Here is a 137,794-nt window from a genome sequence, read left to right as displayed (position 1 = left end):
TGAACCATGGTGGTGGTGGTGGTGGATCTCTGCCTTGTATGCAGCATCTTCTCTGCGCCCGAAGTTATAGGGGAAGAGAGAGAGAGAGAGAGTGGCGTGTGCGTGCGTGCGTGAAAGGGGTAGTTAAAGAGGGTAAAGTGAAAAGGCTGTAGCAATGTCTGCTGATAGAATGTCAAAAGCTTCAAGTGTCATATGGGAATCCTCAGAGAAAGAGAAAGATATATGAGAGCAGAGACACACACTGAAAGATGCAGATTAAAGAAAAATCGAGAAAGTTTAGGGTTAGCAGATTTTGTAGATTTTAGTTATTAATTAGTCATCAATAATATTTTTAAGAGAAAGTATGAGAAGCTAATGGAATACTTGTACAATGTGTACAATGGAGGTTTATAGAGTATTAGAGATATAACCATTAGTGTTACCTTTTTCCATTAACTGAAGCTTTAAGATGAGTGATATCATGATATGGTATTAGAGCGTTAGATTCAAAAGGTCAAAAGTTCGATCCTTGGTGAATCCCAAAATCAATTTAATCTTTTGGGAAGATGTTTATTATCTTTAGTATTCGGATGGTTATTCTAAATAGTATGAGATCATTTTGTAACTCAATAACCCATTGTACACATTGTACAAATAGTTCATTGTCGATCCTATTTTTAATGGTGTAAAATTATATCTAATAATATAAAATTATTCAATTTTTTTTATAGTTAAGTACTGACCAAAATTTAACAAAATACTGACCCAAGCACTGCTCAAAAGAAATCAGAAAGATGAGAGAGAGAGACAGTGAGAGGGTAAAAAAGTCACCAACAATGCAGTCACTGCCGCGCGTGCGGCTGATCGTTTCAGATTTCTGACTTATCTCACCGCATTCAGCCACTCTCTCTCTCTTTTTTTTTGTTTGACGTGTGTAGGGTCGGATAATTTCGATCCGACCCGAATAGAGGCGCAGAAACAGCAGTCCCATTGAAACCTTCTTCCTCTTCTAAAAGCCTTTTATGCTTTCCTTTTTTTCGGATAAACCCCATTGGCCTTTTACTTTTAATGTTTGAAATATGGGTATGGATAAGGAAAGGCCCATAACTCTACACGCAAGGTCTGTGCCTTTACCATTGGACCAAAACACATTTGTGAAAGACCAAAGAAAAAATTGAATAATATTAGTTGATAAGGAAAAACATAATTATCTTTTATTGTTATAAATTGAATAATACAATTTTTTTTCGTTTTATATTTCTTTTTTCTTATGTTATTTCTCTTTTTTAGTTTGCTAAACATGTGTATTAGGTGATAAATTTTTAAAACACTAAAATATATCATGTCCTTTGCATTTTCTTTAGTTTTTCTAGTTTTGATCTAATTGTATTTATTAATTATATCACTTTTTTTTAACAATTCATACTTTTTTAATATTATTTAGTTATAATATTAAAAATATATGATATTATCATGATTCATAAAAAATAAAATTAAAAAATTGAATGTTAATTTCAACTATTAAAATATCATATTCAATCTGCATTTCATCTAAGAATTTCATATTTGTACTTTAGTCTTTAAATATAATCTAAAAAAAATGGCTATTTAAAGAACAAAAATTAGGATGATTCTATAAAGTCAAATAAACAAATTTGAATTGAGTATTTTCATAACTTTACTTAATGTCTAATTTATGTATAAATTTTTTATTTTATATTTATTAAATTTAAAATTAATTTATATTTTCTATAAAATATATATCCATTTTGCTCCAGCGCAACAGACGCGTCTAATAATAATAAATAAGGAAAAGTCTAGGGAGCGAACAGTTTTATTGAAATCTGGCCAGCACTTAACCAGCAAAAGCAAAGTCAGTAATCTCACATCCTTAGATGAAATCTCACACCATTAAAATTATCAATGATGGCTACAAATCACAAAATTTGCTGCCTCCTAACACTCCTCTAATAATAATAATAATAATAATAATAATATACATACTAGACTTTTTAAAAGCGTTTAAATAAGCAATTGTTATCCCTTGATCCACCAATAATATTATTAATTAACGAAACTATATATTTATTTTCCCAGCCACATCCAACAGAACAGCCTGAAGTGTGAGTAGGGAGATATGTAAATAGCCAAAAACAGGGCTTGAGAGGCGCGAGTATAGTACCTCTACTGACATCTTCATCACCTATAACTGTAATCATACTTAGAAGAATAGGCAAAACAATTTAATAAGAAAAAGCATCATGCATGATCAGCATTCAGCAGTAGTTCTCACAAGTATTGTTCATGTATTCTAGCACGATTCTCCTCCCACCATAATCTAGCATGCATCTCCCCAAATTTTTCTCGGCTGCACAACACAAGATGAAACACCTAAGAAGTAAATTCTATGGACAAATGCTTAATAAGGCATGTTCCTTAACATTAGTATTACTGTACCTGAACCTAACTCGTCTGAGCTCCTTTTTGCCACCTGGCAATGCTCTGATGGTAATATAAACACCAGGTTCATCTTGCTCAACCCATTCGGTATCCAAATCGGTTGCATTGCTGATTGATAGATCGCCGGATTGATCAGCCTCTCTGGATGAGCTACTTCTGATTGAAGCATCCATTGACGATATCTCAGTCTTGGCAGCACTAATGGTTGAGACTTTTGGAGTTGAGTTAACACCATTTAATTCATGCAGCTTCCGGGATTGCATCGATTGATGATCGAAGGAATCCGAGGAAGAGTATCCCACTCCCATACCTGTTGGACGGTGCAAATTGCGAGTTAGTCTTTCCCTACTTAGTGGTGGTGTTACTGGGCTCTCCTCTGCTGGTTCAAGCTTTGAGTTCTGTTATCAACAAAGCAAAACAATCATTGGTTAATCAATATGGCATTGAATAATGCAAGGGGAGAACTGAAGTAGCAGCAATCAGTGAGAGTACTAATTTTTTTTGTTATTAAATATTTCCATTAAATTTGTCTCATCTCTCATGTGAAAGATCAGAGAAACTATTAAATAAGAGAAATGTTTGGTAACAAAAAAAAAATTAGCCAAAAACAGCCATAAGCCCATAACTTGCCTTATTTAGTATTTATTAATTGTTGCGACAATTAATGAATACTAAATAAGGCAAGTTCTGGCTGTATTTTTTGTCTCCCTAGCATTACCCAATAAATTACCTCATCTTCGGACCTTGGCGGCGTTGGAAGAGGGAATGCTTGACGGTTAAGCCTTTGAACATTGTAAAGTTCCATCACCCTGTCATAGTTCTCCGCCCACCATCTTTGAGCTTGCAATTTGTTAAACATCTCGCGACTATGCATACATACAAAACAAACCAAAATGCAATGCAATTCAATATACTTTTTACTGTAGTCCTCCTGCTAACATTTTAACTATATGTACATCATAACATCATATCAAGTTCGGAGAGGAGAGGAGCAATGCAATCATGTATTATGAAACAGTAAACCGAAACACTTTCTCTTATCCTTTCTTTTTTTCAATGTTGGGTAGGCAGGTGGAATAATAACTCTCTCATGCTGTAATATAATGAAGTTATTTTTGCCATGTTGTGTATAAATGATTCCCTTGAATATCAACTAACTACTGATTTGTTGTTATTATTACGTTATTTTGTTGACCAAATTACCTTTCTAGAAGAATTTGTTGAATATTTAGTGGTTTATGACACACAGTAATCAATTACGCCAAGTTACTCAACTTACTTTTTGACAAAGAATTCTCATGAATAAATAAAATATAAAAATGTCTAGGCAATCGGTGCCCTGAATAAAGCTGTGCTACAGCCAAATTTGACCTTAATTTGGCGTTTCCTGGGCAATCAAAAAGCTGGTGGGTCACAACATAATTAGTGGCAACTATATTATTTCATATATACCCAACAAAACTTGAGCTAATATTAGTAGCACAGTAGCATTAAAAAACAATCTGATTTATTGAGTTTGTATTTTTCATAGACCACCCAATAGTAAAATATTGGTAGCTAACTAGCCATTACATCAAAATTCGTCAAGTGGGACCAACAACCTATATGGGTTTCAGTTTATATTTCATGTGCACCTTGTAGTTTCATATTTTTGTCTTGCGTAGTCTTTCACTCTTGAGCATAAGTGGTACCAGACGAAATTTAAAAATAAAGGAAGCAGAAGAAATTAAATGGCTCCGACAAATCGACAAAGACTCGGAAAAAGGGGGTCCAAACACAATCAAGAATCAATTGACCCACCAGCGGGGCACCACCACCTTACAGGGGCCACACAAAAGTTTCTCCTTTTTTGATTGCTTTTGACAAGGGCGTGAAAAATTTCCTGAAAAATGTAGGACCCTTTACCTACACTCTTTCGCGTATATTTACGGAAGAGATTGAATTTGCATGCTTCCTTCATTATCATTGCATGGGGATATTTGGACTTTGAAATATTTAAATGGCCACAGTTACAACCGAGCATATTATAGGATCTTCGCTACTACAATAAAAGTCCTTTTTTTATATATCAATTAGACACAACCTTAGACTAGTACTGCATCAATATAACTTAATTTGAACAATTAGTTATATAACATTATAACTTGTGAGGTTTGTTTAACTTGATATGCACCAATATCTATTCAAAAACTATTTTGGTGAAAACTCAGGTACAGTCGACTTTACGTAAAGTTGATAGGTGACAACTGTTAAATGAAAATTTAGTCAAATCAGTCAAATTATTTAACGACTTAGTTATCAACTTCACGTGAAGTCAAACTATTTTTTATTAGCACTTGTGTTATATGTATTCATCCATCCTAGTACACATCTTAGAAAAAAGTGAGCCTCTTGATATACAAAAGAAAAAAAATTCTCAACAAAAACTACTGTTAAAACTGTATCCAAAGCTTGTTTAGGCATTTTTAACATGTTATGTATATCTTTTAACCACTGCATATATCCACTTTAACATGCGACCATTCATATAATCGTAACTTTTTTTTGACAATATATTAAGATTTTCCTTTCCTGAAATAATTTTTAATGACATTCTCATAATATACAAATTTACATCAACAGAAGAAACAATCAAAACAATAATAACTTGAATATTTCAATCAGCAAGCAACCTCTTGTGAAACCAGAAGATGGAGTGCAAGTGTAACTAAGAAGGCGAAAGTGTGAGAATTGGGAAATTGACCTCCCCCAAAAGCAAAAGACACTGATTATTATTATTATTATTATCAATTATCATTAACATCATGATAACGGGCTAATTATAAGGTGGATCCAAACAATAAACAAATACCAGAAAGGAAAAAGTAAAACGGCAACGAAAGCAACGATACGACAGAGAGAGAGAGAGTACTAATCACCTGAAACGAATGCGCTTGAGATCGTTGCCGCCACGTGGAAGCGACACGAAGGTGATCAAAACGCCGGGCTCCACGTTCGCCACCCACTCCTTTGGTTCATTCTCTTCGACGAACAGAACCACCGGCTCCAACCGCCGTCCGCTGGCGGAGTTCGGCGTGCCTTCCCCACTCGACGACGATATCCCCTTCAGCCTCGCCTCCATCTCCTTCCCCCAACCTCTCGTCGAGCTCCCTGTCCTCCGGTACGACCACCTGAACCTCTCCGAGTCCGTCTCCGGCGACGACTCCCCGTTTCTCCTCACCAGTCTCCCCGCCGGCCCCGCCGTGCACGGCGCGCAATGCTTGTACGCCCCCGACGCCTTCAGCGCCATGTCCTTTATCTGAATAACAAACATGACGATGCAAATTACACACTCACTGAACTGAAACAGAGTCTTGTTCAATTTTTGAGTTACCTGGGAAGTGAGAGATTTCATGGACTGGTTTTTGTTGTTGGGATCGGAATCATCGGTCTTATTCAGAGACTCGTTGTTGCTGCCCGTGCCTGATTTCTTGGGACGTGCTATGCATGTAAGCATTTTCGAGTTCTTCTCCACGATTGAATCAGCTCACAAAAACTAAACACGCAGAAGAACGAGAATTCAGAAAACCGATATTCTGCTACTGCAACTACCCGCCATGAGCTCCAACTTTAACGCCGAACGAAACCAGAGATTCTACTAAGAAAAAACCGGAATGGAGGGAATGAAATTTTATTTCTGGAGAAAATAAAAATCGAAAAGATGGAAGAGGGAGGCGTGGGCCGGAGTTAGTGGTGGATGCTGGTGGTAGACAGTGGCGACGGTGTGTTAATTTTAAAAATATAATGTGTTTTGATTTTCTGGTTGTTGTGTTTTGATTTGGAGATGCTTGGTAGTGGCTATAATGGTAATGGGGGGCTAGAGGGGAGACTTTCATTGCTGTTCCTGTTGCTGTTGCTGTGGATTTCACTCTTTTTCTTAATTCTTAACCTGCAACCGGAAGTCAACTGGCTCTGCCAACTTCTGCCGTTGCTGTTTTTTCAACTTCGTTGACACTTCACACGCCGTATAATATAGTCCCAAACGGTTTTGCACGTTGCACACTTTTTTGTCCGGTTTTCCTTTCATCTTTGGTCCTAAGCTGTATTATGAGAAAAAATGTTTGGGCTTCGCTTCAGTCCTATTCGGTTTTGGGTTCTTTTTGGGCTTTAAGCCCAGTTTCAATAATAAAAACAAGCAGAACTTAAATAACAAAAAAGAAAAAGCTCTATACTTTCTGTCTTTCTGAGCTGTGCCAATAATCTTTTAAATGAGAGGCCTAGATTTTAGATAGCACAACTCGAATTATTTATTTATGCCTTGTTACGCATTGTGCTAAGTAGTTGGGGTGGTGGTCGATACCATTACCAGCTCGAAACTACTAGACCCTTTGGGGCTGCTCTTCCAGGAAAAAGAAAAGAGAAAGAAAAGTCCCCAAAGTTGAAAGTACACACAAGAAAACAGGCAAACCTTTCCAAACACAAAAACACTTTGAAAACTGCGTCCCCCGTACTCGATTGCGTTTGCACCGTTGATTTTCCGCCATTGGTTCGCGCGCATTCCTCACAAACAGCACAGCAGCGTCAATTATTCTAAACAAGCGACGCACAGCAACACCCATTTCGTGATCACGCCACGTGTCCAGATCTTAAAACCTCATTTCTAAAATCCGGGACCCGCACCGTATCCACAAGTGCGCTGGAACATAGTAAACGAATACGATCCTGCAGCACCACCTCCACCTCCACCACAATCAATCCAGTGCTTCCACCTGGTGCCGGCGGCGCATGCTTTTATACGCCTCCGGCGTTCAGGTCCTCGTCGGAGGCTCCAGAATCCTCGCCCTCATTGAATCCACCAGCTCAAAGCGTCTCAGCCTCAATTAAATGAACGTGCAGATTTTGAATAACATTTAAGGCTTCTTTTAATAGTTTTTCCTTGTATTTTCCAATTTGTGCACTTCTCGATACTTGTCTTCTGCGGAGGAAAACGATGTCGTTTCTGCGCCGCAGAAAGGCATCCCTGAATCCGGGTCCGCCTGATTCGGATCACGAGGAGGACGAGAAGGAAAAGAAGAAGCTGAAGCGGCAGCAGAAGAAGAAGAGGAGGAAGGAGAAAGAGAAAGAGAAGGAGAAGGAGAAGGAGAAGGAGGAGGAAGAGAAAGTAGAAAAGGCGAATTCGAAAGGTTGCCGCGTAGCTCCGAAGGCGAAAAAGTGGTCGTGCGTGGATAGCTGCTGCTGGTTCATCGGAGTGATATGCTCCCTCTGGTGGTTCCTTCTATTTCTGTACAATGCAATGCCGGCGTCTTTCCCTCAGTACGTGGCGGAGGCCATAACGGGACCGTACCCGGACCCTCCCGGCGTGAAGCTGAGGAAGGAAGGCTTGACGGCGAACCACCCGGTGGTTTTCGTGCCAGGAATAGTAACCGGTGGGTTGGAGCTCTGGGAGGGCCGTCAGTGTGCCGATGGATTGTTCAGGCAGAGGTTGTGGGGTGGCACCTTTGGGGAACTGTATAAAAGGTAATTTATCATTATTGTTCCTATTACTTTTGGTGGGTTCAGATTTGGATACGTTTTGGTTGAGTTGCATCATTGCATGAATGGAATTTTGATAACAATACGTAAGTTTGTTCGTTAAGTAATACTAAGTAACTTCCACCAAACCATGTTTTTGGTTCTTGAAAAGAAACCTTTCATAGAGAATTTAATATTTCCGTAGGTTAATTTACTGGTTCTTATTGACAATCATGACTGTATGAATGATAACTTGCAATCTACAGCGAGCTATTTCTCATGTTGGAAACTTGGAATGATATTACTAGGCATGTTCTTTATATTTCTGAAAGAATATATTCTTCATTTTATAGAGTTAATGGATTTATATGGCCTTTGTATAATTCAGTTCCTTACAAGGCAAAGTTTTCTTTCTTTCCCTACTAGCATTGAACTCTAATGACTCCAGTGGAGTTTATCAATAGTGGTACTTTATAATTCTTTCCTTTACCTTCTACAGACCATTATGCTGGGTTGAGCATATGTCTCTGGATAATGAAACAGGACTGGATCGCCCGGGCATTAGAGTTAGGCCTGTGTCTGGACTTGTGGCAGCTGACTATTTTGCGCCTGGTTATTTTGTCTGGGCAGTTCTTATTGCTAATTTGGCCCGTGTCGGGTACGAGGAGAAAAACATGTACATGGCTGCATATGATTGGAGAATTTCGTTTCAAAATACAGAGGTAATTCTTTGCTAACGTGGTATTTCTTGAATCTACTTTCAATTTTTTGTTGAAATAATTGTTTACAAAGCTTAAGGTTTTCGGTGCTCCCCATCTTTCTTACTGTTATTGTCGGCTTCATTTGGTCAGGTCAGAGATCGAACTTTGAGCAGGATAAAAAATAATATAGAACTCATGGTGGCTACAAATGGTGGTAAAAAGGTTGTCGTAATTCCCCATTCAATGGGTGTTCTATACTTTCTGCATTTTATGAAGTGGGTTGAGGCACCACCACCAATGGGTGGAGGGGGTGGATCAGATTGGTGTGCCAAGCATATTAAAGCAGTGATGAACATTGGGGGACCTTTTCTTGGTGTTCCCAAATCTGTCGCTGGGCTCTTCTCCATTGAAGCCCGGGATATTGCTGTGGCAAGGTTTTTGTTTTCCCTACTATAATGTAAATTTTCGGTCCTGTATGTGTGTGTGTGTGTCTTCTTTGGCAAAATTTATTCTCTCAACCAGTAGGTTTTGGGATGGTTGTGCGGTTCCTACTTCCTTTTTTGAAAGAACACTAAGTTTCTATTCTGTTCTCTCTTAGAAGATTTCAAGTTTCCATCAATATTCTTTACAATACGCTTCCCTTAGTTACCCCCCCCCCCCCTTCCTTCCCTTTTAAATTATGACATGATTGATCATTTTTCTGGATTTCCTTGGTATAGACAGGATTTCTTTTCTCACTGTTCTTGTTAAAGCAAACATTTCTATGTTTTTTCTTTTATGACTTTGCTTGGATGAAATTGTGAATCTTTCATACATTGCACGCGTAAAATATTTATTAGGGTGTCCTTATTGAACATCTATTCTTTTGCAGGGCCTTTGCACCAGGTGTTTTGGACAAGGATGTTTTTGGTCTTCAAACTTTAGAGCATCTAATGCGTATGACCCGAACATGGGATTCAACCATGTCAATGATACCAAAAGGAGGAGATACTATATGGGGTGGCCTGGATTGGTCACCTGAAGGATACTATAACTGCAGTGCAAAGAAACACAAGACCAATGATAGTATCAAACCATGTCAAAATGACAAAAAGAGTCAGTCAATGAAACATGTGAATTATGGAAGACTCATATCCTTCGGGAAAGATGCAGCTGAGTTACATTCCTCTAAGCTTGACATGTTGGATTTCAGGGTAATGATCCTAATTACACATTGTGTAAATTGTTTAGAAAATATTCCTCGTTTCTTCCTTCTTTTTCCCTTCTCCAAACCTTCCAAGTTCCAACATCAAATATCCTGATTTGTCATTTTGAGTATCAGTAATTGAAATTTATAGTTCTAGGTATTTAGCTAAGGGTGTCAAGTTTGTCTTGCAAAATTAAATCATATAGAACTATCCAACTTTTTAAATTGCTCTGTATTCCTACAAGAAGCAGATATTTCATTTTCCCTCCTGTTGAAGTCTTACTTCTTTTCTTTTTCCTTTTTTTTTTTTGACGGGAAGTTGAAGTGTTACTTCATTCACTCCTATATGAATGGTATTAACGGATGGAAATATTTCTGCATCTGTCTATTGAATGTTGATATTCTTGAAGTTGTCGATACTTTCAAACCTCATGCAGTTGGCATCACCTTACTTGATTTACATTCTTTTGAGTTTCATACTTTTTATTACTTGTGCAATTGACAGGGTTCTCTTAAGGGGAGGAGGAGCCATATGAACACGTCTACTTGTGATATTTGGACAGAGTATCATGAAATGGGTGTTGAGGGAATCAGAGCTGTTTCAGATTATAAAGCTTACACTGCTGATGCAGTTTTGGATCTCCTTCGTTTTGTTGCACCCAAGATGATGAAGCGCGGAGATGCGCATTTTTCTCATGGAATTGCTGACAATTTGGATGACCCAAAATACAAGCATTACAAATATTGGTCTAATCCCTTAGAAACAAGGTGAGATTCTCTACTTAATTGCTTTAGTGAACATTTTGTAGAAGTTGCACACAAGAAGACTGCCAATCTAGAATCTGACTATTGTTGGCACTTAGCTACTACGTAAATTAATCATTTTATTACCTTGGTTGGTGGCATTGATGGATTCTTGCTTTTGCTATCTTCTATAATGTCGTATCCTGCTGTCTTTTAAAATCCGTTGTTTATTCATACTACTTCTCTTTGTGGTTTGTGTTATATTTTTGTCCTGCTGCTGCAGATTACCACATGCTCCAGATATGGAGATTTACTCTATGTATGGGGTCGGGATCCCAACGGAAAGAGCCTATGTTTATAAGTCAACTTCCCAATCGGAATGCTACATTCCGTTTCAGATTGACACATCAGCAAATGGTGGAGATGAGGACCCTTGTTTAAAGGATGGAGTTTATAGTGCCAATGGGGATGAAACCGTTCCCGTTTTAAGCGCTGGTTTCATGTGTGCAAAAGGTTGGCGGGGAAAAACCCGCTTTAATCCTTCAGGCATCCAAACGTTCATAAGGGAGTATGAACACGCTCCTCCAGCTAATCTTCTAGAAGGAAGGGGAACCCAGAGTGGTGCTCATGTTGATATATTGGGGAACTTCGCACTTATTGAAGATATTATACGAGTAGCAGCAGGAGCCTCTGGTGAGGACTTAGGTGGAGATAGAGTTCACTCAGAGATTTTCAAATGGTCTGAAAATATTAATTTAAAGCTCTAGTTTCACATGGTAACTTCCTCACTATAACCTACATAATTCTGCTATTGCATTCTTGAATTTGGTGTTCCATTTCATGTGATTCAAAACTTGGTATCTTTCAAGACTTGATGCTTATTGTTACTTATAGGCTCATTGATTTTTTTACCAGTTTATAGATAAGAAAATCGTTGGCTCTGGAATGACATATAAGTGGAGTCAATATTTTAGCTTTAACAAATGTTGGCATATTGACTGATTGGTTCTCACTGATTTTGTACAGTCCAAGATCGAATCCTTTTTGCTTCAATCACATGGCTTTGAGGTAGAGCTGATGGTTACTGAGCTATGTGGCTGATAGACCAGTGGTGATGACAGCCGCAGCTTGATTTTTGACTCGGGTAGTGTCTATAGCGTTTCATCATTTTGGGAAAATGCCGAATCTATTTATAACCCTTTCACCCCCAAAGAAAAATGGGGGAGAAAATTTGTATACCGAGGCTACAATTTTGTCGATTCCATTAATTCATCTTATCATTGTCAATTGCCAGTGAGTGCTTGAGTAGTGAGCTCCCTTGTGCGCATCGAAAAGATTATGAGCTTATACAAAAGTAAATAAATAAATAGAAAGATAAAGGTTAAGATTCTGTACCCTAGACCCTAGTCCAACAAATAGGTTCATATAATATACCGGAAACTCAAAGTTTATGTTTATCCACATCTACTTGATATAATCCCAAACTAAAGAAATATCAAATTTGGTCCAATTCACATAATCAGATAATGTCTAGCTTTCTTTGTTTCCTTTTTGTTTTGGTGGGGAAGGATAATGTTATGCTTTCTTTGTTTTCTACACAACAATGTCGCTCGTTATCCGTTAATGGCTAATCAGGAATCGTAATCCCCGTATTGGATTAAGGCCAGTTTGGATAACCAACTTAATTAAGTTCTTTTTTTATAAAATAACTTAAATAATAAATGATTTTGTTAAAAGTAATTTATAAATAAGTTATTTTGTGTTTGGATTTTTAATTTTAAAAGTGTTTATTTTATAAAAATATAATGAAAAGTAGAAGTATTATGAGAGAAATCATTTTTTTTAACTTCTCTATAAGCTTCAAAATAGCTTCTTAAAAAATTGTAATTTGGTTTTGAAAATTGCACCAAACATTAATACTACCACTTTTTATAAGTCAAAAGTTAAAAAAAGCTACTTCTAGAATTTTCCAAACGGACCCTAAATATAGTTGGAGAAGTTTAACTTTCTTTTAGCTCAACGTTTTTAATACATCACTATCCTTTAATAAAATAAAAAATGTTATATGACTAAATCAATTATCATGTAGTTATGTATAAATATATGTTATTTATTTTATTTTTAATGACTATTTTAGTAATTAATTTTTTTGTGTATGAATAGTATAATTGTTAAAAAAAAAACTAAGAAATAAAAGAGTATATAAGACTTTTTTTTTCTTCTCAAATTGACTAAACCCCAATTATAATGCTTTGCGTGGAAATTAATTCATTATAATATTAAAATTCTCTGTTATATTTTCATTTTTTCTCATCTATTATTTATGATCTCAAGTTGCTTCAATCAAAATAAATCATAACCTAATTTAGTGATTAATTAAAAATCCGACCAATTAAATGAGAGTGAATTTAAGACTTACACCGACTAAAACCAAACCAAAAAGGAAAAAATTAATGTAACTTCAATTCAATGAACAAATTCTTAATGATTCATTGGTTTAGGCATTTTCATTCTATTTTTAAAAAAATGAAAACAATTTTTAAAATATGATTAGTTATACATTTTTCAAAATGGGTTCATTAAAAATATTTTTGAAAATATATACAAAGTTTAAAAGTCATTTTCAATACCCTTAGTTTAAAATGGTTGAAAATGTTTTTCTATAGAAAACATGGAGTTTTCGTTTGTCACCAAAAAAAAAAAAAGGAAACAGTATTTTGCTATTTTCGTTCCTTACATTAGAATAGAAGGTGTGTTTCGAACCTTGCTCGTACATTTTTTATTCAACGCCTGCGCATACTTCATCTATTTCCACCGTTCTTTTAATGCAAATACAGACAATTATTATAGTTGACTAGAAAAGCTTTTGGAATAAGAAATTAAGAACTACCTTCTTTTTATTTTATTTTTCACTTTTTTTATTTATTATCTATTCACTTTTAAAAAAATTCTATGTTAATTTTCTCTTATTTCTTATCTCTTTAATTCTTTTAAAATTCAATGTTATTTAATTAATTAGTTTAAATAATATCATTGTATATAAATATAAAATCTATTTAATAAAGATATTGTCATTTTGAAATATTATTGAAAAAAATTTTGAATTTAAACTTTTCAACCAAAGTAGCTAATTTAATAAAATTTATTATTTTTTATTAATATTTTTAGTTATTAATTTAATTTTTCAACCAATATTTTTAAATATTATTAGTTAATTTAATAATAAAAAATAATAAATTCGGTTAATCTTTTAATATTTTTTATGTATTATTGGGTAAGCTAGCTAAGTTGACCTATCTATTTATTAAAGCATCTCTTATCACATGATAATTTAAGTGGAAGGATATTAGTCCGGTTGTTTAATTTAATTTCCTGCTACCGACATTCCAGTACTCAATCTTTTCTTTTCCTTTTTCTAAGAAACATAACACGGTAGGAAGTAGGAACTTTGGTATAGATTCTCTCCTCTAATTCTTAAATAGTGAAGCCTTATCCGCAAAACCAAATCCAAATCCAATTGATTTATCATTTATATTTAATATTCGATGTATAAAGCGTCGGGAAAAAGTAACATTACCAAATTAAACAATTTATCTTCCTGTACGTACACAGTTTAATTTTAATACTTTAATGGCTTATCTAAGCGATAAGAATTTTGCCCACAAAGTTGTTGTGTTGTTGTTTGGTTTCGAGGTATAGTTCGTTTTTTACGCTGTTATAATACATCTTTTTTTAATAGAGTGAGAATAATTCGGACATCAAAAAATATAGTTGTTACGGTGGGTAACCGGAGATTAATGGGCCGGATGACGTTGGTTGGCCCAAACGTATGAAGGAGGTGGCTTTCGAGTGGACCTGGTACTCGGTGTTCCTCCATCCGACTTGTACGTGAGAGAGAATGGGGGGTGGTACCTGCAATGACACTCCAATGCTTAAGTTAGCAAGAGTGTGAGCAAGCTGAGAAAGTATTGGGACTTAGTGATACCTGAGGGATGTCAGGGTATTTATAGTGGTGAACCAATAACCACCGCTGAAGTAGTGCCACCTTTTTAGGTGGATAGCCGTTCCCATATCTTAGGGAGGTTAAGATATGGCTCTATGAAGCGGTTAGAGAGTTTCTAGGGGCGGTTACTCATTCGAATGAGTGTTATCTGCCAGCTAACCCTCGTATCCGACTTCTTTGGAGTAGGTCGTGTTCAGTACCGACTTCTGGGGATGAAGGCCGGTACTGGGGGAGGGCCAACCCCTTTGGGTTGGGCTTCTTTGCTTGGATCCTGGGTCCTATTTATTGGGCCAGGGTATGAACAGTGCCCCTACTCGAGCTCAATTTATTTTTAAGAGTTGGGTTCGAGTATTCAACTCGGGGTCGTAGCCGATTTGTGAGAGGACCGACGTGATGGTGTGAGAACCGACGTGATTTTTCGTGACCTTTTGGTTCTGACAGTTACGTCTAATCAAGCGTCGTGTCCGTTAGGGGTGTGCGTAGGGATTTAATAGCCTTGGTAACGGTGCATCCTCATTAATGATTGCCCCGATTTTACCGTTATGCCCCTAACGTTCTTATAAATATTTTCCCTCTCTTTCGTTGTTTCGTTTCTGCGATCTTTCAAATTTTCCTTGCCTTCGTTCGTGCTGCGTTTTTGCGTCCTCAAAGGCTTTTTGCTTCCAACCCTTATTTCCGGATAAAGGTTAGTTCTTTAATATGCTTTTGTAGATAAATTTGCTTTGTAGACTTTAGTTTCGCATCCTCCTCCCTTTAGAGACCGTGTTGGTGACATTTCTTTTCCCCTTGTAGGTTTGTTACCCCCCTTTTTTATAAAAAGAAATGGCTTCTGTAGATGCTCTCTCTCACTGGGTTGATGTCACGGTCTTAGGGGAGGAGCCCTCAGTCGATTCTGAGTTCATTACCAACCTTCGCACTCATCACAGAATTTGTACTTCTGAGGATGACGAACCAAAATATGAATTGGTAGTCCCGGGTCCTGAAGACCGGGTTTGTTTTGGAAGAGTCGATGAGGCGGCCCCTCATTTTTTCTTTATGTATGAGTGCATGGTCACCCGTTTGGGTGTTTTTCTTCCTTTTTCGAATTTTGAGATATCTGTTTTGCGTCACTGTCGAGTCGCTCCCACCCAGCTTCACCCCAACTCTTGGGGTTTTTTGAAAATTTATCAATTTGTCAGCCAGGCTTTAGAGTTCCCGACTTCTTTAAAGATTTTCTTCCATCTTTTCCATATGACGAAACCCTTCAGTGGGCTAAACAATAAACAACAGTGGGTGTCGTTCCGAGCCATACAAGGTCGGAGACTTTTTACCCTTTTTGACGAGTCCTTTCATGACTTCAAGAACTACTTTTTCAAAGTGCAAGCTGTAGAAGGTCACCACCCCTTTTTCCTGGATGATCATTCTTCTCCCCGATTTTCTTTATATTGGCTGGAGGCCTCCCCTTGCGAGAAATATGGTCTGGATGATTTAACTGAGGTAGAAGCAGCCATTGTGGGGTTCCTCCGAGAAGCGTGGGGGAGGGCCCCATACTTGGATACTAAAAAATTTCTCCAGGGGTCGCCGTCCTTTGTCCAGTCACAATTAGGTAGCTTTTTGCGTTTCTTGCTTGTTTCCGTCTTGCAATTTCTTTTACCGACTTTGTCTGATTTTGGCTACCAATTTGTTTTTTGTAGAGATGGCAAAGAAAAACGCTCAAGAGTCTTACCAGAGGGTTCAGGAAGCCAAGGCAAAGTCTCGAGCCAGGTCTGGAGGTGTTAGGATGGTTGTCTCTCCTCCTCCTCCTCCTCGGAACGTTGGGACTCCTTCTCAGCCTATTGTAATTTCTTCCTCTGCTTCCTCTCTGCCACCCCCTTCCGTCCGACCTACTCCCGAACCAGAGCCAAAGAAGCGCAAGACCTTAGAGTCTGGCGCTTCTGGTGAGGCGGACGCTCTTGCGTTCGTCCGAAAGAACATCTATCCTCATGCTCGTATGAGTATGGATGATGTTTCTGTTCGGCACTACCTCACTACTGTGGTTGAGGAGAGTCTCAAGACGGCGGGGGTTTGTGGCAAACTCTTGGATATATTTGAGAAGACTCCCATCAGCTCTTTAGGGACGACCTCGAGGGTCGAGGAGCTGGAGGGTAGGCTTCGTATATATCAGGAGCATGAGAAGGAGTTGGAGGGGAAAGTCGCCAAACTGGAGGGGGAGAGGAACAGCCTCCGATAGAAGGGGCAGAAGCTGCAAGCTCAATGCAACATGGAGGTGGAGTTGAGGAAGGCAGCGCAAGCCAGCTACAATAGTTTATTTGCTGATCTTGTGTCTGTAAAGAACGACTTACTGAACGCTCGGAAGGCCTACACCGAGTTGGAGGACTCTATTGCGGATGGTGCTGATGAGGCCTGGAGGATTTTCAAGGAACAGGTCGGAGTTATTGCTCCTGACTTGGACCTTTCTCCTTTGGACCCTGACAAGATTGTTATTGATGGTGCCATCGTGGATCCTCCTGTCCCCATAGTGGAGTCTGAGTCTGATTTAAAGACTCGGGGGCAGAGGATCATAGAGTCCCCTCCTCATTCTAAGGACGCTCCGAGTTCTTCTACCGTTCCTCCGACTTCATCTTCAACTCCTGCTTCTGGCGTTCCCCCTGACTCTGCTGGTGGTGATCTTCTAAAAAAGTGACTTTTGGCTATTGGGGTCCGGCCTGTGGGCCCCCTTTTTTAAACTCTTTATATTTATTTGTTGGTGTTTTGAACAATTTTTTGGCCTTTTAAGGCCGTAAACAAAATAGTAATGCCCCTTTTTAATAGGGGTTTAATTTATCGTTAGATAAATACCCTTTTTGGATAAGGGTTTTGAGTTACCTTATGCGCGCATGCTTTTCGTGGTTCATTTGACTCTTTTTTCTGGAAAAATCTTTTCTTTGTGATTTGCCTGCTTTTCTGAATTTCCTTGATTCCCAAGGCAGCCTATTTCTTAGTTTTTCCTTATCTCTTTTGGTATTCCTAGTACTCAATTTTGTTTTACTGAGTTTTTCGTGACTTAGGCTACTTTTGCGATTCATTTTAATTGTACTCGGTTTCGCATTCCGCCCTGTGAGTCGGACCGATCCCGAGTTTATCATGATCGACTTCTATAGCCTCTTTACACCGACTTGTACCTCGTCGTTTTATCCTGACGACCATCTAGGTCGGTTCATGGGATTTTTACGTTTTGTCGAGCTTAAATCGGCGCGTTTCGTAGAAAGAAAATTTAAAAGGGGAATTTTGAAAGAGATATTTAAAATGAAAGAGTTCTTTATTAATTGAGGAGGTACCTTATCGCTACTAAGGGCTTTTGCTAATTTATTTCCCTTAGCCCCTACTGTGATGCCTCGTTAAAAACCCTTCTTCAGAAAAAACCCTTTGATTCTGGGAAAAAATCATGAAGCTGGGAAAAGAGTACATCAGGGAGTAGGGTTTGCTTTTAACTGTAGTACCTTTTCATATTACAAGCATGCCATGACCTTGGTAACTCGGTGCCGCCTAAGTCGGTCACCTTATAATAGCCTTTTCCTAAGACCTCCTTGATTTTGTATGGTCCTTTCCAATTGGCGGCGAGCTTTCCCTCCCCAGATTTGTTGACCCCAATGTCGTTTCTGATTAAGACTAAGTCATCTGGGGTGAAACTCCTTCGGATGACTTTTTTGTTGTACCTTGTAGTCATCCTTTGTTTTAATGCTGCTTCTCTTATCTGAGCTTCTTCTCGGACTTCGGGGAGCAAGTCAAGTTCTTCTTTATGTCCCTGTATATTCCTGATCTCATCGTGAAAAATCACTCTTGGGCTTTGCTCATTGACCTCTATTGGGATCATGGCTTCTACGCCATAGACTAGTCGGAAGGGTGTTTCTCCAGTGGCGGATTGGGGAGTTGTTCTGTAAGCCCATAGTACTTGTTGGAGCTCTTCAGCCCAAGCCCCTTTCGCGTCTTGTAACCTTTTCTTCAGCCCTGCCATAATGACTTTGTTGGCTGCTTCGGCTTGCCCATTGGCTTGTGTGTGTTCCACCGAGGTGAACTGGTGTTTAATTTTCATACTGGCTACCAGGCTTCTAAAGGTGGAGTCGGTGAACTGGGTTCCGTTATCTGTGGTAATGGAATAAGGTATCCCATACCTTGTAATTATATTTTTGTAGAGGAACCTCCGACTCCTCTGTGCAGTGATGGTGGCCAGTGGTTCTGCTTCTATCCACTTTGTGAAGTAATCTATTCCCACTATTAGGTATTTAACTTGTCCTGGCGCTTGGGGAAAATGACCTAACAAATCCATTCCCCATTTTGCAAAGGGTCATGGAGAAGTGATACTAATGAGCTCTTCTGGGGGAGCCACGTGGAAATTTGCATGCATTTGGCATGGCTGGAACTTTTTCACAAATTCTGTGGCATCTTTCTGTAAGGTTGGCCAGTAAAATCCAGCTCGGATTACTTTCCTGGCCAATGACCTGGCTCCGAGATGGTTCCCGCAGATTCCGCTATGTACCTCCTCCAACACCTCGGTGGTTTTTAAGGTCGGTACACACTTTAACAATGGTGTTGATATCCCCTTCTGTAGAGAATATTTTTCACCAAAGTATAATGTTGTGCTTCCCTTCGGATTTTCTGGGCTTCTTTTTCCTCCTTAGGGAGGATGTCGAATTTTAGGTATTCGACTAAGGGGTTCATCCATCCGAGGTTTAATCCGACCACTTCAAAGACTTCTAGTGTGTCTTCTGTTTTTACCACTGAGGGTTCCTGGAGGGTCTCTTGAATCAAGCTTCTGTTATTTCCTCCTGGCTTGGTACTTGCTAACTTGGATAGGGCGTCTGCTCTGCTGTTTAGATCCCGAGTTATGTGCTTCACCTCGGTTTCTGCAAAGCGCCCCAAGAGCTCCGAGGCTTTCTCCAAGTACCTTTTCATAGTTGGGTCTTTTGCCTGGTACTCCCCACTTATTTGAGAGGTCACCACCTGGGAGTCGCTGTATACCATCACTTTCGTAGCACCGACTTCTTCAGCCAGCTTCAATCCTGCGATCAAGGCTTCGTATTCTGCCTGATTATTTGAAGCTGGGAATTCGAACTTGAGGGAAACTTCTATCTGGGTTCCCCTTTCATCTACCAATATTATGCCTGCGCCGCTTCCTGTTTTATTGGAGGATCCATCCACGTAGAGTTCCCAGGTAGTCGGTTTGTTCTCTTGATCCCCTGCATATTCAGCAACGAAGTCGGCGAGGCACTGGGCTTTAATCGCCGTCCGAGTTTCATACTTTAAGTCGAACTCGGAGAGCTCTATTGCCCATTGTACCATTCTTCCTGCAATATCCGTTTTTTGGAGGATCTGCTTCATGGGTTGGTTCGTGCGGACCCTTATTGTGTGAGCCTGAAAGTAAGGCCGTAGCCTTCGAGAGGCTATTACTAAGGAGTAGGCAAACTTTTCTAATTTGTGGTACCTTAGCTCAGGGCCCTGTAGAACTTTACTGATGAAGTAGATTGGGTGTTGCCTGACCTCCTCTTCTCTTATCAAGGCTGCTGAGACAGCCCTGTCTGCCACGGAGAGGTATAGGATGAGGTCTTTTCCGGCTATAGGTCGGGTCAAGATAGGAGGCTGGCTCAAAAACCTTTTGAACTCCTGGAACGCCTCCTCGCATTCGGGGGTCCACTCAAATTGGTGCCCCTTTTTTAGTAGGGAGAATAGTGGAAGAGATCTTAATGCTGATCCTGCCAGAAATCTGGAGAGAGCTGCTAGTCGGCCATTCAGCTGTTGGACTTCCCTCAAACAAGTCGGGCTTTTCATCTCTAGGATAGCTCTACACTTGTCGGGATTGGCTTCGATCCCTCTTTGTGTTAGCATGAATCCTAGAAATTTTCCTGCCTCCACCGCGAAGGCGCACTTTGCAGGATTTAATCTCATCCCGTGCAACCTTATGGTATCAAAGACTTGTGAGAGGTCGGATAGGAGGTCGACTTCCTCCATGGTTTTTACCAACATATCGTCGACATATGCTTCCATTAAGCTCCCTAAGTGGGGGGCAAACACCTTATTCATCAGCCTCTGATATGTGGCCCCTGCATTTTTCAATCCAAATGGCATGACCACGTAGCAATAGTTGGCTCTGGGTGTGATGAATGATGTTTTTTCCTGGTCTGGTTCATACATCGGGATTTGGTTATACCCTGAGTAGGCGTCCATGAATGACAGGTATTGATACCCCGAGCTAGAGTCCACTAGGGCGTCAATGCTTGGTAGTGGATAAGGGTCCTTGGGACATGCCTTATTTAAGTCGGTGTAGTCGACGCACATTCTCCATTTACCATTTTGTTTTTTGACTAGCACTACATTGGCTAGCCATGTTGGGTATTTGACTTCTCTGATGAAGCCGGCTTCTAGGAGCGCCTGCACTTGCTCTTCTACTACTAGGGCTCGCTCTGGGCCGAGCTTGCGTCTTCTTTGTTGCACAGGTCGGGACCCTGAGTAGACCGAGAGCTTGTGAGACATGAGCTCGGGATCTATCCCAGGCATGTCGGAGGCCTTCCAGGCGAAGAGATCGGAGTTATCTCTAAGGAGCTTAGTCAACCCTTGTCTTAGGGTTTCCCCTAGGTTGGCTCCTATGTGAGTGTTTTTTCCTTCCTCTTCGCCGACCTGAATTTCCTCAGTTTTTCCCCCGGGCTGTGGTCGTAGCTCTTCTTTAACCCTTGCTCCCCCGAGTTCTATTGTGTGGACTTTTTTGCCTTTTCCTCTCAGGTTTAGGCTTTCGTTGTAGCATTTCCTTGCCAGCTTCTGATCTCCCCTCACCGTTGCTATCCCCGATGAGGTCGGAAACTTCATGCAGAGGTGGGGCGTCGATACCACCGCTCCGAGTCGATTAAGGGTAGCTCTGCCGATTAAAGCATTATAGGCCGACCCCACGTCGATGACTATGAAGTCTATACTCAGAGTCTTTGATTTTTCCCCCTTTCCAAAGGTGGTGTGGAGGGGTAAAAATCCTAGTGGCTTTATTGGCGTATCACCTAATCCGTACAAGGTGTCGGGGTAGGCTCTTAACTCTTTCTCATCTAAACCTAGTTTGTCGAAAGCGGGCTTAAAGAGGATGTCCGCCGAGCTTCCTTGGTCTACTAGTGTTCTGTGTAGATGGGCATTTGCCAGGATCATGGTGATTACCACTGGGTCGTCGTGCCCAGGGATTATTCCTCGCCCATCTTCCTTTGTGAATGAAATGGTTGGGAGGTCGGAGGACCCCTCTTCAACCTGGTAAACTCTCTTGAGATGTCTTTTACGAGAGAATTTTGTGAGCCCCCTCCCGCAAATCCTCCTGAGATCATATGGATATGTCTCTCCGGAGTTTGTGGTGGTGGGTCTCTTCTATCCGTATCTTCTCGCTTTCTTTTCCCATGGCCGTCTGACCTTTCTATGAGATATCTGTCAAGCCGACCTTCTCTGGCCAGCTTTTCTATCACATTTTTAAGGTCGTAACAGTCGTTTGTAGAGTGCCCATATATCTTATGGTATTCACAGTAATCCCCGCGGCTCCCCCCTTTTTTATTTTTAATGGGTCTGGGGGGAGGGAGCCTTTCAGTATTACAAATTTCTCTGTATACGTCCACTACGGGAACTTTCAATGGAGTATAAGAGTGATATTTCCTTGGCCTATCGAGGCTGAGTTCTTCCTTCTTCTTCGCTTCCCTCTCCCTCTCTTTCGTTGAGGGAGGGTGCCCGATTCGCAAACTCGGGTCTCTTAGCCTAGCGTTTTCTTCCATATTGATGTACTTTTCAGCTCTTTCCTGTACATCATTTAAAGAGGCGGGGTGTCTTTTTGATATGGACTGTGAGAAGGGACCTTCTCTAAGACCATTGACTAACCCCATGATGACCGCTTCGGTGGGCAGGTCTTGAATCTCCAAACATGCTTTGTTGAATCTTTCCATATAGGCCCGCAAGGGCTCCCCGACCTCCTGTTTTATTCCCAGGAGGCTTGGTGCATGTTTTACTTTGTCCTTCTGGATGGAGAACCTCATCAAGAATTTTCTTGAGAAGTCTTCAAAACTGGTAATTGACCTCGGAGGGAGACTGTCGAACCACTTCATCGCTGCTTTGGACAAGGTTGTCGGGAAAGCTTTGCATCGCGTAGCGTCTGAAGCGTCGATCAGATACATCCGACTTTTAAAGTTGCTCAGATGATGCTTTGGATCGGTGGTTCCATCGTAGAGGTCCATATCGGGGCTTCTAAAGTTTCTCGGAACTTTTGCCCTCATTATGTCCTCGCTAAACGGATCTTTCTCTCCTAAGGGAGAATCTTCTCTATCGCCTTGGGAATTCCGACCCTTGAGGGAGGATTCTAACTTTAAGAGTTTTCTTTCTAACTCTTTTCGTCGCTCCATCTCCTCTTTTAGGTTCTTTTCAGCTTCCCTTTGTCGTTCCCGCTCCTGCTCTAGCTGCTCGAGGCGGCTATGAATTAGCCCCATAAGCTCACTAGCGAGAGGGGGTCCTTCTTTTTCTGACTCGCGCCCCTCCGAGGAGTTTGCCTTCGGATTTTTGATTCCGGAAGTACCTTCCTTATTTTGATCATTAGTTTCCTGGTGGAGGTTCTGATCTGCTTCATTGTTTCCGGTGTTCAAATTCTCTTGATCAGAATCTGTCTCCACATGACCTTCTTCAGGGGATCTTTCCGCCATCACTGGTCAATCTCTCGGGTCCCCGGCAACGGCGCCAATGTTACGGTGGGTAACCGGAGATTAATGGGCCGGATGACGTTGGTTGGCCCAAACGTATGAAGGAGGTGGCTTTCGAGTGGACCTGGTACTCGGTGTTCCTCCGTCCGACTTGTACGTGAGAGAGAATGGGGGGTGGTACCTGCAATGACACTCCAATGCCTAAGTTAGCAAGAGTGTGAGCAAGCTGAGAAAGTATTGGGACTTAGTGATACCTGAGGGATGTCAGGGTATTTATAGTGGTGAACCAATAACCACCGCTGAAGTAGTGCCACCTTTTTAGGTGGATAGCCGTTCCCATATCTTAGGGAGGTTAAGATATGGCTCTATGAAGCGGTTAGAGAGTTTCTAGGGGGCGGTTACTCATTCGAATGAGTGTTATCTGCCAGCTAACCCTCGTATCCGACTTCTTTGGAGTAGGTCGTGTTCAGTACCGACTTCTGGGGATGAAGGCCGGTACTGGGGGAGGGCCAACCCCTTTGGGTTGGGCTTTTTTGCTTGGATCCTGGGTCCTATTTATTGGGCCAGGGTATGAACAATAGTAAATAGGTAGTTGCAAAAGATATTTCGACGCTCAAGTCAATAAGTATTTAAGAGGTACAAAAATTTTATGATTATAGAATGTTAAACATGAAATAGAACTTATCATGTGGTCTCCCTTTTGAGATATAGAAATTGGTGCTTTTATAGGTATAGGATTGATGAATAGAATTGATGTTATGACCATTGGTCATTAAGATAGAATAATGGTTATTAACACCATCCGTTACAAACTTAGAATGAAGGCAAATAAAGCCGAGTTATGACTCATAATGCACAATAAAGACCGAGCTATAAAGTGAGGGATCATAGTGACAAACCCCAATTTGACGGTTTGTTTTGTATTGATTTTTGGGGATTTTATCACCTTTTACCCATATTTATTCAATGAATTAGCATGGTTTTACATATTCTCCTTTAATTGTGCTTAAGAGTGAAAACATGCTTTTTAGGACTCAAAATAGCTAAATTTAATTCACCTTGATTCTATTAGATGCCTTGATATATTGTTAAGTGATTTAAGGTTTAGGAGGCAAAGATTGGATCAAGGGAATGAAGAAAGAAAGCATGAAAAGTTGGAGAACTCATGAAGAAATGGAAGAACCGGAAAGCTGTCAAGCCGACCTCTTCGCACTTAATCGACCATAACTTGAGCTACAGAGGTCCAAATGATGCGGTTCCAGTTGGGTTAGAAAGCTAACATCCGGGGCTTCGAAACGATATAAGATTTGCTATGGTTGAACCGCGCATGGTGACGCGTACGCGCATAGTACGCGCACGCGCCGTTGCTGCCACCTGGTTCACTTAAAACAAAACGTGGCCAGCGAATTCTAAAGCCTTGTGGGCCCAATCCAACTCATTTCTGATGCTATTTAAGCCAAGGATTGAAGGGGAATCAACATAACTTTTCATACTTTACTTACTTTTGACCATTAGTTTAGTTTTTAGCTTAGTTTAGTAGTGAGAGTTAGTTTCTAGAGAGAGAAGCTCTCACTTCTCTCTAGAATTAGGATTAGGTTTAGTTCAATAACCTTAGATCTAGATTTTAATTCATGCTTTCATCTCCTTCTACCTTTCAATTCCTTGTTGCTACATTCATTCTTCTTCTATTCTTTTGTTGTAATTTCCTTTATGTTGTTCTTATGTTTTGTTGTAGATCTACTTTTGCTCCTTCTATTTTCTTTCAATTCAATTAGAGGTAATTCATAATAATTGTGTTCCTTTTGATTGTTGTTGTTAATTCATTGCCATGATTGTTGTTAGATTCTATTTTTGTTATCAATTTACTTTGCTTTTCTTTTATGCCTTCCAAGTGTTTGATGAAATGCTTGGTTGGATTTTAGTATAGATTTTGTTCCTCTTGACTATGGTAGAGTAATTAGTGACGCTTGAGTTATCTAATGTCTTTGTTGATTGATAATTAGAAGTTGCTAATTGATTTAGATACCACTAAAGCTAGTCTTTCCCTTGGGAGTTGACTAGGACTTGTGGAATCAAGTTGATTCATCCACTTGACTTTCCTCCATTATTAGAGGTTAACTAAGTGGTAGCAATAGACAATTGTGGTCACAATCGAGGAGGATAACTAGGATAGGACTTCTAATTCTCACAACCTTGCCAAGTGCTTTTTAGTTGTTAGTTTATTTTCATTGTCATTTACATTTCATGTCTCTTATCCCAAAACCCCAAAATACAATCCATAACCAATAACAAGACACTTCATTGTAATTCCTAGGGAGAACGACCCGAGGTTTAAATACTTCGGTTTATAGAATTTAGGGGTTTGTTACTTGTGACAAACAAATTTTTGTATGAAAGGATTATTGTTGGTTTAGAAGCTATACTTTACAACGAGATTTCATTTGTGAAATTCTAAACCGTCAAAAATCCGTTCATCACATAGCCCTAGAAAATAAAATGAGTTATAACTCGGTTAAAAGATAAGTGAATAATGATATGGTGAGCTTCCAAGTTTAGTCAGGTTATTATGTAGGTACTTATTCAAAAAATAATTGGGTGGTAAGAGTCATTTAATCAAGATAGTTGTGTGGGGGATATTTTTTCACTTGAGAACAATTTTGCATGACATGCGTATAGCATTTGATTGTATGTGAACTGAAAAGTTCAGAAATATGTATCTATTGACAAAATCGATTGTATGATTCGAGGATATAATGATTAATTGTCTTGGGATTTTTTCGACCCACAATAACTTATTGATGAATTTCTCGCTCAAAGTAATTAGTTATTGAATATTTATAATTTATATTGAAGGTCATATGATATGAATAAGATAAATTGAGAAAATAAATATTTATAAAATCGTAAGATATATTAAATAATATATATTGTAAAATTATAAGAATTCAAAGTAGAAAAATATACCTTAAAATTGATAATTGTAAAAAAGAAGACGACATATGAATGTCATACACATCAAATGTGAATTACTTAATTTTATTTGTTAATATTTCTGCGTTAACTTGTTAATAAAGCAATAAATAACTAATTATTTAATAATATAATAAATCTTGTTTAGCTGAGGTATATTCTTTGTGCAAAAATAGTAAATTTGTATGTTTGTAATTATTTTTTGCTTAACTTTCTGCATTAAACAAATAGTAACATAAAATTTAATAGCATAAAGTGAATAGTATAATAGTTATATACAATTGATATATAATTGATTTTTGATGGAATCCAATTTTAAGATTTGAAGTCATCATTACTGTCATTTAATTATATAAATAAAATCATCAAGTAATAAGAATATAATACATGATGAAATAAAAATTCAATTGACATAGTTATTATATGTCATTATTGTAAATGAATGGTTTTGTATCCTAATATAGGATTCCTCTCTCTCATTTTTTTTTAATAAAAACACAAGAATCAATGATCTTTAGTAATAGAAATAGGATACAATGAGTATTGTCTTGCAAAAATATAAATAAGAATAGAGAGAGAAAGAAAAAAGATATACTAATTATAAGAAGGGTTAATTACTTTTTTCGTTCCTAACGTCTTGGGAGAAAATTAAAATCATTCTCGATCTTTTTTTCTTATTAAAATCATCCTCAACGTTATTGAATGTTTTAAAATCGTCCTTTTTCAAATTTTTGGACTAAATTACCCTTTATCATCATCTCTCCCCTTTACTCTCCTCTGTTTACCTTCTCGGCTCCTCCCTCCTCCCTCTTCTCTGTTCCACTCTTTCCATCCAAATCTTCAACAACAACTATTTTTTTTTAAATTTAAAAAAAATCAGGCAAAACTAACACAAAATAACGCAGCATCAACAACAATATATTCAGATTCCACCCAAATCTTCAACAGCAACAACTTTTTTTTTATTTGAAAAAAATCAAGCAAAGCTAACATATAATCAACAACAACAATATATTTAGATTCAAAAATCCATCAACAACAATAACACCAATTCGAGTTCAAGACAGAAAATTCAAGAGAGAATAGCGCAGAAAAGAGAGAAGAGAGAAGAGAAAAACTCAGAGAAGAGGGGTGGTGTTGCTGTTGTCCGTCGCCGTCGTGGTTGAGAGAAAGAGGAAGAATGATGGTGCGGGAATCTACTGCTGCTGGCGCTGTCGCAGCTGTGGCTGAGGATAGGAACAACAATGATGGAGAATAATGTGATGGCGGCGGCCAAAACTGAAATAACGCCGTTGAGGTCGATGCCGACATGATTGTCGTTGAGGGTTAAAGAGAGGCCGAGATCACCGAGAAAGTGGTCGTCGTGGGAGATGAGAAAGGTGAGACCAACGTCAATGAAGGAAGGGTTGAGGTTGGTGATGGAGAGGGAGAAGAAGGTCGAGAAGAAGGCAGAGACGGAGATGGTACAGTGGCGGAAAGAGAGAGAAGAAGAATTGGGGTTGTGGTTGGAAGGGAAAATTCCGAAGAGAGGGGTACGAGAAAGGGTAAGAAGAAGGGGATGTGAGGGAAGAAAGGGAAGAGATATGGAGAAAGGGTGGGAAATGGAGGGGGTTATTTTTGTTTTTTTAATATTATTTTTATTAATTTTAAGGGTAATTTGGTGAAGAAAATAAAATTTAAGTAGAAAATGACAATTTTATAATGTTTTGTAACGTTGAGGATGATTTTAATAAGGAAAAAAGATCGGGACGATTTTGATTTTCACCCAAAACGTTACGGACAAAAAAAATACTTAACCCTTATAAGAATTATTCAAAGTATAGAACATATATTGAGGTTTGAATATAACTAATAAATTAGTAAATATTAGTTACACAAAATATAAATGCAAACGTATGTGTGAATAAAATATATAATTTTACTTGTGTAAGTAGAGAACTTTGAAAAAGTTAGCAAAATTGATAGGCGAGTTTGTACTCGAATTGATTGAAAACCAAAATTTATTTCCCTTATATTGATTGAAAATCAAATTTGTTTTTGGGTTAGTTAAAAATCGAGTTTGTTCTCGAATTGGTTGAAAGCCAAGTTTATTCTTAGGTCAATTGAAAGTCGAATTTGTTTTCGGATTGGTTAAAAGCCGAGTTTATTCCCAGATTGGTTGAAAGCCGAGTTTGTTCTCGGATTGATTTATTGATCGATTATGACATGGAAAATATTATTATATGTAAAAGTGAAGCAATTTAATGTATAAAGTACATATTTTATAAAAAATTACGATAGATTAAAATTTGATAAAAAGTATTAAATAAAATCTTAAACAAGATTGTTGAAATTGATTCAAAAATTTGAATATAATTCAAGTATTATGACCTTGAGGGGAGTAGGAATTATTTTACTCGTCCCAACGGTAGGCGCCAATTATTCTTGTATGGATGAACTTTTGAGGTATAGCTCATCTCTTGCGCTGTTGTAATACGCCTTTCTTTAATGGAACGAATAACTCGGACGTCAAAGAATACAGTGGGTGGGTACCTACAAAAGACACTACGATGCTTAAATTAGTAAGTGTATTTTATGATTATAGAATGTTAAACATGAAATAGAAATTATCATGTGGTCTCCCTTTTGAGATATAAAAATTGGTGTCTTTATACGCATAGGCTATGCTTGTTTGAAGAGAAAATGGAAGGAAAGAAAAGGGAGGAAAGAAAAGAAGAAGGAAAATGATTATTTTCCATTGTTTGGTTGTGAAGAGAAATTGCAGAGGAAAGAAAAGGGAGGAAAAACTTATTTTTCTCTCATCACTTCCAATATTATCCCTTCATTTTTTTTCAATATATTTTATAATACAAGGGTAAAATTGTCTTTTTATAATATTTCTTTCTTTTTTATTTTCATTTCATCCAAACACATCTAAGAAAAATAAAAATCCACTCAATTTCTTTCTTTTTTTTCTATTTCTTTTCTTTCTATTTCTTTTCTTCCAACCAAACATAGTCATAGAGTTATTGATGAATAGAGTTAATGTTATGACCGTTGGTTATTAAGTCAGAATAATTATTATTAAGATCGTCTGTTACAAACTTAGAATAAAGACAAATAAAATTGAGTTATAACTCATAATACACAATAAGAATCGAGTTATAAGGTGACGAATCAATTATTATTATTATTAGCTCAGCAGTAACAGTGGTAGTAATAGAATTTAACAAGGAGGAGGAAAATTTGAAAGATTTACGTAATATCCTAGATACTTTTAAAATATAATATTTCTAGTTTATTGATCAATACACTTGAAACACATTCCTTTAACTAAATGATGATAAACAACTTTCTAATTGTCCGAAGATAGACCTGATCAAACTATTATAACATTTAATAAACCTTTTCTAGGATAAGCTCAACGTACCATATACATTAATAAATAAACATGAGACATGTGTGTTTCCAAGCTTGAACTCTCAACCGTTTATTGCCTTGTGGCATTCACAGTGATTAGTGGCCCCAAAGAAATTGAAAGGACCTATTTTATAAAACAAGTAGTTAAGAAATACAAGGGGCAAATTGGACATTTAGAATGTGTTTAGCAAAGTTTAATGATTAGAATTTTGTAAGTAATTTATTTACAAAAATACTATTTGTACATTAAAATTAGCTACTAATGTATTTGTGTATAAATATAAATATAGCTTAATTCATTTTCAATGTGTATTTTATACTAATGACTGATTTTGGTGACTGATTTTAGTGTACATGTAACATTACTCATTTATTTATTTAATTGTACCTTTTAAAATATAATTTATATGTAATAACTTGAACTAACATTCAAAAGATTATCCAAAATTTATAATGAATACGTATGACAAAATCGGTTATAAAACGAATATTAATTATAATTAAACATATTTATATCTCAATAACAAAAAATAAATAACTATAAACAATAATTCTATAAAATACATGAATGAAAAACAATTTATTTTGGATTATATCACAGACATATATTGATTTGATCTCAAAATATTTTCTATACATATATGTTTTAGAATTAAAACTGAAAAATTATTTGGTAGTAACAACTTTGAACAAGATGTATTTCGAATAGGTTTAAAGATACAAAAACATAATAGAGTATTAAATAATAATTAAATTCTTTAGATAATCTAATGTCAATAAATTACAGTTGAGAATTTAAGATATTATTTTTTAAGAGTTTAATTTTAATGCACTGATGTAAAATGTTTTACATAGATTACACAGTCAATATAAAAAAGTAGTTATTTTTGTTAGCAAAACTTATGTGATTTGATATATGTATAAAATGATTTTATACTAAAAATGTATTAAAACTAAATTATTTTTTAATATTAAATATTTTTATTTTCTGTTCATTATAAAACCCTAATTATATTTAGGTAGAGAATATTTTATATGAAGTTGATAAAAAAAAATTATTAAATAAATTAATATATTTAAATAAATTATCATGTAACGGCTGTGGATTATCAAATATTTAAGGTTGCATTTGTTTTTGAGAACAGGACATGACAAGACATTGAGAATAGGATAGGACAAGACATTGATAGACAGAGACACAAAATTTTGTGTTTTTCTATTTTGTTGGATAATAAAATAAAACAAATTATGAAAATCTAATTTATTCTTATTTTTTTATTTAAAAAATTTGAGATGAAAAATATAATAATAAAAAAATATAATTATAAAAAATTAACAAAAATAATAAAAAAATAAAAAATAAGTTATATCCCTTGTTAGTGTTTTTGTGTCATTTCTGTTAGGATGGACATAAAATACACTAATTCAATGTTTTTAAACACACTGTTTCTATCCATATCTCCTCTATCAAACATAATTTTGTGTCTCTGTTCTGTTTCTATAAACAAACGCAACCTAACAATTTTCACCTTATATTTAACAAGCTCTTAATTATACAACTGTGCCAAATGTCAAGCGTTCAGCTTATATGGAAGGTAGCAGGACATTTTCGAAATTAAGGTAACTAATAGGGTTAAATTGCAAGAAACTTGCTAATTAGGATAAGTTTTTTGTTTTCTTTTCTTCCTCTCCCAACAGCTAGTGGACATACGCACGACGCGCATCAGTTGTGCGTGGGCAAGATAACGGAGGAGACTGATGAATGTTGCGGACTTGCGAGTAGCGCGTGGAATACACTCGAACCACTGCAGGTGGGGATCGTACGAACAGTGAAGGGCGGCTGGGTGAGGGGTGAAGAAAAGAAATGAAGGCCCGAGGCCCAAAAGGTTGAGGGAGGGTGCGGTGGGCCACCTCAGAAAATGACTCTGTCTACTCTCATATAAAAATTGACCCTCAAAAATAAACTAGAAATTCTAGACTTACCAAAATTTATTAAGTTTTTTTTTGTGACTAAATTTTTTTTTATTAAGTTTATGACTCTTATTCCTCCCAGAAAAAAAAAGGGTTTTAATATTGGTAGTAATGAGGTTTCAAGTTTGAGATCTTCAAGACAATGTAATGTACTATATGCTATAAAAGAATATTAGAATCTATATCAACGTGGTAGGCTATTTTCAAAAGAATTTATAAATTTTTGTTTAAAAAAATTTTAAGCGAATAACTGATATCGAATTCTATATTAGAGTATACATTTTCTAATAATCCACACCCCAAAAAAATCGAGTTCAAATTGTCTATTTAAAGAATCAAAATAGCTATGGAATTTACTAATGTCATGTAGTTATATATATATATATATATATATATATATATCCGAAATCCGAATTGTTGAAAATTAAAATAATAAAACAAGTAAATAGAAAAAGGAGAAAAGGTGATGGAGTAATAAAAAATCTTTGCATTCACTTATCGGGTGAACAGCGCGGTTGATCCATTGGGACAAGTCAACTTTAAAAGAGAAAGGTAATAATAAAAGAATTTAATAATATATCGATAGATTAAAAAAATAATTATTTTTTAAATTTATTATACAAATAATAATTAAAAAATAATATAATTATATGAGTTTAATTTTTATACATTGAAAATATAAATATTTTATACAATTATACAATCATAATATTTTTTTAAATGATCATTCACGTAATTAATATAAAAAATAATTATTTTGCTAATAATATAATATTATGTAATTAGAGAGATATAAAACATTTTTACACTAATTCTAATTGTATTATGTAAAATTACACTATCTTCACAAAAATTAAACTCATCATAAAGGCGAAAACTCATGTGCACTTTATATGAAGTTGATAGTTGAAAGTCGTTAGATAAAAATTTAGTTAAATCAGTTAAATTATCTAACGGCTCTCAATTATCAACTTCACGTAAAGTTGACTGCACCTGAATTTTCAGGTTAAAATTGTGTATTATTTTGTTGGAGAGATAAATAATAAACAAATAAAGTAAAAGAAAAGAAAAAGAAGAAGTAAAGGAGAGTGGGTTGTAGGTGGTGGGTTGAGTGTGAGAGTATTTATGTGAGTGGGCACAGCGCAGCGCAGCGCAGTGCAGTGAGTTAGATTAGATATAAACACAAACACAAACACCCATCTATCGGTTAGGGAATAGAGAGAGAGAGAGAGAGAGAGAGATTTAAGAGTGTTTCAAGATTCAAGTTTCAAGGGAGGAGACATGTCCAACTGGATCCCAGCAGCTCCATTATGCTCTTACTACAACTTCTAGATTAGTTTAGATTGCTACTATCAGATCCAACATACAGGTATCTCTATCTTTTCTTTTCTATCTTTCTTTCTATTTGCATGTGCTCTTTCAGGTCAACTCAACCTCATTAGGGGGCCGGGCCTTCCTCTGTTTATCCTCAGCCTTGATCTACTTTCATTTTATTTTTTTATTTCTTGTTTTTATAGACTCTATTTTGGGAGTGTCTGTGTCTGGCATGCATGTGTTTTTTTTTTCTTTTTTCTTTTTTTTTATCAGTTATTTATTTCAAGTCAACTTTTTATATATTGTTGTACATACATGGCCACTTCGGCTATGCGCATCTCCTTTCTTGTTATTTCGTACATTCTCTGCATATGCTAATTGGTAAGCTGTATTTGTATTTCATATACAATTCTCCTAATGTTGATTGATGTGGTTATTGATTCTGTTTGTCATGGTTGCATAGTTAGAATTTTGATATTTTCATTCAAGATTGTATAATTATCTTAACATGCAATTAATCCGTGGTAGAGATGGAAATCCAACATATGTAGATACTTAAAATAAATTATGAAAATGAAATCTTTTGTACATCGGTAAGTTCATTAGATAGGACAGAAAAGAGAATTTCTTTGAGGTCCCTTCACTCTTTTATGTGCTTAGAGCATTGAATGGATTGATTTAAATCCTATTACGTGTTACACATTACATATACACTTCATTTTCTAAGTTCATAATCTTTTTTTCAGGTCAAGTAATGCATATGTGGAGGGTTAAATGAAGCCATTCCTCTTACTGAATCATCCCGATCCTGTGTTCAATTTCGAACAAGTCAATAGTACTCACTCAATGGTGTGTGAAGCTCTTGGTTTATAGATTTGCTGCTTTCAGTTGTAGCTTCTAAATAACTATTTTTGCTCTGATTTCAGGCACATGCTCCTTTTCCTTACAGCGAACCATTTTTCGGTGGTTCATTAGTTGCTTATGGACCGCAGGCTGTTGTAAGTTCTGTCAAGAACATCTTGTTTATTCATGCTATCTATTTTTATATGCCTGCTATTGTTGAGTTTGAAATATTTACTGCAGTTGGATTTCTTACTGTAATAATTTACCGGAAATGTTTGGTAACCAAAGAAAATCAGCCAAAAACAGCCATAACTTGCCTTATTTAGCATTCATTAATTGTTGCGACAATTAATGAATGCTAAATAAGGCAAGTTCTGACTGTTTTTTTTTGTCTACCTAGCATTACCCTTTACTATGATCTCACTTTGTTTTTTTAAAATATTTATAAGGGTCAACCCCAGATGTTGCCCCAAGTGCTGGGATTAGGATCCCCCAGAATCGCACTACCACTTGATCTTGCTGAAGATGGCCCCATTTATGTCAATGCTAAACAATACCATGGTATACTGAGAAGGAGACAGTCACGAGCAAAGCTCGAGGCTCAGAACAAGCTCATAAAAAATCGTAAGGTATGCTCCATAATTAAGGATGTTATGGATAGGATCATGGATGTTTACAGTATACTGAGAAGAATATGAATGCATAGAATTATATTGAAGAAGTAATAATAATAGTATTAGGTATGGAATTGTGAAAAGTTATTTGGGGCAAACATTATATGCAAGAAAATTGCAGCCATCATTATTTTTATATATATATATTTTTGCAAGGGAATTGTAGCAAATGTCCTAAACATGGAAATTAAAGGCTTATGACAAATAAATGAGTGACACTGGTATATAAATAGAATGATAAAGAATTACATTTTGCATTATTCTGCAAAGATTTTGTTCTAGGGGAATACTAAATTATATTAGCAGAGCTGGTGCTTGCTTTCTGAACTCTGCTTTGGAGTAAAAGGAAATGGTCTTACTCCCCTGAGTTCCCTTTTTTCTTTCTTCTAATTCATTGCAGCCCTATCTTCATGAGTCGCGACATCGCCATGCTTTGAAAAGGGTTAGGGGATCCGGGGGACGCTTTCTCAGCGCTAAACAGCTGCAACTGTCTAATTCAGAACTCATTAACAGTGCCCGTTCAGGCTTGAACCCTGTCAATGTATATCATAAGAAAGATGCATCAGAGGTGGAAAGTCATCTCTCTAGAACCGGAGAAAACGCATCTTCCATCACAACGTGTTCTGACCTAACAAGTTTCTCCAGCAATGACATCAATTTCAGGCATCCTGAGCACAATTTCTTGGGAAGTTCCCCAAACATGGGTGGAGCATCACAATGCAGTGGGGGACACACCTTTGGTTGTTGAACCCAGCAATGTGCTCCACATGCCCGGCGAGCGAGGCGGAACCAAAGCGACAGAGTTAGGTTCTCCCATCCGGGCTGGCAAATCATCCTTGGCTTAGTCACTTTTATGTGTTTCATCATTTCATCTGATACATAACATGCTTTTTCAAACACTATGCATTTCCCACACAGACCTTAACATTTGCCTACTGCTTTTGCTATGTATTTTAAACTCTGCTATTGCTGCGTGCTTCCATTGGTCTGTTGAACTGGTTTGATAAAGTTTGTGGTTGAAGAAAACTTTAACTTTAATTCTAAATGTATGGACTGTCCTTGCTTTGTTTTTTCCCCTTGGCCCCCTAGAAAAAGAAAATCGCCAAAAACTACTTGAGCAGACACAAATTGAAGTAGTATTTTAACATTTGAAATCAAACAAAATTATCATTAGTTGTTGTTACTCGTTTTCTCTGAGTTCAGTGGGAGTTTCAACATGTTAGGCACATGTACTAGGTACATATCGTGAGAGAGATGCAAGTAGGTAACACTGAAATGCGTTTCCCGTGGCACCTTCATGCTGCCTTAACTAACATACCCCCACCCTTTTCACCATCTCCTAAATTTTCGTCTCATTTTCTTTGTGTGTCCCCGTGAAGTGCCTCATTGGCATTGGTACGCTAATATCAACTAACGATTTATAACATCAACTTAACTGCTTAGTTCATGACTTCAAGGGTAGTAAAAAAAAAAAACAAAAAATAAAAAGTTATTACTAAACATTTCATCTAGGCTGTGTTTGTTTACAGAGACAAGACAGGAACACAGATACACAAAATTGTGTTTGGTAGAGGAGATATGGACAGAGACCATGTGTCCAGAGACACTGAATTAGTGTATTTTGTGTCTATTTTGACAGGAAGAACACGGAGACACTAATAAGAGACACAAATTATTTTTTATTTTTTCTTTCATTATTTTTGTTTATTATATTTTCTATTTCAAATTTTTTGAATAAAAAAAAAATAAAAATAAATTAAATTTTTATAATTTGTTTTAGTTTATTACCAAACATAATATAAAAACACAAACTCAGTATCTTCTCCTGTCCTATTCTTAGTATCTTGTCATGTTCTGTTCTCAGAAACAAACTCAGCCTAGTGATGCGAGGAACAAGATGTCTTTGCGTTCATGCGAAGCACAAGACTTGAACCAAGTGTCAACATTTACTTATTTTTATTGGACTTTAGAAGACAGACCCCATTTATGTCTTGTATACATAAATAAATAAAATAATATAAGCAAATATATTATAATTGATTTAATGATGGATGTTTAGCGTTTTTAAGGGGGAAATAGTAGTTGCACATGGAAGCATTCCCCACAAAAGACATGGGATAAATATGACGAAGCAAAAAAGGGGCACAACTTATGGAAATGTAATTTGGTGAGAGGTGGTCCAAAAAATAAAAAAATCCGATCAGTTGAGTTGAGTTGAATTTTGGCCATTCCAACAAGAGGGTCGGTGTTCCCGAGAAAAAGCACCCTCCCAATTCAATTCAAAACAAACACACACACACTTGAATTCGCAAATCAGAGAAGGATTTAGAGTGATGGTGTCGTACATGAACGTGTTGTTGTACGGAGTGGGAGGTTTAGTGGTGGCCGGAATGGCGCTGCTGGTGGCGTTTCAGGAGAAGCTCGTCTACGTGCCGGTGCTGCCTGGTCTCTCCAAGGCTTACGCCATCACTCCCTCGCGACTCAGGCTCACCTACGAGGACATCTGGCTCACCTCCTCCGACGGCGTTCGCCTCCACGCCTGGTTCATCAAGCTCTTCCCTAACTGCCGAGGTAGCTCACACCACATTCCCACTCTCTTAGGGTTTTTCTTTCTCTTTCTCTCCTTTTCTTCTTCGATTTGCGTACTGTAGTCATGGATTTTCCTGCACTCTGCTGAGATTTTGCTGATTTTGTTGAATTTTCGTTTTTAGTTGTGATTTGAGTTTCTTTTTGTTCTCGTTGGCCAAATTGAAGGTATATTTGGATCTTTGTTTCTGAGAGTTAGCTTAGCTGTGGGAATTAAATGGCGATTGATATTTGCTTGAGCCTGAACTGAATAATGTGAGATGGGAGAAGTATAGATCGAGAGAGTAAATTATTCGTGAGTAGAATCGTCTTTAGAGTTTAATACGATATTGCTCTAGTCGCCTTCTTCATCTAGAACTTATGATTTGTGAGAGTACAACATCTTCACTTGGATTGCTGTTGAAGTCTTAGTGCATTATGATTTGTATGTGCACTTTTGATATGTTTTCTTTGCAACTTAGATGTTGTTCTAATGCAGTTCCTTTTTCTTGTGTTTCATTTCAGGGCCTACCATTTTATTTTTTCAAGAAAATGCTGGAAGTATCCTGGTGTTAGATATTAGGATTAAGTTGTGGTTATTTTGTATATTCGTTTCTTCACCCAGTTCAGTATGCTTTTAAATGCCTTAACTACTGTCTTAGATATTGCTCATCGTCTTGAAATGGTTCGCATAATGTTACAGCAGTTACAATGCAATGTTTTCATGCTTTCCTACCGAGGGTATGAGTTTGCACTTGACAATTTAATGGTGATGTTTGAATGTAGCTATTTCAGCTGCTTTATCTTGATAAGCATGGACAGCCATCTTGTAACTGGATTGGCACTGATTTGTTATATATATAATTCAATTACACAGCTATGGAGCAAGTGATGGCTATCCTTCTCAGCATGGAATTACTAAGGATGCTCAGGTATGCATTTTGGTTAGTGCCTCTATTTTGGTTAAATACTTTTCTCAAAACTTTTCTTATTTTATAACCATCTTGTTCCCAGGCTGCACTGGATCATCTTTGTCAAAGGTCTGACATTGATACATCTAGAATAGTTGTATTTGGAAGATCACTTGGGGGTGCAGTTGGAGCTGTACTAACAAAGAATAACCCTGACAAGGTACCTCCGTTTAATTCTAAGCAGCAGCCTGTTTGTGTACCGCTAATGTTCATTCTCATTTGGCCTTCTTTCTACGTTCTAGGTTGCTGCACTGATACTGGAAAATACTTTCACATCTATTTTGGATATGGCTGGAGTTTTATTACCTTTTCTGAAATGGTTTATTGGCGGCAGTAGTTCAAAAGGCAAGATACTCAATTTTCTTGTACGTTCTCCATGGAGCACTATTGATGTTGTTGGTCAGGTGAGGGACACTGGAAATGCAAGGTTTGGGTTATCAATCCCTCGATGAAGTGGTGTGTTTGTTCATTTTCTTTTACTATGTTATTTGCAGATCAAGCAGCCCATTCTTTTTCTCTCCGGATTGCAAGATGAGATGGTCCCCCCATCACATATGCAGATGCTTTATGCAAAGGCAGCTACTCGTAATAATCGATGTCTTTTTGTGGAATTTCCTACCGGAATGCATATGGATACTTGGCTTGCTGGTGGTGATCAATATTGGAGAACAATTCAGCAGTTTCTAGAACAGCATGCCCCAGTGAAAAAGGAAGTTGAATCGTCCCAAAATGAAAATGGTAATAACAGTTTCTTTTCATGCTGTTTTTCACCATTGGGATGAGTTATGAAAGTGGAACTGCATTTGCTGAATAATTATTTGTCGGAGCTTTATCCAATTTTTCATTTTGAGCTGTGGAAGTTTTCTTTCTTTGTTGTCTTTTCCTACTTTTATATTGCCCTGCACTTCATCCTCTGTTTTCCTTACACTCCGTTATTGTTTTCACCCTTCTTTAACTCTTTTTCTTTAGCATTAATTTTATTCCAAGATTCTTTGTTACCCTTGCTAACTTAATTATGGTTTTAATACTGCTGCCAGATATTGGGCCGAGGTGATTGGCTGGCATTAGATTATTTCAATGATACTAATTGGCTAACTAAGGATTCAAACAGTTTATGCCCTTTGAAGTTGCAGCCCTTAAGAGCTCTCTGTGAGAAGATGATTCTAGATATGCTGAACCGTGTCGGACTATTTCATTGGATATTTTGGGTTGCTTGTGCTTTCCTGAAGCTAGAAGATGCCCAGACAGTTTGTGATTCACTTTTGCTACACTGTTTGGCATCTACAATCTGGATGCTGGATCGAATTTGACAAATGACATGTAGAATAAGAATTATTTACCAGAGATAATTTATACGTCTAGTTAATTGTTGTAATATACTCATATATATTGTTCGTATGAATAGGTTCGTGGTTTTCAATTTTCATACTAACGCAAACTGAGAAAGTGTTACTGATACCTGCGAGTTGATACTGGATTCTTTGATGTTTTTATTAATTCTTTATACAGAACATTGAGTTTTGTTTGATGATTGATTTTTGTGCATGAGCTGTAGATAGTTGATATCCGAGTCAGGTTTAACTCAGGTAACAAGTAACAACGGCTTGATACGATTTTAAACTTTGCGGAAAACAGTGAAGAGACTAGTTTTATTGCGTACCCTAGGATTTCTTAAATTAGTTCGATGTTCAAGATGATGCTGATATATACTAGTAAGTGTTGAGGTATAGGCAGGGAGATTGATATTCATATATTTATTTATTTATTTGTAATAAAATAGATGATAGTATACTTGTTATTAATATGCCAGGTTGGTGCACCATTTGGAAACTTTATGTAGACATAACATTTAATATTTGATGGCTTGTAGGTTCTGATCATGTTAGGCATGAGATGGACGAGAACGCAAGGGTGGAAGTTGAACATGCGTGTTATATTTATAGTTCCTGTAACGATGTTCCACCCATTCGTGGAACTGCCCTACAAAATTCTGGATGTATACACAAGCAAGTAAGCTTTTAGAGTGCGTAAATACAGTTGATGCGTGTGCATTACAAACCAAACCCCCCATAGTGGAACAATTGAAAAACATATCTTAATCTCTCATGTAGCATTTATCTGAGGGGGAAGTCCTGTTTGATTTGTGCTCTGCCAAAACCAAACAATCTCCAGACGCCTAACGCAATTTTAAGAGCCGTATAACATTGCTCGAGAGTCTGAGACGACCTCAAGAATGAAGCTGAATTTACACACTACAGTCAACGGTCAACGTGGTCTTCTAGTTTCATTCCGTATAAAGATATTGGGATTCCTGATAGGTGAGTTTAATGCTGTCAGATCCACCCGTTTGTCTCCAGTACCATACATACGGTATGATATACTCCACAATATGTCATTAGGTTGCACCTTAGGGGTGAGTGGAGCATTACATGTGGAAACAGGCTTTGACTTGAGGAATGGATTCTTTTCGCACTTTCCCATTCCGTTAGCAAGCAACCAGCGGGAACCAGATTTTTGGTGTCTTGATGTGCCCCAAGACCTCCAATCCTTCTTCTTGTAGGCAGGCTCAGTTTTCAAGCCTGCAACATGCACTTCTGTGATTCTGAACTGAGGAATTCCCTCCCCTTCTGAAGGTTTCTCTGTCTCAACCTTGCCTATTGTTTTACAATCATCATCCTCTTCCTCATCGGTGTTACCTACCTCAGATAGATTCCTGGGCTTTGGTGGGAAGAACTCCCTCTTGACTTGTATAAGAGCAAGCATTGGTGTTCCAACAGACTCAAAAGATCTCAGAGGATCACGAAGTTGCACCATTAATGCTACTGTGAAATTGTTTCCCAGCAAACCATGTTTCCTTTCAGGTTCTTTTCCTCGTTTCCTCTTGATATTTGAAATCCGATGAATTAAATCAAGGGAGTTAACATGATGGGCAGCTAGAATTTTGGATGTATGCTCATTGATATTATCTATATCATCAATCTCGCCAGAATCTAACCTCATCCATTCATCAAGACTCAATGATAAGCTCATTATCCCATCAACAACACTGCTATCTTTTGTTTCTATCAACCCCAAAGCAACAGCTTCATCGGACTCGTTACTGTTATTTCCCTTAGCATGCAGAGCTGAAATATCCCCAAAGGATTGCGCGGTGATGTTTGATGGTGCATCCGTCTCCTCCATCCCAGATTGTATTCTCAAACCCTCCATTGCAAGTGCTTCTATTTTATCCATAGCCAATGGAGCTAGAGCTTCAAATGCAACAAACTCTGAGCCTGTCTGGTTGCCAACTGAACCAGATGATGTTCCCTTCAATCCTCTTAGCACACAAGTTGTATCTTCTTGTGTTACCAAGTTATGTTGCAAATGGCATTGTCTACATAAAGTAAAGACAATTCACTCAGTAAAACATTTCGACGGAATTAACGATAAACTATATATGCAACTCCAAGACTAGTGATCAGTAAAAATGACAAACCTCTCTTTTCCCTTTATTGTCATAGCTTCCCATGCTATTTGTTGTATTGTCTTCCCTGTAATATCTTCCAGAGGCATTAACTTCTTTGCCAGCATCGAAAGCTTTTCAATTCCCATCAAAGCCAAACATTGTACAATCTCCATCATCCCAGAACCCATTTCCGCAGGTACCACAACAGGGTGAGAAATCTGCATGACTAGTCTCCCACTACTTCTACTATTCTTGAAAAGTGAAGGACTCATAGATCGTAGAAACCCTCCGTTGCTTGTCTGAAGACAATGGCCTAAACCCTCTGCCAAAGGAGGTAAGCGTAAAGGCTCTTCAGGTAGTGCATGAATCGGACTTTCATAGCTAGCATAGTTTTTTGGTGGAGAATGTTGAAAAGCCTTCTCATTCAAACCCAACTCACACGTTAAGGCTTCTGTTTCCATCTCTTCTAACGCCTGTGCCTTTTCTTCGCTCATATGCTGGAGCTGAACTAGATGCCCTGCATGCAGATCTTCTGAAAAGGATGATGACTTGATACAATTAGCGAAGTTCAAGGGCTCTGATCCAATAGAAGTTTCGTGAGCATCATCTATTTCATTATTACTTCCCTTATCAACATCAAACGATGAGAAGCCCTCAGACCTACTGTCCATCTCAAATTGTGTTACAAGGCGCTCTCTTGGAGATTCGAGCCCACTTTTAGGACTCAACTTCATTGGACTATCGTCTATGCCAAGCATGCTTAAAAATGAACCCGTGACATCATCCAAGCTATATGTGTTTCTTTTCTTGTATTCAGTTTTGGCTTCCATGATCATAGGAGAATCTTTGACACTGATCAATGCTGACCCTATTTCTTGCAAGAGTAGTTCTTTGTGAGAAAACTCATGTACTATAGCCTTTTCCTCAGCACCATCGTTGACCTCATCCTCGGAATCATGTTTAACAGCAGTTTCAAGGATGCTGGTACTGTCAAATTTATGATCATGGACAAGAGCCTTTGCAGTGCATACCTCTAATTTTACATGTTCATCTGATGAGCATTCAATGCCCTTATCAACAGCAGAAAATCCATCTCCTTCCCATTCTTCAGGATTTTCTTCTTGTCCAGACACTTGTGCAACTACCTCCAAATCTTTAACACTGTCCAAAGCTGAATCTGCTTCTTGCAAGGGAAGTTTTTGGGTGCACAAGTCATCTTGGTGATAAAATTCACATACTAGAGCCTTTTCCTGCGTATCATGTTTAACAGTATCTTGAGAAGATACTTGTTCAGCAACACTATCAAGGGTATTGGTACTGTTAAATGTATGCTTTTTAACAACAGCCTTCATGGACGATTGCTCTAGATTAACACGTTCATATGATGAAAAAAATTCAATGGCCTTATCAACAACAGAATATCCATTAGATTCACACCCTTCATGCTTTTCATTTCTGGAATTAGTTGATGGAAAATCCTCTGGTTTAACCGTCTCTACATTAACTTGAAACACAAGATATTCTGGTTTGCTACATGCATGAGGAGATGTTTTTTCTTCGATATCTTGATGATTTTTGGGATTCTCGTTTTCAATATCGGATGAATCTGGTTTGTTAATGTTTTCTTCATAATCTTTAGGTCTGTACGGAGAACATATCTCTTCTATATCAGGACTCTGATGGAAGATGTCTCCTGAGCTAGCTGATTTTGGCAATGGTATTACCTCATGAAGATCCATTACCTCTTCTGCATTTTGGGATGAATAATCCGGGGAAAAGATTGGCAAACTTCCGGTACGCAACAGGTCTGTTTTAGTCAGACCGTGTGCTTTATCCAGTTGCATCGCAGAAGGCGAATCGTTCTGCCCCAACCCCAATTCATTAGGAGAATCCTGATTGTCTATGGTACCACGGGAACCAACCACTACATAACCAAAACTGACATTCATCACTGCACCTTTAGCTGCTCCTGATAATCTAAAACTTGTGCTCCACTTCCCCGAGCTCTTCTCCTCCGAAAGCTCTTCGAGTGTGAGAGGAAGGAACCTTGTGAGATCGACCCGGTGCTTCCCCAAATCAAGTTCTGCAGCACCAACCATGGAAGCATAGAGTGAAGAATGCTTTGGTTCATATTTTGCAGAATTTTGAGGTCGACTCTTACTTCCAGAGATTGTGCAAGTGTATGTCAACATTTGTTCAAACTCAGCAGCACCTAGAATCACCTTGGCAGGGTGTGTCACCATAACATCACGCTTCCTCTTCCAATACACACAAATGCTAGCATCGTTGAAACTAGAAGGCAATCCTTCAATCAAATGGACTTGGAGGGAAAACCGGCATTCGAACTTGCGGTTTCGGGAGAGGGAAAGGGCCTTCAATGAATCCCATATGGACTTCTTCTCCTTGCGCAGATTATCATTTTTACCAGCCTCAGGACTTGATTTAGGATCAGGTAACGGCGGTGCTTTCCTGATGGATTTGGATCGAGTTCTCGGGGTGGAGGATGAATCCTTTGATGAGCTTCCGTCCAGGCTCAGGGCCCTGCTTATAGATTCAACACCTCTCAAAAACCTTTTTTGCTCTTCAGAACCTTGATTACTCTTTTCTCCATTTTGCTCTTCAGAACCTTGTTTGCTCTTGTTTTCTTCCATCTTCAACCTATGCTGACATTATGTTTTGCTCAGAAAATCTTTCAAATAAATAAATAAAACAAAAAGGTGATTATACCAATAAGATTAAGCAGAACAAAACCCAGAACCCAGAAAATGCCATGCAAAATGTACAAAACGCAATATAGTATACCAGGTTCCTACAATATTCTATAGAATAAATCAATGAACCCAAAAATTAAAAAATAAAAAATAAAAGAAAACGAAGAAAACGATGGATAGGTTAGATTTAGATTGATTACCGGGTGGCATTGGAAGGAATACCAACATTGGAAGGCAAGGGAGAAGAAAACAATATGTTGCGCAATCCAAGCCTTCGCCACCCCCGTTCTGAAATTCAAAAATGAAGCTCGGTTTTCCTAAAGGAATTAAAAAAAAAAAGAAGAGAATTTGAGCGATAAAATGTATAGAGAAAAAGAGAGGAGGAGAAAAGAAGGGAATAATAAAGGGGGGGAAAATGAAAGTATAACGAGAATTAGAAGAGAGAAAGAGCATGTTGTTGTTAAAGTTTGTTAGTTTCCTTGATTCGTTTCTTAATCCTATCGTTTGTGTCTTAAATTGGCGGTAGCGGGCATATCTTTTAACGGAATATATATACTACTCAAACCATCTTTTTATTTATTAACATTAATTTGTCTTTAATAAAATTGTTTGGTGCCAATTTAAAGTCTCGATAAATCATAAATAGCAAATACAATAGTTAATAGAAAACAGTTTATCAAAGAAATAGTTTATACTTTATAACATCCATGATGTTAATACTTTCCCAAAAAAAAAAGGAAAAAGAGAAATAATAATAATAATAATAATAATAATAATAATGATAATAATAATAATAATAATAATGTGTTTTTGAACTATACACTTCTTTTCTAGAATTTTAACGTCCCTTGACATTGTCCAGCTATGAAAATGCATAAATGAATCATTGAAGTACACAAGTTAAATAATCTCATTATGTGCGAGGTAAACCTCAAATGATTGCTGAAGTTACATTCGAGTCTTATAGTAGTTTCTCAATTTAATAGTTCTCTATTTTCGTCCTTGAAATTGCACTCCAGAAGAGTCATCCTTCCGACAAACTCCTTCCATCTGCCGCCACCGAAAAGCTGATCTGGACTAGAGGGTGACACGCTGGGGAAGAAACAACTAGCTGACGTGGATGAATAAACTTTGTTGATTTAATTTGATCCCTAAATTTAAGTTAAAAACCCCAACTTCCAAATTTGAAAATCGACAAAAATGTTAAACAAATAAATTAAATTAGTACCTGAGGAAGAAGTGAACCCATCAAACTGGAAAAAAGAGCAGTGACAACTGACAACTCCAGTTGTTATTACATAGCTGCCAAGGAAAAAATGAAATTTAAACTAAAATGGAAACAAACATTATATATTTAAACAATGAAACAGTGTGCCACTTGCAAACCTTGTACAGACATTTATTGTTGTCACTATTGATTGTGCCATTGAACTCTGAAACATCAACATTACATGACATAGGTAAGTGAAAAACTAGAGAGGAAAAGAGGGAGATTACATGCTTGTATTTTAAAACACATACCTCCTTGATTCCAAGAATGATTACTTAACTCCGGAAAAGAATATGTTTGGTACAAAGAAGATAAATGCTATATGCACAGGTACTAGAGGAAATGCAAATTAAATCCAAAGTTAGCCATTGTATATGTGGTGTCAATTAGGCATTATTTCTTATGAACAACCAAAAATATAACCGAAATAATTCAGAAGAGAAAAGAACATTAAACCAAATTAGCTTCTAAAAAGTAAGAAAGCTCCTAAGAAACTTGGTGTCATTCTTAGCGGCCACAACAAAAACGAAAATCAAGTCTTTTCTCACTAGCTGAATTCGGAAAAAAAAAAAGAAGTATAATTTACCATGCAAAAATTCAGTAAATTACTTGAGCACAAACTTTTCAAGCATTTGTCCTATTTGTGAAATCTACTCTAAATTGTTTAGTTTTGGTAGAATACTCCTTAACTTTCACTTAACTTCAGCAAAGACAATAATTGAAAGTAGCAAAAAAAAACAAGTTGTCTAAACTAAACAAATTCATATAGTAATTATCTGCACAATCCTACTCCAAATTCGCAAACCCCAGAAACAAGGCAAGACACTCCACCCTAGCAATATCCACCAAGAATACCAAAACAACAAACTCATATATAGAAACAGAAGAAAGAAGGGGAACAAAATTAATAAAAATATCACCAAATTTGTTTCAAACACGCGTCAAAACCAACAACGTACTTAGTTAGGGAAAAATAAAAGTAAATGATCATATTCAAGTACGGTATACACACATAAGAGATACAAAGTAAACAACATCATTACAAATTACAGTATCAACTAACATACCGTATACTCCTTCTTTGGATGTGTTTTTTACATTATGAATATGAATTATGACTTTCTTGAATTAATCTGTATCACATTTTTTGACTTTTTGTTATATTTTGTCCTCTGTTTCTAATCATTCTCTTCATAATGTTTGCAAAAGATCGTGGATCGTGGGTTGTTCGAGCTCCCAACTGCGTTGCTCGCGCTAATCATAAGTCATAACAGTCTGGCTTTGAAGATGGAGAAGCCAAGACAAGAAAAGAGACGAGAAAAGAAGAGAGTGAGCATTGCAAAATATCTTTAAATTTGGGAATTAGGGTTTTTAACTTCAATTTAAGGACCAACTTGAATCAACAAAATTTACTCATCCATGTCAGTTAGCCGTTTCTTCGCCAGCGTGTCACCCTCAAATCCAAATCAATTTTCCGGTGGCGCCAGATGGAATTTGCCGGAAGGACGAATTTGAGTCCCGGGCTGCGACTTTAGGGACGAAAATGGGTAACTATTAAGTTCAGGAACTACTGTGACACTCGAGTAGTTGATTTGGTATACGAAATAAAAAAAATTATCCAGTAATAATAATATAATTTCTTGAGTTATATTATGTGTACATTAAAATTAGTTATTAAAGTCAGTCATTAGTATAAAATACATATTAGAATTTAAATATACACTGAAAATAAATTAAACCACACATGTATTTATACATAAATACATTAGTAACTGATATTAATAGATGATTTTTGGTATAAATAGCATTTTTATAATCTTTTAGCATAGTAAGCGCGCACGTATATATATTCATTTATAAAAGGGAAAGGGTACATAGTTCATAATCGAGTAGCGAGAAAGTTCGAATTTGAAGCAGCAGCACATTCTTTTCGTAACTGATTCCTCTCTTCTACGCTCTTCTTCTCTTGCACTTCAATACGATCGATACAAGCTCGCTCCACGATCTCTCTTCTCTCTGTCTCGCGAGTTGAAGCTAAAGAGTTTTTTTGTGTACAGTAATTAATAATGTTGGATCACGAAGACCATGCAGAGTTTACGAACGGTGAATCACCTCCTAACAAGTTGAAACGGAGGTTCAGGGATAGATCTAAGGTAAATGCTCTTCAACTCAAACCCTAATCGATTATTTGATTCAATTTCACAACATGCTTGTGCCGATTTCTCACGATTTTCGGTTTTGCGTCAAATGAAGGAGATGCTGTCCAAACAAGCCGTTAAGATCGCAAAACAAGCTGAAGAACACGAAAGGTTCATTAATAAGGTTCTTCTCTCTTTACCTTTTCATTTTCTCGTTTCAATTCCAGTGAAATGGTTTCTCGCTTTAGTTATTGATCCATTCATGGTGTTATGCTTTCGACTATCTCAATAACGAAGAAGTTTTTGTTGTTAATCATTCTGGTACCAATTTCTAGGTGATATGACAATACTGTGAGCTAGATATTTTATTAGATCAGCTAGTATTGTAATTAGTTGCTTACATGTCATAGTTAGTTACATAGTTAGTTAGATTGTTGTAGCTGGCACAATCAGTTACTAAGTTATTAATCTGAACTTGTATATGAATCAATTTCAATGATTCCACCATTCTCTGCTTTGTTTCTGTGACAGGTGACGCATCTTGTTGGTGTACTTGGATTTGGTGGATTTTGCTTCCTCTTAGGGGCGAGTAAGTTGATAAATCTCATTGTTCCAATGTTTTTGTGTGTTTATATTCTTTAAATTACTTTGAACTAATTCATAGTTTCTGTTTTCTTCTCCTATTTTGTATTTCATACCAGGACCCCAAGATATTCCATATGTATATTGCTTTTTCTATGTCATCTTTGTTCCTCTTAGATGGATATACTATAGGTTCAAGAAATGGCATTACTATCTATTGGTAAGTTTATGCATCTCAATTTCTCTTTCTGATGTGAAATTTAGTAGTATATAACGAATTAAATTGTTATTTGCTTGTGGAATTAATTTCCATGATGATTTTATTGGTACTACTTTTGTCATCTTGCAGCATCCACAGACTTTGTGATAAGAGGTGAAAAACTCCAAACTACATCAAATAGTGCATTTTAAGGTTTAGGTAGTAAACATATATCTAACTCAATCTCTGACTCTAGGCATGGGGAGACTATTGATTATGAACTTGTCAGAGTTATTTTTACAGTTACCAGATTGGTTAGTGAATCAGTTCAATTTATGGAAAGTAACTAATGCTGTTAGAGAGTTAGAGAATTAGTTATATACACGTTCCGAGATAGCTGAAATGAAGCATCACTTACATTCTAAATAGTTTATTATTGTTATCATCTTTGTCTGTCATATATGTAAAACAGCAGTTAGTATAATGAAAGGCAAATTCAGTTGCCAAATATTAGTATAGTTGTGATGTGTGTGTGAAGACCATTTAGAAGGATGAATTTTTGAAACTCTGCTTTGTGAGAGCTTCTATATCAGCAAACTCTATAAATAAAGAAGAGAGTTGTGTCAATACAAACTGTGTTTTCTTCCCTTTGCTGATTAAAATAAATAGAATATATAGAATATTATTTCAGTATTTCCATTAATCAATGTCACAAGGATCTGGTTTTTAAGATTTCGCGAGTTGCCTTATAAGCCATGAAGGTAATTAGGTAAAGCAATTACATGTTTATTGTGTTCCAGGATTTCTGCTACTATGCCAATACAATTTTCTTGGTTGACCTCCTTTTTTATCCGAGGAACGAAAAGCTTTTCATGGTTTGCTTTTCTTTTGCTGAGGTAAAAACATTATCCCTGCTAATTTGACTTCCTGGCAAAAAAATAAAAAATAAAAAATATTGACTCCATGACTTACTCGAGTGCTGCTGTAGGGGCCACTGGCATGGGCTTTGATTGTTTGGCGCTGCAGCTTGGTTTTCAGTTCCCCTGACAAAATTGTCAGTGTTCTTATCCATCTTTTACCTGGTAATTAGACCCTGATGTTCATATTCCTTTTGTTTATTTATTTATTTTTTCTAGCAATAGTTCTTCTAACACTAGTTCTTTTCAGGGTTAGTTTTCTTTACCATACGGTGGTGGAATCCTGCATACTTTGAAGCCATGCATCCAGAGGGAACTGGTCGAAGAATTACATGGCCTTATGTTGAAGATAAATCCTCTCTCTGGACATGGCTGTTTCTGGTGCCATTAGTAGCTTACACACTCTGGCAGGTTCTATACTTCCTCATAGTCAATGTCCTACGTCGGCAAAGGCTATTAAGAGATCCTGAAGTCATGACTTCCTATAGGTATTTTATGCACACTACACACGCCTCTTTTTTCAATTCAACTATTTTTGAATCCATGTGATCCGTAAGAAAATACAAGAATATAAATGAGAATATTCTTTGATGTTAAAAAATAAAGTAATTTAAAATTGTTTAATAAAATATTTTTTGATAGAATTATTTAATCTAATTTTAAAATATATTGTAAATATTGTATTATATACAAATATTCTTATATATTTTGCATAAACTTACATACTTATAAAGTTAATAGTATAACTTGTTTGACCTTTATTTTCTTTCTAAGTACTGATTTAGAAATTATTCACAAATATATGAATTTAATTTTTGTACTAACATTTTTAGTATAGGTAGAAACTATATATACGCATAGAGACTTAAATAAGACAAATAAAAAAATAAATGAAATTTATTTTCTTTTTTCAGTTCTATTCAATTATAGTTTACACAAAATTTTCAATTTTTACATAGTGTTTTCAGTTTTCACACCCATTAGTATAATTGATTTTCAAATTTTATTATCGTTACTAAAATCTTCTAAATAAATATGATGTTTTTTTTATGTCAAAAAGTTAAATTTAGTGTTAACATGATAATTTTATATAGAATTTAAAATACTTATGTGCCATTAGCTTATTTTAATACTATTTTAATCTCTTCTTTTATATAATTTTTATTTTTATAATTTTATAAAATAAAGTTTACTCAACAAATTAAATAGGGTATGCAATAATAGAATTTTTCGACTTTTAATATGAACTAACTTCTTCTATAATATAATTTCTTACATAATTAGAGAATTTAATGTGAGTATTTATGAAATTGATAATAGGTTGATTACATAAACCTCAAGTATTATTAGCTTAATTTAATATTTGTTTGATCTGTTTTTTTTTGTATGCTTTTCATAATTTTACAAAAAGTTTGTTCAACAAATAAGACATGCAATATTAAAATTCAGATATTTAATGTAAATTAACATCTTCTATACTATAATGTCTTTATATAATTGAAAAATTTAAGGGTTAACTACTAACTCGGTACTCGAAAAATTTAGTCGCTGACAAAAAGCTCCTTGAAAGATGTTATCGACAAAACAACCCTTGAAAGATTTGAAAATACGACAAAAAGAACCAATAAATATTATAATTTTTGTAAGTAACAACAAAACTTTCATATTTAGCAAATGGTTTATCCATTAGCTCTAAATTTTTGTGGCAACATTTAAATAAATATTTAGAAAGTGCACAAAAAAAATTTGGCACAAAATTTGATCTCTAGATTTTTTTTTATTTCTCAAAGAAATTTGGTCATTCGCAATAAAAATTTTTTTAAAAAAATTCATTTGACAAAAAATTACCAAATTTTAATGATGAAAATATCTTATTTTCCTAATAATGATTGCAAAAATTTGATTTCTAAAGTTTTTTGAAATATATATTTAATATCTAGTTCTTTTTATCGTGTTTTTAAATCTTTCAGGGACTTATTTGTTATTAGCGTCTTTTAGGATTCGTTTTGTCGGTAATATGAACTTTCGGATACCATTTTGACAGTTTACTCAAGAATTTAATGTGAAACATGATAGAATTGATAATAGGTTGGTTATATGGATATTATTTACTATGATATTTTAAATGTGATTATGTAGAGAGAGGTTATCTTCTATGTTGTTACAAACTAAGTTTAGTGCTAACATGATATATTCATAGAAAATTTAAAAAGTTAAATGTCATGATCATATTAAACACTATTTTAGTATCTCATTTTCTATATTTTGATAGATAATAGATTTCTTTTCTCCAAGTTTGAAGAAAAATAGGATCACTCTCATTCAACATAAAAAAGTGTGTTCTAGATTGGTAGGTTAGGTCTGCCAGTGACCCTTATTTTAAACATTTTCACTATTTCATAGGGAGTTGTCTAAGAAGGCTCAGAAAGCGAACAATATATGGTGGCGGTTAAGTGGGTTGCTAGGCGATCAAAATCGCTTGTTGATGTACATTTTGCTTCAAGGCATATTTACTGTGGCAACAATGGCATTGGCTGTGCCAATATTCTTATCATACGAGTTGCATGTAGTTTTCCAAATACTAAAGGTTTCTGCATCAGTGTGGAATGGAGGATCCTTTCTGTTAGAAGTAATGCCTAGGCAGGCAATTCTCAAGGAGAAAAAGAAAACAGAGGTGCCACCTGTTCCAGATCAATAATCATGTATGGTACTTGAAAATGGTAGCAAGTTCCACGATTCTGTTGTGAATGGGACATCGGAATCCTGAAAGTAATTATCCTCTGGTTTGTTGTAGCAGTATCTGTTTTGAATGTAAATTGCTCTTTTTCTAATTCAATGTGCATTTCTTAAAAAAAATGGATACTTTGTAGGACACCTTTCTGACTTCTGGTACAACAGTCTTATAAATGCCTGAGGATAGTGTCGTTTAATTAGTATTATTGCGTCTATAGGCATTTTCAGCATAATTACACAAACTTGGGCTTAAAGGAATTCAACCATATAAATATATAATTTTAAAGTTTTAAAAGGCAGTACACATCAACTATTATTTTTTTGTATTTTTTTGTTTTGAAGTGAATATTATAAAATTACCTTACTAGTTTACTTCGGGCTACATCAAGTATTATCGATAAAATCAGGAAGTATATGGTGATTGAAAAAGAAAAAATGATCTCCTTTCACTTTGGAGTTTGGACAGAACTAGAACAGTGAAGCATGAGACAAAAATGTCCACACCGTCCCATACTCCCGTAACAATCGCCCTAGAGAAATGGGCAAATGCCCCAAAGCAAATGATAAACGGGAATAATACATGGAATCAACATTTTATTGAAAAGACTAGTTATCTTATGATAATGCACATGATGCTAGTCCTCCAAATAGCTTTCAACAAGATATTTTAAAGATACAGTTAAAAGAAATTCAAAAAAAAAAAAAAAAAAACTGGCATCTGTACAATTGCACCGAGTCACATTTTATTGTAACTCGGCCTTTCAAACAACCTATCTGAAAATTAAATTTAATGAAAAAATATTGCATCAATTAAATACAAATATAACAACCACATGGAACAAATATGCCCTAAAAAAAATAAAATAAAAAACCTAGAGTAACTGATTGCACCACCCACTATTCCACTTGAAAAACAACAAAATGGGAAAAGAAATATGGGCAGGTGTCGTCACCTGAACACCAGCCTCTACCTATGATCGCCATTTGTCACATGATGTGATCACATCAAGTGTGACATGGCTTTTTAACAAAATCCCTCGTGTTGATGAAACTTGAGGGGGTAAAAATGAACTAACCCAGACAACGAACCAAATATCAGAAGCCGGAGTTGCTGAAAAGTGAAAATATACTATATACGTGATGTGATAACAATGAAATTATATGCACAGCTCGCACCTGCTACCTTGTGCAGTGCGGAGAGTGTTTTGCCCCAAGATTGGGGCATCAGAGGCGATAATCACTGCGCATCACTCTGAGCGTGCTAGCAAGAACCCAAAGCCTGAGTTCTCTCGTATCAACGGAGGAGGGTCTATGTCAGCTACTTCAACTGGTTCCATAGATTTGGAAATGTCATCCACCGAGAATGGAATGCTGCATCCGTATTCAAAGATTTAATAAGAAATTTCTAATGCAATGCTAAACTGTTCGCTACTTGGTAAAAATGATAACGTACCTCGAGTCATCATCTAATAGGAAAGAAGTGCTGACAGCATTATTAGAGTCCTCGGACATCATAGCTCTCATGCTTGTTATGACCTGCATTATCAGGAGAGATGGGAGATTTATCATCACATCACTTGTTTCCACCATGGGAGTAGTTTGAAAGATGTGCACATTCAACTAATACAGATATTACAGACAATTTGGCACCATCAAAATGAGCATGGTTAACTTACGTCTGTAGATACACTGTGCGTGCCGTACTTGTCATCCCAATACATGGTACTGATCCTGTATAACTGCTGTATACTGAGAACCTGCAACATCAATGTTGTATACTTATGAAAAGAATCAGGATAACGTGTGATATCATCAATAGTTAGTAGAATGAAAGAAAGCACCCACAGGGCAAAGCTCCTTCGTTATTTCATTCAAGGACTTTTTGGGTTTTTGATGTATCACCTGACACATAGAAGAACGATAGTGAATAGTCATCAGTTATAATTGAAATCGAAATCAAATTCGAATTCGCATCATTCTCAAAGAGACTTACCAAGAATCCAACAGCCTGCCTGATATGTTTCAGTTCCTCCCAAGCCGAGCCAGTATACTGTACACAACAGATTGAGGTGAAGATCCGAAAGGGATAAAAGGGTAAAAAGTAAAACGTCTGAATTGCCAGCAGTTGCTAGGTACTCACCTCTTCTGTAGCATCAAGACACCACTGCTCTAATTCGGCCAAACCTGTCTTCACATACTCCCCGTTGCTGAATGAACAACACTCACGACGCAACAACAGACTGCAGCAATGGTCACATATCAGCCCATCAAAAAACATAATTCTGCCCATGGCATGCAATGCTCTTTTTTTCTTTTGGGTGGGGATGGAGCGGTGGAGGGAGAAAGAAAGGAAGAGAGATTTACCTGTTGAATAGTTGAACATTGATGAATGAAAATATTTGAGTGAAAACTTTGCGGACCAAGAAAGGAGGCGCCTGTCATAGTATAGACCGTATTAGACTAGGATCAGAATCAGACAATTGAAGGCAGAAATTGGAAGTGGAACTCACGTAGTTGGCTTTCATTATCTTTAGAGAATTGTTTAAGCTTTTGACAATACTTTGCCAGTGAGCTATTAAAGCTTGCTGAGCAACTGCATTGGCATGTGAACGTCCTTTCACTAAACTTTGACGCGAGGTCCTTGGGGCCTGCAAATTGTTTTATCATAATAAATAAATAATGACCATGCAAATAAAAGTAAACAGATAACTTTGTTAATCACTAGGTAGCTCAACGCTCGAGAGTTGTGATTGCTTTGCATACAAACAGAATATGAACCTACTACTAATTTTGGGATTACTTGCATACGATTTTTTCTAGCCTATCACCTTGATGCAATTAGCAGATGAAAATTTTCATCTATAAGTTTCTTTTTCCCAATTTTCATGTAAAGAGAAAATAATTGTCATTGTAATAAATCTTCACCATTCGCTACAAGCACATTGCCTCCTTCCCGTACCCTACGCTTCTAATATCCTATTTTATCTTACGTCAACTATGCATAAGCATTGGTTCATAAGTATTGGTTATGATTCTTGTAGAAACATAAATGACAGATTATATCAACCTAATAATTAAGTTTGATTACCAATTCCCCGCAGAAAATTTATGAAATACCTGTATACAGAGTCCCAGTAATGGAGAGATCTCCTTTTTAAGGTTATCTCTTATCATTCCATATATTTTTTCAAGGAAGGCAGTAAGCTGCTGCTTAAATAGCAGCGCTGGATATTTTGCTTCCACTTGCCGTAAATCATCTAGTCTACTCAGACCTCGGCCATTTAGAAATGGTAACCCAGCAGTTTGGGGAGATGCCCTTAGACCCTAGAATTACAGAAAGTAACCAAAATTATAGGCAGATAAAAAAAATTATGATTAAACTGACATGTCTTAGGAAGGATATATAGTTGCTTTATACTTGAGACATTCTTCCAAACAGAGATGATGATGCTGTTCTTCGCCGTTGTGGTGTTAAGCTAGCTGCTCCACTCGCTTTGAGGGTGCGTTGGAGTAGCAACAACAAAGTGGATGTATTAGACAACCAATATGCCAATACATCAGTATTGTCCTGGGCCTACAAATGTGCAGAAATCACTTACAGTAAAATGGTTTTGGAATTTCCAATTCTGACACAAGTATCAAAACTTAAGTTACCTCAACTGCTGAAGCTATTGTTTGAATAATACGGTCAAAGACACTTGTTCTTTCAACTTCAAATGACCTCCAGTGCAAAAGGCATTTGTATATGACACATGCAGCAATAGGTTTGCCCCCAGAAAATCCCAAATCTTGTGATATGCACTTGATTAATAAGTCCTGATTTTCCTGAACCAAATTGAAACTTTATAAAAATTAACCACCAAATGATGGGAAAAAAGATATTTAAACTGAAAATGTGGTTTGCAGTATCCACAACAGATTCAAATTGTTCAGTGCATCTAATGTAGTCACCAACCTGCTGCTTCTCATTGAGAGATTTTTGTGGTTTTCCCTCAGATTCAGGCTCACGAACGTTTGATACAGCAAGAACCATATCCTAAAGCATAAGCATACAAAAGGTAAGAACTTAATAGATTATGTGAAACCTTCTGTAAACAAAAATCAACTGCTAATATATATCTTGTAAGAAAAATATCGTCTTACTGATCCAATTTTTGCTTCCCCGTTTGGAGTATTCCCATTTTCTGGTATCCTCTGCATAAACATGAAATCTAGTTTAGCACTTATTATAATGCAAGTTAATGACCCCAAGTTTGTTTCCTTACCTGAATTATCATTGTCCTTGGTCTTGCAGTCAAAGCTTTTCCAGTCGGTGATACAGCCAATGCTTGCTGGCGAAGAACTTGGTTTTCTGACTCTGAATTGGAAATTTTTTCCTCCAATCTATATAAAGAAAATTGTTTTAAGAAGTTAATTAGATTTATGTTAAGGCAGGTATAGATGATGATGATGATGTTAATAATAATAATGAGGAAAATGGGAACAGAAGTGTGTTATACATCCAAAGGCATAAAAGGTGCACAAATGAATAACATAAATGAAAGTGGATCGTAAAAGTTGATCGACAGGGCTGTTGGACCTCAACCCAGCCACCAATTTCTTGACTAGGTCTTCCTTTGAAGGCATAATTGAATCAATTATGGGTTATAACCCACCTAACCAATAATCATACTCGGGAAAATTTGAAAGAATCATGTAACCTTAATTTGAGCCAAATTGTGTCGCAAACCTGACATGAGAGTTCTAACATTTAGAACATGAAACTGGCCTAATATAAGCTTTAGGTCAGGATAGGTTAGACCAGAACGAATCTTAAGCACCATTACTTAGTTGCATTTGAGGGTTGGGACACAAGAAAATCACATTGCCAACTATGAAACTCAATATGTTGGCATGTCATGAAAATCTGAAGATGATTTATTCATTCTTATGTAACAAATAATAGTGTAAATTGTATATAACACTATGGACCTAACATCCGCTAAACTCTATAGATCATTATTTTCCCTATGCAGTTAGGGGCTCTACTAACCTCTGAATCAGTTCTTGAAGTTGTTCCACTTTACGGTCAGAATCCTCAACCTTTTTAATTAGTTCCTTATTTCTCGCTTCAGCTTCAGCCTGAGCTTTCCTGGCTTCTTCCTTACCGCCTATTTCCAGTAATAGTGATTCCTGTATGATTAAACGGGATATCAAACGGGGAACTGGTTAGTGCTCAAAGGTCTGTTCCAAATAAGGGGAACTAGTAAGTGTTTAAAGGTTTGTTTAGCAACCCCATGTGTAGGCCTTTTTTTTTTTCCTTTTTGGTTATGGGCAAAATTTTCCCATCCTTTCTAGTTTCTACATAAAAAGAGTAGCTCAATAGGTCCCTTGAATACTGATTTAGTCATTTTTCATAATCTCAATTGATACAGTTTGCTGCCTTGGTTAAAAGAAAAAAATCTGCAGGTATTTCCAAAACAATTATTTTTTCAAAGAAACTTTAGGAAAACTCGGCCATAAAATGATATCATTTGTTAAATTAATAACTAATCATTAAAAAGAACCATCAATTACGTTACCTTCAAACTATTTACTTCAGATGTTAAAGAATTAATCTTTTCAGTGTCTTGAACTAGAACAGGAGTCTCCTTAATAACCGGTGGTGCTTCTTCAATGGCTTTCCGTGCTGCCTCGCGCTCTTTAACTGCTCTGGCATTTGCTTCATCTACCTGTATTTGCATTGCATGCAAAGCATCCTGTAACTTGGCAATTTCATGTGCCTTTTCCTCTTCCAAATCAGTCTGTAACCAGTCAAAAAGTAAATAAGTTCATGGTATAAGAAACACTGGAAATTTATATCAGCTACTTAAAATTGATATGTAAAAATCTATCATGATTATGTTACCCTCAAACGCTTCTCAATTTGCAAACGCCATGTAAGTTCTTCTACACGCTTCTCTAGTTTGTCCTTTGCTTCCTTAAGAGCCCCTGTTTCTCTTGCAGCCTGAATGCAATTACACAAATTATTAATCTCGAGATAAGGTCAAATTATATAAAATTACAAATGAGACAGAATAGTTCAAACCATTTTGAGCATTCTAAGTTCCTTCCTAGCAACCCTTCTCCTCCAGCCACACTGAGTAACAATTGCAGCCTTTTGCAACTTTTTATAATATGAAAATGCAATTTGCCGGCGCAAATTAGCCTGACGATATTGACAAAAAAGATCATTACAGCAGGGCAAATAAGAAAGTCGGAATTGCATCTTTCCATTTTCTCAACTGAAAGTCTATAACCTATGAAGTATGAATATAAAAAGCAGAACCTGGATATGAATTGCAGCCTTTGTTTGCTTTCTAAATCTAAATTCATCACGAGCCTTCATAGCCCTTAAACCTGTCTGTATTATTATTGCAGACGATCGTACACTTAAGAAAGATTTCCTAGCAATGTATCCTTTGAAGTTCTTTTCTATTTTCAGAGCTGCTGCTTCACGACGCAACTGCTCATAGAGCTTCCGGGCCAATATTCCTATTTATCATTGAAGAACCAGATGAATCTATAAGTTCAAGAATAGAAACTTAACATAGCCAACCCATAATGAAAAGGAAATCTACTTTCGCAAAGTTCTAATGCGTCACAAATTCTAATTATAGAATCCACTATCCAGATAGGCCAAATAGAGGTGTTGGAGATGCAAGCTAGACATATGATTGCTTTCCACCATTAAGGTTCTAATTATTAGGAAGATAAGCATAAAGGAGACATCCTAAAGTTTGCCAATCTAGTATCAGTACTGAAAGATAAATGAACCTTACAAGGGATGTGTCTATATAATATCAACTAAGGAAAAAAGCTTGTACTTACAAGGGACTGATTAAGGTTACGAACTACTAAACAAGTATATTAAGAGAGAATACAGGGTACCTCTCAAATTAGATTGCAAACAGACTGCAGCTTGACGCAACTCTTTGAATTCCTTGCGTGCAATATGTGTACGTATTTGCCTCTGAAGGACTCTAGCTGCATTTCCAAGAACCTCTGCTCTTCTTGCATCCAACTCAGCCATTTGACCAGCTCTTAGGAAAACTTTTGTCTTGCCTATCTGGTAAACCATCAAAAAAGCTGTATGACTTCGTATTTAATAAGATCCATTCATATGGATAGATTCCCTAGATACAACAGGTATTATTTGTGGCATAAAAATTATAGCCACTTTTCAAAAGATCAATAGTCATTTGAAGTTTAGGAAAACACAGACAAGTAACACAACCAATACTGTCATTTAAGTGTGCAAAATAGGCAAAATTGTGTCTGTGCCACTGGGTTCTACTTCTACATATTATTATAAAAGTGATGTGCCTGGGGTAGTCTACATTTAAATATTCCAAGGTTGTCTCAAAAAAACCTATAAGCCTTTTTAAGAAATTTGGATACTCTTAAGTCTGAACCAATCGACATCATAGCTATTTTCTCTTCAAATCAGATAAATCATTGTTGCTGCATGTGCTTGGTGGTCGACTGACCACCATTTGTGCATCAGGAATAATTATTGGTCAGTATATGTACGCAGAGTACCATGTGCTTTGGGGATTTAATTCCACTAAATAAAACAAAATCAGGCTTGGCTCCCAGATCCTAGTTTCTCAAATTGACCCTCCCCGATGTACCCTCATCAGCAAATTAGGTTATAGGAAATACCGAATCACCTGATAGCCTTTCATACCCATCTTATCCAGTATCATTTGACAAGCAACTTTATCATCATAGCTGATAAGAAAAAGAGTAGAACAATACAAAAAATAGTGAGAAAAAAAAATGTAACAAAGCAAGAGACAGGAGTTAAAATCATAGATGACACAGTAGAGTAACTTCCCAGAAATCATAGGAATACAACACAGAAAAGGCATTCTTGCACTCCGATATATATATATATATATATATATATATATATATATATATATATATATAGAGAGAGAGAGAGAGAGAGAGAGAGAGAGAGAGAGAAAGAGAGAGAAGGAGTGCTTTACTTTCCATCCAGAACTTCAGGGGCAAGAACACCAAATCGGTTAAGAAACTCGTAAAAAGTCCGTCTTGTAGGATATCCAGCACAGCTGATTCTAATTGCCTCAAGAACACCCTGAAAGCAACAATGACAAAATCATCAAATGTAAATCAGAACCAAATATATTTCGCTTCTTTTACACAATTGTATAATGAAACTGAAGACAAATAAGACCATGTTAATACTCACACCACAGCGCAATTGTTGGATGATATTGAGATTTTCAAAAATAGCGGGCTTGAGAACATTGTTTGGCTTGACACATCTGATATAATGAGGTTCTGTTGAATTTAAGGTCTCCATCAAAGATTGAAGTTGTAACTGCATTTTTCAGAAAGTGTCATTCACTAATTCTAATACATGAAAACAAAAAGCCTAGATATACAACAGAGGAGTTTCATAGACTACATGAAAATGAGGTATAAAGAGCACAGAAAGAGTTGTAAAAATTAATAATACCTTGAAACGAGATCCAATTGAAGAGAACTTTGAAGATTTTGAAGACTCCGGTGGGGAAGGGGGAAATAGACCAGCCACAAATGAACATTTTGAGGCTGTCAGCAGATCCTGATGTTCTGCGACCACATAATCCTTGTTTTTGTCAAGAAACATATCAGCCAGATATGTCACCTAGACAAAAAAATAATAGTCAAAAAGAAGGAAGCAAATATTCAAGCAACATTTAAATTCGAAAATTCATTAAACGGAACATGTAATAAAAAAGACTGAATATATCTACCTCCCCTGCATAGTGAGATATGGTAAAACTAGTCCGAGAAAGTTTAGGTTTGATAAACCGCTTGTTGTTTTTGAATGTCTGGTACAACTTCTGAGCAAATGTTTCATGTGTAGACTTAGGAAACATACTGTACCACAAAAATCAGGCTAATATTAACACTCAACCAAATTACAAAGTACACCCTACAGGCAATGCCTAATACAAGTGTTATACAGAAAATAAGACAGTAAAGAAAAAAAGTAGATTTGGAAAAGGTATAAGCATCTAGCTACAACTTAAAAGCAATATCAGATCAATAACAAATCAACACCAATAGCATACCAGGCTTCATCAAGAAGTGCAATTATTCCTCCAGGTTTCTGCAAAAGATTGAAACATTAAAATCATCATTACATGATGTAGGGAAATTAAGAGTGAAATGGGATTAAAAAAACTTTTACACTTTACATGGATAATCTATGCATTTAAAACACACACATACATTTTGTACCAGTAGTTGCTTGTCCATTCTTAAGAAGAACAAGACATTATAATATGTAATAAGCAACAGATAAATACCTTTTCAATCAAATCCAGAACATCTTGGTTGTCAACAAATTCTATGTAACTCCAATCAATCTCTTCCTTGGTGTATTCTTCTTGCTCCATTTTAAATACATGCTGCAACCATTCAGTTAAAAAATGCCTCAGTTGTAGAGTACTAAAGAATTCTGGATTTGGGTCACAAATTATGCCAGAAATCACCTAACCTGATTAAAGTGTTGTTGCAACTTCTCATTCGTAAAATTAATACAGAACTGCTCAAAACTAAGAAAAAGATATTTATCAGATACATGGCTAAATCCTACACCGAAAATGCCAAATGAAACAACTAGCTTACCTATTGAATTTAAAACTTTCAAACCCATAGATATCAAGAACTCCAATGATAGATTTAGAATTTGGATCTTGCCCAATTGAATTGTTAATCTTCTCCACAAGCCTGAAAGCAACAATGGGAATTTGTAAGCAATTAAAACCTTGGTAACTAAATCTAAATTGTAGAACAAATCATTCCAGTATGTTAATGTGCCATTATTTCATCTATGCATGTGATAACCATAGTCTAGAGTGATATTATTATAACTTAACAAGCATGCTAAAGTGGCAATTGATAGCCAATGTTAAATGTGAAAAACTGAAATTACAGTCTTTTTTTTAGGTAATAAAATGTTTAGCTCCTTCCATATAATACATTTAAGTTGAAGACTTGTAGACGTTTTCAATAGTTCTGCTTTTCCTTGAGCACATTGATGAAACAGATAGCACCAATGCAGGGACTTGAAATATTGAACATATGAATAGTGGCAAAGGTTCATTACCAATCAAACAAGCGTGAGTAAACAGTTTTGGCTAATGCATCCCTGCTACCAACAGCTGCAACAGGATCAAGGGTTCTTGTAATGACCTCCTCAGGTGTTACCATCACACGCTTTATCAGTGCATCTTCCAAGCTCTTAGCATCACACCTACAATAGAATTATACATAAAATGAACTGAACATTGACAAAATCATAATAAAGCAGAGTAGAACATACGAAATAAACAAATGAGTTACGCTAGCACACACTTGAGAAGTTCAGCAGTCGTATTAAGATGGAACCTAGATTTCTCATCCTTGATGACAGAAGAGTCAATCTCCTCTCCTTTTGCAAATTCAATATTTCCAAGGTGCAAGACTGCTGCGACAACCCTAAATATTGCCTCCTGAAGTATATAGCGATATCAATAAAGAAACTTCTAAAAGTATGCCATTTCATTTAAAAATAAAGAGAAAAAGGAGTCAGGAGGCTAACCTGCTCCTCCTCACTGATTCCAACAACATCCATTGCCCTTCGTGTTGCAAGATATTCATGTGCATCATCCACTCCATCCAGCTCATAACAGTTGGATTGACTTAAGTAGTGGAAAGAGCTAGGACTGCCCAGCTTATACTTCTCTCTTTCCTGCAAAATAGTTATATATGAACATCAGACCGAACATATGTAAGAAAGAAGGTAGTGCATTTCAATATCCAGTAGTTTTCTTACCTCAGCTGGTGCTGCACAAAGAAGGTAAAAGCAATGGTAATTTCTTTCCGGATCTGAAATTTGACACACTCGTGACCTCTCGAGCAAATATGTCCGTATAGCAGCTCCAGATATCCTTCCCTTGTTGTCAAATTGTATCTCAACAAATTTACCAAAACGACTGCATCACAGAATTTGGAAAAACATGACAAGTTATACGGATTTTGAAGAACACATAAACAAAAACCTTTTTCAATATCTGTCTATTGTTTACTGAATAATGCAGCATACTACTGGAAATTAGAACTCAAAACAATGAAAATGAATATATATTAGCAATGGGCAAACTGAATGGTCAGAATCACTTTGCCTTGCCACTTTATGACAACTTTTTGTTTAACATGAAACATGAAGCCATCAACACTCACCTTGAATTATTGTTTCTCACTGTTTTGGCATTCCCAAATGCTTCAAGAACTGGATTGGACTGCAAGGCAATTGATATAGAAGCAAGAATGAGGAAACAATTTCAAATCTTCTAAACACCCTTTGTATTTAATGGATCTAACATAAAATGACATAGTAGTAAGAAACTAAGTTATATCGTGGCCCACAAGAAAAAAAAAAAAGGATTGATATACAAGAACAAAAGATTAGCTCCATCATACTTCTAGAACTTGTTGTTCAACTGTTCGCCCTTCTACACCAGATCGGCCTCCAAGATATGCAAGATATCGCATAAGCATCTTTGTTGTCTCCGTCTTACCAGCCCCACTCTCGCCACTAACCAGGATTGAGTTGCTTTTTCCTTCATTGATCATTGCCCTAAAAATTATAAACATGGATATGAATAAGCCATAACAAAAGAGTACAAAAAGAAACAAGTTCTTAACATTGATATGTATCAGTCACCTGTATGCAACATCAGCAACTGCGAAAACATGGGGACTCAACTCACCAAATGCAGCTCCTTTGTATTGTTCCATCATGTGAGTATCATATAGATGTGGTAACCTTTGGAATGGGTTTATTGCAATCAGAATATTTCCAGTATATGTCTGCAATACAGTCAAAGGAACAGCATGATTGTATTGCTGAAAAGTTACTATTTCCACTCTTATTCAACTCAAACTATCTCAAGAATAATAGGAAGTTTGGCATCTTACATAAATTTCATTGAGTTCATATCTAGCCGCCAAGTTGTGCAGAACTCCTGGTTCATGCAAGTATGAAAGCTTTGTCATATCATCTACACCACCAGGAGGTGCTTCATTATCCTTAGGAAAAACCTTTGAGATATTTTTTACAACCTACAAACGGGATATTCAGTTGTCAAAATCATAACTGTAGGTTGTAATCACTCGTTTAATTTCTAAAGCCGAAGTTTCAGTAACTACAAGTATAAAATACCAAATAAATTCATAATTACAATCCAATAGGATTAAATTCTATATTAAATTTTATAAAATTCAAAAAAGTGATTAAGTTGTAATAACCCAAGACAATATATAGATAAAAGAACTCTGCATACAAATTGAAAATTTAGGCAAAATGCTCATACAGACAGTGCAGAGTTTCTACTCACTATTTTCCCCTCTGCAGTGCGAACATGAACTTCTTCTCCATTGATTTTAGAAACTTCTCCACCAATCCATGCTTGCACTGGATCTTCAACCCAGACATGAGAACCAGCAATAATATTCACTACTGCAGACTGCAAAGACAACATATTGAACATTTGAAGAAACATGTTAATTCGGAAAAAATAAAATAAAACAATGCCATTCCACAATATCACTATCAACAACAAATGGGGTATTTTCCCCCTTTTTTGGTGGTTGGGGCATGGGGAGGGGGTTATATGAATATCTAGGTAACAAAAATTGTCATTTGTTAAAACACTTGTAATTTTCACAAGGTTAACATTCTCAAAAACATGCATGAAGAAGAAGAAAAAGCAGTGTCTACGGAAATTAACTAGTGTCAAAAAGAAAAAGGGGAAACATGAAAGAAAATGTGTTCCTGACCATGAATCCAAAAGATTCAGTGTACAGGAGCTGAGGAGCATACAATCCTCATTTAACACATTATTTTACCGCAAGAACAATGTTTCCGGAGACAAGAAACAATGGGAAAGAACACAGTCCAATATGTCTAACACGTCACACTATGTGTCAACATACAAAAGTGAAAGAGTATTTAAGTACAATAAATAAAATGACAATGTTGCATATAACCACTTGGATCAATAAAAAGGTAATGGCAAATGATCGATTTAAAAAGCAATCACGTAATTTGTGAAGATTGCATGCATTGCTATCACAGTTGTGATCTGTCTTTCTCATTATATCTTCACAGGAAAAATATTAATGTGAGTATGCCTTTCCAAATTTAGAAGTGCTTGTATCCTTTTCTTTATGAAGCAAGCAACAAAATTGGCATTTAGCTAACTTGATTGTTTTACTAATGTCAGTATCTTTGACCAATCATTTACAGTCAAACAACAGTCAGTTAGTCAACGTGTCATGGAGATGACATCTTACTAACTTTTACAGCTTGGCAATATATTAACACTGTTATATTTTGGCATAACAAGAAATTATAGCATGCTCATGGAGAAACTAGGTAGATTGTGCTTCATCCATCAATAGAATGACATTTTAAATAGAAGTATGAGCCTATTCATTGAAATGTTGATTTATTGCTATCAAGGGAAGGAATACAATCGACCTAGGTGTCTATGAGCGAGTAATAATTCCTTCATCATAACACCATGAATGAACAATTCCACTAAAATGTATAGATAACTTCTAGTAAAAGATTGTACTCAAATCACTTCTACGAAATTTCATATGAACTTCACCCTATTTACTTCTAATTACCATTAAGAACATAACCATGGAAGCATGCCTATAGCTAAAGATGCTAAACAATACCTCTATTCTTATTCACCTCCCTCAAATAACTAATCTACATAGTAAATTCAACAATTAAATATAAATTCATAATGTAATATTCTTCGAACTCTTAAATTATCAAATACCAAGCTATCTAAACTGTCTTCCTAAATTTACATCCTATATAGTATTTATCCTCCGTTCATGTTCATCAAAGTATATTTTCCACCTATTTTTACTTGCCAATGCATGGATCGACTATCTCAGCTTTAACTTCGAATATTGAAAAATTCATAATAAGCATCTTAACGCCGAAAGAGACTAGTCCAGAAGGATAAACGTATCTCCCAAACACAACACAGTCATATAGAAAAGTTCAAAAAAAATCACAAAAAAAACTCCAAGTCCAAACCGATTCAACGAAGCTGCTGAATGAGTCAAAAGAAAAGCAACGAAATACGGAAATGTTTCGGTGTTATGGAATTTCAAAGTTACCATGGCGATTAATGCGGAGCGATCTTCCGGTTCAACTCATCCGAGTCGGCGCCGAGTCGCAAGAGAAAAAGAAAGATAGAAAAAAAAGGTGAACTCAGTGAGTCAGATCGGCCAGCTCAGAACGTTCGCTTTGAAGTTTCAACGACAAATTCTGAAGAGAAGAAGAGGCTAAAATTAGAAGCCGGAGAAAACGATAAAGAAGAAGAAAACAAAGGGATCGAGCGATTTCGCTTCGTTTTTTTTTTCTTTTTGAACTTTTCTCTCTCTTCGCGTCTGAAAAAGCTTCCCAACGAAATGAAGCACAGTACACGATTTTTCAATTTATATATGCATACGGGAAAAGCAAGTCTGAGCTAGCTCTTTACACAAGAGAGTTGCTGCGTCTTTCTCTGATTCTCTCTCTCACACAATTGTCCTTTTTATTTTCAAAATTATTATATGTTTTTTCAAAAATGTATAATTAATGCAAATTTTTTTTTTTAAATTTGAGGTTTCTTGTATGCGGAGTGGTGAGGTGGGGTCACGGAGAAGGAGAGGGATGGCATTGGCTGGCGCTGCTGTGCTGCATATTTTCGTGGTGTGCACAACATTGCCGGTTTTGTTGGTTCTAATATTCACGCATAATTGAAAAAATATAATATAACGAATTAAATTATAGTATAGTATATGACAAAATGTCAAAATTATTTAACTTCATTTTTTCCCTCCTTACGAACGGCACGACATAACACATTTGATGCTACTTGTATTTAGGAAACCACCATCCGTTTTGTCGTGTTTTTACAAGTTTGTTTGCTATTAGTATTAGACTACTAGTACTACATTACTAGCTATTACTGAGTCTATAGATAATAGATAGTTGGTTTTCCATTTTTTACTTTTTTCTGTTAAAAATAAATAGTTCTCTTTTGCTAATCTTTACCGTTAATTTTATATGAAATTTATAACTAAGAGTAATTAAATAATTTAAATTTGACTAAATTATCATCTAATAATGTGAAGTAAACTGTATCTAAATTTTTATTTTAAAAAATATATTTATCAATCTTTTAATTGAACATCTAGAATTTATGTTTAAAAAAATCATCAAAATTATTTTTTCTATTTTTTGAGAAAATATATTAAATATTTTATTTTTTATATTTTTAACTATTTTAAAAATTTATTTATCATTTTTTTTAAATTATTTTTACCAGTAATATAAATTTTCAATACTCTTTTGATAGTTTATATAGTTTTAACATAAAATATTCAAACATCTCTTCTCTTTTCTTTCTTTCTTTCTGTTTTTTTTTTTTTTTTTTTGGGTCGTGAAATCTTCCTATATCTTATTCCACAAGATGACGTTAATCAATATTCATTATTGGTTTTCTATTAAAGATAAGTGATATATAAACATATCCAATTATTAAAGAGAAGTGAGATATATCATATAACTAACTATCAGATAATAACGAAAGTACGAAACATATTTTTTATTTATTTTTAAAAAAGCTGAAGTTTTAAGACAAGACAATCAAATGTACCCGTTTTGTTAGCTGGCAGCTAAAATATTTTAAGAGTTACAGTGAGAGAGGAAGGGAAATTTCCTAGGCAGTCATTACGTGGCAACCATCTTCAAACTGAATTCCATAACTACCATAATAAAAGGAGGATAACGTAACGTAATTCTGTTAGCAACTCAAACTTGAACTCATCGTCATCCATGGAAGAAGTAATGGGATATCTCCCATTGAAGAAATAATTTTTTTTATTTTAAATTGAACAACCCTCAATTTTAGGTATTACAAGTTTACAACACATTCACATTACATACTTACCCACACAACATTTAAAAGTTCATATTCAATACTTGGTGCATTCACTAAAATTTGAACCCGAATGTAGCATATTAAAAAGCATATGGTTTAACCAATTGAGTTAGGTCTTAGCTACATTGAAGAAGTAATTGAAGACTAATATCTACACCTAAAAGGCTTTTCCCTTTTGGACAAGGCTATAGGCTGGGGAAGCCCAACCCAACCCAAAAAGAAGCGCTTAATACAGAGAAGGCAGAACAAAATAAAGTTCCTCTCTATACCAAAAAATAAATAAATAAACTTCCTATCTGTAAACCAAAAACAAAACCTCCTACCAAAAACTCCAAATCATAAATGGCATCTTCTTCCTTCTCTGGCTAACGCTATCTTTGGGCCATGATTTGTAAACCAATGATTTTGAGCCTTTTTTGGAAAAATGTATGGGGCCATAATGACGTATATTTGAGCCACGATATTCTAAGCAGGGTCGTCAGTCCAAAGTTTGAGGACATAACAATAACAACAAAGTCAAAACGCAAAGAAATACTCGAGATTATGTCATGCTCTTTGTGTTCGCTTCCAATCTCAGAGAGTAAAAGGAATCACAGGTAAAACTTGGCCATGATTTCGTTGGTGAAGGAGCAATGGAGAACTTTCCTCTTCCTTTTCTCCATCCAATTCTGGAGAATAGGGGATTGCTTTGGACCTTTCCCATTGCTTTTTGTCATTACCAATTAATCAGAGATTTCTTATGTTTCCAAAGACCTAAATCCTATGTAATTAGCAAGAACAGTATATGATTCAGTCTAATCACTTCATATTATTTTATGAGAGATTTGGGAGCTAAATTATTATAAGCAAGTTAAAAGAATATCCCCCAGTATTGGTTCACTGACCACGAATTGAATAATTTCAGCACACGAGTAACACATGGCCTTCGGTTCTCAGAGTGTCACCACACGTGCATTAATCTGCTCACACCCACCCATCCCCATGTCACCATTGATTATCCATTAACCTCAGAAATCGAATAAATTCATAATCCATAAACCCCCCAAAAACCAACACTAAAACACAACCACACACGCGCCATATACCACCTTCACTAACTTAACTCACTTCGCTTCTCCGTTACTTCGAAGAAAGAAAAGTAAAACAATGGTGTCATCATCGTTGTTCAACCCTTCCTTCTCCACTCTCACCCCAAAACCTACTAATCCAACTACCAACAGAAAAAACCGCCTCGCCCCCAACGTAATAGCATGCACCTCATCCACATACGATTCCTCCTCTCCCACCACAAGCACAAACTCTCACCCACCGACGGCGCCGCCGGCAAACCACAGCCGCCGCAACGCCGAAGAGAACATCAAGGACGAGGCACGCCGCCACCGCTCGGCTTCCGGTAGCGACAGCCGAGGCTTCACGGCGAGGTACGTTCCCTTCAACGCGGGATTCGACTCGGCGGAATGGTACTCCCTGGATGATATCGTGTACCGTAGCCGCTCTGGCGGGCTGCTTGACGTTCAACACGACATGGAGGCGCTGTCGAGGTTCGACGGTGCGTACTGGCGCTCTCTGTTCGACTCGCGAGTGGGGAAGACTGCGTGGCCGTACGGCTCCGGCGTATGGAGCAAGAAGGAGTGGGTGCTACCGGAGATCGACCCCGACGACATCGTTAGCGCCTTCGAAGGAAACTCCAACCTCTTCTGGGCCGAACGGTTCGGAAAACAGTACCTCTCCATGAACGACCTTTGGGTCAAGCACTGCGGCATCAGCCACACCGGAAGCTTCAAGGACCTGGGCATGACCGTCCTCGTCAGCCAGGTACAACAAAATTAATTTACTCCCAGTTACACCACATAATTTCTACCCTAACTACCCTAACAGCTTCTCAACAACCTAACTAGTTAAGTTAGCTCCAATTCATTCCAACTGTCAATTACTGAATTCTGCGATGCTGTATTATTATTATTATTATTATTATTATTATTATTATTATTATTATTATTATTATTATCATCAGGTGAACCGATTGCGCAAGTTGAACCGGACGGTTGTAGGGGTTGGGTGCGCTTCAACAGGTGACACGTCAGCGGCTCTCTCGGCGTACTGCGCGGCGGCGGGGATCCCTTCCATCGTGTTCCTTCCCGCGAACAAGATCTCAACGGCACAACTGGTTCAGCCGATTGCGAACGGCGCGTTGGTTTTGAGCATCGACACCGATTTCGACGGCTGCATGAAGCTGATTCGTGAGATCACTTCAGAGTTACCTATCTACTTGGCGAACTCGCTGAACAGCCTGAGGCTGGAAGGTCAGAAAACCGCGGCTATTGAGATTCTTCAGCAGTTCGATTGGGAGGTTCCCGATTGGGTCATCGTTCCCGGCGGAAACCTAGGGAACATCTACGCCTTCTACAAGGGATTCAAATTGTGCAGGGATTTAGGGCTCGTGGATAGGATCCCGAGGCTCGTTTGCGCTCAAGCCGCGAACGCGAATCCTCTGTACCGGTACTACAAGAGCGGGTGGAAGGAGTTTAAGGCCGTGACCGCGAAATCGACGTTCGCTTCTGCAATACAGATTGGCGATCCGGTTTCTATTGATAGGGCGGTGTTTGCGCTGAGAAATTCGGAGGGGATTGTTGAGGAGGCGAGCGAGGAGGAGCTGATGGATGCCATGGCGCAAGCTGATTCGACGGGTATGTTCATATGTCCGCACACTGGGGTGGCTTTGACGGCTCTGATTAAGCTTCGGAGGAGTGGGGTGATAGGGCCCACTGATCGGACGGTGGTGGTTAGCACTGCCCATGGGTTGAAGTTCACTCAGAGTAAGACTGATTATCATTCTGGTGCTATTCCTGGGATGGGTCGGTTCGCTAACCCACCCGTGACGGTGAATCCGGATTTCGGATCCGTGATGGATGTGCTCAGGGGTTTCTTGAAGAGTGACCGCCTAAACAAGAAGTCACTTTGAAAGAATATGCTTATGCAGTTATGCTTACTGGTAAAAGTAAAACTTCATCATTTGTGCTCGTTTGCTCAAGAGGTGTGTGTTGATGGAAAAGTTTTGTAATTATTTTTTTTTTGGAGATAGGTTGTGAGTTTTGTACAAATTTGCTCATTTATTTGAGGGTTTAACTAACCAAGTTAAGTTACTACAGTTAAGTTACTTGTCTGTTTAAATAAGTGTCGGATGTTTGTATGCAATAACTTATTGGTCGATAACAAATCTTTAAAGAAAACTCCGATGTAGTTATTAATCTATCGAACTAAGAGAGATTATAAAAAAAAAATTGAAGATTTAACCAGATAATCAATCAATTTCTGAATTCTGAATATCATTATTGACTTTTGTCATATTCATGATATATATGTAAACACAAATTGTGCCTAACAAGTGAAAAATAAGAGAAGTACTAACTGAAGTGAACGAACTTATTATGTAAACGTATCAATTGCTGATTTCTCCCATGTAAACGATAGATTTTTTTATGTTTTATTTTGAGTATATATGGTGATATTGGGAGAGTTTTGAAGCTATTTTGGTTACTTTTAGCGGACACTGAAAATTTGCAAGCACGTAAGTCTTTTGGTGTAATTATCAAAGAGAAATTTGAGGTAGTATAGCTGAAATATATATTGTTTTGGAATGTTTTTTAAAACTATTATTACTACTAATCGAGTTTAAGAGTAGGTAAAAAGAACCAGTTTCAATGATTATTTTAGATTCTTAAAAAATTCTATAGAAGATATTATAAAGATGATAATAATTTCTCATCGATTAACAAAATACCTAATAACTCATTTTATGAGTTTAATGGCTACATTATAATTATTATTATTATTCTCTCAAAAGAGGAGGTTATCAAATTGATTATATATTTATCTAAAGGAATGTGACTCAACTTATAATACTACACTAAAATATCAAACAACTAATGAAAAAAGAACTTATTCTTTTAGAATAACTAAACCTAAAAGTAATTTATACCTTTATAATGGCGTAAATAAAAAGATTCATAATATTATAAGAAAATTTTCAAGTGTACTGTTATACCGGTGTTTCAGTTATTTTTAATCGTTGATCTTAATTATAAAAAATATATATAATATATATAATTAAGATCAACGGTTAAAAATCACTGATACACCCATATGACAGTATATTTGAAAATCTTCATATAACTCTGATATAGTCACACAAAAAAAAAAAACTCCTATATGACTTCTAACTTAATATTTGAGCGCTAAAAAAGACTCTAAATTATAAGTAAACTATTGGATAACATGTAATAATGCTGGTTAAAGTAAACTATTTCCCATGTGCTTTGTTTCCTACATTTTTCCCCGACAAAGAATGGATTTTTATATCCATGTTTTCCACGTTTTCGCTAGTTCTTAATCTATTCCATATGATAGGAAACGTTGACCATTTAGGTGATAATAGTTTTACAACTCCATCCTAGCTACTTACAACTCATCAGGATAAAAGTAGCTGTAGAGCAAGATAGCAAACATTTAAAAATACACTAAAGATGATTGAAAAGTCTGTTAAAAAGTTATAAATAAAAGATAGTTAAGTCTAAAGAATAATAATAACTGAAAAGAATAGTAGAATGAATAAGGAATACGATTTTTTTTTTTTGTAAAATATACTCAAATTTATTTAATATTTACATTTGTATAATAATTTTTTAATTTATGTTTTTTATTTACACAATCTATGTTTTTTTTTTTGTTCACGGTATCTCCTAACCCAACAAATTAAGAATTAATCCGTCGCGAATCGGAGTTTTATTTAAGGCTCTGTCATTGACCAATGAATCACTGCATGTACAACGCAGGATTCGAATCTCCGACACTTATTTAAGTAGAACCAACCCGAATTGGTTCAATCTATATTGTATAATAAAATGCTCACTTAAATGGGCTAACGGCACATTATTGTCCAAACACGGAGCATGGGATATTTTTCAATCCTCTAGCCCAAGAAAAAATGTTCACCTTCTAAGTTCCGGGAGAATAAAAAAAAAAATTTGGTGGGGAAAAATGTTGTTTTTGCGGCGGTTTTGACAGTACAGAACAGCAGAAGGGACGGGGTCGTTAGATCAAAACTCAAAAAGTAAATACTAACAGTAAAAGAAAACCCTAGCCGTTCCCCCACTAAACCCCGGAACCTCGATTTCGGTTAAGGTTGCACAACCGAACCATCGTTCTCTGTTCAGGAATTTTTAGCTTTAGCAGCAACCTTCGTTGGGAGAACGATATGGTTTGGTTTCAATGCGAGGACTGCGGCGACAACCTCAAGAAGCCCAAGTTGGCTGGTCACTTCCGAAGCTGCTCCGCTTACAGGGTAATCTTACTCACACTTCTATGATTTCATTCAATTTCACATTTACTTCTTTCTTTCTTTTTCATTTACGGTTCATTCATTCATATTCTGCAGTTATCATGCATTGACTGTGGTGAAACTTTTGGCCAAGACACCGTTCAGAACCACACTCAGTGTATGACCGAAGCGGTGCGTCTCTCTTTAGTGCATTTTGAATGAGGTGTAAACTCAGGTGCAGTCAACTTCACGTGAAGTTGATACCTGAGAGCCGTCAGATGATTTGACTAAGTTTTTATCTAACGGCTTTTAAATATCAACTTCTCATTAAGTCGACTTCACCTGAGTTTTCACCTTTGAAATGATCCTATGTTCTGTTAATTAATGAACTATGAGTATGGCAATCTGATATTCTCTGCCTGCTTGATTTATTTGCAGGAAAAGTATGGTCCAAAGGGGCAAGTCAAGAATGGTGCACCTGCAAAGCCTAACAAGGATGGCAACAAGCAAAAGCCTGATGTTGATATCAATGTCGGTTTGTCCGAACGCCCTCCATGGTTTTGTAGGTATATATACACCATTTCAGTACTTTCTAATATTATTGCAGTTGCTCATTGGCGCTTGTTGCACATTATAGAGTGAAACTTAATGAATATGCTTCCTAGTATTTGTTAAAACAGCTTATTCTCTGGTTAAGAAACTTAAAAATTATGTTAAAAAGTGCTATAAACTTAGATTTTTTGTTTGCCTTATTGTTTTGTCCAACTCATTTGAGTATTTGGTTGTGACTTGGCAGTCTTTGCAATACACAAGCTACCAGCAAGCAAACACTTCTTCTCCATGCCGATGGGAAGAAACATCGGGCAAAAGCCCGAGCATACCATGCTTCTAAGCAACCACCGCCCCAGACAGACAAATCTGCACCTGATGCTAAGATTGTGTCGGAGGCTGCTCCTAATGAGGCTACAGACGGCAAAAATGCAGAGCAGCCAAAATTAGAAGAGTCTTCTAAACAAGATAATTTGAAATCAGGGGACAAAATTTCTTCAGCAAAAAAGAGGAAACTTGAAGCGTCGGAGGGTGATCTTATTAAAAAATGCAGGAATGACATTTCTGTTGACACTGGAAATGGAGAAGTTATTCAGGGTGAAGAAGCAGAAGGGAAAGTAGAATCTGCTGTCAAAAATAAAATTAAGTGGAAGAAGTTTATCAAATCAGCTCTGAAATCTGTATGTTCTTTTAACGTTGAAATGACATACTTTCTTGTTTTGTGCTTCATTTACCTGTCTTATACTGATCCTATTTGTATATTTTGGGCATGAGATGATCATATAGATATGATGACTTTAAGATTGGACCTAACTAGAGCTTCTACCATGGGCTGTAATGAGCTTGCTCAGGTTTTGCATTTTGTAATCTTGTGGTGTAAATCTAATTTCTTTTTCTATGGCACTTAAATGTGCTTGTGTTTATTTATTTGTGACAGCAACCTGATGGAACTTTGAAGATGAAGAAACTGAAAAAAGTTGTCCTTAAGGCACTGCAGGAATCTGGCGTCGTAGTGGATGAAACTGAGTTCAGTGAGGCACTTCAGCAGAAAGTAAGTTCATCCACTTGATCGTGTTTCCGTTAATTTGTGTTAAAATGAGATATTAATATGGAGTTCCTCATGAAAATTGTGTGCTTACAGATAAACTCCAGCTCTAGATTTGCTGTTGAGGGCAAGTATGTGCAATTGGTGGCCAAAGACTGAATGCATCAACTTATGATTGAGTCCTAGGAGTTTTTCGAGAATCTCTTGCTGCTGGTTCCTTTATGTTTCAAAACATATGGACTGTCGAAGAGAAGTGAAACTTGTATTCATCCCCTCTTCGCCCACATTTTTGTCCTTCCTGAAAAGAATTGTGAGAAGATTCACTATTGTTTTGCTCAGATGTTCAAGATACAGATTTTTGTTTGGACTTTAGCAAATAGATACAGAATTTGCAGGATATGCATGTTCTTGATTGTGTGACTTAATGTGAAGATATTCTATTTAATTTTAGGCAAGTTTCAGTCAAGTGATTGTATTAAACACAGCTCTATTATTGCTAGCATCTTGAAGTTCTGTTAGGTAGTGTTAGGTAGTGTTTGTTTTGAGGTACTGAGACAGAGACTGAGACTCAGTATCATGTTTGTTGGTTCAGAGATTGGTACTAAAATTTTTGTCTCTGTCCCTAAAATTTCAGTATTTCAGTACCTCCAAAAAGTAGGGACACAGGAGACTAAAATTTTTAGAAATGGAAACTAAAACTTTAATAACATTTTATACCTAAAATATTCTCATTTCAATTAATTAATTCTAATTTTATCTTTTGTACAAATTAAATTAGAGTTTTATTCCTGCTTCAATTTCTGTCTCCCACTTTACACCAAACCAGAATACTGAGATTTATTTCAATCTCCGTCTTTTAATCTCTGTCTCTCAATCTCAATCTTTCTGTCTCTATCTCTCCACCAAACACTACCTAAGAGGCTGAGTATGTTTAATCCATTCCATGTCTCACAAATAAGAAGGAACTTCCTTCACCTCCTTTCCAAACAACATGCCATGTTGGTTTCACGTTTTGAAGCTATCACACTAACGGTGCAGGAGAATCAATCTTGTTTTCTACCATGGTATTCTTTTTTATCAATGAAAGCTTCCATGTTTTCTTCACCTCACACACTTTCTTTGGTTTCATGAGGATGATACCCGGAAATACCCTTCGTCTTTACATTAGTAGCAATGCACATCAACAAAATTTATTGCACAGTATAACATATACAACAATTTCAGTATCCCATGTGTTACATATATATAAAAAAAAATTACTAGTAAAAGTTATAGGCAATTCATAAACACTCGTCACATTTCATGTGAGTATACAGCAATTCACAAAATCATTAAGTCTCAGCTTGCATAGCTGAATGAATTCTTGCAGTGAATTACTTCACCAACGAGATGCAATCCTTTCTTTTTACATCTATCTATTTTGAAGTTCTCATATACAAATGTCCAATAGTTTAAGATAGACCATCCGGAATTGCTTCTATAATTTATTTGTATTTGCTTCTCAAATTTCATCTTTGCACTTAATTTACACCTGGAAGCTGGAAGAACCACCATCTTAACATAAGAATGACTGCTATTATCAGCGATGCCACGGTGCATACTAATGCCTGCAAAGTCAACCACCACGCCAATTTTAGAAAGGGTAATGCTAGGTAGACAAAAAAACAGCCAGAACTTGTCTTATTTAGCATTAATTAATTGTCGCAACAATTAATGAATGCTAAATAAGGTAAGTTATGACTGTTTTTGGCTGATTTTCTTTGGTTACCAAACATTTCCATTTTAGAAAACGGTTAAGCAAATTCAAATACAATAATACACGATATCTGCATGAATGAGCAAACAAACAGGTAGGAATAGGTAGAGAGATTACAGCAATTGCAGAAGCTCCAAGACCTGCCCTTTCCCTAGGATCCTTCTTATAGTGATTTCCAAAATAGAGGATTGTCGCGTAAAACCACATCGGTGGGCATAGGAATCCGAAAAGGAATCTGCAACATAACAAACGACGCCATGAGACAAGATCAATAAATCAGCAAAGACAGTTGATAGCATTACTTACGAGAACCATCCAACTCCACATCCGAAAAATGGAAGTGGTTTATCATAAAGTCCGGTTTGGTAGTCCTCTGTATCTCTAATTAACGAATACTTTCCCTTTCCATGGCCTGCAGCATCTATTGCTTGTCCTGCCATGAACATAGAGTTGCCATGATTTTAGGCAAAAGAAGCATTGATTTGCAGCATAAAGTTCATAAAACTCTGTTTCAAGGAAATTGGGGGCCTGAGGTTGAATCCAAAGCACAATGGGTATATGAAGGGCTTTGTCTAGGCCAGTAGAATTGAAATAGTAATTATGTGCCACTGGAAAACGCCATTTTGAACAGAGAATGTTGCTGTCAACAATTATTACACACAGGAACTAATTCTTTGTGTCTATGATATAACAGATGCAAAGGAAAATATAGGTAGCATTAACTACCAAATTTGTTTCATTTTCAACAGTTAGAAGTAATATGGTAGGATAACTTCTGCAGTAATGTATGTCCCTTGCTGGCTTGCTGCACTCATATACTTAAATAAAAAAATGAATAAAAATGACTGGCATCCAATGGAGCCATCAGCATGCTAATTTGCTTTCCAACAAAACAAAAAATCCAATTTTATATAGAGGTTCAATTATGGTAAATGGCAAGAGTAAATTATACTACATAAAAACTTGGAAAGAAATGGTGAAGCCATTAGAAACAGACTTTTCTTTACAAGGTATATTGACATATCTTTAATATTGGTACCTCTAAATATTGAATAATTTCTCGCAGATGGCCTCAAAAGCTTATCCGAGACAGATCTCACTAATTCCACATTGTTTTTCAAATCAACTGTCTCTTGCATCCTAGCATCTGAAACACCAAATGAAATCCATGGGAAGTAAGTGCATTGAGCTGATAGTCTCTTCTTGAGGTCCAAATTGCCCTATTTATATCAGGAATGCAGTTCTATCTCATAGTTTGAAGTCTCCAAACATATCAACTTTCAAGTTATAGGTGACAAAACTTGTTCTTATGAGAATACACATCTTCATATACAAATTTGTTAGATGAAGGATTTCTTCTGAATTTAAAACGTGTGCCACCCAACAAACAAAAATTCAATTCATATTATCTGATTAAATTCTAGAACTGCTTATATTAGAAAATTCATTTCTCTGTTTGAAAAAGGATATATAAGATATGACAGGATGTTGCAAATATTGGAAAGATGAAACATATACTTAAAGCACAATTTCTAATAAGCATATGCAGTTGTATTTATATTCATAGTATATCAACAATAATGTTTCAGTACCTTTATCCATGGGTAGTGTAGTTAAGTTCACACTCTCAGTCCCTCCAGCTGTTTACTCAAACTACCTGTTTTCGCGAAAATACAACATGCTAAGATAAAATCATGATTTGTCTGAGACTAGAATGTCTCTGTTTAGAACCAGATAATTGAATAGCAAATGTAGCTCATGCAAGGTATATGCTAAATGTATTTGAGGACTTTGGATCTCAGAAGTACTAGATTCAACAAATATGCATGTGCAGCAATTCAAGAACTTGACTCCTAAGCATCCCATATTCTGCAAAATTTCTGATGTTTCATATGAACCATATGTTTATACCATTGCAAAACATGTTAAATACATTAATCTTTTCAGATTTTCCGTTGTTCCAAGGAACCACAAAATTCTTCTTCCACATCTGAACTATAACATATTACAAAAAAACCACCTATGCTCTTTGGTTTGGTTTGGTTAGAAGCAGTAGCAATTACATTAAGTATGAGATTTAGGCATTTGAAGCAGCTACACTATTCACTATCCTCCTCAAAAACCACAAGCTTGTTATTTAAGATACTAATCATGCATTGTATAACAAAGGATATTGTTTATCAAAGCTGGAAAGTTTCAGCATACAGCTGGTAATAACATCTCCCAAATCCAAATTTAGAATTTTCAGGTCACATAAATAATCAAAAAGAATTCTATCACACATGCATCTTTGTCTTTGATTTGACAATACATGTAATAACATACCAAAATAAGTAATGAGCAGACATAAAAATCTGAATCTACAGAAATCATCAACAAAGAAAAGTCTTACATAGTTACACATGTAAAATTTTAATAATAATTTCAAAAAAAATTTCTGCATCAGAAGGAAAAATTGGAAAAACCCATCAGAAAAAGGTAACAGAGAATTAAAGCATTAAACAACAACAGGAAATTGGAAAGGGAAAAGATTAAAGAGACACTGGCCTTCGATGGAGGAAGAAGGAGTCTTACTTGTTGAAAATATCTAAGAAAAAGAGAGGAACTTTGCGTTATTCAACATAAAAAGCAATTGCTGCTTCCTCTACAATTCATCTGTTTATGGATCAAAGAGACCCTCTTTCAAGATTAACTATTGAAAGCTCAACAGAATTGACTTGAGTTCTTCTCTGTCCTATTTTGAGTTAATACTTAATATGAATATGGAAATTAATAAAAAAACTAAAACAAGAAAAAAAGGTCACTTTATAAACAGGAAACTAATATTTACTTTAATTTTTTTTTTCTCCAATTGATCGAGTTGATCTTCAGTTTTTTACGTAGATTCCTTGGGTGCTTCAGGCCTGGTTTGGTAGCTTGTTAAAGCTGGTATTTGAAAAAAAATATTTTTTTAAAAAAAAATTATAATTGTTATATTTTATAAATTGTAATAAAAGTAATTTTTGATAGGTGTAAATTATATTGATTGTATTCAATAAAATTTGCATAATTTAAAATAATTTTAATAAGAGTGAATACTACATTTGACCTCTAATCCTTTTTTTTTTGGACAGATTAATTTCTGTACAAAAAAAAATAACATTGACTTTTTTGACACAGAGATTTCGTTGTCCTTTTGAAGTAATTATCAGGGATCAGATTGAGTTTTTTTTTATCAAGGACCTCATTGTTTTTTGAGGTAATTGTCAGAGACTATTTTAAATTTTTCTCTATTAATAATCATAATATAATAAAAAAATTGATATATATTATTAAATTTTATTATTTTAATAAATAGTAGTGCTAGTAGTTGTGAATTTTATTTTTCATCTTCGTCCTTTCGGGAAGTATTTAATTGAAAAATCTTGTATAGTTTTGTTTTATTGTATATTTTATTTGGATAAATTTGTATAAAAGTTGGTGACAAGTAACATAAAAAAAAAATTATAAAGTAAGGGTTTCTTTTTAAAAGGTAATAATATATAACTGAAAAACACTAAAAAATAAACAAATTTTATTATTTTTGATCAGTAATTAATTAATAATATTTAAAAATATGAATTAAAGATATATTATTAAATTGTTAAATTAAAAAAATCAAATTAATAACTAAAAATATTGATAAAAATAATAAATTTCTTGAACTTTTTCTTATATATAGTTTGTTTTTCCGAAGGAAAAAAGTGACCGACTCAACATGATATTCCACCTAAATATTGAGATATGATAAAAAAAATAAATAAATAAATAATAAGTACTAACTCTACTTTTTTTTTTTTCTGGTGACTCTAACTCTACTTTATTTATCAGTTAGTCTTTTCATTCATTTATCAATATAATATATTATGATTGTGGGATTTTTATCATCTAATAAAAGTTAATCTGGTTACGTTACCAAAAGCATTTCTACTAATTTCTGTTAACTCTTATTTATAATTGTATTTAATAAAAATATTTTTGTGAATGTGTCTAATAAAAATATCTTTTTTATAATTAAGTTTAATAAAAATATCTTTATAAATATATTTTTTAAATATATTTCTTTATACATATATTTAAAATATAATAATTAATTATTATTAATAATAAGTTAGCAGATAATCTATTAGTATCCTATACTTTTCCAATAAAAGCACGCATTTTGACACAAAGGGAGTGGTGACACAAGATACAAAACTGGTGTACATAATTTTCAATTTGGGATGATCACTACAACATACATTATGCGAAATAAAATAAATCAAATACTCCCCTATATAAATGTCCACATCTTCATTAAAGATTTCATGATTTAAAGTAGGTAGGTGAGGCAGGGCCTGCTTAATTTATAAATCAATCCAGGCAATATAATAGGATTATAGGAGGATAACTCCATTCATCAAAAGAAGCAGTTGCCTTTCTCTTTATCATTAGTAATATTATTTACTGAACATTTTCTCCCTGAAGCATCTAAAAATAAAGTAGCTTGGAATTAAACCATATAAATGGTTGAGGTGTTAAATTGATGGTTGCATGCTGAGTGGGCTTAAACCTTATATCGTGGCACTTGCAGACAAAGGAGACTTAAGAGTTTGAATAGTCAGATATGGCAACTCTTGACTTACTAAATCAACTTCACAGCTACAATTGTTGAGTTATCTTATCTTAATTCTTTATGTAAAAATTGGGCATTAGTTATCCATCTGCCACAATGCATTGCTTGTAAACAAAGACAAGTAGAAAATTCTGATGTAAACCAAAAACTGCAAGAGTCTTGGGCAAGTATAAAATCAATTTGGTAAATTATATGGTAAAGATATAAGTTTACATATTTTTCTTTTTATGGGATGAAAAAGAGATTGAAAAAGTTAGGACTTACATTTTGAACAATAATAAAATAATAAAAAATAACTATAAAAAGAATTTATATTCTCTCTATACAACTTTAATTTGTATAGTAAAACGTCCCATTCAATTTTAGTTTTTACCAACATAAAAAAGAAGAAAATTTCACCTTATAACCACTATACAGTGTCTACATATATACACAGATGTATGATTTAGGGAATTCTTGTAATATATTGGATCAGATTAAAAAGAGATGGTTGCTTATCAGTCACTCAACCAAAAGTATTCCAAATCAAAATATCTCATTTTTAAGTAGGAAATTAACTAATACTAATAAAAAAAAACTAAACAATTTCTTTTTCAAAGATTAAATTGTTTTCATATGACTTTAAAGATTTTGAGATTTAAGTTGTGGAATCAACTACAAATATAATTATTAGATTAAACTGACTATATTACATCCATTTAAGTTCAGTCCTTTCCCAAATCCTAAGTTAAGGTGAAATGTTTGTACAATGGATTTTTTTTTAAATCTTTTTCAGGTGAAGAATCAAGGAATCTTATTTTTTATGGAAAAATAGGAGATAATACTTAATTTGGTCCCTGAACTTACACGCGAGTCTCAATTTAGTTCTTAAAGTTTCAATTGTCTCTATTTAGTCCTCAAACTTTGTGAACATAACTCATATTAGTCCTTGAAACAATTTTCAACGTACAAACTTTAACGGAAGACTGTCGTGAACAACCGGATGCCACACTAAACCTTGTAAAATGATGTCATTTTAGTTTTGACACTCAAATAACCCAAAAACAACATCGTAAATGGTGTTTATTAAAATTTTACTTAACAAAATAAGTGATATGACACCGTTTTTGAGCTATTTAAATGCCAAAACTAAAACTACATTATTTTACAAGTTTTAACGTGACATCTGATAGTCTATAATAGCGCTCCATTAACGTTTTTATACTAAAAATCGTCTCAGGGACTAATATGAAGCACGTTTATAAATTTTGGGGACTAAATAGAGGCAATTGAAACCTCAAGAACTAAATTAAGACTTGTGTGTAAGTTCAGGACCAAATTGAGTATTAACTCGGAAAAAGTAGATAGATATGGTGAACTCAGGGTTAAATAAATTCTTGGCAATGCAAATAGCAACTCCGTTGTAGTCTAGGTGGTTAGGATACTCGGCTCTCACCCGAGAGACCCGGGTTCAAGTCCCGGCAACGGAAAATAATTTTTGGGTCATAGTATGGGCCAGTTCAACTAATTAAAATACATCTATCTAAAGTTCTGATACTGTGGCCCAAATAGGCCCAATTATCTGAGCCCATTATGGATTTGCGGTGACTGCTGAGTTGTGTGGGATCGCTCTGGAACGTTGACACGACAGCTACCTCACTCACTCTCGTGTCTTGAATCTTCTTTCTCCTTGTGTGTGTTCGTGGCACCCTCTCGCGCTTTCTGCAACTTCGTTAACCTGTATTAATTGAATGCAACACGAAGCAACGGAGATAGATTTTGTTTTACTGATAACTGAAAATGGGTGAAGCTGCTGAAGCTACCACTCTCTATCATCATCATCGTAATCGTAATCATGAGAGTGAGTACGATCGCAATCAACGACTTGAAGTTGACCTATACCCTTTGAGCAATTACTACTTTGGCGCCAAACACTCTATTCCTTTCAAGGATGAAACCCTAGCTGATCGCTTTTCCAGGATGAAATCCAAGTTCGTTCTTTTTCCTTAATCTAAGTTCTGTTTTCTCTGATTTTACAATTTCACTTGTGTTCTAGCTTTGTTCCTTCCTTCTTCGGTCTAACTCTCTTTTAATTTTGCACCTTAGCTATGCTGCTCGTGGAATCCGTAATTGCGTGGAAGCTGTCATTCTGGTGGGTTGTTTCTCTTGTTCCTTCACCCTTCATGGTTTTTCTTTCACAGTTTTTTTTTTTTTTATTAATAAAATACCTTGATAATTTTGTTCACTTGATTGAGTAGTTCCATGGAAGTGTTACCTAAAAGATTAGTAATTCATGATTGGAGGAAAAATGTTGTGCTTTATATGTTGTTTTTGGAAAACAAGTTTATATTAGTAATATGGTATATATGATTGAGCTCATGCTATATTATTTCCTTTCTCTGAAATTTTTCGGTTACATGTTAATTTTTACTTGAATTTTGGGAGGAAAGCATGGAAGGCTGAAATTGACTTGAATTTTCTTTGAGTAATATTCATATTTGTTATTGGTTATTTGCATTCGTTGTCCCTGAAGTGCTGGATAACAGTCCATGTTCTATGCCATTGATACAAGCAATATGTTTGTGTGCTGACAGAATGTAAATGTTCTTGGAACAGGTTGAGTTGTTCAAACATCCACATTTGCTGCTGTTGCAAGTCAAGAATTCCTTCTTTAAACTACCTGGTGGTCGCTTAAGACCAGGTGAATCAGGTATCGTAGGAAGCCTCAAAAGCTCGAAATGGGAGGCTAAGTTATTGTTTGATAATATTTTCCTACCTGCATTTCTAACAAGCAAGATTCTATGAATTTCCAGATATTGATGGATTGAGGCGTAAGCTGGTAAGGAAGCTATCTGTTAATGAAGATGACAATGGGACTGAATGGGAGGTATTAAACTCGTTATTTTTCAATTGTCACCATATACCTACCTCACTACTATATATAGTTCATCATATGAATTGTGCTATACTTGATTTAGGTGGGTGAGTGCCTTGGAATGTGGTGGAGAGCTGAATTCGAAACATTATTGTATCCCTACCTGCCACCTAATGTGAGAAAACCTAAGGTATGTAATCATTCAAATGGCTTTGCTTATGTAGTTGAGGATGCCCTTATAGTCTTGTTTATGGTTTTGTGGTGAAGGAGTGTACGAAACTTTTTCTTGTGAAGCTGCCGGAGAGTCGAAAATTCATTGTGCCAAAGAACCTAAAGTTGCTTGCAGTTCCATTGTGCCAAATTCATGAAAACCAAAAGGTATGGATTTCCAAATTCATGAAAATCAGAAGGTATGGATTTCCATTGGACCCGGAAAGTATTTAGGTCACAGGCTATATGATGCTTGAATTGATTCACATTGTTGTATATTAGGGAATTAAAACCATGTTAGAATCATTTGAGGATAATATAAACTATAGAAGTTCCTTATGCTCATTTTTTGGTGACTGAAGTTATGACTTAACACAGTGGTGCTATGTTTTCCTGAATGCCTTTATTTTTGCATTTTGCAGAGATATGGGCAAGTGATATCAGCGGTCCCTCAGCTGCTTTCAAAGTTCTCCTTCAACATGATTGAATCCTAAGTCATTGGCATGATGCAACCTTCGGTAGCTGAACATGGCCTTGACGACTTGTACATATATATATATATATATATATATATATATATATAGAGAGAGAGAGAGAGAGAGAGAGAGAGAGTGTATACAAGAGTGATAGTGATGATGAAAACTTGAAATTAGATATGTGTATGTTATTTCAATGGTTGGTTTGAAAATTTTCCATTGAGTACTTACCACCTTCCTTTTCTTTTGGGGTTTTTTTTGTTTTTTTCTTTTTCAATAATACACGTACATACCCCCTCATACACTAGACGCACATGATTTTTAGCCTTTGCTTCATGGGAGTTGTCTGTAAGTGTGAAATAGCAACTCCAAATGAGTGATTCATTCAGCTACACTCCTCTCACTCACTCACTCTCATTCTCTCTTCTTCTCAAATCATGACAAGACAAATATTTGCCAGACATTCCTTTGATTTCAACCACAACCGGGCCTAAGTTTTTTGTAATGTGAACTTGTGAAAAAACACAGTTAAATCTTTCAGTAGCTACTACTTCTGTATTATTATGTCCATCTCCCACCGGACAACTGAACAACCAGAATTTTAAAGCCAAAGCCTATCATTTTTAAAGTTTAAGCACTACAAAAAAACAAACCATACAATATTGCAAATCACACGGGAACTGAAAGCAGCAACTGTATGATTTATTGCATGTAAATTGAGCTTAGTCAGCAATATAAAACTTGTTTGCACAAATTGCAGCCACTATAGTTTTAATATATTAACCTAACGAATGAATAATAAAGGGGGATTATCGATAACAAAAAAGGGTTGAAGTACCTAAGTTCATGTTGTTCACCAATAATCACGGCAAGAGCATAGCCCGTCTTTAAAATGATGGAACCTTTTAGCATCTCTAATGATGAGTTCTCTTCCAACAATCTTAGAAATAATCTTCAGTGCAGTATGACAATCCCCACAAACTCGAAGGTTCTTAATTACCCTGATAGGAGAGCGAGCAGAGCTGCTAAGGAGACCATAAGCAACAGCAAGTCTCTCACTATGGGCAAGCAGAGCTTCTTCTTTTCCTTCTTGGTCTATGTCATGCAACACAAACTTTGTCTCTGGAATATAGCCAGCTTCTTTCATCTGCGACTTCATACTTCTAAGCAAGGCATATATTTTATCATTTTCAGGATGAGAAGTATCTCCGGCTCTATATTCATGGACTCGGCTCCTTACTTCCAGTAGATTTTTGCTTGCTAGTTTCCTGTCTTTCTCTTTTGTCAAGTCTGAGGCTTTGACAGGTACAAGGCCAGCCTTGGATTGCTCAATTAAGCGCGAAGGATCTAGTTGCTCAACTAACTCAGCACAACGATACCCCAGCTCAGTGTTTCCGTGAGCTCTACAGAGATTCATCATAGTCTCCCATACATCAACACTTGGCTCCATTGGCATCTTTTCAATGAATTCAAAGGCTTCATCCAGATGCCCAATACTACCAATCATGTCTACTACACTGACAAAATGAGCCATAGATGGTACAATACCAAAATCCTTGCTCATGGATTCAAAGTGTAGCATTCCTTCATCAATATCTCCCAGCATACTGCATGTCAAAAACACCCCGATGAACATCTGACCATCAGGTTTCAGTCCCTTTTCTTTAAATTGAGTGAATAGATCAATGGAATCTTCAGCAAACCCATTCTTAGCAAGCTGTGTTATCATAGTATCCCATGTAGTCAAATTGCGCTCTGGCATATTATTGAACACATTGAGTGCGTCATCCACAGAACCACATTCAAAATACATCTCCAGTATCTTATTATAAGTGCTGACTTGGAGGGGTGACAGATATTGCAAAGCATTTCTGTGTACAATTTTTGCCTCTTCAAGAGACTTGGCCTCTCCACAATGGTGCATTAATTGTAAATATCGTGGCAAATCCACAGGAATATGCAATTTTGCCAACAATTCCAAAACTTCAACTGCTTCCTTCACTTTACCGTCCATGCAGAAACCATCCAGTTCCTCAAGTGTGCCTCTATATGGACTATCATTAGATGCTTCAGCTGATACGCCATCAGGTTTTGCGGAGCCAAATGTTGATCCCTGTACAGTATTCCAGTTTGGAGAATACTGACCATTTTTCGGAGTTTGCTGAAATTGTTCAGTACCCAAGTATCGCTCACTAAACTCATTACTCCCTGAGTAATGATCATTTGGTGACGGATTACGAATATTTGTAGGAAGATTCCCTAAAAGATTTCCCGGAGACTCTGAAAGCCTAGGTGAGCTATGAGCATTTGGATACTGCATCCTTCCTCTGGGTTCTTGTGTCCAATTCTGGTTCCCAGTAAATGCATTTTGATGCATTCCAATTCCCTTTGAATTATCACCACCGACCCCAACTTGCTTCTCTTGCATCCTTGTATTGCTTTGACCATAGTACCCATTGACGCCTCCATTATGTTCAAAGGAATTGTTCTGAACTGAATTCCTAGAGATGCTTATATGACTTTCATTTGCAACCTGACCAGCTCCATAAGAAATTCTACCAGAACTGCCATGATTATTTCCATACGACCCACTAAAATTTCCACCACGAGCAGCTAAATTATTCCCATATTCATTTCGAATTCCCTCTGGATGACCCCAGTTCTGGTTTATGTTCTGCCGATTTCCCGCCGAAGTTCCTCCGATAGAACCATTTGCATTTGCTTGAGCAGAATAATCTGGACTGTGCCTACACACTAGCTGGTTCTGATGTGAACCTGGGTTACTTTGAGTTTCTCTGTAAAACCCAGCATTGTTTTGCATCCGATAACCTAGAGAATCATCTGTTTGGTTACTACCAGAAACCTGAAAATCTGACCTTTCTGCAGCAGTACTAATAGTCCTCAACAAGTTAAGGGTTTTAATAAAATCCGCAGAGTCACCCATACAAGAACCATTCCGGAACTTCAGAAGAGAACTAAATTTAAGTAGTGAGGTTCTATTAGAAGACATTGATGGCATGAGACCGAAAAGAGAATCCAGCTAGTTTGCCAAAAGTGGTGTGTTCTATTAGTAATTTGAAAATCTGAAGAAAGAATGAGTAAAATAAAATGAAAAAATATATATAATCAGTTCATAGAAGATATAACTAAAAAAGAAAAGCAATAATTGCTTATTGATGCAGTAAAGAAATAAAATGATCAAACTCAATATTCATCCTTTGCATAACGGAAACTTACAGTAGAGAGCATAGTTATTAAAACCAAACCAGTAATTGACCTGGTCAAATGACCGGATCACCAGTCACTGGTTCAACTGGTGGGTCACTAATTACCCGGTTGACCCGGTCATAGTTAAATAAAAATAACATTAACATAAAAAATTAAAATTTAAAATACATGTCTTCACAAATATATTAATAACAATCAAATATCAATTCTTAGACATAACTAATAATGCAAAAAGAGATAATAAACTAGTCACTGGTACAAAATACTTTCTCAATTTAAATGAACAAGAGAGAGCAAAAGATAACACAATCAGTAAATCAAATCCGAGAAATGATCAGAAAATCGGCATCTATATCTTCATAGGACAAATTTAAAGCTTGACCAACATTTCCTTCATTTTGATTTGCATCTATATCTACATTTGTATATGTTTCACAAATCAATACCAAGAATAATTCATAATAATACAAACAGAACAATTTAACTAAACAATTTTATTCTGAGTTGCAACATACATGAACTTCATTTTCAACTACAATAATCTTCAGCAGCAAAATATTTAGCTCAAAAGATGATTTACAGCAACAAAATATTTAGCTAGGTGATTATTTCAGCAAGACAACAATAGCTTCAATCTCCAGTGATGATAATCAGTAACAAATTCAAATTATTTTTAGCAACAAAAAATTTAACTAAGTGATTATTCGGCAAGACATCAACAAACTCAACATTCAATCAGTAACAAATTCAATCAGCAATGAACAAATTTAAGTTAAGTGACCTGATATTCTGTAACAAATTCCAGCAGCAGATTCAATTTTCAGCAACAAATTCAACTTTCAGCAACAATATCAGAAGTGCAGAATTACAGCAACAAAATTGAAACTGAAAGAAAGGGTGAATTGGTTGGAACTCACCAAATCGGTTGCGCGAAGGACGATGACGGCGAGGCTCGAAGCAAGAAGACAAACGAAGACCAGCCCACCAGGACCTGCTGCCGGCGACGAGGAGCGCAGGGAAGGCGTGCGTCTGAGTGCGAGACGGTGACGAGACAGAGAGCGACGACGACCGGCCCCGGGACCTGCTGCTGCTGCCGCGGCGACGACAATCGCGGGGAAGGCACGCTAGTTGGTTGCGAAACGGTGACGGTGAGGAAGCTGGTTCCGTTTGGTTCTGCCGCCGGCGAAGCGAGCGCAGGAAGGCGGCGACTGCGCTTGAGACTGTGAGGACACAGAGCGCGACGAGTGGCTGAGTCCAAAACGGTGAGTGCCAGACCGAGAGAGAAGTGAGACACCGGAGACCAGAGTGGCGTGAGACGGTGAGAGAGCTTGAGGGAGAGAGTGGCGAGAAAGAGACCAGAGAAGAAAGATGTTGAGGCTTTAGGGGTGGGTACTGGGTAGTGGCTCATGAAGTATCCATGGGCAACTTTGATTTGGGCTTGGGCTGTGCCTATCTGGGCTTCAACAGTAACTCAAGCCCATATTTAGAAAAGATTTTTAAAAACTTTTATCTTTTCCATGACCAAAAAACACTTTTTTAGTCTTTATGGTATTTTTATCAATAAAAAAATTACACAAGGACCATTAATAAAAAAAAAAAAATCAGATTCACAACGGATTAATTTTTTGTCGGTCGAATTGGAAGATATCGTAAACAACCAAATAAAAAAATACTCCTACAACTGAGGCCTAGTTGAGATAACATATTAACATGCTTTTTAATATGTTGTACTCAAATACAAACTTTGGCATAGTGGATAAGAACCCTTAAAAATACTGGGCATGTGAATACATAGTGTGTGAATTCGTGATATAATATCTAGGATTAAATACTATGTAATAGTTAGCTAAGTAGTCTTCTACTCCATTTAAGCAATTTAGTAAAAGAGCAAACCTATAAAAAATGTTTATGATATGTGTGGTCCTTTTGATCCGTTAAATAATACTGTAACATATTAATTAGAGACATAAATAAATAAGTATATTTTTAGTGAATTGAAAATCTCAAAAGGTCTCTCGTATTGTAATAATGAACTCAGACTAGTCCTAAAGTTGTGTAAGTGACATCACATTGGTCTCTCGATAGACTAAATAGATACTACTCGTATATAGCAACCATCAACTATGTTATACAACAACTACTCAATTGTTCTAAATAGCAGTAAACAGATTTATTATTCATCACACATAACAATAAACAACAATATATTAAGATATTTAACAATAAACAACAGTAAAGAGATTTACTAATCAACAGTTATATCTCATAATCTTTTATTACTACCATTAATTAAGATATCTAGCAATAAACAACAAAAATATCTTTTGCATGTCTGAAATAAAATGCTAACTATATTGTTTGTAATCACCTAAGTCTTGATGCAGCAATTCCAAAAATTATCGCCAATTCTATATGTTTTCGATGGACACAATTGCATAAACAATCACATATGTCTTAACTAATGGCAAAGAGAATTTGACAACCTGTTTTGATTTTAGAATTTTTGAATGATCAATGATATATGATTTTTATTTTTATTTTTATTTTATGTTAATTTTATAAATATACAAATGCTTTAAATGACTAAAGTAACTAATTAGTTTAGTAATTGCTAACTATATACCTAATTTGCTTTAAATGACTAAAGTAACTAATTAGTTTAGTGCTTGCTCACTATATACCTAATTTTTATACTTAATTTAGTTGTTGCTCATTATATACCTAAATTTTATAAATATACAAATGTTCTAAATTATTAAATTATTAAAGTAACTCTCATTTTTTTTACTATATACTTAATTTTTATAAAATATATACAAATAGGATCAAATACACTCTAAATTTGTACCCTATTCTAATCATACATATCTAGACTGATCTCTGTCTTATTCACAACAGATTAAGTAACCTTATATTGGTGAGTTCCCAGTGAAGATGCTCACGCATCAAACCACACTATAAAATGAGAAATAAATAATCCAATTGAGCATGGCTTAGTTGTCCAACTCCAGCAATGGTTATATTGCTATTGAATTAAATCGCTTAGTAAATTAAATATCATAGTTGGAACAAAAAATATTCAATAAAAATTGAGTATATTTGTAAAGAAAAAATGTTAAAAATAAATAAATTCTCTGCCATCATATACAGATTATATTTCAAAATTATTGTAATGTTGTAGGATACAGTTATACTTTCACTGGGAACTCACCAATAATCTCCACAAGAGCATATACCATCCTTAAAATGGTGGAACCGATTGGTGTCCCTAACGACAATTTCCCGTCCAGCAATCTTGGAGATAAGCTTTGCAGCAATATGACAATCTCCGCAAACACGAAGATTTTTTGTGATTCTGATTGGAGAATTTTGAGTATTCAGCAGAGCAAACACAATGGCTAACTTTTCGCTGTGGACAGCAAGATGGCATTCCTTGTCCTCCTCCTCCACATCATGAAGAGCAGAATCGGTTTCAGGGACATAACCTAACTCTTTCATCTTCCCCACTAGCACACCAAGCTCTTCATAGATCTCCTTTGATTGTGGATGCAACGTGTCACCTGCGAGAAAAGTATGAACCTGATTGTTCAGCTCAACATTGCTGATTCCAGGTGTTTTTCGAATTCTCCTTCTCTTCATTAATGATCGAACAGCAGTAACTTCTTTCCATCTTCCGGCCTTTGCATAAATATTGGATAGCAAGACATAGTAACCTGATTGCTCAGGAGCCAACTGAAGTAGGTTGTCAGCTGCTAAAAGCCCAATGTCCATGTTGGAGTACACACGACAAGAACTAAGCAGCGCACCCCACACCCTTTCATTGGGCTCCACCGGCATCTGCTTGATGAAATTGTAAGCTTCATCTACTTGACCGGCACGCCCTAAAAGATCTACATAACAAGCAAAGTGTTCAATTCTTGGTGTTAAGTTATATTTCTCTGTCATCTGTTTAAAATAGATTTTCCCTTCATCTAGTAATCCTGAATGGCTACATGCCGAGAGAATTGCGACGAAGGCAATTGAATCTGGGCTCAGACCAGAATTTTGCATTTCTGTAAAGAGTTCCACAGCATTACAACCTTGTCCAGCCATAGCATAGGCAGATATCAATGAAGTCCATGAAGCAACATCGCGAAGTTTCATCCTATCAAATACTTTTCTTGCATCATCTAAACATCCACACCTAGCATACATGTCTATTAATGCATTTTCCAATAGCAAATTTGGACACAATTTCTTCCAATCAACATATTCATGAATCCTCCTTCCTAACAATAAAGCCGAGAGATCCCCACAAGCTGGAAGAACACTAGCGCAAGTGATTGCATCAGGTTCTACCCCAGTTTTCTCCATTTCTAAATACAACTCTACAGCTTTGCTAGGCATAGAATTTTTCATATACGTGGCTATCATCACATTCCATGAAACCAAACTCTTCTTGTCTAAATTCATAAACATATCCCTAACATACAAAACATTATTAGATGATGTGTTACTTACAGCTGGCATGAGACTAGCCAATGTACCTGCATCTGGTTTTTGTTTCAAAGCCTCCATTTCCCGGCAAACCTCCAATGCATCATCAAACTGCATATTCTGCGCATATCCTGCAACCATTGAGTTCCACGATACAACATCCCTGCTTGGCACTTCATCTAGAGCACGCCTTGCCTCGAGCAAGCAACCACATTTCCCATACATTGCAATGAGACCATTCCCAACGAACACATTTGAATCAAGCCGAACCTTCAGCAGAGCTCCATGCAGCTGCAACCCAAAGCTCAAATTATCAGAGCAAGCCTTCAGAACACAAGGGTAAGTATAATGATCTGGACTAAACCCACCATTAACCATGGCCTTGAAAACATGCAATGCATCATCAAACCAATGGTTATTGACATAACTTCTAATCATGACATTATAGAACACAACATTTCTCTCAGGAATTTCGTCAAACACCTTCCGTGCAAACAAGGGTTCACCACAAGCAGCATATGCTCGCATGAGCTTGATTCCTATAGATGGGTTGTCATGAAAACTGAGGTAATAAATCTTGGAGTGGACACTTTTCAAGGTTTTTATATCTGGGTATTGGTCTAATGCTTTGCCCAGAAGTTCCTCATAAAAGAAGCGGGTTTGTGGGGATGACAAAGTTTTTATTTTTGAAGAAACGAAGGCTTTTAACTTGAAAAAATGAAGAGGTTTCATGAATTTGAAAATGTTATTTTGTCTATGTTGGATTGCATGGCACTGTACCCACTTGGAGCTTCATTAGCACCAGAAACCAATACAATCCAAGGAACACACGCTAGTTGGTTGCGAAACGGTGACGGTGAGGAAGCTGGTTCCGTTTGGTTCTGCCGCCGGCGAAGCGAGCGCAGGAAGGCGGCGACTGCGCTTGAGACTGTGAGGACACAGAGCGCGACGAGTGGCTGAGTCCAAAACGGTGAGTGCCAGACCGAGAGAGAAGTGAGACACCGGAGACCAGAGTGACGTGAGACGGTGAGAGAGCTTGAGGGAGAGAGAGTGGCGAGAAAGAGACCAGAGAAGAGTGACGTTGAGGCTTTAGGGGTGGGTACTGGGCAACTTTGATTTGGGCTTGAGCTGTGCCTATCTGGGCTTGAACAATAACTTAAGCCCATATTCAGAAAAGATTTTTAAAACTTTTATCTTTTCCATGACCAAAACCCAAAAACGTTAATCTTTTTTAGTCTTTATGGTATTTTTATCAACCAAAACAAAAAAAAAAAAAAGATACACAAGGACCATTAATAAAAAAAAAAAATCAGATTCACAACAGATTAGTTTTTTGTCGGTCGAATTGGAAGATATCGTGAACAACCAAATAAAAGAAATACTCATGCAATTTAGGCCATAACATATTAACATGCTTTTTTATACGTTGTACCCAAATTACCAAATACAAACTTTGGCAATGCCAAGTGGTGGATAAGAACCTTAAAAATGTTAGTAGTGGATAAGAATCCTTAAAAAAATTGGGTATGTGAATATATAGTGTGTGAATTCGTGATATAATATCTAAGATTAAATATTGTGTAATAGTTAGCTAAGTAGTCTTCTAGTTTTAAGCAATTTAGTAATAATACTTTAACATATTAACTAGAGATATAAATAAATAAATATATTTTTAGTGAATTAAAAATTTTACAGATATTATTTTAGATGTTGTCTATTTTAGGTGCACTATTAAAGAATGTCCTCTTTCATGAGTTTTTTAGCTATTTATAGAAATAAGTTTGTATATCTTTATTTAGCTTTTCTAATTTTTTTATTTCTTCAACGAACTCTTTTTGAATTGTAGACCTTACACACTTCCAAAGCAACCCTCTAAGCTGATTATCCTTTCACCGTTTGTTAAAGTTCCTTCATAAATACCAAACACAGAATTTGTGATGGACATTTAGGAATACATCCTGAACTGCATGGATAAGTCCCTGCATAACCAAAAAGTCAATACAAAATAACAAAAGTCTATAATCGAGCCTCAAAAAGGTCCCTCATATTATAATAATAAACTCAGACTGGTTCCTAAAGTTGTGTAAGTGACATCACATTGGCCTTTTGACAGAATAAACAGATACTACCGTATATAGCAACCATCAACTATGCAGCATACAGTTTATACAACAACTACTCAATTGTTTTAAATAGCAGTAAATAGATTTATTATTTATCACACATATATAACAATAAACAACAATATTCTAAGATATTTAACAATAAACAACAGTAAAAAAATTCACTAATCATCAGTTATATCTCATAATCTTTGATTACTATCATTAATTAAGATATCTAGCAATAAACAATAAGAATACCTTTTGCATGTCTGAAATAAAACACTAACTATGTTATTTGTAATCAGTAATCACCTAAGTCTTGATGCAACAATTCCAGAAACTATCGCAAATTCTCCGTATTTTCGATGGACACAATTACATAAGCAATCACATAAATGTGATTGTTTATGTCTTGACCAATGCCAAAGAAGATTTGACCACCTATTTTGATCTTAGAATTTTTGAATGATGAATAATATATATAATTTTTATTTTATTTTATGTTAATTTTATAAATATACAAATATTCTAAATTACTAAAGTAATTAATTAATTTAGTGCTCATTATATACCTAATTTTTATATCTAATTTAGTGGTTACTCATTATATACCTAATTTTTGTATCTAATTTAGTAGTTGTTCATTATATACCTAATTTTTATAAATATACAAATATTCTAAATTACTAAATTATTAAAATAACTCTCACTTCTTTTATTATATACTTAATTTTTATAACATATGTGTTATATATGTAGTACAAATAAGATAGAATACACTTTAAATTTATACTCTATTCTACTCATAAATATCTAGACTAATATCTATCTTATTCACAACAGATCAAATAATCCTCCTTACTCGAATAAATTGGGCCGGATTAGATATCCACGGAATATTAAACAAAAATATTGCTACTATATTGCAACACAAAGAAAGTCTTTGGAAGAATAATTCGATGGTCGTGGCTCCTTCTCATCATTTTCCAACCACGTGTTTCTATGTGCCTTCCTTCAAAAGATCTTTCTCTTCATTTATTCGGCAGCGATTTACTACCTCTTTTCTTTTAAACCAAAAAAAAAAAAAAAAAATTGTAGAGTTGATTGATAGTAGCTTAAAGATAAGGTAAATATAAAAAGATATTAATCATTTAATATTTTCTTTTCATAATTTTTCCAACTCTGACAAGTCTAGTTTCCATGTGTTACTCGTGAATTTAAACACGAAACTAAGTTCCCAATGGCCGCAAAAAGAAAGAAGAAAAAACAACTTGTTTGTAATAAGTAATAACTAGTCAGATTGATGAACAAGTGTGAACTGTGTTCCATTTATTTGGGGCGTCAAAAAACACAATGTCAAACAACAAGTACAATTCTTAGCCCCTTTGGATTTATATTCATAGTCACCACACAATGACATTAGGTTATTAGTTAATTAGTAACAACACGACATACATTGAATATTCATCATTTGAAACTTAAAACTATAGTTCTATTTATGTTGAAAATATCAATACTTCTACAAATTTAATATATACATAGCTCAATTTGACTATATTTAACTGCTTAAACTTTTATTCTATATCTTAGCTTAGCAACTTAGTATTATATTTAAGAGTTTAAAAATGTATGAAGAAAGCATCTTAAAAAGAGACGGCAAAAAACCTTAAAAGTAAAAACCGTTTCAGTTGTTAATTTATTATTAGATTCCATTACTATATTAGTGGATACATTTGTACACTCACATATACTAAATATAACACAATAATTAAGCAGTAGTTATAAACACAAGGTGCACCTAGTAACAACCATTTTCCAGGTATAAAAAAGTTTTATGTTTTATTTCTTCTTAAATTCTTATCCAATTTTCAATTAATAGCATAAAATACTACTAAGAAGAATATGAATTTTCTTCTAATTGTCCAATTTGTGTTAAAAAATTGAAAAAACTCATAGTACACAAATTGGACCATACGAGTTGTTTGATTTTAAAATTTTGCTTAAGAAATCGCTTGGTCCGACTTGTGGTTGAGCAAATATGAATTTTGGAAGCTAGAAAACGGACCCTCCGAGTTGTTTGTTGTTGTCAAATTTTTTATGAAATGGAATATCAAACGCAAATCGGATCAAGTTCTGTTCCACTGACACCACATGGCTGTGAAGCACCTATATTCCCCATATCCGAGTCCAACACCACTTTTACTTCTATATTCAAATTAAAAAGTTACATTATTAACATAAAATAATTTTATACTTGTATTTAATTACGTAACGCCATATCACTAAAAATAACTATCTTTTTACATTGACTACGTAAATAATTATCTAAAAAATGTAATTACATGAACTGCATAAAATAATTTATACTATGCATTAAAATTAAACTCTTTAAGATTTTGGAGGTGTGACAAGAATTAAGAAACGGAGAAAGAGAACAAACAAAAAATGATGAAAAGTCAACAAACAGTCTCCATCTTCAAAGCTGCTTCTTTTCCATCTCCCACCCCAGTTGCTCGTCAATGGTGACTGCTCTCTCACTCAACCAATCACATCATTTTCACAAATTTAATTTTTTCTAGTACCTCAATTCCCCAACAAAGCTCTCATTTTTAACCAAAATTTTAGCATATAAAATGTTTTTTTAGCTGTTACTATTTATATAGAGTCTTTCACTATTAAAGTTTATTTCTTTTCTTCCTTTAAAAACCAAGTGAGAAACTCTGAAAGAGGTAGTGAGTTATCTCCATCATCAGAGAGTGCCATAATCATCATCACTATGAGGAAAGGACTTCTGGGCCCCAGTCTCAAGCTCTCTGTCCCTGCTTCATCTGATCAAGCTTCTTTTTCCAAGTTCCTGTGAGTCTCTCTCTCTCTCTCTGCTTATGTAATTGAATGTGATTGTTATGTGTTTGTGTTTTTGACTAACTGGGATTTGTTTGTATTATGGGATGTGAAAATTGCAGGACTGAAAGTGGAACCTTTAAAGATGGGGATCTGCTTGTCAACAGGGATGGAGTTAGAATTGTTTCTCAGAGTGAAGTGGAGCCTGTAACTTATTTCTCTATCTCAAATCTTTTCCCTTTTTTATTTTTTGTGTCTATATGTTCTTATCTTTGCACCTGTTGTGTTTGTGTGTATGTGTGTGCGTGGTTTTTTTCCTTGAATATAATATCCAATTGGATTGGTTAGTTGTTTGTCCAACTATTCTGTTGCATTTCATATATTGGATCTATGAATTGCCTTCTGTGATGTGAAGGGATTCCTAAATTTTCTATTAAGTTCCTTGTTTCTAGGCTTCCAAACCCAAATGGAGCATATTTCTTAGCTTTTGCTACTGTTTTGAACTGAAGCAGATATTGTTACATAATTTAATTTCTGTTATAATTTCTCCTCTTGATTGCTTTCTCTTTAAATGGAGACTCAAGCTGCATAAAATTATGCATTTTGCTCAGCTGAAGTCACTCAATTCACCATCACGAAATAAACTTGTTCTTGACCTTCATTTCAATTCCATTTAAACTTTTTGAGTGTCTCAGTTCAAACTTGTTCATGTTAAACTCCACACATGTAGTTATAATGAAATCTAACTCCCAGAATTATGCTTTTTAATATAATGAGGGCATGGTTTAAAGATTGGATTCCTGCACTCTTGTTTTGTCTTTTCATATTTTTGGCACGAGACATATGCTGGCTGATTTCTCCCACTCTATGTTAATATATGGCCGTAATATGTCATATTATCAGCCACCTCCAAACCCGATCATGCCGATAGACAACCAGCTAAGTTTGGCAGATATAGACACAATCAAAGTGGTTGGAAAAGGAACTGGAGGGGTTGTGCAGTTGGTGCAACATAAATGGACTAATCAGTTTTTTGCATTAAAGGTATACTCGATGCATACTGCTAACTTTTTTTCTTTCACCTAATTGGTTTATCTTTTTGTATTGGCAATGTCTAGCGTATAACATATCATCTTCCCATCTCCAACATGTTGATTTCGCTGAACACTGGCATTCAAAACTTGCTATCTTCATTCAATTTCCATGCCACTTTAGGGGACATGCTATGTTAAATTTCAGAAAATGTTCTTTTCTTTAGAGTACGATGATTTAATTTCATCATGGGTAACTCAATTTCATTCAAGTAGTTAGTTAAACCATTGATTTGGATTTGATATTCTGGGACATGAAATAGGGCAAGTGATGGGGTAGCATATCTCATGTAATGGTTTCCCTATTTGCTTTTTAGTATTTTTTAAATTTCAGTCGGTTCTCTGCATGCTTGTAAGTTAGCAATCTAGTTTAGTAGCTTGAAATGCTGCTGCTTCTATATAATAATTTTTACAAAGTAATTGAACTGATGAACTAACTTCTTCCTTAATGCTGTTATCCACTGTGGTCTATTATCACTTGTGCATGATTTCTTCTCAATACAGGAAATTCAAATGAATATCGAGGAGTCTATGCGAAAGCAGATAGCACAAGAGCTGAAAATTAATCAATCAGCACAATGTCCTTATGTTGTTGTCTGCTACCAGTCATTCTATGCCAATGGTGTTATATCAATCATCTTAGAGTACATGGATGGAGGGTCCTTAGCGGATCTTCTGAAGAAAGTCAAAACAATTCCAGAAGCTAATCTTGCAGCCATCTGTAAACAGGTGAGGAAGCCAGAAACTATACCTCAGTTTTTCACCCAAAATTCTTTTCTCTGAATCCCGAATCTGCGTCCATTTCTTTTATTTTTTATGTAGGTGCTAAAGGGATTAATGTATCTTCACCATGAAAAACATATCATCCACAGAGACTTGAAACCTTCTAATTTGTTGATAAATCATAGAGGTGAAGTAAAGATTACTGATTTTGGTGTGAGTGCAATTATGGAAAGTACATCCGGTCAAGCAAATACTTTCATCGGCACATTCAACTATATGTCTGTAAGTATTATATGCAATATATTTGTCATTTTTCTCTGATCACCAAGTTGTAAACTGTTGCATGGAACTTAACATCCGCTCTACCAATTTTACAGCCAGAGAGGATCAACGGTAGCCAGCGTGGCTATAACTACAAAAGTGATATATGGAGCTTGGGATTAATATTGCTCGAGTGTGCTATGGGGAGGTTTCCATACACACCACCAGATCAAAGTGAGACATGGGAGAGTATTTTCGAACTTATTGAAACCATTGTAGATAAACCTCCTCCTACTGCTCCATCAGAACACTTTTCTGCAGAATTTTGCTCATTTATATCAGCATGGTATGTGATACTTTTGACTTAAGTAACATGCCAAAAGAGAATAAAATAAGACATTAAATAACACTAGTGTTTTCTTAGAAGTCGTAATGAAATTAGCTTGGATGCTTGAGGAGCCTATAATTTTGTAGAATGTCTATAAATGAATAACAATAGTAAAAGTTTTTTCTTAAATTTCTCGTCATTGTGTGATTCTTACGAGACTTCTAATCTTCCTTTTCGATCTCCTCTTCGTTTAGCTTACAGAAAGACCCGAAGGATAGACTAACAGCTCAGGAACTTATGGTAGGACTAAATCTTGATTCTTAGCTTTTACCATGCACACAATCATCTTCCTGACACAATATATCTGATTGAAACTCCAGGGACATCCTTTTGTCAGCATGTACGATGACTTGCATATAGATCTTGGAGCATACTTCTCCAACGCAGGATCTCCACTCGCAACCTTATAAAATTTGGTATGCACTAATCCTGGACTTAATTATAAGCAGAAGAGATTTTTTTTTCCTTCTATATTTGTTGAATTGGTAAATATATACATGGTTATGTTTTCGAGCCCTTATCTTCAATTAGAAGGATCCGTTTTTATGAAAGCATGTCCTAGGTTGCCCAGGAGGCTGAAACAGTTTTTTTTAAGGCAATATAATCCTTTTTCAGATATAGTTTCATGAACTACAAATGATGGGATTTAAGATACTGATATTTCATTATATATTAATGTATTTATTTATTTTGTAGGCTTGCTTGGCATATGAGCAGTGGTAGCAGATGATTCAAATTCAGAGGCAGTTCCTGAGTCATGTCTAAAAATTCTGTATTTTATTATTGAGTGATTGAATTTCAAGAGTTTGTTGAAAAGCTCTTTATGTAAGGGCCAAGAAATTGCAACAGTTGGCTGTTCATGAGGAATTTTAATTCTGAAATTCAAGTTTTAGGGATCATTTGCAACAAAATGTTTGACCTTCTAATGATTTTGCAACAAATCATATCACTAGGATTTACCAAAACTGTTGAAATTATATGGCGCTCAAACTTTTAATACACATAAGTTCTCTCGGGCTGTGCTAATTGAAATAAAAATTAAAGATATGAATTCAGAATGCTTTTAGTTTTAGCTATTCTTTAGTCTTTTAAAACCTGCACTTCTGGCTGAAGGATCATTCAAGCTATGTTTGTGACTTTTATATTTGGTTAAACCTTGTCAAATTGTTTAGAAATGCTTATAATCAAACCAAAGTGTGGTTGCTGCATAAGTTTAGAACTAAGTTCTGATCATTTGAACATCTATCAAGAAAAGTTAATAATTAAACTTTTCAAATTTTTTATTCTTGGAAAGCTCTGATAGTCATAAAGATAACTTATCCAAGGTGAAGGTATCATTGTACAATGCAAATTTAGCATACATAACTTACTTAGCCCTGTGAAAAACTGGCGGGCTAAATGTGTTAATACTTAATACTGCCAAAAAAAAAACTGAAAATCAATAGGATAGTAGTTGAAGATATTACATATGTAAAACTTAACGCTAGATAACATGTATTTTGTTTATGCTTTTCTCTTAATTTTTCTTTGAGCCTTCAAGTCTATCACAATTACAGAGATGTTATCTTTGCTTCCCCTTTGGAGGGCAAGTCTAGAGAGATACTCTGCAGCAGAGTGAGCTGCAGGGTCAACTCCTTCTTCAACTTGTTCGGTCATTGACGCATTCTCGCCATACTTCTTGTGCCAAAGAAGGATCCTCTTCCGTGCAACTTCACAGGCTTCTTCATTTGTCACCACATCCCATAAACCATCACTAGCTAGAATAAGGCACTCGTCATGTTTCTCCCGTTGCACAAACTTCACTTCCGGTTCTGGAATAATACATGGTTTCAAGTACCTATCACCTATTGGACAAGAACTAAGATGATTAGACTAATTGCAAGGAACTAAATGCTATATTTTGTAGCAAAAAAGAAATACTTTTTCGTAGTGTCCTATACAAAGGCTGTACCATTTTATTTATTTTACTAGAAACCATAACCCTTATCAAGAAAAAGTTTACAGTAACTAGCATCACTTAAAATCCAACTACATTGACATAAATATGCTGCAGAGATGCCAAAGGCAGATACATACCTATGGATCTTGACATTGCCAAAACGCCAAGAACTCGGTACCCTTGCCAATGTATGACCCTTCCTCCTGCAGCTTCTATCCTTGCCCACTCATCCTCCCTGTTTGGCTGCAAACATGTAGTAAAGCCTCCTCTATCAGATGGCTCCAATTTTTAACTCATGAAAAACATTGTGAAAATAGAAAGAAGTGCCTTACTTTGTGGTCAGCAGACAATGGAATGGCTTCTTTTCCGCGATACAAGACGGCTCTTGAATCCCCACAATTTGCGACTATTATGTGTGATTGATTCAATATGGCAACCACTGCAGTGGAGCCAGCAGTCTCAGGAGCAATTGGTTCAATCGTAGACTCTAGTCCACCAATGTTATTTCCGCCATTACCAGCTCGAATTCCTCCAACTTCATCATCAACTTTCTGAAAACAACTTACAAATGCTTTCTTCCAATAGTCCTGTAAAGAATCTCCCAGTTCTGTTTCTGCCAAACTTGATTGTGCAGCTTCTATCTCCTCAATCAAAGCTGAATGCAGGCGTTCCCGGCAGTAATTGGCAACCTACCAACCAAAAAGAACAAAAAAATAAAATCCAGTTAGCGTCAGACTTCAATAAAAGTTGTATAATTTTATTTTGATAGTGATTTTTAACTAATACCTGAAAGCCTCCATGTCCATCATAGACACCGAAAAAGTGGGCTAATGAGCATATTGTGTTATCGTTCACATGGCTATCTGTTAGCATCTTTGAAGGAACTTGAAGAAGTTTAGGCTTAACAGCTATAGCATCTTCCATCTCTGGTCTTTTTCCACAGATTGATGAAAAACCACAGAGAACACGACTACTCACTTCCGAAGCATTCGGGTTGCTTGTTCTGTTAGCCTGATCAAGAGGTGCAGCACAAAACTTTGGATCAGACCCATCCAATCCCCTTGGATCCTCACTCTCAAGATCCATTGCAACAGAAACTGTGTTCTCCTCTGGCTGCAGTGCTGGATGTGTCTTGTTTAATCCATACTCAGCATAGATTTTATCATCAACCCCGATGATAACTGGCGAATCTATCTCAGAATAAATGGCCTTCAAGGATGCAGCTTCCTCCCCAGAGGGGCTGCGTTTGTCATTGGAGCTTGAACTATGTAGACAACGAAAATCCACAGCCAGCATGAATTCATCTTCCTTCCTTGGTGGGTTATGGCTTTCTCTCAAGACCCAATTACTGTCACATTCAATAACCATTTCTGAGACAACGGCAGCTCCAACTTCATTCTCCTTCATCTCTGCAGATACCGTAATTTGATGTTTGAGACTTACATCAGAATGATTATCACTTCCAACAGAATATGGTTGGCAACCTTCCACTGAAGGATTTAATATTAAAGCTGCAGCAGTATTTGCCATAAGCTTTATACCAGTTATCTCCACGTGGGTTGCCACTGCTGACTCCTTCTGAATCAAGTTCCCAATTGTAAATGGCACTGCAACACTAGAAGATATTTCCTCCATTCGTTTACTTTGCCTTGTAGCAATAGCCTTATCCTCTATAGTATCCAATAAGCTATGCAAAGCCTTTAACCACTTTTTTCCCTTGCTTTTCCCTTAATCCTCTTTTCTATGGCTCAATCAGCATCAAAGGCACCAATAAGGCTCCTAAGACAAGTAATCAACAAGTTTAGAAACAACCTTCCCTAGAGGCACTAAAATTAAATGCAGTGTAACAAGACTCATTCAAAAGCCTATATTTATTGAAGCAGAAAAGCTGACGCAAGAATAACACACTAGATCCTTTTGTGAAATTCACCTGATTTTGGCCTTGATCCTATAATGTAAGAGGGCACAAGTGGTGCTCCAAAACCTTATATTCCTAACTCCACACCAGCCCTCTGATCCCTGGAAGGATACACAGGCAATTTTTTATTTATTGAACCAGAATCATCATATAATTGACAAAGTCAGTAAATGTTTTGTCTCTCTCTCTCTCTCAAACAAAAACAGGAACAAAGGAAATGGGGTCATTGGAAATAAAAATAAGAAATAACATAGGAAACAAATAGCAGAAATATGAGAAGAGAGAGGTTCCCTAGATCTGAGATATCCAACATCAGCCATTGAACATAACTCCCCATGGTATCGACAATTATGTTCCTTTCATGTGTCAACTACAACAAGACCACCTCAACCCCTCAAAAGCATATTGATTGCAAATATTGGTCATGTCAACAACTCCAATCCCACTAGGTCCCTTCGTTATATCTATCATGAACTATTCCTAGATTTCATTCCTTAGTGCTCTTAGATTTATCTCTAAGGAATAAAAACAAACAGTTAAAGGGCATAACATATAGTAATCTGAATTGTTTTGCTTACCTTCTCAAAAATGAAAGATAGTGCATGTAAAGCCAAGGAAGGGAATGAAGGAGGAGGAAACAGAACAGAAAGCCTCAAGTATATGCAGTTATTGATTGTTATTATTGTTGTTGTTATTGGTTATTTAGTAATTAAGTTAGGAAAATGAAATGAAAGCACAAAGTATTTATTTCCTTCAGGAGTTTTTTATTCTTTCTGATAAGAAAAAGAAAGGAGTTTCAGCTTTGGAAAATAAATAAATTTAGTAACATAAATAATTTAATACGCAACACGTGTCTCTTTTATTCCTTATTTATTTTTCCTTATGTTGGAAATTTTCAAAATCCTTTAGAATGAAAAAGTAAAAGCAAAAAAGTAAAATGTATTATGTAATGTAATTAGGCATGACATTTATTTTATTCTCTTTCTGCTATGGTAGGATTATGCAAGAAATTGACACCTAGCCCTATCTTTTTGTGTTTTGGTTGATGAGTTTGGTTACATCATTATTTAAAGAAAGCATTTCTTTAAACTACCAATACAAGATTAAGACGTGGAAGTCATTCTAATCTTAAAATTCAACCCCTTCTCTCTTTCATCCATTATGGACGGACCATATTATCTTTTATTATTACAAGCATAGTCATCATTAGCTAATTTATTAATTAATCAAAGATCAAATGTTGAACAATCGACAACATTGCTTTACTTAAATACATTGCTAATCAATAATTATTTCGAATTTTTCATTAAAATATATTACTTCTAAAACCTTTTTTTATTTTAAAAGAACTTTATTATATCGATTATGTTATATGTATATTAAAACTAGTTACTAAAGTCAATCACCAATATAAAATATATATTAGAATATTAATACACATAGAAAATAAATTAAATCACATATATATTTATACAAAAATAATTTAGGCTACGTTTGTTTACAAAGACAGGATACTGAGACATGGACAGAGAGACACAAAATTATGTTTGACAGAAGAGACATAGACAGAGACAGTGTGTCCAGAGACACTGAATTAGTGTATTTTGTGTCCATCCTGACAGGAAGGATATGGAGACACTAATAAAGGACACAACTTATTTTTCATTTTTTTTTATTATTTTTGTTAATTTTTCATAATTATATTTTTTTATTATTATATTTTTCATCTCAAATTTTTTGAATGAGAAAAATGAGAATAAATTAGATTTTCATAATTTGTTCTAATTTATCACCAAATAGAATATAAGAATACAAAATTTTGTATCTCTGTCCATCAGTGTCCTATTCTTAGAAACAAGCGCAGCCTTAGTAATTGATTTTAATGACTGATTTTGATGTGTATTATTATATTATTAAATAAAATAATGGAAAATTTCGGAAAACAAGGAAAGGAAAAGCAGAAAGGCCAGTACGAGGAGGCCACGTGCATGGGCGAGAGAATCGAGAAGCTCAGCACCAAGGGAGATGTACGAAATTATTATATAATAAAAAACAATAAAATAAATATATAGGTGCAGATGGGGTGCGTGCAAATGGAAAAAATGGAAGAAAAAGGTTTGCTGTATATAGAAAAGAGAGAATGAGGTAATGTTGTAAGAGAGAGATGCATGAACTGACAGAGACAACAAAAAACTGTGAATTATAAAACCAAACGTAACAAAGTGAAGTGAAGCAGTGACAGTTGACGCGTACAACATTGGCATTTGCCATTCCCATGCTCCTAAGAAGATATATCCTACAGATTCTCTTTAAGTCTTTAACCTCTTTCTCTTCAATGTAAGGTTGTCGGGTAAATAATTCATTCTCCTAATGATAAGTCTTTAATTATAATTATTATGAACATCTCCTAAGTTATTAAATAGAAAAGGATAAAGTATTAAATTGGTTCCTTACGTTTGGACGTAATTCTGTTTTGCTTCTTAAGGTTTAAAGTGTCCTATTTGAATCCAAAAAAGTTTCATTTAGCTTCAATTTAGTCCCACCAGAAGTTAAAGATAAATAATTAACAAAATATCTTATATGACAGTAGTATAAAAATAAGGTCGATAATCTAGAGAATAACTACAAACTCCAGAGGCACAAAATCAACCGTAAATGCATCAATATATTTATTTATCATTTTTTTTATAATTAAAATGAAATATTTTTTATAAAACTAAAAAATATTAAATACATGTATTGACTATTGATGCATCCACGTTGATTTTGTGCCTCTGGAACTTGTACTTATTCTCCAAATTATCGACCTTGTTCTTATACTGCTGTCATGTAGGACATTTTCTTAATTATTTATCTTTGACCTCAGGTGGGACTAAATTAAAACTAAATGAAACTTTTTTAGATTCAAATAGAATACTTTAAACCTTAAGGACCAAAACAGGATTACGCCAAAACGTAGGGGACTAATTTAGTACTTTACTCAATAAAAAATTAATATTTAAAAGTTTGTTCTTAAAAATAAATAATAAAAAATAAAAATATTAGAATTGTTTTATTCATATACAGATGATGATGATATCATCATTCCTTAATGCTGTTAGCATTATTTATGCATATAGGTTTGTGCCGAAAGGCAGTGACAGATGAAGAGAGGTTCAACAGCCTTCAGTTTATCTCCACGTGTTGTCTCTCTCCATCTTGGGAGCTGACCAACCGACCATATCATATTCACTCCTCCAATCATTCATCCCTTTCTCTCTCTTATGTCTTCTCTTTCTGCATGTTACCATGTTTAATGCCATTAAATTGAAATAAAGATTTTGCTAATTGAACAAAAAAAGAATATTATTGGATAGTTAACAAGGAAGAACATGATCCCTATGTCTGTTGGAACTTAGAAGAAACACCAGAAAGGTTCTTCAAGGGTTTCTTGGATAAATGTCAAAGGTTCTGACAGATTCTCATCAAGTCCCAATATATAGAGCAGAAATCTGACTCCAGCAGCATCAAGTCAAATATATCATGAGGAACTCAAGTGTAAGGAGAAAGACAATCATGTGAGTTAAGTTATACATGGACAACATACCATCCAAGTTAACTTGAACATTTATGTTCCAACCGAATTTTTATACAAGATCACAGCAAGATTGTTTAACTAAAATCATATCAGAACTTAGAAAATGATATGAAATTGGGAATTCCATTAAGGATTCAGCTTGCAGCTCAATTACTTAAATAAAAATTTTGTCCAAGCACTAATCATGCCAAGAATATCTGAGATTACTTACCAACAAGATGCCTGGTTAATCTTCAACATCTTGAGTCAAACAAGGATATCTGAACTCTCAATGCTTTGTAATGATCTTTTATGATTATTAAAAGATCAGGCAAAATGTGTAAACCAGGTTCACTTTCAAAACCTTTAATTGATAAAAATAGAAACAGAGCGCTTTATTCTTGCAGCTAATAAATCTAACACCCTGATGATGAAAGTTAACCAGAATCTGCTAATCTGATGAAGCATAAATGCCACCGCTTTTCTGCACAAAAGTTAAAAATCTGGACTGCACCTCGATACATAAACAACTCAACTTCATATCTGCAGAGCTCAAAGTACCAACAAAAATCCTATGCTCAGAATAAAAGGGAAAATGATATAAGGAAGAAGGGGGGAAAGGGTTGAAATGGCCAACAGAAGATTGCAACCTGATGTTACTGCAGAAAATGAAAAGCTGATTTTATTAGAAATATTAAATGTATGTACAAGGGGCCTTGTCTCTGATTTGTAAGAGCTACAACCAGGGTACTGTGGCTAACATATAATCTACTAGAAATACTAAATTGTACCTAGAACAAAAAGATCTTTACAGTGGAAGTCACGAATTTCGACACGAGCAAAATCTGAAACAGATGGAAAGGTCACTCAAAACCAACTTGGAGAGTCTACCAAAGAATCTATATAACCTAATTGTGGACAGGATTAGCCATAAGACTATCCTATGTGACTAGTCATTTCTTATAAGTACTTTTTCCTTTGTTATTGGTATAATGAACAGGACTATACAAAGAAAGCAGCTTCAGACCATCATATTCAAGTCTGAAAGGTCATCCATGGGAATTTCAAGGCCCATGAAATCGTTATCTTGTAATCCATCGTCATCAATATTCAACCATGAACCAAGATCCTGACCTTGGTCAGCAAGATCATCAATTCCTGGTAGCTGTAGGTTGGACAAATCTATAGGCTCGTGTTCATCCAAACCACCCAAGCCAAACTCATCCTTTTCCTTGGCATTGCTATTAGTAGACGTTTCATTTGATTTTGAACCAGATGGCAATGCTGCTTTAGGCTGCTCTGATAACTTGCCAACGAGGCCATTGACTGAAACAGAATGCTGTGTTGCTTTCTGCTTAGGCTTTGCTTTGGATTTTCTTTCTCCCTTAGCACTGGATGATGCAGGCCTACCAACTTTTGTAGTTCCATTTCTAGATAGCACCTCTCTGCCATGTCCCTTTCCATCTCTATCCCTCTCACTTCTCTTTCCTTTTGCACTGCTTGTTAGAGAACTTACAATGCCAGGAGCACTTGAAGTACCTATTGTACCACCAACATCATCAAGGGACAATTCCCTCTTCTTCAACCTATTTGACCAGAGGTCCTCCTTCCCACCATTTTGTTCAGATGAATGATTTATAGCAGGGAACATATCTGATGAACTTAGATCATGGTTATCCAAATTCTGACTAAATTGTGAAGGGCTCTGCTGTGAACCCATGGAGGCTGCAAAAAGAAACAAAATGATGGCACTGAACACAGCCAACGCAAGCAGATTAGAGCAGCTATTAAATAAAGTAATGCAGAACACACCTGTTCTTGCTTCCAGAGTAAGGGGAGAAACATATGGTTTTGAGGATTCAGCCTCCATTCCATCTAATTGCCGGACAGCATTAAGCTGGGTAGCAGCAGCAATGAACATATCCTTGAACGAAGACTCACTGAAGCAGCTCTTGCCTGTATCTTCAAACTGATGGCACCGTTCCAATGTCCGCTTAACAAATCCCAATGCAGCTTGCTTGGCCATTTTGTTGCTTGAATTTCGCCCACCCGAGGTACCAGGACCCCAACAAGCCTGTCAATAAACCATTTGTCAGTACACTTTGCCATATGACCTAATGGTCACAGGTTTTAAGCACAGAAAACAGCCCCTTCAATCACAGGTAAAAATGCATATCCACTGCCTCTCCAACAGAGAGTTTTTTTTTTTTCTAATGATATCATAAAAAGGTAATCCAAACCATCAGTATACAGAGTCCACTGAATTCCAAGGCTTGAGCCTAGTTGGCTACCACAGGTAAAATTCCCCTAATGCTCGTAATTCTTTGGACTACACACAAGATAGTTTGCCTTGGAATATGTCAATATATCATGTCTGAATTTATATCTTGATATTTTACTCCCTCTTTCCACTAGTAAATGGTAACATTATATGAATAAGGGGAGTCACACTATATGTTAGGAAGATTACCATGTACTTCTCATAAGCCATTACAATGAGTTTTTCCACGGCACGTCGTTCAAAATCCCTGTTAACCAGAAATTAGCATTTTCATGAGCACATTGTAGGCTAAAAATGCTTAAACTAAGCAAATGATAAGGGTATAAGTAATTTTTTATTTTTATTCAAAACAAATAAATCATAAATGACGCTGCAATTACTTTTCTAGAAGTTCTTTTCCCACTGTGGCAGAATTCAACAATCCATCTAGCATGTCTTTCTTCTTCGAAACCTGAATATTCAAGAAGCAAGATCATAAAGTGAATTGCATATTAAAAATGAAGTTAATTTCAATGTTGAATGAAACTTCTGAACCAAGCCCACATATTTACAATAAACTTGGAAAATGATAGTCCCATGTCAGTTGGTATGTGGGGAGAGTAGCATGGTAAGATTCCTAAAAAATCCCTTCATATTAATTTCCTTTCCCTTCCCTTCTCCTCCATGCCCCCATAAGGGGCCCACTTCTGATTACCATCTTACAAAACTAACATAAATATTGAATGTATAACTATTACATAACAAATCCTAAGTATGGGTAAATATATAACTTGGTCTCAGCTTCATTCAGTACCTGTCCTTGGTAAAGCTCCTCTAACCTAGCAATATCCTCCATTATTCGTTCATCATCTGTGTGTGACATTTCAGGCTTGAAAAAGAAAAGCAAATCAATAAGCATCATACTAGCATGCAAAAAGATTTAATTATAAAAACCAAAAACATCTTACAATAAATCCAATGGTTACATCAATAAGAAGACTTCCAGTTGGAATGCAGAACAAACCAGAACAGTTTAGTTAAATTCATCGGATTTGGCACATAAGCTTACCACTGGTTCCAGGGCAATTCCAATGCTTTGAAGCTCCAAAAGAAGCTTATCATTAATATCTAAGCTATCATATTGCAGCTCTGAACATCTTGATACTTTATCATGGAGTAACCCATTTACAGAGTTAGCAAGGCTTGAATTTAACCCAGTTGATGGAATACGAACTACATCATTTTCACCTTCATCATGTTCTGGATTCCCAAAAATCCGATAACCATTATAAGCAGAATGACAACTAAACTGAGAATTAGTTCGTGATCGATAATCCAAGCCATTCAATTCAAACTCCCCGTCGGTCTCAAATTCAGCATCGTATGCATCAAACTTGAAATCTTCACTTCCACTATCACAATCCTCTGAGATTAATGCTGCTATAAGCCTTTGATAGAGAGGAGTTGAACTATGATCTCCTTTAGATGGTTGTAACTGCTCTGCAATAATTCCAGTACTCCTTTGAGCATCAAGGCCAACATCTCTTTCAAAACCATTCAGCCCAAATCCATTACCAATGGTTTCATCGGTATGCATCGGTGTGCTTGATTCAAGATTTTCCTACATGCCAAATGACATGTTAAAAAAGTATCAAAATTTGATTAATTTGGTCCTATTACAGCTTTCTCTCAAAAAATCCAACTTTTCGAGTAAATTTAATTATGCTTAAATTGACAACAGAAAGTTTATTTACAGACCATTAGAGCATTATAAGCAAAAGAAACTTGTCACTCTTTCTAAAGGTAAAGAAAAGTACCTTCTGCTTCCAGTTAGCAATATCATCCTCAGATATTAAACTGAAGAAAGACTCCATCTGCTTCCAGAACGGGCTGGAAAAGGCACGAGCTGCACCAATATTTTTTTCTCTTCAAAACTACTCCACCAGAAGAACACATATGGGCAACAAATAAGATAGTATGTAGTAAGACACATACCAGAGTTGATAACAGCCTTTACAGCAGCCAACAGCTCTTCTTGTCCATCTTCTGACCCAACTAAACCAATAAAACCAAAAGTGAATAACTATATGCAGTCACAGTGAAAACTTCAGTCAATTGATCTTAAACAGGAACTAGTACCAATAAAGTCTGCTGCTGCACTAACAGCAGTAGGCTTCTGACGTGCATAGGCTTTACGGTCAGAAAGTTTCCTCGTTGGTGGACGACCTGCCTTGCTGCAAGGATTTCATAAATGCAATAAAACGTTAATGTGCAACCAAAAAATCACTGAACAACTTAAACTATTTAAACAGAGTTGAACCTCTCATTCTTCTCTAGTCTTGCACTTCTAAGTTGTTTTGCAGTTCCAATATTTCCAAGCTTTTCAGATGTCATTGGCACCAGAGACCTTGAGGCAGTAAAACCCCGTCCTGTCCTTCCCTGCCTTCGAACACCATCTCCATGTTCTTCTCCAGATATAATCTTATTCTTTCTTGTTGGCAAGACCAAGTTAGACACCTTTTGAATGTTTTGTCCACCTTTCTGTTCAATCTCTTCTGATTTCCTGCTCTTCTCTTTTGGTGGTTTAACCTCAGCCATCCCTGACTCTTCACTTTCAGATAAGGCAGCTGAAGATGAAGTATCGCCCTTTAATTTATTTTGTTGCGAATTGCCAACCAAGCGTCTGGCAAATCCTAGCCCAGCATCATTACCAGCCACATCAGAGACAGCATCCGAAGAAGGAGCTTCATCGTTATTTGAAGCAGTGGGCATGAAATTTGTTCTTCTGGCAGTGCGAGAGCTCTTTTGTGGCCTTTGCCAGTGAACAACAGGTGGGGAAGATGACCGTGCTGATGCCACACGTTTCCGATTGTTTGTACCAACACCAGCAGGAGGCTTTGTGGTGCAATGAGACAGCTCCCAGTCATTAGGAACAGCTGCTCTATGGACAACTGGTGACAACTTGGGGGCAACTCCTGAACTTGATCGTGGGGCCCGAATAGCAGAATTCATCTTTGTACCAGAGGTGGGGCTAGCTGAATTAAATTCATCTCGAACAGTTGCCCTGTGCATAGAACAAAGCATAGACATTGAATAAATTACAAAATAAATATCAAAAGACATTTGAACTATAGTCACAAGGTGTCGAAGCACACAACGAAGAAAAAACTGAACAACCCCATACAAAACAAGAAAATTAGGAGAAAGCAACAAGCAGCGGCGACAAACTTGGGGGGGAGGGGGGGATGTCATCAAGGATGATGATTATAACCAAAAGAAGCGTAGAACTATAAAACAAAAAGGGCTCAATGATTTGCACTTACTTGTTAACAGCTTTGAAGTTCACCTTTTCCTTGTCTGAACTAGCAGGACGACCCCGCCTCTCGTTGACAAGGGAACTATTATCTTGGTCATTTCTAGGGGTAGAGGTACGGATGGCCAACCCAGTCTGTTGAGAGATGCCATCTGATTTTCCACTTCCAACAGTTCCATTAGATACCCCTGGCCTACAGAAAGACACAGAAAAATATTGTATTTTTAGGCTAGATCATATCAGGATAATCAAAACGGAATTGAATCATTAAAAAAAAGGAAAAAACTCCTGCTCATAGCAAGAAAAACAGTACATGATATGTTCAATATGCGAATTTTGATCTTTATAATCAGAAACAACCTAGCAAAGTACTCACAATAATAATCAAAATCATGTGAGTTTTGAAGTAAATCCTTTTGCATATACATTATCTGGAGACAACCCCCAAACAGTTGTCTCCTACAAATTAATTTTATTCTTCAATATATATATATATATATATATCCATAAAAAGAAAATTTTAACAAATTAGCATTAACCGAAAGAAGGGGTCATTATTCAATTTGTATCCGAACACAATAGAAAGATTCTTACCATATCAAATTTCATTTACTTTTACCATTTGGTTTGGCCCCCTAATATCTAGCATTAGAATAAGTGAATAGCAAAGAACCTTTAAAAGAATAATGGTTTATACAAAACCTGAAAAATGTAGAAGTTTCAATTTACATTAGCAAAATATGGTGCAAGTTCACAGGTAAGGCATTTTTATGTGCTGTATCTTCGGCATGGTTACCAGTGGATCTACAACATGACGTACAGTAGTCATGGCTAACCCACAATTTTTTCTTAATTTTATAAGAAAATAAAAAATGACCTAAATATTGAAATGAAAAATGTATTGAGTATTTACTTTTCGTCAGCTTTTAGTATATACCGTGAGCATAATTTTGTTAGTTATATATTTATAGTTATATATTTATATATTGCCTGCTTTGAAAAATTGGAGTTACATAGATATGCCTAGAGCTTAACCAAACTCAAATTTTTGTGTATGGCACAAATTTGACACATCCTACCAACTTACCAAGAGAGCTGCTAAAAGTATTTATTTATTTATTTTTGCCTTCTTTTTGTTTTCTTGCCTTCCAGCTCTTTCCACAATACATACATTTTTGCCATCATTCTTTAATTTTGAAAAGAATATATTATATTGGGAAAAAAATACTACAAGGAAAACTGCAATGTACGCAACATATTCATACCTGAAAGAATGAGAATCGTTACTCAATTTTGACCGGCCATCAGCAACAAGTCTTTGTTGCATTCCCTGTTTAGTTTCCTGGAAGGTGTTAACAGGTTTTGTCAATGTGTTCGGAGAACCATCTAGTTTGATGCAGGAACGCTTCTTCTTCATTTTTGACTTTTCCCAACCATCACCTCCAATAGGTAAGGTTCGTTCCTCACCCTGAACAGCACCACTGTTGGTAATCCGTAGCATTTCCTTTTCTCTATCAACAGGCCCAGATGGCCTGACGAGAGGATTGGTTCGCACATCCATCTGCAGTTCATCAACAAATCAGCTTTACTCAACAAGTTTTAAGGAATTCCCATGCCAATATGAAAGCTGACTCTCCATGGAAAGAATAAAGGCATAAAGCCACAACACACACATATGCCTTCTGAGAACAGAAAAACTGGGGTAAAAGAAAAAGAAAGACAGAAAGAATTCTCTGTATTCCATCTTTCAGAGAACAAATGCGAACGGCAGAAACCAACTCAAAGCACATGAAGCACTACATACAAGCTTAAAAGGATAGCAACACAATATATTAACACACAAATACTTTCACGAATTATAAGTACATACAAGGATGATATCTTCCAGAGCACCAAGAAATAAATGCTCTAATAAGCAAACTTTGAAGAGGTAGACTTCAACAAAAGTAGTTTTCCATGTATATATGAAGAACAAATATTCCAAAATAGACTATAGAGCTTATACCAACTATAAACATGCAATATTTACTTTAGAACAGTAAAGAACGGGATAAGCAAAATAGGAGCTACTTAAAGGAGTCAAATCCGTTCAATGTTAATACTGGCAAAAAAGAATGGGAGGCGGACCAAAGACACATACCCTGGCATCAAGCATAGAAGTTCGAGTGCGCTTGTTAGGAACAGGATTTTTGGTCCGTTCTTCTGACTTTTGCTGCTCAAGTTCAAAAGTACCTGTGGCCGCATGACCTTGAATTCCGACCTTACTTATGCTTGGCCCCAAGACTGTCCGATCACCTAAGATGGCATTGGATCGATCACTAGAAAACCCTTCAGCCCGAGATCTCTTTTTTGAAGTTATACTTGGGAAAACCTTGTGGAATACTGATAAGGCGTCACTGAACATTTTCACACGTTCCCTGTTGAATAATCAAATATTACTACTTATTTATACATGCATAACTTTAACACATAGCAAAAACCTACAAAACTACCTCGCCTTCAAATGGCTTGCATACAAGGTATCCTTCAATCGTTTGATTTCTTCTGGTACTAGCTTGCCTTTTGAAGAACTAGACGGAGATTCATCAGGTGAAATTCCAAGTGCAACATTTACATGCCGTTTATAATCTACTTGACGATTAGACTTGTGCTCTCCCGCTATCAATTTTGGATCAAAGTTCACACAATTGAAGAAGTTCACCACATCCCCATGTGTTGCTGAAGAGCTGCTTCTTGACATGCTTGTAAGAGAAGACAACATAGGACTTTCCATGCTTTCACGGAAGCTACCTGATCTATCTAATGAAGCAGCCATGTGGGATCCACGCTGCCCAGTGTACAATGGTCTATCTGGGCTACTGGAAGTTGGATCAAACTTGCTAGATGTTGCCATTGCACTAGTTTGCACACAGCATTTGAGTATAAGTTACAAGCCAGAGAGCAGTGCATGACAAAGATATGGCACTAAGCCACATAAAGGGCAAATCCAAATCACCAGAAATCAATTGGACAAAGCACCTGAAATGGTCAATATAATCAGAGACAAAAATCAAACTCTTCTTGATGAGATACAAAGATACTTATGTAATATTTTCACATGAATGAATGTCTTGCAACTGCAGATCAGGACTTGACGTAGTAATTCTCAAAAGCACCATTCATAAAATGAAACAACTTCAGCCCCCCCCCCCCCTCTTTTGTCTTTTGAAGAAAAAAAAAATCCAGATATTAAACGCTAAATGCTAACACATCATATGGCACTCAACTGAATAGTTAAAGTTATGCCATTCTCCTAACTGCAGCCACATTGCTCCATTGTATTTTTTCTTACTTTTTTTTTTTTCAGAAAGAAGAAAAACCATATTGTGGCAATGTTCATAAAGGTATTTCCAAACATAAAAACCAAACCACAGAAATCTCAAAGTTAAGAGCAACTGGATTCTCATAAAAAACTACTTAAAACAAATGCTCAAAAAGTCATCAAAAAGGCATACCATTAATACCAATCTACTTGATAAATTAAAAAAATGGATTAAATTACTATCTACGAGTCCACATCCTTAAATCACTATTTTATCATCTCTGTACAGTATACACCTCACCAAGAGTTGAGACGAAAAACTCACTTTTAATAAAACATATAGCACAAGACTGATGACCTAATGTTCTCATAGCAACTCTCTTCACAGTTCACATTACGTAAACAATTTAACTACCTCAATCACAATGGAATGAGAAATACCATGAATATTCTTTCCAGGCGAGATGCAAAGCACTGACCTTAATCTTCTTAGCAGCAATAATATGTCATCAAACACTCTTTGTTGTGAGTGTAGGTATCTTTTGATGCTGCAGATTATTATATGAAGGAATATATTGTTAACAAGGACACCCATGTAAACATTGAAAAGATGAACTGTACAAAACATGTGTATAAGTTTTTCCAAATCTACATAAGCCAGTATTGTGCTCTGCTGACAAGCAAGTCACAAATGCAATCACAAGCAAGTCCGATTGACAGAACTTTACCAACAAGCATCATGATCATACACAGGAACATAGTTTAACAGAAATAAATGCTCAATTTGAATAATGGAAAATCTATATCATCCACATTATAAATGCCACGGAGATTTATTTACAGCATACCACATGGAAACCAATGACTACACCCAGTCATGCTGACTGGACTTCAAACCCCAACGCTATCACATTAATTATGCTTCATTAGCATAAAAACAGACAGAATGCAAATAATTAAAATAATCAGCACAATTTCTAACCCCACAAAAAAATATTACCCAAAAAGGAAGTTAAAAGACCCACTTTCTCAATGTCCAGACAGTAACATCAAATGCATTCTGCTGCTTAAAATTTTTCCTTCCAAAATTCACCCCATCTTCATACTCTTAAAGTTCACTACAATACATTATCTACTAACCTATTACCCAATGGCGGCACATTAACAAAAATTACTATGCACTCTAAACTTCAATAAATTTTTTTAATTTATGAAATAGTAAAAAAAAAGTATAATATAATATATAATTTTGGTAAATTGTTATCCAAAGTGGTAATCCGATAAAAATCAACAGAAAAATAAATTTGCATCTATCAACAGCATAGCTCGTGTTGCATACAGTGTAGCAACTCCATGCAAGCAAACACCCCTTCCCCCCTTATATTCTTCATCTCAATTTGCTTGGAAGCACAATTTAAAAAATAAATAAAAATTAAAAGTAAGAGACGAAACCCTAGGGGTTGAATCAACCAAAAAAATAAAAAATAATAATAATAAATAACAAACTACCTCCACGACCCAAGTAAAAGCATTCCAAATTGCAAGAGACTAAACCCTAGAAGCTGAATCAAAACAGGGAAAAAATAAACGAAGGAGGAAATCAAAATTGAACACCTTTTGAATCGTTGCAATGATGAGAGAGTGGTATTGGGGAATTTTGGGTGAGGATGGAGAATTTGGGTAATTTAAGGAATCGAAGGTTTGGGGTTTTTTTCTTCGAATTTGGGAAATTAATGTTGCGAAGAGTTGAGTTGCCTGAGTTGGACCTCCAATTTCGTACGAAGCGAAGCCATGGAGGACGAGGAGACCGGTGTTTTGATCGGCAACAATTGGACCAATTTGATATTACTCTTTTGCCCATACATTCTGTTTTCAGGAAATTTGTGTTGCCATTTTTGCAGGGGGTTTTTGGGGATACCGACCTTTTAATACGGTATATATAACTGGCAATGAGTTACCAACATGTGATGTGATTATTGAGATGGTGTCACATAATCATATGCAATGTGCTATAATATGATATAATAAATTTAATCTCTTGGTATATCTAATGTTTCTATAATTCTTTAGGACACTTAATTAAAAGTTTAGTTGAATAATAACTTGTTTACCAATAGTTTAGACGATATACAAATTAATTTAGTGCTGCTTTTTTATATATACATAATATTTTTGTAAAATAAAATAATAACCAATAATTTCTTTAAAAATTGATTGGGACTTCATTAAAAAGGATATAATGCCAAATATTTTTCGATAAATATTAATACATTCTGGAAAAGTGAGGAGTGTACTTTTTTATTTCTAAAATTTAAATTCTAAATACTAAATTCTTAATTTTAAATTTTAAATGTTATAAATCTTAAATCTTAAATTATAAACTTTAAATTTAAGCCATTAATATAAAATATAATAAGACCTAATTTGAATAAATAACTTAAATAAATTTTAAAAAAAAAATAAGAATTTTTATTAATAGGAGCTTATAAATAAGTTATCTTGTGTTTGGATTGTTAGTTATAGAAGTACTTATTTTAAAGTTGTAGCATTTGGATAAATAACTCAAAAAATACATTTTTTTCACAAAAAATGGATATTAAAACAACGATGATAACAAATACTTTAAATGTTGATTTTCTATAACCCAATCACTAAGATTACAATTGTTTAGGCAATTAATTCTTTATTTGCTCTTTTATTAGTTCTATTTTTTTCTACTTCATCTTCACCCATAACGTGTTCTTGTATGTGATAAATAGTAATAAAATTTTAATTCACAATAATCTTGATGGCAATGCCAAAGAAATTATTGTGTAGTTAGTGTTTATTGTTTTATTGTGTATGATATGGTAGATAAAAATAAAAAAATAAATATAAAATGTACGTCAATATATATTTTGTTGCTATTTTTTATTTTTTTTTACTTCTATTAGAATTTTCTCCTCTTTTATTGGGGCCAAAAACTTGCTATAACTAACTATAAAAATAATAGCAGCTATATAAAAAATAAAAAATAAAATCACATGGAAAAAAATAAAAGGATCTTTTTTTTATTTTTTAGCGTGTTTGGCAAATTTCTAGTAGTAAAAATAAAAGTACTAGAAAATTTTTAAAAAAAAAAAAACATCTTTTTGAGAAGCTATAATTTATATCTTTTCTTAAAAGATCTTTTTTTTGCTTAAAAAAAAAGATGTTTTTCATGTAATAAATAAACAAAAAAGTACTTTTATATCATTATACCCAAATATAATTGATAAATAAAAAAAAATATATATGAGATATCCAAACATAAAATTACTTTTACTTTTCTATAAGATCTTTTAAAAAAAGATAATTCGAAAAAAGATATTTTCTTAGAAATTCACTCAAACAAACCCTTAAATACCATACTATAAAAGTTTTTTTTTCTTTATTTATAATGTTAAAAATATTTTTTACATAAAAAAGATCTTAAAAAAAATATGCAAATTATAGCTTCTAAAAAAAGATACTCTTTAATTTTTCTAATCTTTTATTATTAAATTTTTTCCAAACACATTAAAAAAAAAATTAACAAATTAATGGCATCAAAACAAACTAATCCGAAATTCCAGGTTATCATATGATTTCAACTTTTTTACTCAAATAATTTTTTCAACTCATAGGCGTCATCACAAATTCATAATTGCTATTGTTATACGCTTATAAAACTCTTACAAATGTGAAGAAAAAAGTAGTGAGTTATTTTCTTATAAAATGTTAAAAAAACACAAGTGGAATCATATAGTACTTTCACAAGAAATTCTGACATATGTGGTGAGCTTTGATAATTGTTTAGGACGAAAAATATCATAGTTTGAGGATACCCCATTCTGAAGAACATGACACAAGAGTTAAGAGTAGAGAGGCATTTGAAGTGTTAAAAGTGGTTGTGTAAAACAAGCTAAGATGTTGTTAGGGTTGGTGGTTTAAGACTTTAAGGTGAATATGTCATGAAGTGGAATATAATGTGCTTTCATTATGATTGAGTCATTTTATGATGGAATAAATTCTTATTTCATCAAAACTCTGCATTTTACAAAGTCCATTTTTATTCCAAGATTAAAATAAGGATAATGCTCCATTCTATTATTAACCATCAATCCAAGCATAGGTTAAAGCAAAGTTATGTGCCTCTGTGGCTGTCCCTCACTAACACTAACATCTCTTTGCAGTGGGACAAGTTTGGTTGGACCTGTGTCTTGGTAGAAGCCAACATTGATCTTTTGGGACCAAACATGTGTCTCAACTCTTTGTCTTTGGTACTATTATTAAGTAACCAAACCAAAGTCTTAACCTATTGACTTTTGGGGTTAGTATTCTATTCTATTTGCTGCTGCTGCTAACTTAGGACACCAACCAGATTTAATACTTTACGGCGTTGACTAAGTTATCTTGATCAGGTCCTTGTGTGTTGCATCATCCAATGGAACCATGAACTGGATTTGATGATTTTATGTGAGTGAGTGACAAGATTGACTTGAGGTGTTGCTTCTATTTGTAGTGTTTTCTTTTGCAAACTCCAAGATCATGGTTGTGCACACAGACTAAACTGTCTTTGAAAAAACCATGGTCTTAAGAGATTATAAGCAGGAAGCAGAACATTTTATCAATGCTTCTACAGTTCTAGTACTAGCTAGTGGTAAAGGGGGGAAAATGAAAAAAAAAAAAAAAGAAGATTAAGTTTACGTATACTTAAACTACTACAAACTACAGAGTCAAGGTCAATGCACTTACCATGCATATTAAATGTCTTTTGCAATTAATAATGGGACGCCTTAGTCAACCACAATAGTCAATGCTACCTTTGATTATGTCTATGTCATCAGTTTGCAATTTCAGTCCATGGTATTGAGGGGAATTAATTTAAGCCCTGAAAGCAAAGTGGGAAACATCCCCATTGGCCAATCTCTTCAAAGAGATTGAGCTTTCTGGTGTGAAAAGGTTGGAGCAGGGTGTGAATGAAGCAGAGAAAAAATAATAGAAAATTTTATAATGTTTATAGTGGCAGATGGAAATTTAAACACAGAGTAGTTGGTATACAAAAAAAAAAAAAAAAAAAAAAATCAATCCAGCTGAAAAATTATTTACATATATGACTGTTCAAAAAGCATGCTGAAGCCAGATAGTGTTCCATATACAATGATACAATAAGCAGATATTACCCACAGACATGACTCTTTTGGTAATAGGTACATTTCAACATGCAAAATTACCAATGATAATCAAGTGCAGATATGAAAAAAGACTTAGAATAAGTGAATTAGCAATCAACTTCAACTTTAGACATGATTGTCTGAGATTGGAAACCAAGCAAGCCAAAAGCCAAAAGCACATCAATGAAGTTTCCATCTTCATATAGGGTCAAACATTGTGGGACAAGGTAGAACAACTCATAATAACGGAATCAGATATGAAAGTTAACACATGCCATGCCAGTTTTACCATCAACTGAGTAGAAAAAAGAGAGGGGGTGGTGAAAGTGAAACTTTGACAACATAAGGAAGAAGGAACAATCAAATTCAGTATCCAAACTTTTCTTTTTCTTTTTATATATTGGTTGGGCCTATACATAGTGCTACAACATTACAATATTATAACCTTTTTTTATTTATTCCCAAATGTGACTATAACAAAACATAGCCAAAAGAATCAGCAATAATCTAGAGAAAACAACTAGAAATGATGATAAACAAAGAAAGCTTCTACAAGAAAGTGGTGCCTGCCCTGCCATGGTGTAACAGATAGTGAGCAATCTGATCCCTAGCCTGCACTGAAGCAGCAGACCTAACACCATTCTCTGCCACCATCTCATCATCAAAGAGATCAAAACTCCAATCAGGATCCATCTCCTCATTCCTCATCTCACATATATTGTGAAGAACACAACAAGCACCAAGAACAACAGGTAAATCCTGAAGCTTCACTTCAGTCCTCTTCTGAAGACAAGACCACCTACCCTTAAGCCTGGAGAATGCACCCTTAGCTACCTTTTGTATGTCTCCAATCTTCTCATTGAAAGCATGCTGAGTCCAGGTTAGGTTCTGGTGAGTGTAAGGTACCAAGATCCAATCCATGAGAGGGTGTCCAGAGTTTCCAACAACCCAAACATCCTTCAAGCTTCCCTTGCTAGCTCTCTGAAACAATGCAGATTTTTCAAGAACTTGATCATCAGGCATTGAACCAGGCCAACCAATACACACATCAGTGAAGACTCCTCTTGGATCAACCACTCCTTGGACGGTTATGGAATAAGAAGTCTTCTGGTTCCTCTCCGTATGGCGCTTGTTGAAGTAAGCAGCTACATTAGTCTTCGGAGCAATGATTGGAACATGTGTAGTGTACATTGATCCACCAACATCAGGGATCCCAAAAACCGATTCGAATTCTTCCTTGTTCTTCTTCATAACAGACTCATCAGGCCAATGAAGGAACTTAGGCATGAGAACCGTTTTAATGGCAGAACAAACCTCAAGAACAAGCTTATGACACGTGGATATCCCGAGTCCGAACCGCTTCGACACCAGTCGGAGCGGGTCACCGGTGGCGAGTCGCCAAATGCAGACGGCGACGCGCTGGCGAACGGGAATCGCGTCACGAAGCATGGTGTTCTTCTTCGTAACCGCCGAATCTAACTCTCTGCAAATCATCTCGAACGTTCCTTTGCTCATACGGAACGATCTTCGGAACTCTTCTTCTGGAAAATCCGGGTGGCTGCATCGCTCCCACCAGTCCTTGGACCGGTCCTTAACCCATAGCCTCCGCTGCGGCACCATGGAACTCGACCCTGCACTCGCCTGCACCTGATTATTATTATCCGGAGAATTCGCAGATCGCCGAGGCTTCTTCGTCGGCGAACCAGAATAATCATTTTCCAATCCTTCAACTTCAAGCTTGAATTCGTTGAATTGACCTTGAAATTGCGACGCTGTTGCGAAGTAGTTAGGATTGAACGGAATCGTTGGCTTCATTTCTTCTGGATCCACCATCACTTCCTTGTTATCAAATTGAATTAGGGAAGAGAGTAAATCGTTAAGTGAAGAACCACTACTATTATTAATAATATTAATATTATTATTATTATTATTATTATTATTATTATCTCCTTCTTCTTCTTCTTCCTCTTGTTGACGTTTTTTGTTGAGAGAGAGAAAATTAGAGTCCATATCGGGGAACAAGTAAGAGTAATCTTCGAGGGTAAGAATTGGAGGTGCTGACCCAATTTCCATGTGAAAGAAAGGATTAAAAGGTGGCGAAGTTTGGGAGTGTGAACAAAGAATGTGAAATGTGAATGGTGAAGAATTTAATTTTGGAAGAGAAAGGGGGGGTTGGTTTTACTTTTTATACGAACCAACGAGAGAGGAAGCGTGTGTGCAAATGTGAACGCGTTCGGCTTTGTGAAACTTGCTTTGACCTTCTGACTATGACTCGCGTGTATTACTACTCGGTGGAACAAAAAAGAAAAAAAAAATGAAACGTGGTGGTTTTTGGAGTTATTTATATTTTCGGATCCGAACGCGTTCGAAATGAAAAACGTTGGGATAAGGGATGATAATAAGAAAAGAGGGAGAAGCTTCGGTCAACTGGTCAATGGGGAATCTTGTAAGATGGATGAGGCAAGCAACTGTAAGGAATTATAAGGATGAGGACAAATGAAGGAGTTGCGAAATTCAGTTTCTTCTTTTTGGATCTTACTAATTACTATAGCTTGTACTTATTGCTAAGATGCTAAGTTTTTAGTTCTCTTAGTTATTGTCATAGCCTATCTTGTAACTTTTACTCGTTTTTACTTCTTTTAGTATGCCTCAATTTTTTAAATAAATTCTTTAAAAAAAAAAACTTAAAATATAAGAATTTTTATTAATAATAATTTTTAAATAAATTATTTTATATTTAAAAATTTATTATAAAAATTTTATTTTAAAATTATGTATTAAAATAGTTTTTAAAAATATGAGAAATAACATTTTTAATTTTTTTAAAAATTCTTAAATAACATTTTAAAAAATTAAAATTTTTTTAAAATAATTATACCAAACACTATTAATATAATTTTTTATAAATTAAAAATTAAAAAAAAAGTAACTTTTGAAATTTTCAAACGGATCCTTAGTCTTTTAATATTAATTATTATTTTTATGTAAATACTAAATAGTTACTTGAATATTATTAAAACTTTATTTAAAAGTTACAACTATTTGTGTGAATTAGGATCCTTTTGAAAAATGTCAAAAGTTATTTTTTTGTACTTTAGTCATATTAATACTATTTAATATAATTTTTTTAGATATATTTTTAATTTCTTAAAAAATTATTTAAAATTTTTTGAAAAAAATTAAAAAAATTTAATTTTTTTAAATTATTTTATCACTCATATTTATTACACAATTTTAAAATAAATACTTTTAATAATATTTTTTTAAATATAAAATAATCTATTTATAAATTACTTTTAATATAAATTCTTATATTTTAAATTTTTTTTAAAAAAATTTAATTAATAGGCTCTTACTTATCCAATAAATACTTAAGATTCTTATTTTTTATTTGTGTGTTAAAAATAATGAAGGTGTTGACATGTGTCAGCTACTCTTATTCTTATGGGAAAGAACAGGGAGTATCGGGAACTTGTGGGAATATTGCTTTTTTCAAGGGTTGAAATTTATTTGTGCGAATATTGATCAATCAGTAAAAAGAATCATACATACCTCCTTGGAAATTTCGTGCCCGTTTTCATTTCCACTATTAGTAAATTTAAATAATCAGTCATTGGTTACTTAATGGATATATATATTCATGTAAAAAAAATTATTATTAAAATGTTTCATTAGTCTCTTATTATATGTTTAATTGTTTCAATAACTGATTATTCTATTAAAAAAATAAAAGAATATGTATAAATATATATAATTTTTTATATTTTAAAGCAATTTTGTTACTCAATATTGACGATAACTTGCTTTTCAGGAAAGAAAACATAATTTGCCATTCAGGTTTTTCTATTAATGAAAACAATATCAGTTACTATTTTATATGATCAGTTTTCAATGTTTTGATTACCATTTTATAATTTATCCTTCACTTTTATATTAGAAAGAATTTAATTTTAATATATTAGTAAAAATAATCATATTTTATATTGATTATGTGAATAATAATTTAAAAAAAATAGTTGTAAATACACAATTGTATAAAACGTTTTATATTATCACTACATCAAAATTAAATTTTTTATATTATTCATTTATTAGGATATTTAATTTTTATAATAATTTCCTAAAAAAATTATGTACGAAATATAATATCGTTGATTAATGATGTTGTAACTATATTGATGAAATACCGAAATTACCTATATATATTTATTATTTTAGTAAACAAATGGTAATTAAATTAATTTTGTATAATAATAATATTAATAATATATAAAGATTATTTTAGAAAAATGGTATAAAGTCGTTAAGTTGTATTTTTAGGATTCGTTTGGAAAGCTTTAAAAGTGATTTTTTTTTTTAGCTTTTTACTTATAAAAAATAGTAGTATTAATGTCTGGTATAATTTTTAAAATTAAATTGCGACTTTCTAAGAAGTTATTTAAGAGCTTATAGAGAAATTTAAAAAAAAAAAAACTTTTTCAATAATACTACAACTTTTTATCACATTTCTATAAAATAAACATTTTTAAAACTAAAAACTCAAATACAAAATAACTTATTTATAAACTATTTTTAATATAACTATTTATTATTTAATTTTTTTAAATGAGTTTAATTAAACTATTTACCCAAACTAGATTTTAATCTTTTAAATATAAGTGTGTATATTTTAATATGATACAAAAAAACAAACAATTAATCATAGTCTAATGGTTAGAAATTGTGTGTAAGCAACAACTCTCGTGATTCAAATGTATTAGATTTTGTTTCCTTCTATACCTATTTTGAAATGGTTCATAAAAGCTTATAAAAGAGTGAGGTTCAATGGAATGACTGAATTGAATCAGTTCTCTCATATTTGTGATCAGTTTGAATAGATGATACGAGATTACGTGTTTTAAATGTTCGTGATATAAAAAATTTAAGTATGATTTAAAAGATATTAGTTTATATTTTTAGAATATTTTTAATTTAATTTGATATATTTTAATTTTGTTTATTTAATTACTAAATTGAATCTTATATTTGTAGACTCAAAATTTTCTATATTTTAATATAATAAGAGATTATAAATACCTCGTAAACTAAAAGTAATCGTAATACAGAATAATTTAGAAATTTAAAAACACTTTTTTGGTTTTGTAATGAAACCAAAATGTAGACAATTGAGATTGATGAATCCCTTTTTGTTGAATCGAGAAATTAGGTAGAAGATTGAGGAATCCATTCGATTCAATTCCCAAACTATAGCGTTGACAAGTTATGTTGAAGAGTTCCTTTCTTGTTGCATCAAGAAATTGGATAGAAAATAGAATGATTCTCTTTGTACTCAATTTCAATATATCATTTTTGCTTATATTTCAATTTTAACATATCTTTTTTTATTCAGTTTGAATCTTTATTTTTTTTGTTTATCTTTTATTTTTCTATCAATAGATTTTTAAATAAATTTTTAAATTTTTAATTTATAAAAAATTATAACATTAATATTTGGTGTAATTTTTAAAATTAAATTATAACTTTTAAAAAAATAATTTAATTACTTATGAAAAAGTTAAAAAAATTACTTTTTTATAATAAAAATTTTGTTTATCATTTTTAAAAAAAATAAGTATTTTTAAAACTAAAAAATTAAGTACAAAATAAATTATTTTTAATATAAATTTTTATTAACTGAGCTTTTTTTAAATTAATTAAACTATTTATCCAAATTAAACTTTAATCTAATTGAATTTAATGGCTACGATACAAAAGACAATTTTCATTATATATATTAACCTATTAATAGATACTATTATCTAGGGGTGCATATGGTTCGATCCAATTCAAAGATTCGGTTCGATTTCGAATATTTTAAAAGCTAATTTGGTGTGATTTTATTGAGTCTAGTATCGGATAATAGTCTAAAAAAATAGACTCGATCATTATTTCGGGCCGGATCCGGGTAAAGACGAATCTGATTTCACTCGACTCATGTGCACCATAAAAAAACTAAAAAAGATATATATTCTAAATTAATTTTAATATTATGTTATATTAATTATAAATTTTTTATTTTATTTTTAATCACACTTGTTGAATTAGAAAATAGATCAAAGAAGCATTAAATTAGAATTTATAGACAAATTCAAGTTCAAATATGGATATCAACTTTTCGGTTATAAATAAGTGCATCATAAATAAGTTTCTTTATAAATTATTGTTAAAGCTTTAAAGATTCGGTTTTACCCGGTTTGGATCTGATATAGTTGTGGCCCGAAAATATTTAAATTTTATCGGGTTTAAAAGCGAATTAGAATCTAAAAAATAGACCCGATATATATTTAGAGTCGAATATAGATCAGGACAAACCCGATTTTCATCCGACACATGAACACCCTTAATAGTATCCATCTTTTTATGTCCTAAATGTGGATAATAATAATAATAAAATTGAAATTATTCAAGATGGTAAAAATATTATGCTGAAACCAAAATATCATGGGTTATAAGTTAATAAAATAATTTTGTATAAAGATGAAAAATATTTTGAAAAAAAAAATTATACATCAATTCTCTTAACGCCCACCCCTTACATCTCCGTTATATATAATAAAAATAAATGTACATATTAAAAATACTTGAAAACTATAATAAATTACTTAAATCAAAGTATCAAAATATATTAAATGCCTTGAAAACCAAACTAAATAATGTAAGAAGGAACTTCAACAAAATAGTTTTAGAAATATTTGAACCTAAATCAAAATTGTCTTAACTTTTTCTTTTACAAACAACAAAGCTAAAATTGGCATTTTTGGGTGGGGGGGGGGGGTTGGGGGGGTGATTTAAACCTTCATACTTTAATTTAAAATTTGTTGCAGTCAAAAGACTAATTCAACAACTAGATCTTTTAAATATTTTATTTTGGTACTATGATATATTTATGTCAAGTGTGAATGGTTTTCTTATGTGAGAAATAAGAAGGAAATCAAACTTCAGGTCTATTAGTAGTAGGAATTAGGAAGTAAGAAAGTGGTCGGTAGCATTATATTACTAGTAAATCACTAAATCTTCAAATGTTTGAAAACCAAAAAAAAAAAAAATCAAATGTTAAGCTGAATTTTGACCTTATAATAATAGTAATAAATAATCATAATCACATGCATGCTAATCATGAGTGAATGTCTTCAAAGTTCAAACCGCGGTTTGAAAGTAAATCTATCCCAATGCTTGTTGTCATCATTGCCCATGTCATCCAACGTCAGCACACTATAGTATATTATTTTATTTTATTGAAAAAGGAAGTATTTTTGCCAATTTATGAAAAAGTACCTGTAATGTTTTGATTTTATAATTGTGCCCCAAACCCGAAATCAGTGGCTGGCTATAAAAAACGGACACTTTACTGACTTGCTGTGTTTGCGTGTCGGACACATTTTGGATAGACACTTATCGATATTCGTCCGATATGTATGTTTTTTGTGTCTAAATCGTGTCTCAATCAAAATAAAATTTTTTTAAAGATATATTTAGACACACTTAAATACCATCACGTGTCAACGTGTCCGGTCTTATTCTTAATATATATTCTTAAAATAAATTTAGATATAGTATATATTATTATTTATTAAAACAAAAAATATTTTAAATACTTGATATAATTAAAATAAGACATTAAAAATAATTTAAAAAATTAATTTATATTTCGTTACGATTTATCTAAAAAATATTTTATATTTTATATGTATTCATGTTCTTAAAATTTTAAAATTCATGTGTTCGGCGTGTTTTGTGTATGTCGTGTTCCGTGTCCGTGTCAGAGTCCGTGCACCATAGGTGGCTGGTGTTTACTGTTTTTCAATTTTCACTGTGGAAATTTGTGAGCCCCAGAAAGCAAGGAGGGCACTGTGTCCACTCGTTCCTCAATATCCCCGAACATTCACAGAATCATAGGCCACACTAGCTTTAGTTGTTGTTCACTTGTTCTGCCATGGCGTCCCTTCTCAAAGCACCTTCCTTTGTCTCTCCTCTGCAGCAAAAGGTGATTTTTATTTATTTGTTTTCGGAGTTTATTATGTTGCTTATTGTACCCTTATTGGGATTTTCGCAATGTGGCCTCGAGTTGTAGAACTGCTTTGTCTAATAAATTGGTACAAAGGGGTTTTTAGTTTGTGTGTTTTGTGCCCTAATTGAGGAGCTCTATTATAAGATGCGAATTGGATTCTTATAATGCTAAATTACTCATCTTGTTTAGGAAAATCAGGAAATAGATTACTATGTAAGAATTGGAATCTGATCATTTTGGATTTCGTTGTATGCGGAGATACTCAAATAATATCATGAAAGCTTGAGTTTTTTAGGTCCTTATAACATGCTTTGGTGTTTATTGTCTTCTCTGTTCTTCGTAGTAGTCATGGTTATCATAAAAAAAAACAAGGAGGTGAAAAAGTAAACTTTTTTTTGCTGGCGGTAATTTTGTAACTTTCAGTTGTCTGTTTGAGGAAAAGGATAAAAAAGAACACATGTTTTGGTTGGTGTTTCCCAATCAGATTGGTAATAAATGGATTTGGATCCTCTAAAGTTTGAATTTCACTTTAGAGAGTAAAGTGTGATCTCTCACCATTGATTTCATAGGTGGACCAATAATAAATATGAAAGAAAAATTATTCAAGGGTAGAAGATCACACTTTACTCTTTGAAGTGAACTTCAAACTTTAGAGGATCCAAATCCGTAATAAATAAGGCATCAATGAATGGATCATTGAAGGAGGTTTACTCCCAAGTAGATTGGAAGTGAACTTGTCAAATACAACTTTAGCTTGTAATTGCAGCAATTTCTTATGAGTGAGCCTTGACTCTGTATGTCATGTAACATGCTTTATTGACTCTCTTTTGTTCCAGTTGAATTATGCCAGCTTTTCATCCATAACCACAAAAATTCAATCCAACTTTTGTCATGCTAATGTAAGAAATGGGAGATGCCATGTTCCCAACATGGCGATAAAAGCTCAGACGAGCGTTGGAGGAGATGTACTTGACAAAGAATCAGTTGCTACTAACAAAGACGAGAACAGTATGTTACTTTTCATTTTCTGCTTTATTCTCATGTTTTTAAGGGTTGCTTTTGCCTATCTGTCTTTTTCCCCCTTAATATTTATTTTGTTGCTACTTTTCAGATTATGGTGTTGTTAGCATTCACCATGTTGGAATTTTATGTGAAAACCTAGAAAGATCCCTTGACTTTTACCAAAACATTCTAGGTATGCCATCTTTTGATTATTTCACACTAAAATGTGTTGTATATATGTACCTGTGTAGCAAGAAAGAAGTTTTTGAATAACTAGATTCAATGAAATTTAGGCCTCGAAATAAATGAAGCAAGGCCACACGATAAGCTTCCATATAGGGGTGCTTGGTTGTGGGTAGGCTCTGAGATGATTCACTTGATGGAGCTTCCAAACCCTGACCCGTTAACTGGACGAGCAGAACATGGAGGGCGAGATCGTCACACGTGTATTGCAATCCGGGATGTTCTCAAGCTGAAAGCAATCTTTGATAAAGCTGGTATTTCTTTGTTCCTTGCTTAAATTTTAAATGCTCATACTTCATCATAGTTCACTATGATTTGGAGCTTTTGAAATGGTAAAATTCCAAAAGAGATCAATAAGAATAACCAAGTCTTCTCCCACTAATGGGGGCCAACTATATAGATCAAACAACACCGTAATGACTTCTCAATCATATTTACATCAAGAATTACCAAAGATATGCTCCATATTTAACCTTCGCTTTCTTATTTGAGTTTAATTTTGATGCGCTGAGTCTTTACATTATTATTCAATCAAATCCTTCTATTCGTATGACAATTCAAGTAGTGCATACGAGAGTTTTTTGTTGATGTGTGATTGATAGTGTGTTAAAATTAAATTCTTTTTATTTTATAGGTATTCCATACACACTTAGCAAATCCGGAAGACCGGCAATCTTTGCACGCGACCCTGATGCAAATGCTCTTGAGTTTACACAAGTTGAAGGCTGAAGGTTTTGGGGTACCATTTGCTATTTCTATACCTTCTAGTCACCAGAAAGCAGAAATAGATGTACAGATTATTGTATATATGCAAGTGGCACTAGCCGCTAGCAGAGTACCGGTTGATATAAATTTTCTCATTTCCAAGTGCCAACTCAAAAGAGATGATATTGGCTTATACTACATATGTAAGGCAAAATGTAATGAATGGCAGTGTTGAAAGTAACAAGATTGAGCAGAGTGATTTTTCACTGAGAGCATCAGAGAGGATGATATATATATAGATACGCACACACAGGAAAAAAATGATTTTAAGAAGTAAAATTGAAGGTTGTGTTTGGATTGCTGATAATAAAAAAGGATAAATTCTTACTTGATTTTGATTTATGGTAAATTGATTTATGTCTGCATATCTTATCCAAAAACAAACTTTTGAAATGATATTATACTATAAATTTTAAAATGGCAATGAAATAACAAACTTGTTCCTAGTAATATTGAAATCATAAATCTGCATCCTTGTCCAACACATCTCTATTATAATTTGGTTTGAACTATGTACACTATAATTCAATGGGGCAAGGAAAGTTTATTTACAAATTTTTTGTATAGGGAAAAAATGCTTCACCTAAATTCCAAAAAAATGTTATATAAACCCTTTGTGCAATTCAAATGCTAACTAACGGTTTCAATGCAGCAAGTAAAAGTCATATATGTTTTCTAATCAAATGAGGACACTCCTGACTTCCACTCTTGAATGGCAGAACGTAAAGTATGGTTTGGAATCAAGATAGAATTTCTGAGTTTATGCTTTGTCACCGGTGAAACGTTGTGTCTGCTAAGCCATGCTTTGATTGCTCTGTACTCATAAGTGAAACCATCCGCAGCCACGTGCGGATCATCCATTATTTCCTGCGTTACAACCAAGAAGGATAATGTATATCTACATCACAAATATTCAACACACTAAACATATATGTTCATCAGATAAGTGAAGTTCTTTTACCTGAAGGATTGGACAATAATACTGGCTTGGTGTGTGTATACTCTTTCTTCTTCCTATCCTTGCACCTGCATCTGCCACAACAGAAAGTCTTTCAAGCTGTGGAAGAACTTCAGTGTCAAGATCTGGTCTATCCCTGCATCTAAGTGCAACACATTTAAGGGCAATTTGGGCCAATTCCAATGTCTCATTGAGAGGCCAATCACCAGCTGATTTATCTAAAATATCACCAAGGGAGCCCTTCATAACTGCATCTTCAGCAGCCAAAATGAGTCCACGCGCGTGGCGAGAAGTTATCAACTGAAGAGTTATAAGTCCAAAAGCATATACATCTGATTTTGTTCGGACTGTGCCAGTCCTCTGATACTCTGGATCCATGTAATGGAGAGTACCGGCAAGCATGGATTCTCTGTACTCTGTGACATTGTCAGGCACGACATCTGAAAGGAGTTTAGCCAGCCCTACGTCCGCAATTTTGCTCACATAATTCCTGTCTAAGAGGATATTGCCAGGTTTGATATCTCGATGAACAATAGGCTCTGGCTTTGTGTTGTGTAAGAATGAGAGCCCACAGGCCATCTCAAAAACAATATGGAATCGAGTAAACCAAGGAAGAGGCTGTTTCCCATTTCTCTTGAAAATATAGTCTTCTAGACTTCCATTGTCCATGTATTCATAAACAAGGCAACCGGTGTCAGGACAAGCTCCAAGTAACAAAACCATGTTTGGATGGTGTAGTTGACTAAGAATCTCAACCTTCAAGAAATGGGAGAGAATAATATGAACGACTTATATTTCTTTAATTGCAGCATACAAGTATTACATTCATTTAATGCGTTAAAAACTACTACTGTTCAAGACAATTTAATGAAAAATAATGGGTCAAAAGCTACGAGCTTGAAACTTTTGAATAATTTATCAGCAAGGTTTCAAACGAGGGCTTTTGGATACTTGAATTTCTAATGTGATGTTCACAGTTTAAACCTTTAAAAAGTGTGAAGAACTGGGTTAGATGGAATAACAATTTAGTAAAGAATTTGATTTGTATTAAAACTCTTCTAATATAAACAACTTAAAAAGGAAGAACTATAGAACAAGGGAAACCTCTTTCAGAAACTCCTCTTTCTTGTTGATTGCATCTGGATGGAGAACCTTTACTGCTACTGGTGTGTGATCCAGAGTGCACTTGTAAACTTTCCCATACCCTCCTTCACCAATTACCAAGTCCTCGGAGAAGAAATTTGTTGCTTCCTTGATTTCATCCATGGTGTAAATTCTGTATCTCTTGTCATGTGAGATCAATGTATCGACTATTCTCTTTTTTTCTATGGATTCTTTAAGGACATCAAGTTCAGCAATCTGTCTTTCATACGACTCTTTGGCAAGCACGTTTTTTACCTCCTCGAGTTCCTTCATAACTTTTAAATACTTCTCTTTCTCTTCAGCAGCAACTTTTCTCAAAAACTGCTCGTTTTCAAGGGAAGCATGTACTCTCTTAGCTTCTTCAAGAGATTCAGAAGAAAGTAGAAGGGTCTGTAAGTGAAGGCATGGAAGTAAACATAAGATACTTAACAATTAGTACCCTATGTTTGAAAATAAAACCTTGCATTTTCTATCACCAAGTTATATTCAGTGATACCTGTTGTTGGCACCAGCTTAGGCATTGAAGTTGGAAATTAGAAATGAATTAAAGATTGGGCTGCAGTGGAGAGGATTTCAAACTATAAACAAAGAAAAAAAAATATTATCAATTTCTCACCTTGTTTCGAACATGAGCTAGGTCTTCACAGACTTGTTTGTACATAGCAATAGTATTCTGCAACTCCAGCTGTAGCCGATCCACTTCTTCTTGCATTGCTAACTGCATAAATACACATAATGTGAACATCACTGCTCTCATGTGAGAACTGTGAAATCTAAAAATTCCCGGTAAATCACAAATCATTCATCTGCTAGCAAGAGAGGAAATTACATGTTCACGTTGCGCAGAAGTTACATAGTCAAATGAGTGGAGGCTAATAGCTTCAAAATCATCACCACTGCTAGAATTATCTAATGAGCTCCTGCGACTGGATGTTTGTAGACCAATATAATTACGGTCTGATATCGATAAAAATCGAAAATTTTTTAGAATTGGAGTATTAATTCCGGACATTTCTCTGCAAATCCCTACACCACTTTCCCCTTTATTTTCCTGAGAATTCACTGAATACCTTGAACTACTCTCTGTTGGAAGAAAAATATGATAATGAGAAACTAACAAATTCTTCAATAAAGAATGACACGAAGATCTTAAAATGAAATATTTCTATCATACCTTGAGAATTAAAAGATGAAGAATCAGCTAACTTCGACATAATTTTATCTCTAGCTACAAGATATACATCACAGCTGTCAGGAGCACTTCTTAGAACGGTCGCTGATATCCCTGGTCCTTTCAATTTTCTGGGAGAAGGGCCAGGAAAAAAAAAGATGAAGAAGTTACTTTAATCTCGTTTATCCAGGAAAAGCTTTTGGTTGTCAAACTACTGATTGCAATAACTCAACTAGAAAAGATGCAACCTACAAGAATTTAAAAATCCAATTGATCTATTATATAATAAAGCTAATTCATATTTATAAATTATAAGTTCCATTCAAGATATATTATCTAGTAGCAAAATTTATGAAACCTGGTCTCTAATAGACACAATAAGATACTGCAAAATTATCAAGAGGGTACTAACAAGAAGAAAACCGAAGAATTAACACATCTGGTTTTTCAACACTGAATATTTAGAACACATATGTATAGTACATACCTTGTAATAAAATTTGAGGAGTCAGGACCCATCACTAGTATCTGGATGCCAGATTCAGAGATAAAGCTTAGAAGTGCATCTGCAGGATTGTCATCTTCTAGTAGCAAGGTTTCCATCTGCAAGATTCCAGTTTAATTTGGTTTCGCTCATATCATAACTTTCTCAATGTCAAAGTGAATTTGAAACAACATTAAAACAAAAACCAAAAACAAACAGAGTAACTTACCCTGCTTGATTTGCATAGTTCTTTGAATGGAACGAAGATTTCTTCAGATTTTTGCTTCACATCCTGCACATAAGCTGCTAAGACATCCGAATCTGCTTCCGAAATCGGAACACACTCTCCAGCTGGGAATTCCAAAACACCACCCATCCTTGTTTTCAGTAATTCAGTTATCAAATTCAAGAAAATAAAATTAGAATACAAAAATCTTCATCCTTTTTTTAGCTAAAATTTTGAAAATTGTATCAATTGCAGTGAACAGCACGAATCAACGGCTGAAGAATCCAAAGGCGAAAAGTGAAGGAAGCACATACATGGCGTTGGAATTGAAGTGACTCTAGGGATGACGTGGACTAAGATAAACCTATCGGCTTGAGGCACTAGATTCTCCGCCGCCCATTGCACGGCTCGCCGGCTTCCCCTGGCGCAGCCGGAGCTTCCACTGACGGCGACAGCAACCGATCTCATTTCGGCACCGGCGACGGCGAAGCTTGACATCGGAGGAGAAATGGAAAATGGGAATATGTATTATGATTATTATCTTGTTTGTTATTGTTTTGGTCAACTATGATATGCTCTTGGTCAAAGCAAGACTTGAATTTAATTGGTCCACGTTTCTCACTCATCGAACCACTTCTTTAGTTTCAATTTACCTTTTTCTGTTATATTCACACTTTACACGTCCTGGATAAGCACCCTCTCTTCTTCTTCTCCTTCTTTTTTTTTTTTTTTTTATCAAAGATAAGAGTCTCGAATCCGCAACCTCTTAATTGAGTACGGAGAGAGTATGTCATTTGAGCTATAACTCATTGGCGATAAGTACCCTTTTGTTAATGAAAGAAATGTGGAAAATCGCATGTAATTATTGTGAAATTGATACATAAATATTTTAGATAATAATTTAATTAAATATATTAAATTATTTAATAATTTTTCATTGTATCTGAATTTTTACGTAAACAATTATTATTAAATTGGTAATCTATTAAGTTAGTTGAATAAATATTTCCCTCAGTTCCATGTCATGCCTTTGTTAGTAGGATGCACGGTGCTAGGAAATAAAGTCCAATGGATATTCCAGTCCGCCAATGATCCTCAGCCCATTAGACCCAACAATTTATTGGTGTCTTTCGAGGAAAAGAAAAGAAGATGAACTAAGTCTGAAAAAAAAAATAGTAAATACTGTTTTCTATTTTTGTCTTTTTTTTTTTTCTCGTGAGACATATCCCACTTTAATTATTCTTAAACCTTGATCTGACACATCAGATGGAGTATGATGTGTCAATGTCAAGTGTTAGGTGTTAACTTTAAATGTTTACAAAGACCCTCTCTTCTCTTCTCCTCTTCCTTTTCTTTACTTTCTTCTCCTCTTCTTCTTTCTATTCGACCAGTCACCATCATCATCAAACTTCACCTTCACAACCATCACCGTGGCACCACCATCGTCAAACCAATCTCTCTTTTCTTCTTCCTTTTCTTTTCCTTTTCTTTTCTTTTTCTTTCTCCATCGCGTCATCTCCAGAACCACCATCTTCTTCCCCTGTTTTGCCACCAACAGTCACTACCACCGTGGTTCCCTCTTCCCCCTCTTCTTCTCCTTCTCGTCTTACCCAACCTCCCTCAATAACTCACTCCAAATCTTTTCGGCGTCACCAAGATTCTCACTGTCCTCACTGTCCTTTGCGCTGTCATTGCTAACAACTCTCTTCCCTAACGGGTATGCCGTCCAAAGCCCTTTGTCCTATCTCGTCCTCCTCAAGCACTATAAGAGCCCCACGTGGCATCTGGTGAGACATTCAAGTTCGTCGACGAGGCCTTCTGGTTGCCCCCAATTCTTCAATTCTTGTCTTCTTGTATATATGAAGTGTATGTTAAATTGTTAATGATATATGAATTACTAGTTGGTTTAATTATTCTATTTGTCCCTATAGTTTCACCAAATTTTTAATTAGGTCCTTATACTTTTTTTTTTCTTTCAATTTAGTCCCTACATTACTTTTAATTTTGTAATTATGTCCTTTTTATGTTAAAAATAACATAATATTTTTACCAAAATACATGCGGTCAAACATTTAATTAAGTTTTTAATTATAAATACCTTCAATTTGCGAAAAAAATATTAAGTTAACTCTAATATTATATTATTTACACTATGAAGGACTTAATTACAAAATTAAAGCAGTGTAGGGACCCAATTAAAAAGAAAAAAATATAAGTACCTAATTAAAAATTTGGTTAAAACTATAGGGACTAATAGAATAGTTAAACTTTACTAGTTTTATGATATTGTCAAGGTTAATGCAGAAAGAGTTTTAAAATTGTGGAGATAGATAATAATGATAATGGGTCTGAAAAAGAGAAAAAAGAGGAGGAGGAGGA

At 35.2% G+C, this 137,794-nt stretch overlaps 20 protein-coding genes and 1 non-coding gene across 31 annotated transcripts in view; 10 read left to right on the top strand and 11 right to left on the bottom strand.

Annotated features, from left to right (window-relative positions):
• Positions 1-251, bottom strand: part of LOC107620539 (protein BIG GRAIN 1-like A) — a 1,351-nt gene extending 1,100 nt beyond the window's left edge. The window contains exon 1 of the mRNA XM_016322688.3: positions 1-251. This exon is cut by the window's left edge and continues 1,100 nt beyond it. Within this exon, the coding sequence (XP_016178174.1) occupies positions 1-47 (47 nt within the window). The 5' untranslated portion in view covers positions 48-251.
• Positions 252-2,023: 1,772 nt separating this feature from the next.
• On the bottom strand, positions 2,024-6,099 carry BRXL4 (BREVIS RADIX-like 4). Its single transcript, XM_021107500.2, has 5 exons — positions 5,813-6,099; positions 5,358-5,737; positions 3,170-3,305; positions 2,437-2,837; positions 2,024-2,347 (listed from the first exon to the last, which is right to left on the bottom strand). The coding sequence occupies exons 1-5, from the start codon at positions 5,933-5,935 to the stop codon at positions 2,269-2,271; spliced, it is 1,119 nt and encodes a 372-aa protein (XP_020963159.2). The 5' UTR covers positions 5,936-6,099; the 3' UTR covers positions 2,024-2,268.
• A 654-nt stretch (positions 6,100-6,753) lies between these two features.
• Positions 6,754-11,847, top strand: LOC107643486 (phospholipid:diacylglycerol acyltransferase 1). The gene is made up of 7 exons (XM_016347157.3): positions 6,754-7,935; positions 8,429-8,651; positions 8,781-9,064; positions 9,502-9,823; positions 10,322-10,584; positions 10,844-11,336; positions 11,587-11,847. Exons 1-6 carry the CDS (start codon positions 7,409-7,411, stop codon positions 11,325-11,327), a joined length of 2,103 nt encoding a protein of 700 aa, XP_016202643.1. The 5' UTR covers positions 6,754-7,408; the 3' UTR covers positions 11,328-11,336; positions 11,587-11,847.
• A 20,776-nt stretch (positions 11,848-32,623) lies between these two features.
• LOC107643481 (nuclear transcription factor Y subunit A-3) lies at positions 32,624-35,436 on the top strand. The gene is made up of 5 exons (XM_016347142.2): positions 32,624-32,929; positions 33,621-33,723; positions 33,801-33,872; positions 34,167-34,346; positions 34,792-35,436. The coding sequence occupies exons 2-5, from the start codon at positions 33,649-33,651 to the stop codon at positions 35,137-35,139; spliced, it is 675 nt and encodes a 224-aa protein (XP_016202628.1). The 5' UTR covers positions 32,624-32,929; positions 33,621-33,648; the 3' UTR covers positions 35,140-35,436.
• A 964-nt stretch (positions 35,437-36,400) lies between these two features.
• On the top strand, positions 36,401-39,455 carry WAV2 (alpha/beta-Hydrolases superfamily protein). Of its 2 annotated transcripts, none has more exons than XM_016347121.3 (8): positions 36,401-36,962; positions 37,482-37,517; positions 37,619-37,697; positions 37,834-37,888; positions 37,971-38,087; positions 38,170-38,331; positions 38,422-38,665; positions 38,965-39,455. In XM_016347121.3, the coding sequence occupies exons 1-8, from the start codon at positions 36,725-36,727 to the stop codon at positions 38,979-38,981; spliced, it is 948 nt and encodes a 315-aa protein (XP_016202607.1). In that variant the 5' UTR covers positions 36,401-36,724; the 3' UTR covers positions 38,982-39,455. The 2 variants fall into 2 exon arrangements, with proteins under 2 accessions (XP_016202607.1, XP_088358447.1); XM_088502321.1 differs by having other exon boundaries at positions 36,482-36,962; positions 39,061-39,455.
• Positions 39,456-39,839: 384 nt separating this feature from the next.
• On the bottom strand, positions 39,840-44,508 carry LOC148578900 (protein PLASTID MOVEMENT IMPAIRED 1-RELATED 1-like). Its single transcript, XM_088502320.1, has 3 exons — positions 44,287-44,508; positions 41,406-44,033; positions 39,840-41,303 (listed from the first exon to the last, which is right to left on the bottom strand). Exons 2-3 carry the CDS (start codon positions 44,024-44,026, stop codon positions 40,193-40,195), a joined length of 3,732 nt encoding a protein of 1,243 aa, XP_088358446.1. The 5' UTR covers positions 44,027-44,033; positions 44,287-44,508; the 3' UTR covers positions 39,840-40,192.
• A 2,700-nt stretch (positions 44,509-47,208) lies between these two features.
• LOC107643455 (glycerophosphocholine acyltransferase 1) lies at positions 47,209-52,125 on the top strand. The gene is made up of 8 exons (XM_016347113.3): positions 47,209-47,509; positions 47,610-47,678; positions 48,026-48,083; positions 48,196-48,296; positions 49,076-49,171; positions 49,264-49,357; positions 49,443-49,680; positions 51,596-52,125. The coding sequence occupies exons 1-8, from the start codon at positions 47,423-47,425 to the stop codon at positions 51,888-51,890; spliced, it is 1,038 nt and encodes a 345-aa protein (XP_016202599.1). The 5' UTR covers positions 47,209-47,422; the 3' UTR covers positions 51,891-52,125.
• A 379-nt stretch (positions 52,126-52,504) lies between these two features.
• On the bottom strand, positions 52,505-66,604 carry LOC107643446 (myosin-17). Its single transcript, XM_016347101.3, has 39 exons — positions 66,152-66,604; positions 64,345-64,473; positions 63,926-64,069; positions 63,672-63,817; positions 63,428-63,584; positions 63,188-63,246; positions 62,781-62,940; positions 62,547-62,696; positions 62,321-62,457; positions 62,073-62,219; positions 61,592-61,693; positions 61,461-61,518; positions 61,270-61,371; positions 61,033-61,070; positions 60,712-60,838; positions 60,432-60,602; positions 60,162-60,293; positions 59,938-60,047; positions 59,617-59,677; positions 58,835-59,012; positions 58,233-58,438; positions 57,993-58,112; positions 57,813-57,911; positions 57,487-57,708; positions 56,958-57,097; positions 56,191-56,308; positions 56,069-56,119; positions 55,881-55,961; positions 55,580-55,750; positions 55,344-55,499; positions 55,043-55,249; positions 54,436-54,573; positions 54,290-54,360; positions 54,066-54,165; positions 53,919-53,975; positions 53,771-53,827; positions 53,602-53,682; positions 53,379-53,461; positions 52,505-53,296 (listed from the first exon to the last, which is right to left on the bottom strand). The coding sequence occupies exons 1-39, from the start codon at positions 66,152-66,154 to the stop codon at positions 53,173-53,175; spliced, it is 4,593 nt and encodes a 1,530-aa protein (XP_016202587.1). The 5' UTR covers positions 66,155-66,604; the 3' UTR covers positions 52,505-53,172.
• A 2,225-nt stretch (positions 66,605-68,829) lies between these two features.
• Positions 68,830-71,116, top strand: LOC107643433 (threonine synthase 1, chloroplastic). The gene is made up of 2 exons (XM_088502319.1): positions 68,830-69,777; positions 69,977-71,116. Exons 1-2 carry the CDS (start codon positions 69,109-69,111, stop codon positions 70,922-70,924), a joined length of 1,617 nt encoding a protein of 538 aa, XP_088358445.1. The 5' UTR covers positions 68,830-69,108; the 3' UTR covers positions 70,925-71,116.
• A 1,888-nt stretch (positions 71,117-73,004) lies between these two features.
• LOC107643401 (zinc ion binding protein) lies at positions 73,005-75,389 on the top strand. Of its 2 annotated transcripts, XR_015902646.1 has the most exons (7): positions 73,005-73,303; positions 73,397-73,471; positions 73,718-73,845; positions 74,076-74,508; positions 74,615-74,679; positions 74,766-74,879; positions 74,970-75,356. XR_015902646.1 is itself a non-coding variant. In XM_088502318.1 (6 exons), the coding sequence occupies exons 1-6, from the start codon at positions 73,217-73,219 to the stop codon at positions 75,030-75,032; spliced, it is 900 nt and encodes a 299-aa protein (XP_088358444.1). In that variant the 5' UTR covers positions 73,005-73,216; the 3' UTR covers positions 75,033-75,389. The 2 variants fall into 2 exon arrangements, 1 of the variants encoding a protein (XP_088358444.1); XM_088502318.1 differs by lacking the exon at positions 74,615-74,679 and having other exon boundaries at positions 74,970-75,389.
• A 648-nt stretch (positions 75,390-76,037) lies between these two features.
• On the bottom strand, positions 76,038-79,478 carry LOC107643417 (uncharacterized). Its single transcript, XM_016347071.3, has 6 exons — positions 79,204-79,478; positions 78,222-78,286; positions 77,669-77,776; positions 76,936-77,062; positions 76,747-76,864; positions 76,038-76,480 (listed from the first exon to the last, which is right to left on the bottom strand). The coding sequence occupies exons 2-6, from the start codon at positions 78,229-78,231 to the stop codon at positions 76,394-76,396; spliced, it is 450 nt and encodes a 149-aa protein (XP_016202557.1). The 5' UTR covers positions 78,232-78,286; positions 79,204-79,478; the 3' UTR covers positions 76,038-76,393.
• A 3,180-nt stretch (positions 79,479-82,658) lies between these two features.
• On the top strand, positions 82,659-82,731 carry TRNAE-CUC (transfer RNA glutamic acid (anticodon CUC)). The gene has a single exon. It is a non-coding gene; the product is annotated as a tRNA-Glu (tRNA).
• Positions 82,732-82,904: 173 nt separating this feature from the next.
• On the top strand, positions 82,905-85,028 carry CFIM-25 (homolog of CFIM-25). Its single transcript, XM_016347029.2, has 7 exons — positions 82,905-83,232; positions 83,348-83,393; positions 83,858-83,951; positions 84,055-84,128; positions 84,220-84,306; positions 84,384-84,494; positions 84,749-85,028. Exons 1-7 carry the CDS (start codon positions 83,042-83,044, stop codon positions 84,818-84,820), a joined length of 675 nt encoding a protein of 224 aa, XP_016202515.2. The 5' UTR covers positions 82,905-83,041; the 3' UTR covers positions 84,821-85,028.
• A 455-nt stretch (positions 85,029-85,483) lies between these two features.
• On the bottom strand, positions 85,484-89,411 carry LOC107643385 (pentatricopeptide repeat-containing protein At4g32450, mitochondrial-like). Its single transcript, XM_016347019.3, has 2 exons — positions 88,948-89,411; positions 85,484-87,885 (listed from the first exon to the last, which is right to left on the bottom strand). The coding sequence occupies exon 2, from the start codon at positions 87,819-87,821 to the stop codon at positions 85,656-85,658; it is 2,166 nt and encodes a 721-aa protein (XP_016202505.1). The 5' UTR covers positions 87,822-87,885; positions 88,948-89,411; the 3' UTR covers positions 85,484-85,655.
• A 1,647-nt stretch (positions 89,412-91,058) lies between these two features.
• Positions 91,059-93,561, bottom strand: LOC107643372 (putative pentatricopeptide repeat-containing protein At3g49142). Of its 4 annotated transcripts, XM_021107458.2 has the most exons (3): positions 92,875-93,561; positions 92,557-92,797; positions 91,059-91,920 (listed from the first exon to the last, which is right to left on the bottom strand). In XM_021107458.2, exons 1-3 carry the CDS (start codon positions 92,929-92,931, stop codon positions 91,238-91,240), a joined length of 981 nt encoding a protein of 326 aa, XP_020963117.1. In that variant the 5' UTR covers positions 92,932-93,561; the 3' UTR covers positions 91,059-91,237. The 4 variants fall into 4 exon arrangements, with proteins under 4 accessions (XP_020963117.1, XP_088358439.1, XP_088358440.1 ...); XM_088502313.1 differs by having other exon boundaries at positions 91,059-92,797; positions 92,875-93,559; XM_088502314.1 differs by having other exon boundaries at positions 92,557-93,386.
• Positions 93,562-97,004: 3,443 nt separating this feature from the next.
• On the top strand, positions 97,005-100,826 carry MKK2 (MAP kinase kinase 2). Of its 2 annotated transcripts, XM_016346986.3 has the most exons (10): positions 97,005-97,133; positions 97,323-97,467; positions 97,575-97,659; positions 98,356-98,496; positions 99,048-99,272; positions 99,366-99,548; positions 99,644-99,873; positions 100,110-100,155; positions 100,236-100,331; positions 100,612-100,826. In XM_016346986.3, exons 2-9 carry the CDS (start codon positions 97,388-97,390, stop codon positions 100,323-100,325), a joined length of 1,080 nt encoding a protein of 359 aa, XP_016202472.1. In that variant the 5' UTR covers positions 97,005-97,133; positions 97,323-97,387; the 3' UTR covers positions 100,326-100,331; positions 100,612-100,826. The 2 variants fall into 2 exon arrangements, with proteins under 2 accessions (XP_016202472.1, XP_016202464.1); XM_016346978.3 differs by lacking the exon at positions 97,005-97,133 and having other exon boundaries at positions 97,252-97,467.
• Positions 100,827-101,174: 348 nt separating this feature from the next.
• Positions 101,175-104,583, bottom strand: LOC107643340 (protein phosphatase 2C 50). Of its 3 annotated transcripts, XM_016346967.3 has the most exons (7): positions 104,351-104,509; positions 103,785-103,873; positions 103,396-103,633; positions 102,641-103,263; positions 102,187-102,543; positions 101,992-102,097; positions 101,175-101,759 (listed from the first exon to the last, which is right to left on the bottom strand). In XM_016346967.3, the coding sequence occupies exons 3-7, from the start codon at positions 103,487-103,489 to the stop codon at positions 101,419-101,421; spliced, it is 1,521 nt and encodes a 506-aa protein (XP_016202453.1). In that variant the 5' UTR covers positions 103,490-103,633; positions 103,785-103,873; positions 104,351-104,509; the 3' UTR covers positions 101,175-101,418. The 3 variants fall into 3 exon arrangements, with proteins under 3 accessions (XP_016202453.1, XP_016202439.1, XP_016202448.1); XM_016346953.3 differs by having other exon boundaries at positions 102,641-103,633; positions 104,351-104,583; XM_016346962.3 differs by lacking the exon at positions 103,785-103,873 and having other exon boundaries at positions 102,641-103,633; positions 104,351-104,576.
• A 3,401-nt stretch (positions 104,584-107,984) lies between these two features.
• On the bottom strand, positions 107,985-118,111 carry LOC107643276 (serine/arginine repetitive matrix protein). 2 transcript variants are annotated; one of them, XM_016346874.3, is made up of 16 exons: positions 117,817-118,111; positions 116,682-116,750; positions 115,394-115,919; positions 115,042-115,318; positions 114,167-114,462; positions 112,912-113,094; positions 111,909-112,652; positions 111,728-111,822; positions 111,584-111,643; positions 111,406-111,494; positions 110,658-111,209; positions 110,403-110,477; positions 109,990-110,060; positions 109,799-109,856; positions 109,141-109,402; positions 107,985-109,053 (listed from the first exon to the last, which is right to left on the bottom strand). In XM_016346874.3, exons 3-16 carry the CDS (start codon positions 115,792-115,794, stop codon positions 108,350-108,352), a joined length of 3,867 nt encoding a protein of 1,288 aa, XP_016202360.1. In that variant the 5' UTR covers positions 115,795-115,919; positions 116,682-116,750; positions 117,817-118,111; the 3' UTR covers positions 107,985-108,349. The 2 variants fall into 2 exon arrangements, with proteins under 2 accessions (XP_016202360.1, XP_016202366.1); XM_016346880.3 differs by having other exon boundaries at positions 116,644-116,750; positions 117,817-118,099.
• Positions 118,112-121,746: 3,635 nt separating this feature from the next.
• On the bottom strand, positions 121,747-123,541 carry LOC107643305 (protein ALP1-like). Its single transcript, XM_088502310.1, has one exon. The coding sequence runs from the start codon at positions 123,447-123,449 to the stop codon at positions 121,926-121,928; it is 1,524 nt and encodes a 507-aa protein (XP_088358436.1). The 5' UTR covers positions 123,450-123,541; the 3' UTR covers positions 121,747-121,925.
• A 5,153-nt stretch (positions 123,542-128,694) lies between these two features.
• Positions 128,695-131,639, top strand: LOC107643330 (Lactoylglutathione lyase / glyoxalase I family protein). The gene is made up of 6 exons (XM_016346942.3): positions 128,695-128,734; positions 129,195-129,399; positions 130,260-130,431; positions 130,535-130,618; positions 130,719-130,922; positions 131,303-131,639. The coding sequence occupies exons 2-6, from the start codon at positions 129,349-129,351 to the stop codon at positions 131,395-131,397; spliced, it is 606 nt and encodes a 201-aa protein (XP_016202428.1). The 5' UTR covers positions 128,695-128,734; positions 129,195-129,348; the 3' UTR covers positions 131,398-131,639.
• Positions 131,640-131,910: 271 nt separating this feature from the next.
• LOC107643292 (U-box domain-containing protein 34) lies at positions 131,911-136,094 on the bottom strand. Of its 2 annotated transcripts, none has more exons than XM_016346891.3 (9): positions 135,730-136,094; positions 135,419-135,540; positions 135,193-135,308; positions 134,709-134,836; positions 134,364-134,617; positions 134,151-134,252; positions 133,496-133,924; positions 132,395-133,147; positions 131,911-132,300 (listed from the first exon to the last, which is right to left on the bottom strand). In XM_016346891.3, exons 1-9 carry the CDS (start codon positions 135,911-135,913, stop codon positions 132,109-132,111), a joined length of 2,280 nt encoding a protein of 759 aa, XP_016202377.1. In that variant the 5' UTR covers positions 135,914-136,094; the 3' UTR covers positions 131,911-132,108. The 2 variants fall into 2 exon arrangements, with proteins under 2 accessions (XP_016202377.1, XP_016202387.1); XM_016346901.3 differs by having other exon boundaries at positions 135,419-135,566; positions 135,730-135,989.
• Between the last annotated feature and the right edge of the window lie 1,700 nt (positions 136,095-137,794).

Source organism: Arachis ipaensis, chromosome B1, assembly GCF_059453495.1.
Source record: "Arachis ipaensis isolate K30076 ecotype BB chromosome B1, ASM5945349v1, whole genome shotgun sequence".
Classification (NCBI taxonomy): Eukaryota; Viridiplantae; Streptophyta; class Magnoliopsida; order Fabales; family Fabaceae; genus Arachis; species Arachis ipaensis.
Note: the sequence above shows the minus strand (reverse complement) of the source record. Positions and strands in the feature narration are given on the sequence as shown.

Coding starts and splice junctions, on each gene's coding strand:
- LOC107643276 (XM_016346874.3), bottom strand. CDS start 115,794: ATGGCAACATCTAGCAAGTTTGATCCAACTTCCAGTAGCCCAGATAGA. Junction 114,463..115,041: donor CTTCTATGCTTGATGCCAGG/GTATGTGTCTTT, acceptor GATGAACTGCAG/ATGGATGTGCGAACCAATCC. Junction 109,857..109,989: donor GGAAAAGAACTTCTAGAAAA/GTAATTGCAGCG, acceptor TCTGGTTAACAG/GGATTTTGAACGACGTGCCG.
- LOC107643340 (XM_016346953.3), bottom strand. CDS start 103,489: ATGGAGGAAATATCTTCTAGTGTTGCAGTGCCATTTACAATTGGGAAC. Junction 102,544..102,640: donor ATGGACATGGAGGCTTTCAG/GTATTAGTTAAA, acceptor TTTGGTTGGTAG/GTTGCCAATTACTGCCGGGA. Junction 102,098..102,186: donor CATTGTCTGCTGACCACAAA/GTAAGGCACTTC, acceptor ACATGTTTGCAG/CCAAACAGGGAGGATGAGTG.
- LOC107643417 (XM_016347071.3), bottom strand. Junction 76,865..76,935: donor TGTGGAGTTGGATGGTTCTC/GTAAGTAATGCT, acceptor GTTATGTTGCAG/ATTCCTTTTCGGATTCCTAT. Junction 76,481..76,746: donor TTGGAGCTTCTGCAATTGCT/GTAATCTCTCTA, acceptor TTGACTTTGCAG/GCATTAGTATGCACCGTGGC.
- LOC107643455 (XM_016347113.3), top strand. CDS start 47,423: ATGTTGGATCACGAAGACCATGCAGAGTTTACGAACGGTGAATCACCT. Junction 47,679..48,025: donor ACGAAAGGTTCATTAATAAG/GTTCTTCTCTCT, acceptor TTTCTGTGACAG/GTGACGCATCTTGTTGGTGT. Junction 49,681..51,595: donor GAAGTCATGACTTCCTATAG/GTATTTTATGCA, acceptor ACTATTTCATAG/GGAGTTGTCTAAGAAGGCTC.
- MKK2 (XM_016346986.3), top strand. CDS start 97,388: ATGAGGAAAGGACTTCTGGGCCCCAGTCTCAAGCTCTCTGTCCCTGCT. Junction 97,660..98,355: donor CTCAGAGTGAAGTGGAGCCT/GTAACTTATTTC, acceptor TCATATTATCAG/CCACCTCCAAACCCGATCAT. Junction 100,156..100,235: donor TAACAGCTCAGGAACTTATG/GTAGGACTAAAT, acceptor TTGAAACTCCAG/GGACATCCTTTTGTCAGCAT.
- LOC107643401 (XM_088502318.1), top strand. CDS start 73,217: ATGGTTTGGTTTCAATGCGAGGACTGCGGCGACAACCTCAAGAAGCCC. Junction 73,304..73,396: donor GAAGCTGCTCCGCTTACAGG/GTAATCTTACTC, acceptor CATATTCTGCAG/TTATCATGCATTGACTGTGG. Junction 74,880..74,969: donor GTGAGGCACTTCAGCAGAAA/GTAAGTTCATCC, acceptor GTGTGCTTACAG/ATAAACTCCAGCTCTAGATT.
- LOC107643292 (XM_016346891.3), bottom strand. CDS start 135,913: ATGTCAAGCTTCGCCGTCGCCGGTGCCGAAATGAGATCGGTTGCTGTC. Junction 134,618..134,708: donor TTCATCTTTTAATTCTCAAG/GTATGATAGAAA, acceptor TTCTTCCAACAG/AGAGTAGTTCAAGGTATTCA. Junction 133,925..134,150: donor TAGCTCATGTTCGAAACAAG/GTGAGAAATTGA, acceptor CTTCACTTACAG/ACCCTTCTACTTTCTTCTGA.
- LOC107643433 (XM_088502319.1), top strand. CDS start 69,109: ATGGTGTCATCATCGTTGTTCAACCCTTCCTTCTCCACTCTCACCCCA. Junction 69,778..69,976: donor TGACCGTCCTCGTCAGCCAG/GTACAACAAAAT, acceptor TATTATCATCAG/GTGAACCGATTGCGCAAGTT.
- BRXL4 (XM_021107500.2), bottom strand. CDS start 5,935: ATGCTTACATGCATAGCACGTCCCAAGAAATCAGGCACGGGCAGCAAC. Junction 2,838..3,169: donor CGCCAAGGTCCGAAGATGAG/GTAATTTATTGG, acceptor TGTTGATAACAG/AACTCAAAGCTTGAACCAGC. Junction 2,348..2,436: donor CTCAGACGAGTTAGGTTCAG/GTACAGTAATAC, acceptor TGTGTTGTGCAG/CCGAGAAAAATTTGGGGAGA.
- WAV2 (XM_088502321.1), top strand. CDS start 36,725: ATGGTGTCGTACATGAACGTGTTGTTGTACGGAGTGGGAGGTTTAGTG. Junction 37,518..37,618: donor TTTTCAAGAAAATGCTGGAA/GTATCCTGGTGT, acceptor CTACTGTCTTAG/ATATTGCTCATCGTCTTGAA. Junction 37,698..37,833: donor TTCATGCTTTCCTACCGAGG/GTATGAGTTTGC, acceptor TCAATTACACAG/CTATGGAGCAAGTGATGGCT.
- LOC107643330 (XM_016346942.3), top strand. CDS start 129,349: ATGGCGTCCCTTCTCAAAGCACCTTCCTTTGTCTCTCCTCTGCAGCAA. Junction 129,400..130,259: donor TCTCTCCTCTGCAGCAAAAG/GTGATTTTTATT, acceptor CTTTTGTTCCAG/TTGAATTATGCCAGCTTTTC. Junction 130,432..130,534: donor TACTAACAAAGACGAGAACA/GTATGTTACTTT, acceptor GCTACTTTTCAG/ATTATGGTGTTGTTAGCATT.
- LOC107643446 (XM_016347101.3), bottom strand. Junction 56,309..56,957: donor CTTCAAGAACTGATTCAGAG/GTTAGTAGAGCC, acceptor TTCTTTATATAG/ATTGGAGGAAAAAATTTCCA. Junction 53,297..53,378: donor CTATTAGATGATGACTCGAG/GTACGTTATCAT, acceptor ATACGGATGCAG/CATTCCATTCTCGGTGGATG.
- LOC107643486 (XM_016347157.3), top strand. CDS start 7,409: ATGTCGTTTCTGCGCCGCAGAAAGGCATCCCTGAATCCGGGTCCGCCT. Junction 7,936..8,428: donor TTTGGGGAACTGTATAAAAG/GTAATTTATCAT, acceptor TACCTTCTACAG/ACCATTATGCTGGGTTGAGC. Junction 10,585..10,843: donor TCTAATCCCTTAGAAACAAG/GTGAGATTCTCT, acceptor CTGCTGCTGCAG/ATTACCACATGCTCCAGATA.
- CFIM-25 (XM_016347029.2), top strand. CDS start 83,042: ATGGGTGAAGCTGCTGAAGCTACCACTCTCTATCATCATCATCGTAAT. Junction 83,952..84,054: donor CTTAAGACCAGGTGAATCAG/GTATCGTAGGAA, acceptor ATGAATTTCCAG/ATATTGATGGATTGAGGCGT. Junction 84,307..84,383: donor CTAATGTGAGAAAACCTAAG/GTATGTAATCAT, acceptor TTTGTGGTGAAG/GAGTGTACGAAACTTTTTCT.
- LOC107643385 (XM_016347019.3), bottom strand. CDS start 87,821: ATGCCATCAATGTCTTCTAATAGAACCTCACTACTTAAATTTAGTTCT.
- LOC107643481 (XM_016347142.2), top strand. CDS start 33,649: ATGAAGCCATTCCTCTTACTGAATCATCCCGATCCTGTGTTCAATTTC. Junction 33,724..33,800: donor TCAATAGTACTCACTCAATG/GTGTGTGAAGCT, acceptor CTCTGATTTCAG/GCACATGCTCCTTTTCCTTA. Junction 33,873..34,166: donor CTTATGGACCGCAGGCTGTT/GTAAGTTCTGTC, acceptor AATATTTATAAG/GGTCAACCCCAGATGTTGCC.
- LOC148578900 (XM_088502320.1), bottom strand. CDS start 44,026: ATGGAAGAAAACAAGAGCAAACAAGGTTCTGAAGAGCAAAATGGAGAA. Junction 41,304..41,405: donor ACAATAAAGGGAAAAGAGAG/GTTTGTCATTTT, acceptor TACTTTATGTAG/ACAATGCCATTTGCAACATA.
- LOC107643305 (XM_088502310.1), bottom strand. CDS start 123,449: ATGGAAATTGGGTCAGCACCTCCAATTCTTACCCTCGAAGATTACTCT.
- LOC107643372 (XM_088502312.1), bottom strand. CDS start 93,238: ATGAAACCTCTTCATTTTTTCAAGTTAAAAGCCTTCGTTTCTTCAAAA.